The 144,179-nt window shown below is 41.8% G+C and overlaps 1 protein-coding gene across 1 annotated transcript; it reads left to right on the top strand.

Annotated features, from left to right (window-relative positions):
- The first annotated feature begins 76,343 nt into the window (after positions 1-76,343).
- Positions 76,344-141,638, top strand: runx3 (RUNX family transcription factor 3). The gene is made up of 5 exons (XM_080211738.1): positions 76,344-77,456; positions 79,030-79,186; positions 85,878-85,982; positions 120,968-121,138; positions 135,888-141,638. Exons 1-5 carry the CDS (start codon positions 77,187-77,189, stop codon positions 136,409-136,411), a joined length of 1,227 nt encoding a protein of 408 aa, XP_080067864.1. The 5' UTR covers positions 76,344-77,186; the 3' UTR covers positions 136,412-141,638.
- The last annotated feature ends 2,541 nt before the right edge of the window (positions 141,639-144,179 follow it).

Here is a 144,179-nt window from a genome sequence, read left to right as displayed (position 1 = left end):
TCTATTTGACCACCTCTTAGGCGAGGTCAGCCTGTCAATTATGTAAACCTGCATATGTTGAGTATCATCCTTATAAATCTTCCCTGCACTGTTTCCAGTACCTATTATCCTTCTTATAATATGGCAACAAGAATTGAATGCAGTAGTCTTAAGTATTCTTAGTTCTACTCCTGTTGAATGCTAGGCCTTTTATTAAATGGTGACTCGGAATTGAGTTAGATTTTCCAAAACAAAATTCACATAAGATCCGTGTATGCACAGAGGAGAGAGAAAAAAATATTTACATCAGTTTGGACTGAATTCTAACAAATGTACCAGACTTGAAGGATAAAGGAGAAGGTGGCAGTTAACGTATGGATCAGATTAACTGCAGGGGGATCAATCCCCATTCTGGCTAAAGCAGAATCAGGGATTAACTCAATGTGATACCCATAGTAAAAACATCACAGAACTTTGTCATGGTTCAGCAGGTAATCTCCAAGGATCTGCCTTCAAGCAGAGAGCTGAAGAAAACCACAAATGATGATAGTTTGCTCAACCATAGCACTGTGTGTCATGTTTTCTGTTTTCTACAGTATTTACTATAAATGGTGGAGTTTTCACGCTTTAATCATCAGAGGTGCAAATTCTATTATGACTGCAAACTCTGTCCTGAGAGGGTCAGAATGGGATGTGTAGTGGGGATATCTTCCCTGCCCCCCCCCAATGACATCATGCGGTTCATGCTCAGAAAGGATATGAAACTGACTAATCATGAATGCAATTAAACAGCTCAACGTCATTGCTTCCAGAAGTATTGAATGCTCCCCCAACCCTGCTGGCATGGTATCACACCAGCGGCAGCCACAACTGGTCTCCTGCAGTTCAGATGACCACACCAGGGGTTCAGAGGCCTTGAGTGGTCAGAGACATGGCAGGGCTCTGATATCCTGGCACTGCCAAGGGGTAGGGCCTCTGGATAGGGCCAGTGGTGGGGCCTCTGTGGTCCCCATTAGGGGACCCCATTATGTTGAAGGGAGGCATTGATGGGGGGATCTCCCCCATGCGCCAATGCCGAGGATTAAGGGTTTGGGGAGGGACTTATACTGGTGAGGATGTGAGGGGGGTATTTTGATTTCATCAGAGGCAAAGGGAGGAAAATCCAGCTTTGCATAAGGACGTTGTACAGAATGGGGCCAGCACCATCGGTGCCTTAGAAGAAACAGTGCTGTATTCAGCTACACAATAGCCACCATGATCCAGCTCCCTGTCATGTCAGCTCACATGTACATTCCAGCAGGGGTCACTGGATGTCAATCAGCTGGAATCCAGACTTACCCTTTCCAAAATCTTACTCCATTCTCAGAGCTACAAAGCCAATGCACAGAGTGAACAGAGCAAGCCCTTAATTCATCTCCTTGCTTGCTCTAAAAACCAATTCAAATTCACATTGAATACACCTCATGGTCCCCACAAGAGATATATGTACACCGGAATCTTACTGTCCTTCACACTGGCAGGATCTTGCGGTGCTGCCAATGGCACACCCTCGCCATGGGTTTCCTGGTGACGAAGAGTACGTTCAACAGCAAATCTCATTGACAACGACGGGACCATAAGATCCCACCGCCAGTACGTGGCACAGAGCTTCCCGCCACCACCAGACACACAGCAGAGAGGGAGGGAGGTCCCACCCATACTATATCCAAGCTGGCAAGTAAAAACATTGCACCTGATCTTGGGCTTGACCATAGAATCCTTACAGTAAAGAAAGAGGCCATTCAGCCCATCAAGTCTGTGCCAACCACAATCTCACCCGGGCCCTACCCCCATATCCCTACATATTTTACCCACTAATCTCTCTAACCTACGCATCTCAGGACACTAAGGGGCAATTTTAGCATGGCCAAACAACCTAACCCACACATCGTTGGACTGTGGGGGGAAACCGGAGCACCCGGAGAAAACCCATGCACACTAGAGGAGAATGTGCAAACTCCACACAGACAGTGACTCAAGCCGGGAATCTGACCCAGGTCCCTGGAGCTGTGAAGTAGCAGTGCTAACCATGGTGCTACTGTGCCACCCGCACAGTTGGTCATAGCCAAAATCTGATTTATCCTTCCAAAAGATGTGAGAAGCACTTTAGTGCAGTTCGATTAGCTGAGCACAACCCAAGAATCTCAACAGGTCAGCCTTTTAATGTGACATTGGGTTTGTACAATTTTACTCAGTGATTGTCCCTCACAGAAATCAATATTTGAGCTGGAATGGATTGATGCAGGGTTCTCTGCTACCAGAGAATTTGGCACCCAGCCAAACCTTCATTCTCTGCAGTGGGACCGGAGAATCTCAGCCGCACGCGTGGCTGAAGAATTCTGACCAATATCTCAAAAGGCAAAGGACATCGGGGCAACATGTTCAGTAACATATGGGTGGACTCTTATGGGTCCTGGTGGGGAAGGGGTTGGGAAAATGTGGCGACTCATTCAAAAGTCCATTGACCTTGGCAGGACTGGAAAACACCGCAGGTTGGGAAGGATTGTAAAACTCCACCTCGTAGAAGCAGCCACGCATTGCAGAAAGTAAGGTAACTGTCACATAATTTCACCCAGATTTCAGGACTATCGCAGGGCACAAGGCAATGGCAATTATTGACAGGGAGTGGTAATGTGGATAATAGTAACAGCTGCAAGTAAAAATGTGCTATCAAATCTGTTTTTGTCTCCAAAAACAGGCGGCTCATAGCCAATTTAATTTCAATAATTGCTATAAAAACAGGGGTGTGACTTCGATGGTGGATTTTGCAGTTACCTTGCTGTCAACCGCTAAATTGAAAGTTTCAGTTATCACCTTTCCTGGGCGTGTCACTTAACAAAAACTGCCATTCTTGAGAGCCCAGTGTATATGTTCACTCCAATTCACAATATGTAAAAACAAACATCAAAATATGCCACCCTTTAACTGCAGCTTTATCTGATAAACGCATCAAACCCTGCAGAAGTACTTCTGCCCCTAAAGAGAAAATAAAGATTGCAATCTTTTTGTTCAGAGGATCGGGGAGGGGTAGATGCAGAAACCTTTAGTTTTCTACAATTTGTTTTGTCGTGTAACAGTCAGCGTTGAAAATGAGTGGAAAATCCTCACGATAAGTGGAAAAGGAAAGATACTTTCTGGAATTGCAGGATGTAGTTCCACTCAAAGTAATGAATCTAAAAACTCAAAGTTATGATTTTCAGTGGAGTGTTACACTTTTAAACTCTTCATACGTGGCAGTAGTGAAGTTGACTTGAACATAGTTTGGAGTGCAACTGAAATAGTTTATTATTGTGGTGGGATGTATGGGAGCTGTGGGTGTGAGTTAAATAGCGCACTGAATTCTCAAGGTAAAAAGATAGAGCACAACTTGAGCACATGTTTCAAACCGGTTAAATAAAACTAACTGCAGCAAATGCAACATGGAAAAAAATGTTCTATAACCAGTTCCAGCATAGATCCCTTCATTGCATAAAGGGATTGCAATGCTCCAACCTTCTGCACATATTCTCCCACCTCTGTCATGATATGAGACTAACCTGACCCTTTCACTTCTTTAAACCAAAGTCTCGTCGTTCTAACGCTATTTTAACCCACACATTCTTCCATCACGATGTTAACATCAACAATTTCTCAGGCTTGCAGCATTGTATAGAATTTCAAATTCACACTCCTACTTGCATTATAAACGTGAATGAGTTTACCCTTTCATCCAAATAAACTACCCATAGATCTGAACACAGTGCTCGTGACAATTAGCTACTGCTCCACTCCTTTGAGTGCAGTTAGCAAATTATCAGTTTTTTCCGTGTTACTCTGGGAGCATTGTTAATTGCAACAGATGTAGATCAAGAATGACTTTACCAGAATGATTCCACAAACTCTGTCTCGCAACATCAGAAACAAATGTTGGACACAGCTTCTCAGACACAGACATTAACACTGATCTGAGACTCACAATAAGCAAACTTGGATAGTGATCAGATTAAAAAGCAATCTACTTTACATGGGATTTAACTGAATTCGAATTTTTTTGACTACAATCCTATGGTCAGATTATAGTTTCAAATAAAATGCATTGCAGATGTGCCTAATAGATTGAACATTGTTGAAAGAAATCTGTTTTGTATTATATTTAGAAGGATTAGGTGTGAGCAGTGATTTATAATTTAAAGCATGATCCTTTAAATAAACTGAAATTCAAGATAGATTTCTTGTAGATCCATTAAGAGACAGCAAAGGTTCTGAAGGCTATTCAGTTTATCCTATAATGCAGGAGGTGACATGGCTTCTGAGTGGAGGTGCCTGTAATCAAGAATTTACTTTACAAAAAACACTGCATATATATTGTATACCATAAATCAACACGACCAATTTTTATACTTCTATCTCCAATCCTCAGATATCATAATTGCAAAAGCATGAGTCACTAAAATGTAAAGACTCTCTCATGACCAGAACACTTAGTGCTTTGTTCAGAGGGTAGCTTTAACTTACAGATATAGTGGGGTACTGCAAGGATCAGTGCTGGGACCCCAGCTATTCTCTATATAATATATATATTAATGATTTAGAAGAGGGAACTAAATGTAATGTCGCAAAATTTGCAGATGACTCAAAACTGGGTAGGAGGATGAGTTGCGAGGATAGAGACCCTTGAGTGTAATTTGGAAAAGTTGAATGAGTGGGCAAATTCTTGGCAGATGCAGTAAAATGTGGATAAATGTGAGGTTATCCACTTTGGTAGCAAAAACAGGAAGGCAATTACTATCTGAATGGCCATAAATTAAGAGAGGGGAATGTGCAATAAGACCTGATGTCCTCGTACACCAGTCACTGAAGGTAAGCATGCAGGTGCAGCAGGCAGTGAAAAAAGCAAATGATATGTCAGCCTGCATAGCGAGAGGATTTGAGTACAGGAACAGGGATGTCTTGCTGCAATTATCCAGGACCTTGGGGAGGTCACACCTGGAGTACAATGCACATTTCTGGTCCGCTTATCTGAGGACAAATGCTCTTGCTGTAGAGGCAGTGCAGAAAAGATTTACCAGGCTGATTCCTGGGATGGTAGGACTGACGCATGAGGAGGGATTGCATTCACTGGAGTTCAGAAGAGTGGGGGCGGTAGTGGAATCTCATAGAAATCTATAAAATTTGAACAGGAGCAGACAGAGTAGATGCAAGAAAGATGTTTTCGATAGCAGGGGTATCCAGAATCTGGAGTCACCGTGTGACGATACATGGTAGACCATTTAGGACAGAGATGGGAACAAATTTCTTCACACAGACAATGGTCAGCCTGTGGAATTTGCTACCCCAGAAAGTAGTTGAGGCCAAAGCAGGTGTTTTCAAGAAGCAATTAGATATAGCACTTGGGGCAAAGGGGATCAATGGACATGGATCTTGTGCTTGTGCCGATTTTTAGAAAGACCAATCTACTTCGTAACCCGCATCCCACCCATTTTCTTTCCTTGCAAAAATTTTCATTTACAAGTTTATAAATAATTCCATTTTGAAAGTTCCAAAAATATATAAAATCTATAAAAACAATTCTCACGCCCTGGTTATTTGCTATTTGTTTGCAGATCTGATAGCTGGTATAAATCAATATATCATCAGAATGGATTTTAACTAGAAATGAGTGAGCTTTGTTACCATTAAGTACATTATTCTCTAAGACCTTTAAATTGATTCAAGTTCACTGTTGGGCACACTTTCTCCTGGTTCTGATTCTGTCAATGTATTTTTGCAAAATGGGCATTTGAATTGTTATTAGCTGACATGTCACCGCTTTCTTTAACACTTAACACTTTAGTTAGCTATCAAACTCATCGGGTGGAATTTAATGCCCCCCTCTATGGTAGTTTGATGGTGGGTGGGGGAGGGCATTTAATTGGGTGGTAGGGTAATGAGTTGGAGCCCTGCCACTTTCATGTCTCCATGGTCATTGTGGGTAGGCCCTCAGACAGCCTTTCCCAATCTGCCAACAATTAACTGCCCACTTCAGGGTCTCATCCTGCCACCACTGGTATTAAGGGACTCACTTTGTAGGGTGTATGACAAGCAAACATGTGTGTGGTTGCTTGCAGGTTCCTGGGGAAGGAGGGGGGGAGGTGGTGGGGTGGGTGCCCATTCATGGAGTACAGAGTCACAGAAATATACAGCACAAACAAAAGCACTCAGAGCCTAATCAAAGGACTTTGCATGGGGAAAGGGTGTGAGCCCACTGACAGTCACTCCCTTGCTTTTGCTGAAGTCCTTCTCTCCAGCCATGCCCCACCCTCCCATACCCTCCCTCCCTTCCTCCATGATGCCCATTCACACAATCCTTCACCTGGGAGCTGGAAACAAGCCTAGGCCTCAGGTGGGCGTGGTACCAGCATCAACCACTGTTACTCCAGTGGCACTGCTGTTCAACAGAGCTGCTGGCTTCCCAGGTTGCATCTCCTATTGGAGGTCTCCCACCTGAGAGTCTCTGATCCTGGAAAACAGTTCTCCACTGTCCACTTAAGTGCCTGAGAGGCCTTCCCTAAAAGACGCAGTGTGAGACTCGCCAAGTGGCAGGCAATATCCTCGTTACATCCATTACCTGCCATCCATAGAGGTATATTACAGATGTGACCTATAGTGCATTGTTATACAAAGAATCTGTTTCATATCAGAACAGCGTCAATCGTTGGACTTGGTGGGAAAACTGTAGCTTAAATTTAAAGCATGTCCCTCACCACAGAATCCTCTTGGAGTTCCCAAAAGTTCTTACACTCCCGAACTAATAATACCTCTACTGTAGAATTTATCATTTGTGCTGTGCAGCATTTATTTAAAAGCCTGCAAAAGACCTAAAATCTCAAAAGGGATTTGGAGAATAAGATCGCCTCTGAAACCTTGTGATGAAGTGATTCATATGCTGAGTAAAAAAATACCTGAACTGTTCTTACGAGGCTTTTGTCCAGCTATGATGGGGAGAAATGAAGAAGGAAGTGAGGAAATTGGAGGAGATCGGAATAAATGGGAGTAAGTCTGAATGGAAAAAAAACAGGAAAGTTCTGATAAAAAGCAGAAAACGAGAAAGTAGAAAAATATCACGTACTCTCTACACAGTCTGGTAACAGGAACAGTAGCCTCTTTGAAGGGTTGCATAACTTCGATTTCAAAACCGTCATAAATCAAATTGAAAGTACCATCATATCCCAGCCTTGTGTGAGAACGTTAAACATATTTCTGATATATTTACTCTGTATAAAATGACAGCGGGACCACAAAAACTGCCCATGAAACAAATTCAACTGGAGGGTCAAACCAAAGATTAAAGCACAAACAATTGAGAAAGCTTCTTAAAGCTAGAACGGTCGTTTTTGTTACGGCAGCAGTTTGGGTTTGCAAATGGAATATAAAAATTAACTGGCACCATGAAAGCACCCATGATTGTAGTCAGCAAAAGCGCAACGCTGTATAAATATAGGTTAATCAAATTTAGGGGGTCCAGAATTTTAAAAATATGCTGAGTGCACGCCTGACAACGAAGGTTCAATTGTAGACTTTCCGCCTACTTAGTGACACATTTGTAACATTCTAAGTTGCGTTTTGCTATGAGAGAAATGCATTCGCATTTAATACAATAAAGTGTGCCTAATGTAAACAGATTAAGTCGTAAGAATACTCAGGATATGAGTATTTCCCTCTCTCTCTGTAAACCAAATTCTGCTCCATATTTTTGGCCAGCTTCTTCCTGCTCTTCCTGGAATGGCACCTGGAATAACAACAGTAAGGTCCTATAATTAAATGATTTATTTTTCTAAAGTCATCCATGATTGGCCAATCTGAATCTTTATTTACTGAGTCTGTGGCATTGAAGAAAAATACCATCCAAAGTGTGAAATTGCTGCCAGCTCTGGATGGATCCCCCGCCCCCTTCCCCCTCCCAACACTATCCCCCCGACCCACCACCAACCCCCCTGCCCCCAACCTCCCATTCCTTTATTTTCAGAGGCATGGGGCAAAGGGACTGGCAGGCAATGCAATCGCCTCCCAGCTGTGTAGCACTTGGCACTCCATGAATAAGATATTAAACAGATACTGAAGAGTATTGCCTTGATACCTTCCAAAACATTGCAGTATTCCACTTGCTTCTAGGACTGCCCTGTTCTGTGATGGATGGAAAGGAGAAACACAGCTATGGTTTGGATCAGAGCAGATCAGAGATGGATTTTTAAAAAAAACTTAAGGCCCTAGCTGGGCACCAAGAACATTCAGGGACCTGCCATACCTATGTGAACAATTCCCCACTCCTGCCCACCACCAGATCTATTCAAACACATCCATGTGGCTAAAAGTGTACAATGAACAAGAAATAAAGTTAAAGTTTATTAGTCACAAGTAGGCTTACATAAATACTGCAATGAAGCTACTATGAAACTCTCCTAATCGCCAAATCTGGCGCCTGTTTGGGTATAAAGAGGGAGAATTTCGGTGCATTGGACACTGCACTTAAACAACACATCTGGAGCACCCAGAAGAAACCCATGCAGACAACACGCAGACTCCGCACAGACAGTGACCCAAGCCAGGATCGAACCCAGGTCCCTGACACTGTGAGGCAGCTAACTATTGTGCCAGCGTGCTGCCAACAAAAATATAAATTGCATTAATAGTAAAGCAAATCATGTCACTACAAACTCTGCTTAATTGAAACCAATCTATCTATTGTATACAGCTTTTTTGTATTATGTCGAGTATTATCAATGGCCTGATATCTGACTCAAATTTCTAGGGCCAAGCCTCTTGAGGGCAAGTGTTAATCTACCCCTGAAGCCAATGATTTCAGAACTCATGGTTCAGTATGTGTGAATGTCAGAAACTCAGATGGGCAGCGTGAGATTGATAAGATATAGAATCAGAATATGATTCATATATTTACTATATTATTTTGTGCGTAAATCTATGCATTGTATGAGTCAAATTGATTAGATTTTCTAATCTTCCAAACTCCATTCATTTGTAAGATGAAGCAGTGCATTAGACAAGAAAAAACATGTTCAATTCAAATCTCTTTTATTAGTATATTTATCAATGGAAAAGAAAAATCATACACCATGGCCAGAATGTTCCCACCGCTCAGGCCAATAGGATTTTCCCATCCTGTTGCAGTGAATGGTGATTTGGCTGGGCGCCAAGTTCTCCGACCTCACTGCAGTGGGAGCGTAGTTGTTTTAGTTTATTTGTGTCACAAGTTGGCTTACATTAACACTGCAATGAAGTTACTGTGAAAATCCCCTAGCTGCCACACTCCGGTGCCTGTTTGAGTGCACTGAGGGAGAATTTATCATGGCCAATGCACCTAACCAGCACGTCTTCTGGATTGTGGGAGGAAACCAGAGCACATGGAGGAAACCCATGCAGACACGGGGGGAACTTGCAGACTCCACACAGACAGTGACCTAGGGCGGGAACTGAACCCAAATGCTGTGAAGCAGCAGCGCTAAACACAGTGCCACCCTGGCGTGAACAGCCAGTAAGATCACACCCCACATTTTGTTTTACAAGTCCAAATCATTAATAATGATAAACTTGCAATAGTCATATCTCCCAAAAGAAGTGTGAAACTGCATATTAGCATGTGAATCACTGACTCTGAACAGTTTCAACAAAGTTTATTCCATACCAGAGAAGATTTTGAGCTCTTCATCCTCTGTGTTGGATTGGAAGTTTGCGGCTAGCTTGGGGCTGAGGCAGGGGTAATGTCCTCTTTCTCTGGCTGAGTCTCAGCTTTCTCTGCTCTGCTAATAATCCCGGCTTTAATGAATCTGTTCATAATTACATCTTTGGCCATATTGTCCCATACGTCCTTAATGCACTGGGTCACGCCAGTGTAGGAACATGCCACATCGATGAAATTATGCTGTTGTGTCAATACATACTCTTCCAATCTCTATTCAATGTTAAACCACCTGGCTTTAGATCCATGGTTTTCTTTGTTGGACTTCTTGTAAATACGCAAAACATCCTTCACCTTGTGCCAGTCCCAAACATTTTTAGAATCATAGAGAATCATAGAATCCTTGTAGTGTAGAAGGAGACGACTAGGCCTATTAGGCCTGTACTGACAACAATCCCACCCAGGCCCTATATATTTACCTATGTATGTAACCGCACGTATTGACTCTGCCCTAACACCAAGGGGCAATTTAGCATGTCCAATCAACCTAATCTGCACATTTTTGGAATATGGAGGAAACCAGAGCATCTGGAGGAAACCCACGTAAATAGATATTGGGAGAATATGCAAACTTCACACAGACCCAAAACTGGAATCAAACCCACTTTTCTCATTGATCCTTTATTTTTGATGAGCAGTCATGTTCCCACCAGCTTTTGGTTCCCATCATTTTCTTCTGCATATTTAACAACTTTCAGCTTGAACGCTGATGTATAGGATTGACATGGCTCCACTAGAGGCACTTTGGTACAGGGCACGGGGTTTGCTTGGATTTATTCATAAGGCATCGGCTTCTAAAATCCAGTTAAGTGTTAAGATAAATTGAAGTGGGGTTTTAGACAAGGCCTGATGTTCAGGGGGAAAAAGTCATTGATTTATACACTGAAAAATACGATAACTTAATTATGAGAGAAGAATGGATATCTGTGAGTGATTCCACAGAGCACGTGAATTACCTGAATGATGAGCTACAGTATGGGGGCATGGAATGATTATGTAGAGAGCAATGGATTCCTGGAATGATGAAATACAAATCAGAGAATACCTGGATGATACGACGCACATGATAGTGTAACATCGAGTGATAGCAAAGGAGTTGATTTCCATTTGTCAATGTCCACAGTGGCACAGTCAATAGCATTGCTGTCTCACAGCGCCAATTTCCAGCTTGGGTCATTGTCTGTGTGGAGTTTGCACATTCTCCTTGTGTCTGTGTGGGTTTCCTCTGGGTGTTCCGGTTTCCTTTCACAGTCTGAAAGACGTGCTGGTTACGTGCATTGACCCAAACAGGCGCCAGACTGTGGCAACTAGGGGAATTTCACAGTAACGTTATCGAGTATTAATGCAAACCTTACTTGTAGCTAAAAATTAACTTTAAAGGACTCAAAATGTGATTGTTTTTGCCCACAATCAGCCACTTTTAACGTACAAAGTAATTGCTTCTTTAGGGCAGAGCCTGTCACAATGTACTTGTTTTACTGTCATTTAGCTGGTGGCCCTGAAAAGATTTAAATTACTTTTCTGCCAGTTTCGCAAAATGTATCTGAACCGTCAAGTCTTTTGGGATGTCCTGAGATTGTGAAAGGAGTGATTTGATTTGATTTGGTTTAATTTGATTTATTATTGTTACAAGTATCAGTATACAGTAAAAAGTACTGTTTCTTGTACGCTATATAGACAAAGCATACTGTTCATTGAGAAGAAAAGGAGAGAGTGCAGAATGTAGTGTTACAGCCCCAGCTAGGGTGTAGAGAAAGATCAGCTTAATAATATGTAGGTTCATTCAGAAGTCTGATGGCAGCAGGGAGGAAGCTGTTCTCGAGTCAATTGGTACATGATCTTAGACTTCTGTATTTTTTTCCCGATGGAAGAAGGTGGAAGAGAGTATATCTGGGGTGCATGGTGTCCTTGATTATGCTGGTTGCTTTTCCGAGACAGCGGGAAGTGTAGACAGAGTCAGTGGATGGGAAGTTGGTTTGTGTTGATGGACTGGGCTTTATTCACGACCCTTTGTAGTTTCTTGCAGTCTGAGTCAGAGTGGGAGCCACACCAAGCTATGGTACAAACAGAAAGGGTGCTTTCTATGGCCCATCTGTAAAAGTTGGTGAGAATCATAGCGGTCATGTCTAATTTCCTTCGCTTGTTGAGAAAGTAGAGGTATTGGCGGGGCACTATATAAATGAAATCCTTTTTTTAATATTATCTCAGAGGACGCATGCAAAATAACAAGAACACCTGCACTCATGTTATAAAGTATTCTGCAAATCTCCAGCAATTAGTTATTTGTCTATCTGAGGAACCATCATAAATTCAAATGCTAAGAAGGTGAAGAAATGGAAGTCTTTACACATAACCTCATAATACGGGGTTGAATGCTAAAACACATCTGTCTACATTTTGAAACATAATTACTTATTCCAACCATTTCCAGCGATTATTTTGGCTGTGATATTGTAATGAAACAGCTTGTTAACCTTGAGAGTCCTGTTAAGTCGTTTTTCGTGCTGCATTCGACTGTCAAAATATTTCTTAATGAGAAATTCTATCAAAAATATCCTGAACTTATTATTAGAGTGTTTCACAATTTAGATTATTAAAGACATCTTGGAAAATAATTTCACAATAGCAGTCAAAATTTGCTACAGACCATCTTTTTATAATCTCTCTACAGGACTAAGTGCCACGTCAGTATGTTATGCAGTGCATTTCAAGCTGTGCTTTCTCTTTTCCATTGATTTCTTTCATAATTTCAGGTCAATTGCACCTTCCATCCAGTGAACCCTATGGGTTCATATTGATTTTGGAGCGAGCACTATGAGTAACTAGACAACTGCACTTGTAGTTTAAATACAGCTTACATGTAGAACCTGATATATTTGCTATTAGAATTGGCACTAATGCAGTGCTAACGATTGAGTTTAAGTAATACTTTGGCATTCCAGTTGCCACCATTCAACATGCGCCTCCAACAGAAAATACAACTGTATGGTGCTTCACGGAGTCTTCAGGCAAAAATGGACACAAAACAAATGTGGCCAAAAGTCTGGTCAACAAATTGAAAAATTAGGACCTTGAGGCATTGGAGAGCTGGAAGCTAATGTACAAAATGCTGGAAAATCTCAGCAGGTTCGACAGCGCCTGTGGAGGGAGAATAGAGCAAAAGTTTTGAATCAGGATGACCTTTGTCAGACCTGAAGACAAGGAAAATCAGACAAGATTCTGAGAGTGCGGGGTTGGCGGGGGGGGGGGGGGGGGGGGGGGGCGGTGGGAGGCTGTAATTTATAGGAATGGCATAGACAAGAAGAGAGATTTTCCAGCATTTTCTGTTTTGGTTTCCGATTCCAGCATCTGCAGTATTTTGCTTTTATGTTATGGAAGCTAATGTATTTCAGGAAGCACAGAGTTGATGTGTGGGATAGAATAAAGGCAACACAAGTTTGTGATGAGCCTAACCCTAACCCAGTTGGAATGAGCAAGTAGAAAAGGGGGCATGTCCTCTCTCTGTCCAATCCCAAAAACCTAACCCTAACAAGTAAGGCCATGACTCTGCTTAGGAGAACTTTGGAATAATTGTATCTGGCGGTGACAAAGGCATCAGTTAGTGTTTCATCAACAGGTGACCTAAGGCAGAAGTGGAGATGGACAATGTTACAGAGTTGGAAGCAAGCAGCGATGGTGATGTCTTCTTTACAAGATGAGGGTAGAGAAGGCATGATGAGAGATAGAAGGGAAACTAAAGAAAGATGCACTGGGACACTGGAACACTGGGGGAAGTTTGGTATAGTGTGCTTGGGGAAGGGAGGAAAGCTAAATGGATAGTTTAAATCTTAATCACAAAGAACTCTGTCCCTTGTTGAAGGTGAGGGTGAAAGTGACATGGGTCCATTTAAGAAGATGGCTTGAAACAGAAAAGAGAAGCTGGGGTTTATCTTTGAAAACCAGGAAAGTCCTGGAATCGTGAGCAGAATTGGCAGAGAAAAGCAGGATCTAAAAGTACGAAATGTGGTTCAGTCAGGTTTGATGAGGAGTGGTGGAACGAGTTCTCTGTCAGCAACCTTCAAGTCTTCATTTTTTTACACTAAAGGAAACAGAGTTGGGGGCCTTATAGGAGAAACAGCCAGGTAAGAGAAATTCATTATTTAAATTAAAACAATGGTATCAAAAGTGAAAGTGAGGATGTGATTGAGCAGATGGGCAGCTGGAGAAATGTGGTGAATGGAGGGTCAATAGCCAGACAGAAGGGAATTTGGAAGTGTCATTGTAAGTGACTTGGGAAGAACTTCATTCATAGAGGTAGGGAGCAGAAAGGGGACATGAGTGGAGGGAGATAAAAGGGATGGCTTTATCTCTGAGTGCATGCTGGTAGTAGAAAGGCCAAGTGAGACTAAAAGACCTTAAGACATTGGAGCAGAATTAGGCCATTTGGCCCATTGAGTCTGCTCTGCCATTCAATCATGGCTGATATTTTTCTCATCCCCATTCTCCTGCCTTTTCCCCATAACCCCTGATCCCCTTATTAATCAAGAACTTATCTACTTCTGTCATAAAAACACTCAATGACCTGGCCTCCATGGCCTTCTGCAGCAAAGAGTTCCACAGATTCACCACTCACTGGCTGAAGAACTTTCACCTCAGCTCTGTTTTAAAGGATCGTCCCTTTAGCCTGAGGTTGTGCCCTCTGGTTCTATTTTTTCCAACGAGCGGAAACATCCTCTCCACCTCCAGATGTCAAGGTTGAGAGGATGTGAATATAGATAGATAAGTTTATATGAAGCAGTGAATAGCATGGATGTACATACAGAAAAGCTAGACAAATACATGAGAGGGTTGGAATAGAACGATATAATGAGATGAAATGAAGTGGAAGGAGACTTGATTGGAGCATGCATACAGCACAGACCTTTTGGGCTGAACAGCCTGATTCTGTATAGTAATATTCGGTACAATTCTATGTAAGACTAGTGGAAACCCACATCTAAGGTTCTTTTCTAATTCTCTCACATGATCACAACTAGTCCGAAGGCCACACAAGGCCTGATTAATATCATGCAGTCGCTACCTTGTGATCTCTGGTCTTCACAGAAACAGGTACCGGCCTTGCAAATTGGGATTGACTGTATAAGCTGGCAGCCTGATCCACAGAACCACCGTTCATCGGGTTTTAAATGCAGCAGAACAGGTCATTTGGCCCAAAGTGCCTGCTCCAGTGCTTCCACTCCACGTGAGCCTCCTCCCACTCTGCTTTCCCTTAAATGCATCTATGCTAATCAGCTAAACCACTCCATGTGGTAGTGAGTTCCACATTCTCACCATTTTCTGAGTAAAGCAGTTTCCCATATTCTCTGGGCAAGGAGCCACATCCTAACATCTAACCTAGCTCTGGCATTACATAACTTGAAATAGTGACCGCCGGGTCCTCCCTAACCTAGTTAGTTGAAACAAGATGCCCACTCAAATGCAATCTGTTCCCTTCATCATCTTATAAACCGTGATCAAATCACCCCTAAATCTCTGCTTCTCCAAAGTATATGGCCCCAGCTCTTTTAGTCTATCTTAGCAATTAAGATAATTGTTTCTAAATGGTTGGCTTGCTTTACTTTTTCAAGTTTTCTGCCACCAGGCACGTAACTAGCTGCTTTTTCCAGCATTCATATTATTTAAGTTTTGGGTACGTTTGTTTTTGTACCAGCCTTTGGAGATGATTCACCAACAAACAGACATTTCAACCACAAAGCCTCTTGGATGGGATCAGCTTGAAGCTCTCCAGTGTTTCTAAAAGTTTAAAAAGCTTATACGTTAGTCTCACAAGTAGGCTTACATTAACACTGCAATGAAGTTACTGAAAATCTCCTAGTCGCCACACACCGGCGCCTGTTCAGGTACACTGAGGGAGAATTTAGCACGGCCAATCCACCTAGCCAGCACATCTTTCGGACTGTGGGGAAGAGACCGGAGCACTCGGAGGAAACCCACAGGCACACAGGGAGAACATGCAAACTCAACGCAGACCTTCACCTGAAGCCAGAATTGAACTTGGTACCCTGGCGCTGTGAGGCACTGGGCTAACCAGTGTGCCAATGTGCTGCCCACTGTTCTTTGGAACCGAGAAAATATCACAATCCATGAAGTCCAATTAAGGTAGATGGAATTCAAATTCAAGAAAAATAAGACATCTACTTGTATTTAAAGTACAAAAAGAATCAATGGATACAAAATTATAGTTGAGTGCAGAAAACGTTAATTACTAATAAATCATGCGTGCAGATTTTATGTGCATCGTTCTCACAAATTAGGATAAGATACATCTGAAATGATGCTTTCCACGTGACAGATATTTTTTCTTTGGGAATTTGCCATTTAACTGTGTCTGAGTATATATACCCTTCAGACTGTATGCTACCACGGATGAAAAACAAAACCAACACTGCAATTTGCTTCTGCAAGTCAAGCAACCTGCAAAGCTGTGCTCACAGATAAGGTTCAAGCTTTACCACAAGAGCTATAATCCTCACGCTATGCTAAACACACAACCGCCATTTTGTCTGGCAAGTTCTGCATTTTGAGCAGGCTTCTAGTGTACCAAACCAATTTTCCTGCCTGCGAACGAGACACTTTTTTTTTGTCTCTCTCTTCTATGTCTGAAGCTTGAGTTTCAGTCCTGTCCACAGACAAACAGCTGACCAAGTCAGACAGACATCCTCTGTGTGGCCACAAACTCCCAATAAGGAACTGCTGCAGACTTCTCAAGAGCATAAAAGATTGTGGCAGCAATTGTTACTCAACCATCTGCTTCACATCAACTCATAGAAATGCTAAATCATTATAATAGAAATTATAAAGTAGCAAAATATAGCTTTAACGGGAAGGAAGAAGGTGGATACATTTTTAGTTTAATTCGACTGACTTACCAGACATGAAGATTTGAGACAGTTTTGAATACTCTGTGCCTTTCATTTTGGAGCATTTTTACTTTCATATCAACATCAATCAATTTATTTCCAGTGTTGCCTCTTTCTAAAGGAGAATGTGAAGAAATGGCAATATCCTCCACGAGTCCTTGAAGTGATTCCTTATAGTTAATATGAACTGGACAGAATATCAGAATTTCCCACAAGAATAGACACTCTGGCCTCAGTTTTAAAATAAGGTATAGATCACCTAAGCCCAAAAGCAAGTTTTGCATCCAGCCAGAGAGACCCTACTGCTTTTAATGATTTAAGGAAAGCTTGCTGGAGTCATACCCAGCACCCAGTCAACAGGAGTTTGGTTTCAAACAGCCATGGCTGACAACCAGCAAGCGTGATTTCCCCCAGCAGCAGCAAGAAGCAGATGGGTTGGTTCCAGTGGGGGGTAGTGTGGGGAGAAGCACCAGGAATTCAAATGGCGGGACATCTCCATTTGTCAGTCAGCCCCTCCCACTAAGAATCTGCTGCCAGGCAGCAGATTGTGCAGAACTCCCCCTGATTTGCCTAGAGCATTACCTCGTGGCACAGATGATGTTAATGACTCACAACTTTTGTATCTTAAGTAGGATCCACCTGCTTTCAAATCAGTCTCTTTCAGAAACTGAGTTGACACCACCAATATTACAGCTACCAGGAACTGGTAGCCAGGGCTGGAGTGGGGATCAAAATTGGGATTTAGAATCAAGGGCCCAATTCTCTGACTTCACCCACAGTTGGGATGCTCTGGACCCGCTGCAGTGAACGGAGATTTGGCTGAGCGCCAAATTCTCTGTCCTCGCTAGCAGCGATGGTGGGCGTAAACAGCCGGAGAATTCTAGCCCCCGTGTGTTTATATTAAGAATCAGACCAAAGTGATTCTGTGCAGCGCACATTTCATCATATAAACAATAATTGTCAAAATCAGTTCAATGAAACACCAATGAGCTGGAAATACCCAAGACAGATTTAAATTCTTTGGAACGCAAGTATTTCTAATGAAAATGGCATTTTCCATCAATAAAAATGACATGGTTATAATTTTAATTAATTTACCAAATAGTAGCAAATTAATTAATGAACTGCAGATGTACATTCCACTAATTCAAATAACTAACATAAAACAGGTATCAAAATGCATCTACTTTTTAAAAAGTATTTTTAACCAAAGTTTACTTTTATATTAGAAAATGCTTTAGAGTTAACCTAGTGTCAGATTAATAGTACTTGCAATTGTGCAGACACAAGAGTTCATTGACCCCAGGAAACCAGACGAGTCACCTCTCTAACCTGCTGATACATAAAATAAGTGCCTAAATTAGGAAGTGCTTTCGACAAAAGAAAACCATAAATTTGCACAAAATTTTACAACATCAATTTCTTTCTTTTGCAGATGCTATTTTTGAGGAACATATTTTCAGTAGTCTTGTCAAAATTAATACCAGGTGTTCAGTTGTGTCCAAGATATGTGGACCTTTATGTATGTTATGTGCAGTTCTCAACAAGAAATTCACTGCATATCCCATTTTGCCTTCAATTATTTACATTTTCGGTGGATCCGATTGGTTTCAAAATGAATTTGATATGTTAAGATTTACATTCAAATAATCTTCAAACATGCAATCAATAAAACAATGGAACCATCAATATGGCACTAACTGTTATGAAGAAATTGAGAATGGGAAAACTCCTTCAGATTCGTACAATACTTCAAAATTTTAAAAACTGTCAAAGAATTAGAAAAATGATCTGAGTTTTTTTATTTAATGAGACAGTGAATTTAAAGCATGAGTATTAGACTCCAAGTTAGACCTGGAGATGGTAAAATTAATGAGGGGAAAGATTTCAAAGGGTTGATCAGAATGGTGTCAGAACACAATAGCATTAAGAGATTTTTTTGCCCTACAATGAAGGTATAGCTGTGAAGTATCTCTCAGTGGACTAGCAGTCGAATAAGAGCAGACAACCTGGAGGTATTAATTTCATCACAAAGTGCACAACACACAGCAAATACAACATACTAATAATACAATTGTCAACTTCCTGAAATGACAGAATCAATACGCGGGACTTTACAGCCTCGTTCATCCCGAAACTGTAAAATCCCACCCGAGGTCAATGGGCCTTTCTGTTGTCTGCCCCCACCCATTCTGATTCCCATGGCAGGTAGGGCAGTAAAATCCCAGCCAATGTACAAGAAGTTTCATTCACACAGTGAAACATTGAAGGGACTGATAGCCAAGTTCTGCACACATGAGGACGGCCTCAACTGGGATCTTGGGTTCATGTCACGCTACCTGTAACCCCCATGACTTGCCTGGGTTTGCAAAATCTCACTAACTTCCTGTCTGGAGACAACACACATCTCTTTAACCTGTGCTTAATGCTCTCTCCACTCACATTGTCTATACCTTTAAGACTTGATTACCTGTAAAGACTCGCATTCCAACCATTATTTTGAAAGTTGAGTTTGTGCCTTTATGGAGGAGTCAGGACGGTTGTTTGTAATCTGAACACCTAGAAATTTGAATCTCTCAACCATTTCCACTTCATCCCCATTGATGTAGACAGGGGCATGCCCTCCACTATGCTACCCGAAGTCAATAGCTATCTCCTTAGTTTTGTTGACATTGAGGGAGAGATTATTGTCATTGCACCAATTCACCAGATTGTCTATCTCTTTCCTGTACTCTGTCTCATCATTATTTGAACTACTTAGAAGGCACAAGACAAGAGCCAATTTACTTTATTTGAATTTTGGGCAACTGAAGATTTATTTATTTATACAGCTCAAACCATTGGTAGATTGATGATTAATTAAAAAATACGGGTATGAGCATTGCTGGCTGGGCCAACATTTAATGCCCACCCCTAATTGCTCTCCAATTCAGAGGGCATTTGAGAATCAACTACATTTCTGTGAATCTGGAGTCACATGTAGGCCAGACTCGGTAAGGATGGCAGATTTCTTTCCCTTAAGGACATTATTGAACCAGATGGGTTTTTACAACAATCGTCATCATCAGACTTTTAATTACAGGTTTTTATTGAATTCAAATCTCACCATCTGTCATGGTGGGATTTAAACCCTAGTCCTCAGATCTTGCTCTGGATCTCTGGTTAATAGTTCAGTGACAACAGCACTCAGCCACTTTCTCGCCCATGACCTGCAAGTGTACTAATAGACTGAGACACTGATAGAATGATAAACTGATACATTGATAGACTGATACACTGTTAGACTGATACACTGTTAGACTGATAGACTCGTACATTGATAGACTGATAAACTGATACACTGATAGATTGATACACTGTTAGACTGATAGACTTCTACATTAATAGATTGATACACTGATACATTGATGCAGTGATACATGGATAGACTAATACACCAATAGACTGTTACACTGCAAGATCTAATGAATGTGAAATAATTTTACTCACATATGCAGTATTAGTTGGATTTTTGTTAAACATATTTGTCTCCAACATGTGCCTTCTAAGCATATTTTCCTTTGCCTGAGGTGGCAGCACTGGTAGATAACTGCAACAACTACAAAGTTTCAGTTGATGGAGAAGGTATTTCTGTAACTAGCCAAGATATCTCTACATCATTTGATGTAGTTTGAGGTCACTGCTTTCAGCATCATTTATTGTCACTAACTAGGGGCTATGTGACAGCACAGAACGGCCACCAAACACAAATGCCAACCAGATGATCCCAGTCATTTCATACATGATACTTCTGAAGGACATCTGCTTCTGTTCTCTCCCGAACTACCTGAGCAGAGAACAGCGGGCCGTTGTGAAGCTTCAGAATCTGTCCATCTTTAACTATAAATGAGCTGGCTATGAAGGCACCTTGGAGTCAAAAAGTGAGAGCAAGCATAAAGTGTTCTGTGCCCAATGCATTGGTGGGCTTTTCTGTTCCCGCAGCAGTGAACAGAGACTTGGCTAAGTGTCAAATTCTCCATCCTCACTTACAGCGGCAGGCGGGTGCGGGTGTGAATGGCTGGCAAGATCACACTCAACATTCAACCAATGTTCCAGGACATCACTCATGAGAATGACAGTGAGTGTATCTGTGTGCTGGATTGGCCCACAATATCTATTTGACCATCTATTACAATAGGCAAAGATTAAGCAATGAAATTATCTCTTTGAATGATGACTCACTGATATCCAACCTGACAACGGCAGAGTGAATATTATGAGTATATAAAAATGATTATCCAGTTAGGTATTGTCATTATATCTTTAATATGAGAAGAAGAGGCAATGGCCTAGTGATATTATAGCTAGATTATTGATCCAAAAACTCAACTAATGTTCTGGGGATCCAGGTTCAAATCCCACCATGGGAGATGATGGAATTTGAATTCAATAAAAATCTGGAATTAAAATCCACGGATGACCATGACACCATTGTCAATAGTTCACTAATGTCCTTTAGGGAAGTAAGTTTGCCATTTTTATCTAGTCTGCTGACATGTGATTCATCCAAAGATGTATAGATAAAGCAAAATATTGTGGATGCTAAAATCTGGATGACTAAAGGTCCTCCTGACTTGCTTCTGATGAGGGGTCATCCAGACTTGAAACATTGGCTCTATTCTCTGCTTTAAGACTGGCTGAGATTTTCCAGCATGTTCTGTTTTTGTTTGCCAAAGATGTGCAGGTTAGGTGAATTGTCCATGTTAAATTATCCCTTAGTGTCAGGGGGATTAGCAGGGTAAATATTTGGGGTTACAGGGATAGGGCCTGGGTGGGATTTGTCATTACTGCAGGCTCAATGGACCGAATGGCCTTTTTCAGTATTGTAGAAATTCAATAATCATGTTTTGTGATATTGAGTTCAATCTGATTTTTCAACAGCTCAGCTCTTTTTCTACTGTCATGATTGGCAGGAAAAATAATAATTATGAAGCTGTATGAATTACACTTCCATACACCAAGTAAGACATATAAGGATGGGATTTTCCAACCTTGTTCAACCTAGTCCCACTGCCAGTAAGAAGGGAGAAATTGGCATTCAGCCAAAACTCCATTCACTGCAGTGGCACTGAAGAATTCAGCGTGGGACGAAATTGGAGGTTTCCGGCGATAACTTGTTAATACATATAGGGCATCTTAAAACATTTAAACTAGACTTCCAGCTGGGTCAACTGAGTAATTAAAACAGTGGTACGCACACTGCAGGCACCATCTCAATTGTCAACAGCCCTCTTGCATCATTTTTGAAGTTATATACATTGCAGGATCTCATCATTAAATTGGGATTTTCTCATTTCTGAGCTATTTACAATCAGAGCTGTACACTCCAAACCTGGATTAGCAAACATTTGAATGCTTAATCTTATTAAGCAACCTAACATCTGACCAAGAAGTGTTAGGATCAAGATGGCTCTCAAATTATATCTGTGAGTTTCCAATTGTTTCAAAGTTATATATTCTTGCAATTTTGTTTGCTGTATAGATAAATGGTCTTTTTTTAATTAAAAGGGGTATTGGGATCACAAATGTTTTGCCAGTGCTCTGTGGAAGGCACAGTTACTATGCTGTTGTATGAATTGATTTGCAGAAAGGGACGGCTGTGTTTCCTACAGACTGTTTTTCAGTTGTGTTCAGCCCATTTAATTATGATGGGCATTTTGATCATTAATCATCACCAATGGAGAAGGCAACAGAATCAATGCTATTTTGTAAAACATTCTTCATTTGAACATATGAATCTTTGGGGATTTCCACCACTTTTCGTTAACTTACACCTCATCTCAGTGCAGTTACAGTCACAGTTCGCTTAATGTCCTCGCAGTTTTAATAATGCTTGGTGAAAACATATTGTTTTTGATCATTTTTGTTCAGCTTTTTTAGCAAGTATAGAATTTAGGTTATTTGTCTTTTAAAAATACAAGGGCAAAGAAGTTTGTGGAGGGTCCTCAGGCAAAGTAATTTTCTATTATAGAAATTAAACATGTTAGCAATGTAAGTCGGAGAGAACAAAGTTAAAGTTTCCATGGTGATTGCAGAATCCCTGAGTGTGCATTTTAGGGAATCTCAGGCGTGCACATACAGTTTTCATAACAGCCTGTTCCAATGTTCATTTAGATCCTGGTTAATCTGTACTTCCCATTTCCTCCATGTCCCTTACTTAACAAAAATCTATCAATTTTAGTTTTAAAAAATTCAATTTACTGAGCATCTTTAAAGATGCTGCATATTTCCATTACACTTTGTGTGGAAAAAGTGCTTCATAATATTCCTACTAAATGGCTTAACTCCAAATCTAAGGTTATACCTTTTTTATTCTGGATTTCCCACCAGAGGAAATAGTGGCCAGAATTCTCTGGCTTCACATGCCTTGCTATAACTACCAGCAAGAATGGAAAATTTGGCACTCAGCCAAATCTCCATGCACTACAGCGGGACCTGAGAATCCCAGCTGCAGGCAAGGTCAGAGAATGTCGGTCAGTTTCTCCGGCAGGGAAAACACATCAGAAGCCAGTGTAAACCTCATTTACATCTCATTAATGAGAAGCAAGTGAAGGCCTAATCCCTCTCGCAAGATTCTCTGCAACGCCAAGGGGAAGACATGTAGGTGTGAAACATGTTTAGAACAGCATGCTGCCTTCAGAGCTCAAGCCGCCCACAACACTGGGCCCTGGAACACCACAGCTGTGGCTCAGCACTACATCTGCAGGTGAACTTTCCATATTGGGGGCCCTGGAGGTGGTCCATCTTCCAGCCTCAAAATGTTCCGAGAGGCCTATTTTTGTTCTAGGAATGTCCCTCTTCTGGCCTCAGAATGCCCTCGGAGATTTATTTTCAGTTGCAAAAGGTCCACCTTCTGTCTTCAATAATGGGTCAATGATGTTGGGCATCTTTTCAATATGGCCCCTGGACACGATGTTGGACTAACTACCATCAGGCCTGCCCTGCCCTGGAATACAAGATGAAACACCTGGGTGTATAAGTAATAAGCTTGGTGCCGGATGATTTTATGTGTTCTCCTGCAGCCTGTTGCAGAGGGAAACATTCCACATTCCCACCCCGGCCACAGCACTTAGGCTGGAATTCTCCAGCCACTCCTGCAGCAGGGATTCTCCAGTTCTGCTGCAGTGATTGAGATTTGGCTGGACACCAAACTCTCCGTTTTTGCTGGTAGCAGTGGTGGGGTTTATGAGACCAGAGAAATCTGGCTTTCTTCTCAAAATGGGGGAATTTCCTTCATTGTTCTGAGCCCAATGTGACTCTTCTTCGGAACTCCTTATTTCCAAGATATCCTTTCTTCCCATGTCCAAAACTGAATACTCCAGATGGAGTCCGGCAAAAGCTGTGTACAATTGAGGGATTCACCTTCTCGCTTTTGAATTCTACCACCTTTCAACCCTTAATATCAAAGTCAACTTTCTCTGAGACTTCCTTACTAAGTTTTGGACCTGCACACCAGCAGTGATTTTTATAAATTGTGCCTAAACCTCTTTGCTCCTCCACTATCCCTAGTCTGTAGCTTTCTTGGATCCAAAATCAATGACCTCTCTCTTCCACACTTTGAACTCTCTCATAGTTTTGCTTGCTCAGTTCGTCTATACATTATTTTTAATCCATTCATGGGATGTGAATGTTGTTGGCTGGGCCATTGTTGCCCATCCCAAATTGCCCTTGAACTGAGTGGTTTGCTAGGCCATTTCAGAGGGCAGTTAGGAGTAAACTACATTACTGTGGCTCTAGAATCACATGTAGGCCAGACCAGGAAAGGAGAGCAGATTTCCTTCCCTAAAGAACATTAGTGGACCAGATGGGTTTTTCCAACAACTAACAATGGTTTCATGTCATCAGTAGATTCTTAATTCCAGAAAATTTTTATTGAATTCAAATTCCACCATCTGTCCCTTTGTAACTTGCTGATCCTATACAAAGAAGTTACTATGCATCTATCCATTAGCTCTGATAAATTGAAAATCAAGGACTTCATCCCTACAATGAGATTCTTATGAGTATTGCCCCTACCCAATTGGAATTAGATACCTTCAATAGGGATTCTTCATCTAAAGTATAGCATTTGGAACTGATTACAACCCAAATTGACAGATCCGCTGTGTATCCCTGCATTATTAGTTGTTATTTCTGTGCCAGCACATTACTTTGGTTCTGGAGTCATGTGTAGGGCAGACCAGGTAAGGAGAGCAGATTTCCTTCCCTAAAGGACATTAATGGACCAGATAGATTTTTCCGACCATCGACAATTGGAACTGGGGGAACTCCCTTCTCTTCTTACACTCTTCTTGGTGCTTTTTAAGCATGACTTTTAGCTTACCTCTTACATTTGCAATTTTGTTTTGGTTCTTAGTTCCTATTATATCATTTTCAAGCAAGTAAGTCAATCAAGTTGACAACTGGCAGTCACTTAGACATCAACATTTTGCCACCGTTGCTAACTGAACATGTTCGCATTGGATTTAATCTTAAACTATGAGGGTTGTAATTTTTCACAAGAATGGGAAGGTTCACATTAAGTGAGCTTGGGTTTCAAGTCATTTTATTCTTAAACTAATTTCGAAAACATTTTACTTTCATTTTTGCAAAATGAATTTGAGTTTGCCACACTAAATGGAGTGGAAACAGAAACTATGACATGGAACTGTGGTTGGGTTGCCTCACCCAGGGGGTTGATGTTAACTTAGTCAAATCGATGTTAACAAATGGGGTTCTCATGTATGCCACACCAGATGAGACCACTTTAAGGGGGACCAGCCACTGGGTGTTCCAAGTGCCCATCTATTTTGGATGGTGGATGCTTTTAAATATTTAAATCAGGTCCCATGAAATACATAGAACCCCGATTATTATTTTAGGACATAACAGAGCAAGGTGTGGAATTTCATCAAAGAAATAATACATGACATTAACAAGGGCTGAAATAATTGGTCAATATCTGATTCCATTATAAAATACCACAGTTTGTTTGGATCTATCTTCATAGCGAGACAGCCGAACATCCTTTCTCCATCACTGACTGGGCTAAGGAACTAATCAAATTTTGTCACAGCCATCGTGAATAGAGTAATCCCTATTTGTTACCGAGACTATCAGCTACTATTGTTGAAAAAAAGTCAAAATTCCTCTTGTTAGTGCCAGCACCTATTCATCCTTCTAATGTGACAGCGTTAAGTAGGGTATGCACAGTAGCAGCTCACCTACAGGAGGCATGTTTTCATTAATCAGTCCATTTCTAATATAAACTGAAATGTATGGCTTTTGATAATGAATGTAAGATTGTGTTGGGTTGAAAATCCATCATGACTGTTATTTCTGGGCATCTGAAAATTTTGATGTGGAGATGCCAGTGTTAGACTGGAATTCCAGTATTCTGTAAACTGTGTGTGCCTTTATATGCCCTGTTTGTGATCAGAACTCTCCACTCACCTGACGAAGGAACAGTGTCCCGAAGTCTAGTGGCATTTACTACCAAATAAACCTGTTGGACTTTAACCTGGTGTTGTGAGACTTCTATCTGGAAATTTTCCAGGTGACATTGCTGACAACCATGTTCACAATCCTCACTGATGCACCATGTCATGGACTCATCCTGAATTTAGTGCATGCACATCTCACCCTCTCCTACCCCTTTTTATGTAGCATGAAGCTAACATGGACTTGTTAAGCTCTAATAAATAAGTTAATAAGAAAGAATTATTGTTTATATAGCATATACATTTCTGGTCCGAAGTCCTTTGCAGCCAATTAAATTATTTTTTGAAGTGTAGGAAATTGCAACAGCCATTGTGTGCATAGGAAGATCCCATGAACTGCAATGTAATAAATGTCCAGGAGATTTATTTTGAATGTGTTTTATGATGGATAAATGCTGGCCAGGAAACTGAGAGAACTTGCTCCTCTCCTTAAAGCCTTTTTGATGCTTTTAAGCATGGTTTTCAATCTACTTCTTTTAAGGGCGGCACAGTGGTCAGCACTACCGCCTCACAGCACCAGGTTTGATTCTCGACTTGAGTCACTGTCTGTGTGGAGCTTGCATGTTCTTCCCGTATCTGTGTCATTTTACCCTGGATGCTCCGCTTTCCTCCCAAACTCCAAAGATGTGCAGGTTAGGTTGATTGGCCATGCTAAATTACTCCTTAGTGCCAAAAGATGTGCAGGTTAGAATGAGTAGTGAGTTAAATGCATTGGGTTATAGGGACAGGTCGGAACGGTTGGGCTTGAGTAAGATGTTGAATCAGTGGAGACTTGATGGGCTGAGTGACCTCCTTCTGTACTGCAGGAATTCTATGATTCGATGAAATGGGTTAACCTCTGTGACATGAAATTTATATCAGCATTTCAACAAGTAAGCCAAAAGTATCCCAGAGGTAATTGAGTATGCAAGGATCAAAAGCGTTTCTTCTATAATTTGCATGTGCTGCATCATGCCTTCTCGTTACATGTAATTTTTAATAGCATCAGAGACTTAACGGCAAAACTCATTAGAGTGTGGTGTCAATCCTAACTTCTTCTCACTCTAGGGAACAATTGTTGGTTACAAAAAGGGTTAGCCTTGTGTGATTCTCTCTTGAAAGGGAGGCGCATGATCAATGTGAGATTCTAATGGGTTTTCCCCAAACCCGCAATTTAAACAAAGTATGATCTATTGCTTTTATCTGTTGTAGTCATATCAATATCATAGCTCTGAAATGACCTTTACTTGCTCTGAGTAATCACAAAGTTTCTCATGAGTGCTCGGTTCAATGAGAATAGTTACCTGTCAACTGTTTAAGAAGCCACAATAGGCATGATGCAAGATTGGAAATGAGATTATCGTTACCTCATTACATAAAATCATATAACTGAAATGAGACTATCTCCGCTCTACATAGCAAACGTAGCTTTCCAAGATGGACATTTTTGATCATTTAGTGTAAGCAAACCCAATTACAGACCTTGAAAAAGCAGCTTTAGCAGGGGTGAAGAATAGGAAGTGTTTCTTAATTTGGTTTTCCTGGACTGAACTTCTATCGCTTGCACCATTCTTTTTCTGTAGTTCTACATTAGTCCTCAGAATGTTTAGTGTTAGCCCCTTATGTGACTGCACGGAAATAAATTTCTGATGCTTAAAAAAGTTGATACTGATAAACATCTCTCTGATTTAATACGATTCGCTATTGACACCTGTATTGGTATACAGTGAAGAGTATTGTTTCTTGCGCTGTACAGCTAAAACATACCGTTCATAGAATACATAGGGGAGAAGGAAAGGAAAGGGTGCAGAATATAGTGTTGCAGTTACAGATAGGATGAAGAGAAAGACAAGCTTCATATATATTAGGTCCATCCAAAAGTTTGGGTAGTAAGGAAGAGGTTGTTCTTGACTGCATTGGTACGTGTTCCCAGACTTCTGTATCTTTTTCCCGATGGAAGAAGGTGGAACAGTGTATGTCTGGGGTGCATGGTGTCCTTAATTATGCTGGCTGCTTTGCCGGGGCAGCAGGAAGTGTAGACAGAGTCAACGGATGGGTTTGCGTGATGGACTAGGCTACATTCGCAACCCTTTGTATTTTCTTGCGATCTTGTAAGACAGCAAGAGCCATATCAAGATGTGATACATCTGGAAATTATCAACCAGCTTGAATCAGTGCAAACACTGAACTGTTACATGGCATGAAGTCCATTCCTTTTCACCGATCAGAGAATTGGAGATCAATATCCCTTTAACCAATCAGATCACAAAACTTTTAATCAATCAAGTCCCTTACCTTTTGTCTGCTCAACCAATCCAGGCCTAGAACCAGAAAGCAAACCAATAACAGAGCCACATTGTGGGGAACAATCTGATTTCTGTTGTGCCATTCTTGACTGGCTTACCATGTTAGAGCAACAAAAATTCAACTGCTTCACGATGAATCACTAAATTTTATCATATAAAGAATAAAAGCACAAAGAACAGTACATCACAGGAACAGGTCTTTCAGCCCTCCAAGCTTGCACCAATCATGATGCCCTAACTAAACTAAAACCGTATGCATTTATGGAGTCCGTGTCCTTCCATCCTCATCCTATTTATGTATTTGTCTAGTTGCCTCTTAAAAATGTCGCTATTGTACCTGCTCCCACCACTTCCCTGGGCAGCGCATTCCAGACATTCACCACCTCTTTGTGTAAAAAACTTGCCTTGTGCATCTCCTCTAAACTTTTCCCCATGCACCTTAAAATTATGTCCCCTGGTACTGACACTTCTACCCTAGGAAAGAGCTTATGACTACTCACTCTGTCCATGCCACTCATAATCTTGTAAACCTCCATCAGGTCACCCCTCAACCTCTGTTGTTCTAGTGAGAACAAACTGAGTTTATCCAACCTCTCCTCATAGTTAATACCCTCCAGACCAGGTAACATCCTGATAAACCTCTTCTGTATCCTTTTCAAAGCCTCCACATCCTTCTGGTAGGGTGGCGACCAGAATTGTACACAATATTCTAAATGAGGTCTAACTAAGGTTCTTAGTTAGAATTGCATTTTGGGGCCACTTGTGACCGAAAGCATATTTTGTGCCCACTTCCAGGCCCACCCAGTGCTTGTGTCCAGTGAGCAAAAATTAAGGTCAATGAATCTAAACAGAAGTATAGCAGGCACTTATTGTTGAGTCTGCATGCTGGAAAGAACCTTGTTCCATTTCTCCATTCTTAGCTTTCCTCAAGAATATGAGGACAATGGAAGAAAATCTGTAGTATGCTGATATCTAATGCAGTCAGGAACAAACTTCCCAATTGATATTTATTCCAGTTCATTTTATATGTATTGCTATTTGTGGGAGTTTGCTGTGCGAATTAGCTGCCATATTTCCTACATGACATTAATACACTTTCAAAATGCTTCATTGATATGTCCTGAGGTCATGATAAACACTGGGAAGTGGGAAGTAATAGAGTTATCAGCAGATGAATGCTTTCATATCCTGCAAAAATCAGGAATTATTTTTGTAAGGCCTTGGCACATTAGGCTCAAGTTGGTTCAGAACCTGGAATGAGTGACAATATTGACATTTTTAAAATATGTCAGTCATATATTGGTGGAGTTGTGGATAGTGAAGAGGATTGTCAGAGGATACAGCAAGATATAAGACTCTACTCTACCTGGCCAATTGATGGACAGCCAGAATGAAAAGCACACTGGGAGAGGCTCAGTGCTGCTGGGGAGGATGGGAAGAGAATGGGCACAGAGAGAAGGGGAGAGGGAGTGCCAGGCTGATAATTCTAATGTGTATGCTCAGGAGGACAGCAGCTGCGGAGCTGTCTCAGGAAGCTGCAGACACATGAAAAGTAAATTGCGATGGAAACTCTATGCAAGGAGTGTTGGGGCTGCACAGTCAAACACAGGCCTCCTTCACCTTTAAACTATATTTCAGCCCTGGATCGAGGTTGCAGCTGAAAGGGCCCCTTGCCAACCTTCCAGCCGCCAACCTTAATAGCAGTCGGGCCACTTAAAATTGAGGTGAACTGGCCCCTTCATAGGCTAAATTGTCAGCTTGATTGTTGGTGGGCACACTTCTGACTCACATGCACATCTGTCAGCTGAAATATTGCATAAATGCACCATGGTGTTGGGACATACGCCTGACATCTTTTTTGTGTGATTTCATGTACTTCTGGATCAGGAGAGCAACATTAAAATTCCAGCCTTCAAATTGCTTCTTGTCCTCAAATTGATAAAGAAAACATATACCTAATCTCTCTCTCTATGCCCTTTAATGTTGCTTTCATATGGTTCCCAAAGGGAGTGTTATAGAGACAGGCTACTGTAATTTTCAGCATCAGAAATTTATAGAAAATCCAATACAGTTGACCCTAACTATAAGGAAGTTCTCAGGAGCCAGACGTTTACTGTGTTACAATGAGGTGCATGCATAAAGCAAGAGGCGGTGAAATTCAGCTCCCTAAGCTACCTTACTCTCTGCGTGTCTCCATTACTTAACAAAAGACTGCAGACTGAGCAGTCTGAGTGTCTCAGTAAGAGTAATTGCCTCTGGCAAATAGTGCTGCTCTTCTAAATACTAAGATCAGATAGTACAAAGAATGAAATTAAGGACTGCGTGAATTTCTGATTTGCTGTTATTAGACCGTAATTAAGGATGGGGGTCAGTGAAGAGTGTCCCTTCTAATATAATCTAATTCTCCTGTTGGCTTCTAACTGGCTGACAGCTATTGCAATTATTTACTCAGGGGGAAGCACTTGTTTAGCAGATTGATGCTTGCTCTTAACTGGACTGTTGTAACACCACTGACATAACGCAGTGTCACAATACAATTACAAATAGCTTAACTTCTAGTGGGTTGCATCGACAATGCTGTGATGAAAATTGGAAGTTTGCAATGAGCTCCATGTGTAAGGAATTATTTAAAAGTGAGGCCCTACTCCCAGCATGGAGACTCGCCAGTTACAAATGTGGGTGGCAGCATTTGCCCCATTTCCAATCTATGCTTCCGCCTAAGTGCGATTCCATCCTGCTAGGCTCATCTCACAGAAGTTTCTCTACTATTCACTTCTCCTCACTTCCGATTCCTCGCTGTTATTCTTCTCCCTTCACTGGGGCAGGACAGGTCAGTCTGCTTGGCAAACTCATTTATTTTCATTTCATTCAGGAAACGTAGGCATCGCTAGAAAGGTCCAAGTACCCTTGAGAAGGTGCCAATGAACTACCTTCTTAACTACAACTATGTGGCTTGCTAGGTCATTTCAGAGAGCAATTAAGAGTAAACCACATTACTGTGGGTCTGGAGTCACATAAAGACCAGACTGGGTAAAGATGACACATTTCCTTCTGTGGACGATATTAGTGAACCAGATGAGTTTTAACAACAATTCGGTGGTTTCTTGGTCACCGTTACTGATACCAGCTTTTTACTCCAGATTTAATTAAATAATCGAATTTAAATTCCCTAGCTGCCATGGTGGGATATGAATTCACGTCTCTGGGTAACTAGTCCAGACCAGTAACATCACCATTATAGTAAGTGCTCCTAAAATTGTCCTGAGTTTTTTTAACAGGACGAACATTACTGCGTTTGGTCCAGCAAGCCCCACTCCCACCCCACACTCTCTTTCAGAGAGGCTGATCTTTATGATGCTACAGAGTATTCTATTCAGACAATGAAATACCTCTTTTGAGTTTGCTTTGAAAGTTGAATTTGAGTTTTCTGCACAGGAATAAAGGTTTGGGCTGTTAAAATAATCCTGGGATATTCTGGGATTTCAGTGAACAACAGGGATCAATGAAGTGGTTACCAGCTCCATCAAAATCAAGATGACTTGCATTTAATGGCTTAGTTACCTCCCATAGCACTTTTACAGTTTACTGTTGACACCACAATTATTACAAGAACGTATATGGTCCAAGTCACATGAACGTTCCCACAAAAGATCTGCTAGTAGTATATTAAATATCTTCATTTGTGCATACTTGCTGCAGTTCTCACATTAATTCCTGTAACACATTCTGCCACTGATTTCTGTCACATTATTTCAATAATGTTACTACCATTGCAGTTCGGGTCACCTCACTACAAGAAGGGTGTGGAAGCTATTGAGAGGGTGCAGAGCAGATTTACAAGGATGTTACCTGGATTGGGAGGCATGCCTTATGAAGATAGGTTGAGGGAGCTAGGTCTCTTCTCCCTGGAGAGACGAAGATTGAGAGGCAAACTGATAGAAGTTTATAAAATGTTGAGAGGTATAGATAGGGTGGATTCTCGGAGGCTATTTCCCAGGGCTGAAATGGTCGCTACGAGAGGACACAGGTTTAAGGTGCTGGGGAGCAGGTACAGAGGTAAGTTTTTCACTCAGTGGGTGGTGAGTGAGTGGAATCGGCTGCCGTCAGTGGTGGTAGAGGCAAACTCGCTGGGGTCTTTTAAGAGACTTCTGGATGAGTACATGGGATTTCATGGGATTGAGAGTTATAGATAGGCCTGGTAGGTATGGATATGATCGGCGCAACTTGTGGGCCGATTGGCCTGTTTGTGCTGTAGTATTCGATGTTCTATTATACATCTGTGTCACTTTTTCGTCTATGCATACCTATTGATATTCTTATCTTGTGTTAATTTTTCACAGTGGCACAGTGGTTAGCATTGCTGCCTCACAGTGCCAAGGGCCCGGGTTCAATTCCCAGCTTGGGCCACTGTCTGTGTGGAGTCTGCACGTTCTCCCTATGTTTGCATCTGTTTCCTCCGAGCGCTCTGGTTTCCTCCCACAGTCCAAAAGACCTGCTGGTTAGGTGCATTGGCCATGCTAAATTCTCCCTCAGTTACCCAAACAGGTGCCGGAGGGTGGCGGCTAGGGGATTTTCACAGTAACTTCATTGCAGTGTTAATGTAAGCCTACTTGTGACATTAATAAATAAACTGCAAACATTAAAAACTTTAACTTGTGTCTCCTCTTTGTTACCTAATCAACCATGAGTTCTGGAGGGATTCACTAGTAAGGCACATTGGAGAACAGTTAAGGGCAAGTTTTACTTACTCCCACAGCAATACTGACATCAGAAAATTCTGCATCGTTACCATCTGCCTGACCGTTAGTGACAAAAATCAACCACAGAAGCATTAAATCCACCATCACTCCTGTGGTTGTCCTATAGAAATTACTGGCAGTACAGCCCTCTGAAAGTAACTGAGATTAGGCCATGAAATTATTTAACACACAGGTCTAGATTTTCATTCCTGGGTCAGGTATGTTCATCAGGAAAAATTGCTGCTCTGCGAACCTGACCTTTAGAAATTTTCCATACGTTAGATTTTCAGGCTAGGACATGAGCAGGAATTAGAATTGGAATAGGCTATCATGGAGGAAGTGAGGAGGCTGCCAGGTGGTTATGTGGGCTGGACTGTCTGGGGGCTCCGTATTCTGTCATCAGATAACAAACAATGATTAAAACTAAACATCCCTCCAGTCCTCACCCTTCCATACACTCCCCATTCCCCATCAATGCCAACTCATGCCACTTTATGCCCTGTGCCCACTTTCATGGCCCTTCATTGTTTCTATGTCAACTTATTGCCAATTCATGCCAATCCATGCCCCCACCCACTACCATTTGCCCTTATACCATGTCTACTTACCTTGTATTCATCATAGGCAGACCTCAGGACCCATGCAGAGATGAGACAAAATAAGACTTTATAAAATAAAGTTCTAAGTTTCCATTGCAGACTTTATAAATTGAAAATTACATTTCTTCAATTAAATACATTTTATTAACAACAAACATTTCATTAAAGTGCATAATCCCATATAACAACAAACATATGCATTCATGGTCCCCACATCAAAGAGTTTATAACCACTTGTCACTGTCAACCAAACCATAAAATGGAAGGCACCTATAATAATGGATTGTTGCGAAACCAGCCTTGCAACACTAATCTAGTAACAGAATCCTTCAGGCTAATATCAACAGTCAAGGGTGAAACAGTAAGCAATCTTTTCTTTAACTCTCGAGACATTTTTTCAAACATTTACAAGAGTGGACTTTTAATGGTTTCTAACAGCTTTTCAGTTACCCTTGACAAGACTTTTGACAGATGCTTCTGACTGTTTTGGTGGTTGCTTTTGACAGTCTGTTGACAGTTACTGGTCAGAATTCTCCAGCCATGCTGGTCTAAAAGCTGGAAATTCCCACCCGACTGTTAATGGAGCTTCACATTGTCCACCAATCGGCCACTAAAATTCCAGTGGCTGGCAGAATGGGAGAATACCGACCAATGAGTTTGACAGTAGTATATTATGCACTTCTGACGCATATTCATGGCTACTTTAACATTTCAAAAGGACACTTGACCTACCCTAAAGTTGTCTGGAACCAGATCAAAAAATGGTTCTTTGCCTCCCTAAGTCTGGCTACCCAAATAAATTCATCAGCTGTCTCTGATCTGCACATAGGTTTTACACTCTGGCAGGACTTCTGATTTTCAACCCTTTCCACTATTTTCACCACAGTCAGAATTCTGGGCCATTGTGTTCCTCATTCAACCCATATGTAGAAATACAAACTCCCTTTTCAATCTGAGAATTGCGTGATTAAATCAAACAAAAATTCGGTTTAATTTCACACAGAGGTTTGTGTGAAAGATTGAAAGATAAAATCGTTATAATTTCTCAGTAAAGCAAACTGCAGGCTCCTTGAAAATCATGCTTGTAGATAGATAAGAATCAGATAATTTAGGGCATTACGCTTTTCATTATGGGTCTATTGCTTATACAGACATGGTGTAAGAAACAGTTCATCTTCACTCTATATTTTCTGCAAGTATGGTTTGATCAGTAACACTTTGTCTCTTGTATTTAGAGTTTTAGCTGACAGTTTTACCACATACATCAATAACTGTTTTATCACATCATTGGAAATTGTAGTGATTGGACAATAGAAAGAAGAAACTCAAAATGCTACAAGGAGTTTATTTGAGTGTAACACTTAATTAGCGCAGCACAGTAGCACAGTGATTAGCACCGCTGCCTCACAACTACAGAGAGTGAGGTTCAATTCCAGTCTTGGGTCACTGTTGTGTGGAGTCTGCACATTCTCCCTATGTCTGTGTGGGTTTCCTCCAGGTGCTCCGGTTTCCTCCCACAATCCGAAAGACATACAGTCTGGGTGGATTGGCCATGCTGAATTGCCCATTAGTGTCCCACGATGCGTAGGTTAGGTATATGGTAAATGTGTGGGGTTCAGAGAAAGGGTGGGCAAGAGGGCCTGGGTAAGATAGTGTGTCAGGGAGTCAGAGCAGGCTTGATGGGCCTATAAGCCTCTTTTGCACTGTAGAGATTCTACGATTAATTGGATTTAAATTAAAATAAGGTTTTTGTCTTCTCTCTACCTTCCTGAGCATACTGGTGCCTTGCTGGGGATCAGGTTGCACAAATAGCCAACACTTTCCAGCATCATTCTGAAGTGGCCATTATTTTGTTTGCATTTTGTGAGCGACTGCTGATAGGGCCAAGTAATACAACAGATGGTACTTTCACCCACAAAGCCACAGAGGGGGGACTGAGGGAAGCAAAGTGGTTCATGTATCACCAACACAGTATGGCTGTACAAATATAAGACCTTGCATCGATGCAGAATGTTTTGACTCTATATTAATACACATAGTGTGGTGTGACCTAGGTGTGAGGTCACCAGAAGTGCACTTAAGTGAGAGGAGCGATACGACCTTGACAACATGACCCCCATTTAAGTTTGATTGAGTTTGAACTTCACACCCAATGAAGTACACTGCAGCCCAGTTTAACAAGTTCATTAGATTCATTTCACCATCTGGGAATTATTGTAACTTCCTTTTCTGTGCTAGCAACAAACCACTGAGACAAACAGTTCTGTGCTGATATTCAATGAATATTCAACCAGTATTTAGCTGCTATTGAAGGGATCTCTCTGCAAACATGCACGGTTCCTTTCTCACAGATCAAAGACTGACGCAAGCCTGGCGGTGTAGCTTCTGTCAGAAGACTCCAGGGCTCTCAACCAAGGCCTGTGATAACGCACCTTCAAAAGCATTTAAGATGAGTACGTGGATCATGCAACCAATAGGATCATTCGCTTGCACAGCAGAGTGTGATTGCAGTCTTTTGACTTCTGTAACTAAGTAGCACTGAACGTTCAAGGGCTACATGAATGTGATCATGTAGACTAACCACAATATATCAAACAATGATTAGGGACACCAGTATCTCATTCAAGAGGATCAGCAGCATAGTACTGGGTTTTACTTCACAATTCTTCGTAGTATAGTAGTAGTTTTTATGTTCTTACAGTTCTACAATCTCTTGTTATAGAATTGAATAATCAAATAAATAATTGTATCTCACTCATACCAGAACCGATATATGCTATAGCCTGAGGTAAGAGGCTTTAAAGGTTTCTTGGTCAGCTCACAAAAAAAACTCTCCTGTTCCTTGCTACAATAAGCAAATATTATCCTATTTTTCCGAATAAAACTGCACCTTATAGGACTGAGGTGAGGAGAAGTTTGTTCACCCGAAGAGTGGCGAATGTGTGGAATTCACTAGCACAGAATTTAGTTGAGGCCAAAACGTTGTGATTTTAAGAACCAATTAGATATCGCTCGTGAAGCTAAAAGAGTCAAGGGATATTCGGGGAAGGCAGGATATTGAATTTGATGATCAGCTGTGATCAAAATGAATGGCGGAGCAGGCTCGAAGGGCTGAATAGCCCACTCCTGCTTCTAGTTTCTATGTTTCTCTTTTCTTCTATGCAGATGTACAAGCACACACTCATTCAGCCACTCAAGCACAGAAATGGGGTTCCATGCACTCTTACACGTGGAAACACTCTCTCTCTCTCTCTCACACACACCCACACACACACACCCACACACGGTGGCCCCATTCATTCATTTACTTCTCATTAACTCAACTCTCAATCTCTCACAAACACATGGAAATCCTATCAGTCAATCTTACACATGGCGCTTTCGTTCAGCCAATCACAATGCTCCCCCGCTCTTTCACACAGACAACACTCCCATTCAATCAGCTTCACATACAAATGAACTTCCTGTCACTCAATGACATGCTCAAACTGACCATCCGACCCCCTCCCCATTCATTGGTTCTTACACATATACAGAACATTCTAGATACAAAATCCATGGTGCTTGCCCTCTGGATTCTGCTACACTGCAGTTAAATGTTGTTGAATTTAAAATTTGGCAATTAGTCCACCTCGTGTCCAATCAGTGGAAAGAGCCAGAAGACAAAGCCAGGAAATGGACACACCGCAGTGCCGCACACCTGCACAAAACAGATGTTTTCAGCAGCATTTTTGGTGCCAAGCCTTAATAGATTGCATCGTTCCTCAGTTCATTTTAATGGACGGAGTGAAAGTTGGGGAGGGAGAACTGAAACTTGGAATCAAAATGCAAAACTTTACTGTCTTTGGCAGCTTGACCAGACTGAAAACAAAAATGCTTTCCACTCAGTTTTTTCAAGCTCCAATTGTGATGGCCTCGTTCATCCAGAACTATGGAAGTAGTCCTACCCCATCAACAATAGGGTGAGAATTGGTGTCTTGGAGGATGGTGCAGCTCACTCACATTGGAAGCTGGCCAGGCCTCTCGCATCTCCCAGTATTGTAATAATGGTGAGGATTGCCCAGTCAGCAGCCTGGGTGGTTCTTGGGCTGCTGTTACACATTGCCATCTGAGACAAAAAAGTACCTGATGAGCACTTGCCATTTGGACGGCATGGTGGCACAGTGGTTAGCGCTGCTGCCTTACAGCACCAGGGACCTAGATTCAATTCCGACCACTGGTCACTGTCTGTGTTGTGTTTGCACATTCTTCCTGTGTCTGCATGGGTTTCCTCCGGGTGCTCCAGCTTCCTTCCACAGTTTAGAATAATTGACTTTGTTAAATTGCCCCATAGTGTCAGGGGGATTAGCAGGGTTTAAATACATGGACAGGGCCTGGGTGGGATTATGTGTCTCTCCTGCACTGTACAATTCTGTAAGTCAATTCTCAACAGGGTCCTGAACATTTGAGAACTTCATTGCTGGTCACAGACTGTAAACTTTCAGTTAAAGGATTGTAATAGCAGAAATCTGGGTATCAATGTCAATGGAGTGGGTTGTATTCGCCCTGGTTTTCTACTAAGCAGGCGCTGTTCTGCAGCATCAAGTCCTATTACTGCACTCATTAGGGGATTTTTGCTGCTGGTCTGGAAATCCACTACATAGAGTCTCAAATAAACAGGCCTACTCGCTTCACTTTTTGAATGAGAACAGATAGCACTTCTTAGATGCACAACAAAGATGGCAGCTTTGATGAGAGTTGCCCTCAATTTTATTGCCAGTTTTGATTTTATTTTATTCTTTCATGGGACATGGGCATCGCTGGCTGGCCAGCATTTATTGCCTATCCCTAGTTGCCCAAGGGCAGTTGAGAGACAACCGCATTGCTGTGGCTCTGGAGTCACATGTAGGCCACACTAGGTAAGGACGGCAGATTTCCCTCCCTAAAGAACATTGGTGAACGAGATGGGTTTTTCCAACAATCAACAATGGTTTCATGGTCACTAGTAGTTCTTAATTCCAGATATTTTTTATTGAATTCAAATTTCCACCATCTGCCATGGTGGCATTTGAACCCAGGTCCTCAGAATGTTAGCTGAGTTTGTGGATTAATAGTCTAGCAATAATACGACTAAGCCATTGCCTCCCCAATACAACTTCTTGCTGGTTAGCATGGTTTATTTATTACTTATTAATTTGGTTTCAATTTAGCTGCTGAACCCTCTATCCAAAGCATCAGTCCTAACTTTGTATTTTATTAATTTGAACTTTAGACAAAAGGTCCATCCCTCAAAGTTTAATTTGGGGTAATTTTCCTGATTTAACGTTTTCATATAATTTATCCTTGCATCTTGATTTTAAGGAACAAGGTATAATTGATGCACATTCACAGTAGAATGACAGCAGGCAAGTAATGAGACATGTGTTACACACTTCTGCTTAATGGGTACACATTCATTGGATTTGTAAATCTGCTACTGCTTTGCATGAGATGATTATTATTAATGGCACGTAATATTATTTTGGATTGAAACACGAAAAGGTATGCAAGTATTGCCATGCAGGAATAGCAGCAGTCAGGTTCTGTGTCCTGTTCAGAAAAATCATTATCTATAAATAGTCAGAGTTTGTTTCTAGATCGCCAATATGAATGGCTGTATTGTACGAAAAGTTATGTTCAAGGATAAACAAGCGTTTAAAAAGTAAAAAAAAATCCAAATACTGAAGTTCTGTGGGTAATCTCGTCTATGAAGACAGTCAGTTAGACTGCCTGTTCTACAGTTAATTGTGTTAAGTTTTGCCTCAAGGGAAGTCGCATAGACTGGATAGAAACAAATTAATGTGGATGCTGGAATCTGAAACAATACAGAAAATGTTGGAAAATCTCAGCAGGTCTGACAGCATCAGTGGAGAGAGAACATTGCTGGAATTCTTCAGTCTCGTATGGCCCACCCCTGCTGCCAGTGAGAATGGAGAATTTGGCACACAGCCAAATCTCCATTCAGAGCAGCGGGCCTGGAGAATTCCTACTACAGGCGAGGTCAGAGAATTCTGGCCCAGCACTAACATTTCGAGTCTGAATGACCCTTCATCAACTCTGATGAAGAATCACCCAGACTCAAAATGTTGGCTCTGTTCTCTCTCCACAACTGCTGTTAGATCTGTTGAGGTTTTCTAGCACTTTCTGCTTTTGTTCCACCAAGACTAGAACTATCCAAGTAAACTTCAATTTGAAGGAAAGCAGTAGATATCCATCTTAACCCCAAGTGTGATTGGTGAATGTTAATGGGATCAAAATAAAACAGGTTCTATAAAAGGGAAAGTGATCCACCAGAGAACAGAACTGTACCTTAAGATCAAATGTCACTTTCTTTTGTTTCAAAAGAGAGCAGGCAGCATTTTTGTCATTTTACGTACCAGACAAAGTGGAAGGATGTAATATTCAGTTTTACAGTAAATCATTCATTCACCTAAAGTTAATTTACTAATGTTACAAGTAGGCTTACATTAACACTGTGATGAAGTTACTGTGAAAATCCCCTAGTTGCCACACTCCGGCATCTGTTCAGGTACACTGAGAGAGAATTTAGCATGGCCAATGTACCTAGCCAGCATGTCTTTCAGACTGTGGGAGAAAACTGTAGCGCACGGAGAAAACCCACGCAGACATCAGGAGAACATGCAAACTCCACACAGACAGTGACCCAAGCTGGGAATCAAACCCAGGTCCCTGGCACTGTGAGGCACCAGTGCTAACCACTGTGCCACTGTGCCGCCCTGCCTTGTATAACAAAAACATTTGTCAGTTTGGAGCCCAGGCATTACTCTGGTGCAGTCAAATCCACTTTTCAGAGAGTGGAGAATTGTGTGGCAGCACACGATATATTCAAGAAACGTGTGAGGGAGAGAATACAAATTCCCTGTTACTATCCCTGGATCTCACTGAATATTGAGAAAAGAAAGGCAGTATGGATTGTTGGGGGTATGAGGTTTGCTTACAATATAGTCAGCAATACTGAAAATATCTAGCATAAAACTTACAAAATGTGTTGGGCCACATGTGGTATTTGTTTGGGGCAGCACGGTGGCACAGTGGTTAGTACTACTGCCTCACAGAGCCAGGGACCTTGGTTCAATTCCCTTGGGTCACTGTATGGCGTTTGCACGTTCTCCCTGTATCTGTGTGGACTTCCTCCGGGTGCTCCGGTTTCCTCCCACAGTCCGAAAGACGTGATGGTTAGGTGCATTGGCCATGCTAAATTCTCCCTCAGTGTACCCGAACAGGTGCTGGAGTGTGGCGACTGGGGGATTTTCACAGTAACTTCACTGCAGTGTTAACATAAGCCTAATTGTGGCACCAAAACTTAAAATTTAATTAGCAATGGAGAAGACAGAATGGAGCTCTTTTTCAAATAACAGTGTTGACAACAGCTGCTTTTTTAAACATAGGCTAAGATAAGGACAAATTGGTGTTAAAGGCTGGCCTAATCCCATGCCTCCTGCATGCATCAGATGCCCTCCTTCTTATCTACTTCAGTCAGAACAAAAAGCACTGAGAAGCTAAACATTTGAAAGTTCTTAAATCACTGTTTAGTCACAGGGTTGAAAGTTTTCTGTAGCTTTATGATGTAAAACTTTATGCTTATACAACCCAAGGTATTTTTCTAAATCACAGAATTTTCATTCATGTAGCAAAGTGATGTGTGTGAGGGGGGAGGTGGAGTAGGGGGGGAAGTGATAGAAAATTGACTTGGTTGAAAAGTTATTCTACACCTGGATGTATAAATAGTGTGTTTTTTTTAATTCCATGTGGAATGGGCAATTTAGAACCATAGAATATTACAGCACAGAAACAGGCCTTCTGGCCCTTCTTGGCTGTGCTGAACCATTTTTCTGCTTAGTCCCACTGACCTGCACCTGGATCATATCCTTCCATACTCCTGTCATCCATGTACCTGTCCAAGTTTTTCTTAAATGTTAAAAGTGAGCCCGCTTTCACCACTTCATCTGGCAGCTCATTCCACACTCCCAGCACTCTCTGTGTGAAGAAGCTCCTCTTAATATTCCCTTTAAACTTTTCCCCCTTCACCCTTAACCCATGTCCATATGAATGGTGCAAAAAGGAAATAATTACTGATTTACACTGGGTATTTGAATGCTGTGATGTACAACAACATCATTCCCATCACAGGCTGTAATTCAGCTTAATATCCACCACTACTTTCCAAATCTACACACTGTCTGTGACAAAGCAACTTCTTCAATGATTATTTATAATCACTGAAAATTACAGAATTGCCCCAGTCAAAGCTGGGTTTTCCAACCACAGGCATGACAGTGTTAAGTGTGCTACCAGAAACCACAGCAAACCTGGGTAAGGTAGGGAAATATCAACAGTTGCTGATTGCTGTCCAGTGACCTCTGCTGGACACAGCATATGTATGGATGCCAAGTGATTGGGGCAGCGTTAGAGTTGGCGATGATGCCTCCATTGTTAAACTGCTCGCTGTCACTCAGTCTCTGTACGCACGCACATAGAAACAGTTACTATCCTCAGAGAACTTTGTGGTCAATAGAATGTGGAGACACAATATCAAATACTATATAAATCCAAGGTGTACTTTCTTTTCACTTGGAGTAAAGAGCCAGAAGAAACCATGCCAGATAATGAGTTAATGCCTTCTTAGTAAAGGGGATACTGTTTCAGGAGCAGACATAGGCAGACAATTAGGAGAAAGATGAGAACCAGACAACTTTTCACTATTTTTAGTATAGAAATGTTCCAAAGTCCTTAAATGAAAAGTACGAAAGCCTCCCACCTATTCCTCATCCCAATCTTACCCAACCAGGTTATTCATCGGTCAACCTCCCATACCATCCTAATTCTCCCTACCAAATGTGTAAAGACACATGTACAACCACTGGATTTGTTATTCTATGAAGAATTAGCAGATGCCTGGGGTGGGATTTTACAGCCTCACTTGACTGTAGACCGGAAAATCCCATCAATAGGACTTCCCATTGTCTGCGTCTCACCCGCTCTGATTCCCATGGCGGGCGGGGTGGTAGAATTCTGGCACTGGTGTCATCTTGTATATCCAGATTCCTCACCATCAGCAGTTCATATTGGAAATTATGCACATCAACATTCCAAAATCCCCCCATCATAGGATGATTGGATCTTACCCCATTTAAGGGACCTCTTGTCCATCATGCCTATATTGTCCCATTGAAAGAGCTACCCTATTATTCCCACTCTCCTGCTTTTTTCCCTGTAGCCCTGCAGAACTCTCCTTTCCAAGTATTTAGCGGGATGGTCTACTAATATTATTACTAGACTATTGATCCAGAAAGTCAGCTAATGTTCTGGAGACCTGCGAATCCCACAATGGACATTGGTGGACTTTGAATTCAATAAAAAATATCTAGAATTAAGAATCTACTGATGATTATGAAACCATTGTCGATTGTCGGAAAAACGCATCTGGTTCACGAATATCCTTTAAAGAAGGAAATCTGCTGTCCTTACCTGGTCTGGCCTATATGTGACTCCAGTGCCACTCTCAACTGCCCTCTGAACATGGGCAACTAGAGATGGGCAAAAATGCTGGCTAGCCAGCGATGCCCATGTCCCACAAATGAATTAAAAAATAGCTCCCTTGCGCATTCAGAACATTTCTGCCACCCCTGCCCACCACTGCTGTTTACTCTGAGGTAAAAAATAAGAAAGATCAATCACTGCACTCCATGCCAATGCTGAAAATTGCTGCCTTTGCTTTTGGCAGCTCACCTCCCAATGATTCTACTTCTGAAAATTTATTATAACAAATTAAAAATTCAAAACTCCTTCTTGAACTTTGGTGACCTGAAATTTTAAATAGTTCAGTAGATCCAAAGCTATGATCAATAAGGTATTTTTAGCCTTCTGAGATCATCTTCCAGTTTCCATTCTTTGATAGAGAAAAGTGCATCCTGTCAGCCGGTATGGATAATAATAGTTTTGAAATATATTTCATTAAAACTGCTCGAACTGTGAAATGAAAAAAGGACAGAGAAGGGCAAAGAAAGAGAAGAAATTGATGTCCCAATTCCTTCACTCTGAAGTTATGATTTCTTGTGGGGTGCAGGAAGGCAATTGTGTCGTGGGATTGTCATTGGGCTAGTAATCCAAAGACCCAGGATAATGGTCTGGGGACCCGGGTTTGAATCCCACTATGGCAGTTACTGAAATCTGGATTTTATCAAATCCTGGAATTAAAAGTCTAATGATGAAGATAAAATTGTTGCTGATTGTAATAAAAACCCTCCTGGTCTGGCCGACATGGGCCTGAATTCTTTGGCTGCTCATGTCGACGGGATTCTCCAGTCCTGCCGGCATGGGGTGACATCAATGGGAATCCCTATTGACAATGGCGGGATCAGAGAATCCCACCACTAATATACAACGTGCCACTTCCCACCGACGGGAAACACACGGATGGAAGATGGGAGAATCTCACCCCAGATCCACAGCAATGTTGCTGACTCCTAACTGCCCTCAGCAAATAGGTCAATAAATGCTGGCCCAGCCAATGATATGAATAAATAAAACAAAAGTTCCAGCTACCCTTCAGTATCTTTTCCATCTAGTTAGTCTTAATGGCTGGGCCCACTTGACTCTAAAGGTGCCGGAGCGCGTTCTCACCTGATACCTGCACAAGTGCATTTCCAGTAGGGATGGTTTCTCAGCAGGAACCTTATTAACTTTTTCTTGGGGAGGCTGTGGTGCACGTTAGTGTTCTTCGGAATCTGAGACCGGCCATCTAAGCAGGCATCCCGAATCAAACAAGAGATCTGCTCAATATTACGCCGAACAACATTCTCACCCATTGAGCCATCTCAGCTGCAATCATAGCAGGCAGTGAATCTTCGTGGTCATATTACAAGACCAGTAACACCGAGAAAGTAGGTTCAATCGCACTGTGGCAGCTTGAAAATTTGAAATAAGGAGACTTATTTATTTCTCAACAACACCAATAGAAAAAGTGACACTGAAGCTCTCGGGTGGTGTTTAAAAACTCAGCAGGTTCGCTGGTGTCCTTAAGGTAGGGAGACCTGTTGTACTTACCCACTCTGATCAATATGTAACTTCACTCCCACACCAATATGGTTGATTCATACAGTAGCTTTTCATCATTAGATTTCAGGCCACTCTGCATAGCCAATAAATGCCAGCTGCATCAGCACTTTTAAGAATTAATTTTGAAAGAAAAATGTGTTCTTATTTCTGAGGCCACTACATCAAGATTTGCAAAGAAGACCTGCTATCACCCCTGAGGGCATGTGATTCCATAAATTTTCAACGTAACTTGCTCAGGATTTGGCGATAGCAGCAGAATCCCTGTCTTTCAGTTGAAAAAAGTAACCAGTTACACAGAAAAGCAAGTAGTAGTCTCTACATGGGACTTTCTTTTCACTGAAATAATGTATCAGGAACCCACTTTTCTATCAGCTGCTCCAATGTGGTGGGGGAACCAGCTCTCAAAAAGTACTTGCTGTCAGAAAAACTTTTTGAAACCAATGGAGTGAACTTCAAAAATGAAGCATTTTGTTTCATAACTGGCTGTAAGGCATCTAGTAGGAAATTCCTCAGCATTTGCTGACTGATAGATAGCATAGTGTCATCTTATTGAACCTTTCACAAATTGAATACTGATGCCTTCTCATGCTTTTGTCATTGATCATAATTGGGTGACTTATGCGCAAGCCCTTAGATAATAGGGCACAAAAGTCCACGATTTACACCACATGTTCTTTGGACTCATTCATAAAAGAATGCATTGAATGTACCGGCATTTGAAAAGTTTTCAGAGTTTTCCTGTGTGATTAACAATTACTAGGCATTCCACAACCATTTCTCATTGTGGCGATTTGGACAAGGTCAACATTTATTGTCCATCTCTAGAATGGCTCTGGGAAGATGGTGGTGGGCCTTCTGCTTAAACTACTGTGGTCCCTGCTAAATTGCTCCCTAGTGTCCCCAGATGTGTAGGTTAGGAGAATAATGGGGTAAATGTTGGGGTTATGGGGATAAGGAAGGGGGGATGGGCTTGGTTAAGATATTGGAGATATCCATCAGAAACTCAGTGCAGATGTAATGGACTGAACGGCCTCCTTCTGCACTGTATGGTCTCGATGAATACTGCACTCATTCCCTGGTATTTGGTGTGCTTTGTGGCATCCTGAGCAATTGTTTCTAACTTTTTATGTTACTCATTGAAGAATGTTACCAATGGTAAAAAGGCTTCTTTTTGTGCAATGCAATTGCAATAATATCCTCATCCAAAATAGCATGGTGCCATCGGTAGCCGTTAATCCCTATGTGAGAATCAACTAAAGTTCCCAATTTACAGTATACATGCTAACATGGATCAATCCAGGAGAAAATTGATATGCTTGGAAAGTGAAATGGCTCATCCATTATGGTAATATTGCTTGGAACATAGAACACTACAGCACAAACAGGCCCTTCGGCCCACAAATTGATAAACTGACAGGCACAGAATCTGCTGTGGGTCAAAGGCATGTGTAACAAGAGTTTGATGGGATAGAAGTTTGTCTAGTTTGTATTTTCAAGCAATATCATAAAAGTAGCAAGAAAATTCCCTTCCATTCTTATATCTAGCAATGTGTAGACTCCTGTTTTAGAGGTGGCATGGTAGCACAGTGGTTAGCACTGCTGCCTCACAGCGCCAGGGACCTGGGTTCAAGTCTGGCCTTCATACTATCTGTATGGAGTTTACAAATTCTCCCTGTGACTGCGTGGCTTTCCTCTAGATGCTCTAGTTTCCTCCCACACTTCAAAGATTGGCCATGCTAAATTACCCCTTAGCATCAGAGGGACTAGCAGGATATATATGTTAGGTTATGAGGATAGGGCTTGGGTTGGATTGTTATCAGTGTAGGCTCAATGGACCAAATGGTTTCCTTCTACACTGTAAGGATTCTATAATGAATGCTTTCACAATTTTGCGAGGAATAGCACATACAGGAAATATTTCTGTGACATTCGCGACATAACTGGAATATAATAGCAAAGGGAAACCTTTCCAGAACTTATCCAACAAGTCGTGGTTACAAATTTAACCTACCTACAGCAAGTACAATTTGCTTTATAAAGCACCTTTAGCATTGCAAAACATACAAAGGCGCTTCATAGGAGCATGATAAACAAAATGCTGTCAAGCAAAAGAACAAGGTATTAAGACATGATCAAAAGCTTGGTCAGAATGTTTGTTTAAAAGGATGGTTCAAAGGAAAAATGAGAGCTGGATTGATTAAGTGAGGGAATTTCTGAGGTTTCAATTGGCTGAAGGCTCAGGTATTGATGATAGGGTGAAAGAGGTCAGGCATGTAAACAGTCCAGAATTTGAGGTGGCATAGTGGTTAGTGCTACCACCTCATTGTGCCAGTGACCCAGGTTCAATTCCTGGCTTGGGTCACTGACTGTGTGGAGTTTGTACATTCTCCCAGTGTCCACGTGGGTTTCCTCTGGGTGCTCCTGTTTCCTTCCACAATCTAAGGAGTTGTTGGTTTGGTGGATTGGCCATGCTAAATTGACCCTTAGTGTCAAGGGGACTAGCTAGGGCAAATACATGGGGTTATGGGATTAGGGTCTGGGTGGGATTGTTGTTGGTGTAGGCACGATGGGCCAAATAAACTCCTTCTGCACTGTGAGGGTTCTATTCTATGAAATTGGAGAGAAGCAGAGGGTTGCCAGTCTGGAGGAGACTACAAAGGTAAGAAATGAGGGGCCCTGGAAGACGAAAGTGGGAATTTTAACTTTCAAGTCTTTATTTTGGCGTATCATCACAAACACGTATTCCCAAATATGTATTCCCCTTGGGGAATAGTGGGAAATGGAAGAACCACTCCTGAGCTGATTACAAGTCCATTGAAGCACCTTTTGAATACTCCTTCCATGACGAACAAATCCTGGTAATAAGGTAGAACTTCTGCTCCAGCAGTAGGGATGCTACCACTGTGTCACAAGACCTCTCTTTTCTAGGTGTTGTTGGCCCAAGATTTTAGACAGAGATTTTACCAGCTCAACTTTATAGGCCTCTGCTTATGGTTGAGGGAAGCAAGGGATGGAATTTTCCCAACCCACCCGTCATGGGAATCATAGCGGGCGGGACAGAAAATTCAGCAGACCATGCAAAGTTCCGTTGACTTCGGGCAGGAATTCCCAGCCTTGGGGTAAGCACAGCTGGAAAATCCCACCCAAGGAGTTTTTCTACTGTGTTCCGCATCAATGCAAATCAATTCCTATATTTATATTCATGTCGTTCTCTGTGAGGAAAGGAGAAATGATTCTGGGTGCAAACCATGGGTTAAGCAATGAAAGCTGAACTCCAACAAGATGAAAGATTTGTCATTAATCTGCTCCAGTAATAATATTCAACTCAGTGAACTAAACTAAAATTATTGCCATAGCTCCAAACCTCCTGTAATTAACTGGGACAGTTGTGAGAGCAATTCATACAAGTGTGTTTCTTAACATATCAGCATATTTACATGCAAACATACAGATTAGGAGGAGTTAAGTCATCTGATCTTTTCAGTCTGCTCCATCATTTCATAGGATTGTGGCTTCAATTCAACTTTTCTGTCTATGCCCTATACACTTGGACGATCTTGTCAATCAAGAACTGTAGAATCCTACAGGAAGCCATTTGGCCCATGAAGTCTGCACCGACTACAATCCCACCCAGGCCCTATTCCCACAACCCCATGCATTTACCTTAGGTAGACCCCCTGACTATTCTAAGGATCTTAAAAAGACCATTCAAGTAAAATACACAAAAATTGTTTCAGAATATTATGGTGTAATGTCATAGAATAGAACCCCCCCAGTGCAGAAGAGGCCATTAGGCCCATCAAGTCTGCACCCACTCTCTGACAGAGTATCGTATCCAGGTGCTCTCTCCCACCCTATCCCTGTAACCCTATATGTTTACCATGGCTAATCCATCTAACCTAAACACCTTGGTGACACTAAGGGGTACTTTAGCACAGCCAACCTACCTAACTTGCACATTTTGGATTGCGGGAGGAAACCGGAGCACCTGGAGGAAACACACACAGACACGAAGAAGTCGTGTAAACTCCACACAGACAGTCACACAAGGTCAGAATCAAACCAGAGGTCACGTGCCCATTGACTCAAGAAAAGCTTCTTCCCTGTTGCCATCAGACTTTTGAATGGGTTTACCTTGCATTAAGTTGATCTTTCTGTACATCCTAGCTATGACTGTAACACTCCATTCTGCACTCTCTCATTTCCTTCTCTATGAACGGTATGCTTTGTCTTTATAGTGCACAAGGAATAATATTTTTCACTGTATGTTAATACATGTGACAATAATGAATCAACTCAAACCATGAAGATACAGGGAGAATGTGCAAACTCCATACAGACAGTCACCTAAGGCTGGAATTGAACCTAGGTCTCTGGAGCTGTGAGGCAGCAGTGCTAACTACTGTGCCAGTGCTGTGGGCTACAGTCAACTCCAAAGCTGATTCAAGCAGAATTCTAAACAAAGTATTCTATTGTACCATCCAATTCCCTTTCCCTTTGATCCAACCAAAGCAATTCGATACAAAATCTCAAAGTGAAAATATTTCCCTTGCTCTAAGAGTCAGAACACAGAAAATAATCACCTGAAACACTTAAAAATACTGACATGTCAATTGCTTGCTTCTATTTAAATCTGCCCTTTTTTTGTACTAAATGTTCTCTTCTTTTCGTTTTGACTGATTCGTAGAATGGATAATTAAGTGATTGTCGTTCAAATATTTGATAATTGCCTGTTTTTAACTGAAGATTATATATGTTGCAACTCCAGCATAACATTTATTCGCAAAGTAGTTATGCTTTTATCAGGATTTAACTGTAATGCAAATTGATTTCTTTGAATTTGTGAAATATTAATTAGAATTAGTAATGAATGAGACTTAAACCCCCTCTCCTGGCCCTTCCTCCATTCGTGCATTAGTAAGAGCAGGCTCCATTAAAGGGCTCAACCTTTGCCCACTCTGTTGAGGATTATAAGATCTCTATTGATCAGAAATGGAACAGTTGGATCAGTCAAAAGGTCAGCAATGATTTTGAATATTACTGTAGCAAGCAGCTATCGTAAGAGAGAAGCTCGTTTCTCAGAAGGCAGAATCAACATTTTGAAGGGTTGATTTTGAATCTGACTTAGCAATGAAAAGGTTAAGCCACGTCAGTCCTAGTTCTGAGGGTAACCTGCTTTGGTTAACACTGTCCCTTCTGCATGGGAAGTAGTGGGTGGTTGTATCATGCCGATTCAACAGAAGGTGTAAAAAATGTATATGTCAAAACATAAGTCAGCTAAACATAGTAAACGAGCGTTGGTGATGTTTGCTCGTCATCCCCTGTCCGAATGAAATCCTGATATCCTGTCTAACCCTTAGTTCAGTTTGGACATTTCCACAACCTCATTTCCATCACTACAATTCTACTGCAGCGGTGCCCACCTTCATTCATTCTCCTGCTGCCAATCCTTAGAAAGTCCCTCAAGACTCGATATATTCAACATTCTCCTTGCTGGCCTCCAACATCCGTGAATTTTAACTTGTCTAGAACCTCAAATAAAAATCGAAAATGCTGGAGAAACTCAGCAGGTCTGGCAGCATCTATGGAGAGAAAAACGGAGGCCGGAATTCTTCGGCTGTTCACAACCTGCCACCGCTGCAAGCAAGGATGGAAAACTTCTTACTCAGCCAAATCTCCATTCACTGCAGTGGGACCAGAGAATCATAGAATTCCTATAGTGCAGAAGGAGGCCATTTGGTCCATCAAGCCTGCACCAACAATCCTAGTATGAAGTCTCACAACACCAGGTTTAACCTAGTGTTGTGAGATTTCTTACTGTACTTACCTCAGTCCAATGCTGGCATCTTCATATCATGGCCAATAACCCCACCCAGGCCCTTATCCCCATAACTCCACATATTTACCCTGCTAGTCCCCCTGACACTAAGAGGCAATTTACCATGGCCAATCAGCTTAACCCACACACCTTTGGATTGTGAGAGGAAAACAGAGCAGCCAGAGGAAACCCATGCAGACATGGGGAGACAGTGATCTGAAGCCGTAATTGAACCTGAGTTCCTGATGCTGTGAGGCAGCAATGCTAACAACTGTGACACTGTGTCACCTGTTAGCATAAACAGCCAGAGAATTCTGGTCAGAGTTAACATTGAGACTCTATATAACTCTTCAGAGTTCTAAGACCCCACTGTGCGTATGCTATCCCATACCAAGTCCTGTTCTCATTTGTCTTTCCCAGTGCGTCAAGTTTAGCATCCTTGCACTTGTCTTTAAATCTCTCCGTTGCCTTGCTCCATGCAGTATCCACAATCTTTCCCAACTCTTTGTTACTTTGACTCTAGCCTGTTGTGCAACGCCACCAACATCTTACACCTACCAGCTCAACCTTTCTCCTATCACCTCCCCATTAATTGCAGTCTCTTCAGTTGTCTGAGTTCTACTTGCCGTAATTCCCTCCCTCAAACTTTCTACAACTGTGCCCTCCCCCCCCCTTATTACCTTCCCTGCAAAACCCCTTCAGGGATCCCACGCACCCTGGACATTCCCTCTTCCAGCCTATACAGAATGTGAACCTGTGCCCTTGGCATCATTCTGCGCCACACTCTAGCTGGAATATTCAAGTCGAAAATTTCAGGAAATAATTATTGTGGGTGAGGGGGATAGGGAGGGGTTTCTTGTAAACTCTTCTACTGCAAATCCTGAAGCAGGTGAGTAGCCAAAAAAAAGGATTCAGATTGAGATGAATTCATTTGATCCAATGTATGCAGCAAGGTGCGGTGATGGAGTCAAGTATTAATAAGCTGGGATTATTGCTGATTAGTGGAATACATTTATTATTTTGAAATGAGAGGAGGAGGATGACTGGAATGCTCAAAAATGAAAAATTCATGAGGATGTCATGTTCAGTCTCACTGATGGAAATTAACATTACACAGGGGATGATTATTCCTTTCGCCACACTTGTACTTTCACAAGTTTCAAGATTGGATGAAGGGTTTTTTTTTGGAAAATTGGCGTGTATAATCATTGAGCAATAGTCCTGAGCAGCTGAATTGTAGCAATCCTAGAAATGAGAGAGATATTTTTAAACCCTGTCTGGCCATGACTGCTAATAATTCAAAATAAAACACAAGACAACAGTTTTTGATATTACTTAAAATTTAAAGTTTTAGGCTTTATTTATGAGTGTCACAAGTAGGCTTATAGTAACACTGAAATGACGTTACTGTAAATATCCCCTCGTTGCCACATTCCAGCACCTGTTTGGATCCACTGAGGGAGAATTTAGCATGGCCAATGCACCTATCCAGCATGTCTTTCCAAATGTGGGTGGAAACTGGAGCACTCGGAGGAAACCGACACAGACACGGGGAGAACATGCAGGCTCTGCACAGACAGTGACCCAAGGTGGGGATCAAACACAAATCCCTGGTGCTGTGAGGCAGCAGTGCTAACCACTGTGCCAAATGAGAGCATTTAATTTTGGTAACTGTAGAAGACATATGAAGGGAGAGTAAAGTTACGACCAACTGAGTACAGAAGCTGGATGAAAGAGGTGTCTTAGAAAACAGGACTGTTTTGGTACATCTGGCTCTTTCCCAATACAGGGGTTTGAGTTGTTATTTCCATTTGACTTCAACAGGACAAGATGTAAAATGAGCTTCTGTCTCTCAGTCATGCATTTGACACAATCGCACAAACTCATGACCTGCCCCACAATGGTTTGTTTATATTACATGGTAGTGGGGGCAGGGAAAGATGAAAATAATTTTCTAAATGATTCAAACTTTCACTGGTGTTTAGGGCACTGTAAGTGGGCACGGAGAGGCATCTGTTGGATGCTTGCATTAATGCCATCCCCTGCATGGTAGCCCTGACATTTAACAGAAGTGGTGAAGGTGGGTCAGAAGCTTTGATTAGCTGGGAAAATACATTTATCATTTGTGTAAAATCTACTGCTGTCATTCCCCACCCAAATTATACTCTGTTTCCCTCCCATTGCCCTTTCCGTCTCAGCGCAGGGCACTTTCTAACACAGAAACTTGGACATAAAAGGGAGTATGAATTAGCAATTGATTGATTTATTTGCTTATTAATTTATTTGGTTTGAGGTTGTGAATAAAGCTTTGAAATAATACATGTGACCATTTCACAGATTGTAACCTTGAACTGGATTTCACAGCCCGCTGCTGGGGAGGTGGGGGTGGCGGGGAGGGCATGTTTTTGGCAGGACTGGGGGTTTGGGCAGGGTGGGAGCGTATTAAATGTGTTGGGTAGCTCACCTCCTATCTTCCAGTCCACTCCCACGCTGACCTTTGTAATACACTATGTGGGCAGGTGCTGAAATTGGCAGCCCGCCCACTATATTTAAAGGAATAACTAAAACTCAATTAGGTTTGTTAGCAAGCCTATTGACTGGAGTAAGATGCATCCCATCCCGTAATACAGTTAGTGTGGGTGAGAGTGGGCAGGTTGTTTTTTGTGGTCTAGATTAATAAAGGGCAGGAAGGAAGGGAGGGCAACTCATTGGAGAAATGCCCTGTGTGTATCAGGGCAACTTTCGCAAGATGTCATCCAACACCGCCACCCCCCCCCCCCACCCCCACCACCACTTCCTTCCTCTCCAGCTACCCTCCAAAACATGGCCTCCCCTCCCCCATTCCTTAAGCTCGCAGACCCATCCACACCCGAAAGACTCAGTTTTCTCTTTTTGCAGCAGCCTTCGCTTGCCTTCGAGCTTCTTCCTGCAGTCCTAGCAGTGCCCACTACTGATCTCCAGCCAATCTGATTAGTCAGCAGCTCTTGAGGGCATGGCTTCTTCCCACTGGGGGACGGAAGGCCCACTCGCAGCTAATTTAGCCCACTCCAGCATGATATGGCTGTAGGGTGGTGGGCTTCTTTCTGGTGCATGGGCAGTTGTCTGATTTTCCTTCCAGGGATAGCGAGTAGTGCACACCACACACACCTCTCCCTCCCCTCTCCTCCACCCCACCCCAGCCCATTGTTTCAAACAAGCAATGTCTTCCTGTTGCAGGATGTCAATGATAAATGTAGTACTTCAAATAAATAGGGTGTTTCTTTATTCATTCATGGGAGAAGGGTGTTGCTGGCTGGCCAGCATTTAATACCCTTCCTTGGTTGCCTGAGGGCAATTGAGAGTCAACCACATTGCTGTGGCTCTGGCATCACATGTAAGCCAGATCAGGTAAGAATGGCAGGTTTCCTTTCCTAAAGGATGTTAATGAATCAGATGGATTTTTCCAACAATAGTTTCACGGTCATCAGTAAATTCTTAATTCCAGATATTTTTTACTGAATTCAAATTTCGCTATCTGCCATAGCGGAATTCGAACCTGGGTCCCCAGAACATTAGCTGAGTTCCTGAATTAATTGTCGAGCAATAATACCACTAGGCCATCACTCTTTAATCTGGGGTTCTGGGTAGGTGCAGCAACATGCACCTTTGCTGTAGTCTGGAGCTATGGACGGTGATGGTAGAGTCTCCAACTTTCTTTCCATCACGTGGCTGACCAGCAATCTCTTGCACTCCTACCACCAGCCACTGGCGTGTGTTGGAAGGCCACATTATGAATGCGCCTTCCTTGGCCATCAAGTCCAGGAGTGGAACTCAAACCCAAAGCTTTTGACTTAGAGGCAGCAACAAAACAGGGTCACAAGACCTCCTCATATTAATATGAGTATATTTGTAAACTATCAATTCTTCTGTGTCTACTTAATACCTTTTGATGCAATATTGAATGAAAAATTTCTAATCTGAATGAGAATATTAATGTTGTAGCAAATATATTAAAACAGAGATGAGGGGGAATTTCTTCAGCCAAAGAGTGTTAAATCTGTAGAACTCTTTGGCGCAGAAGGTTATGGAGGCCAGGTGGTTGGGTGTCTTTAAGACAGAGATAGACAGGTTCTTGATTGATATGGTGATCAGGGGTTATGGGGAAAGACAGGAGAATGGTGATGAGAAAAATATCAGCCATGATTGAATGGTGGAGCAGACACAATGGGCCGAGTGGCCTAATTCTGCTCCTATGTCTTATGGTCTTATGGTCTATATTATAAATGGATATTGGATATTGTTATAGAGTGTTTTCATAAACATCTTCCCATTTGAATGTTATATACTGATGTTTTTAGCGGATGTGAGCTTGCCTGCAAGACATCACCTTTAACACGTGTTTAGTCCTACCACGAGGGAGATGTGTGACCAGTTGCTTCCTGTACTTCCATATTTGTATAAGTAAAGAAGATTGAATACATGAGCTCGACTACCTTCTTGTGGCCAAGGTGCCACAGATATGCTTGCAATACAAGTTCCAGACAGCAGGTCATGAGGCTGAATACCACATGTTGTCAATAAATTGACCCCAGTTTCAAGTAATAAATCCTCTCCTATCTTAAAGGCTAATTGTTGCATGCAAGAAAATGGTTGATATAGTTCTCTGGTGGAGATATATGGGCCAGAATTTTCCAGCTGTTCATGCCGGTGGGATACTCTGGTCCCGGTGCCATGGACGGAGATTTGGCTGAGCACTTAATTCTCTATCCTTGCTCACAGTGGTGGCGGAGGGTGAATGGCTGGAAAATTCCAGCCATGATCTGCATTTTCTTCCAAGCAACCTCCTCCCATCAGGAGGGAATCTTCCTCCATGCAAGCTCTTGCTGTTGGGAGGGAAGATGAGTTGATGGCCTTCTGCCCACAGTTTCCTTTGGCTGTTGAGGTTGACCATATTCTTCTTCACAAAGTTTCTGTCTGTCAAGAACTTTGGTGAGTTGGTGAGAACCTTCAAAGACTAGCCATAGACCATAGTTGTTTGATGTGTATTTCATACTTAGAATATGGAACCCAGCGCACATCCCTCAACCTTCAAAGATAACACTTGAAAGTGTCAGAATTCCACACAACCCCCTGTTGAGATTACGAGTGAGACATTCATTGCTTGTGCTGACCTGTGACTTGCTTTTTTAAAATTCTTTCATGGGATGTGGGCTTCACTGGTTGGACCATCATTTTTATTGCGCACCCCTAATTGTTCTTGAGAAGGTGCTGGTGAGTCGCTTTCTTCAACTGCTGCAGTCCATGCGCTGTAGGTACACCCACAGTGCAGTTAGGGATGAGGAAGCTCCAGGATGGAACAGATACTTCCAAGTCAGGATGGTGAGTGGCTTGGAAGGAAACTTGCAGGGGGTGGTGTTTCTGTGCATCTGCTGTCCTTGTTCTTCTTGGTAGCAGCAGTTGCAGGTTTGGAAGGTGTTGTCGAAAGAACCTTATCAGCCTAATGGCACAGGCATATGGAAACTGAAAAGGCAATCAAAGATAAGAATCCAGTAGGCCTGTGGATCTGAACTCTTAACTCAAGAACATGAAAATATTATCTTAGTTTCTGTTAAGATATCAGAAAACTGGGGATTTAACATTATCAAATAGATAATACTGTGTAATGGTAAAACAACAAAGAAGTTTCAACTAACTATGGCTGCAAAAGTAGTGAGAATCTCACTTTAAACCCAGGTTGAGTGAGAGACTATCATTGAGAAAGGGAATAAGGCAGAAATGTGAAAATATTTACCCTTGCAATTAGGATCCATCTGATTGTAAAAAATGTGTGTGTATGTGTGCATGCAGCAATTTTACAACTTAGTGGTAACATCACTGGACTGGCATCCAGAGGACAAAACCAATGCTCTGAGGACATGAGTTCAAGTCCCATCATGGCAGCTGGTGGAATTTAAATTCAATTCAATTCAATTCATAAATTCTGGAATTGAAAGCCAGTCTCGGTACCAGTGACCACGAAGCTATCGTCAACTGTTGTAAAAGCCCATCTAGTTCACTAATATCCTTTAGGGAAGGAAATCTGCTGTCTTTACTCAGTCTGGCCTACATGTCACTCCAGGCCCACAGCAATGAGGTTGACTCTTAAACTGCCTTCCGAAATGGCCAAGCAAGCCATACAGTTGCAAGAGCAATTAGCAATGGGCAACAAATGCTGTCCTTCCTGTAATGTCCACATCCCATGAAAGAACAATAAATAGTAAACAATCTGGTCAAGGTTACAGACTTGCTGATGATATCAAAATGTAGCTGACATGGGAAGAAGAAACATTTACAACGTATGTTTCAATTTGTTGTCGACTGGACGTATTGCCTCATCTTCTCTGCACCTTGGAGAATAGGAAGCTGAGCAGTAGGTTGGGGAGTTGAGTAAAGATGAACACTTAAGGGGAAAAGTTGCCAACAGAAGATAAGTGAAATCAAAGTTTCAAGTCAATAAGATCATGAAGGAAATTCATGATAAACAGCGTGCATATGATTATGTACATTATGTTATTTGAGTCCAATATTACATTATGTTCTTTAATTTTCTGTTGAAAGGTCATTCATTTTTATTCTTTAATACAAACTTACACTTTGCTTCCATTCACAAGTTTTCCTCTTCTCTCCTGAAGATATGGCTCATTCTTAAGTATAATTGATTGGGGATCAGTGGTCTTCTGTTTTTCATCTAAGCAACTACTCTGCATCAGCCTAGGACATTAGCTTTATCAATGTTATTTGACTGAAACTGGAATCACAGTTAAACCTAATCCTATTCACATCCTACCATCCAGTCTGGAGATGTCTATGAGAAGGTGATCAGAAACTGACTCCCTGTCCCATGTACACAAAATATTGACGAGAACAACTAACAAATGAGGCCCTCCAGCATTCATAAACTAAACCTTGTGGTGGAGCAATATGTTAGCACAGTCCTGCCAAGAATTGAACCTGGGACGTACCTGACCTTTGTAGCTCAGTGATACCCACCACCCGGCACATTGATCTCTGAGACAATCAGTGTTTTAACAGAATGCACATTTTGAACTTTGGCTTGTGGAATCTCCACATATCTTTTAAAAAAAACTTGCATTTGTATAATGCTTTCCATGACCACCTGACAATCTCAAAGCATTTTACAGCCAACTTAGGACTTTGGAAATGTAGTCACTGTTGTGATTTTTTGCAATTACCTCATTTCCTTGGCCAGTGGAATCAATTAATTCATGTTGCAGACACACCAAGATGAGCCAGGTGAATTGTTGTTTCCCTTCCTGCACCTAGTCATGCACTAAGGCAGGCTTTCATCTATTCCCATAGCAACTTTTCCTGGAACAGGTTGCTAGCATGTTGCCACTCTGCATCAAACATGGCTGACCATGGGTCTCTCTTACCACCAGCCATTGGCGTGCTAGAAAGATTTGCAGGTTGACATACTCACCCTATTAGACCGTGTTATGGATGCACCTTCCTTGGCCATCATGTCCTGGGGTGCGACTCGAACCTGAAGCTTCTGCCTCAGAGGCAGGGGAAGCTACCCACTCTGCCACAAGACATCAGTCAGGCGAGCGGTACCAATCATGTGGATGACAGAAGTCTGCAACAGGATCATAGCAATGAAATAGAATTTTAAATAGCATACTGAATCCTGGCACCATCCAACTTAAGCATACTTTCGACCAAATCCAAGTTTATTTCTGACTCAGCCCAAGCCGTTCCTGTAAGATGGAATTCAAATTATAAACATCTCTTTCTCAGCCAAAGCCCACCTCACACAATGGGAATGTCCTAAACTACCAGCCTTAGGAACCTGGGGTGGGGGTGGGGGAGGGGGGGAGAGGGGGTGAACGTTGTTGGGTGGAATAATGCAATTGGCAGATATTCAGACTACATTCAATTGGGAACAATATTTGTTCGTTCTGGGGCTTTTTTTTGTAAAAATGATTTCAGAGGAAAATGATCGCTGCAGCATGTGGTTTGTGCCTTGAGGAGGAATGTTTTGAACAGCGTTCCATTGTAACCACAGTAAAAGAAAGATTGAGGTCTTACTGTGCAAAGGGCAGCCACTCAGCTCTCTTCTCATGGAAACTAATTGTATCTGAAAAAGGCATTAGGCAATCCTTAATGTTTCAGAAAACTCTTGTTGGTCTTTCCAGGTCACACATATTTGGACTCACCAGGGCAAAGGGTTTGGGTCTGCATGTGTCTGACATACTTCACTGTTTCACTGATTGTTGCTAGTTGAAAGTAGGAGATATGTATCAGTGAGCCATAGCTCACACATAACAGTAACATCAAAACTTGTAGCTCTTGAGTGACAGAGTGAGCAGCAACAAAGACCCACACTGAGTTGTTTTTTTTTAAACCCTAGTTTTTTGATGTGCATTTTATCCATGGTAAATCTATCTAAAACATTAGTTCTGCCCCAGTTGAAGTATTCTGTCCAATTCTGGCCACAACACTTTGGGAAGGAAGTGAAGGCTTTGGAGAGGATACAGAAGAGATTTACTGGAATGGTTCCAGGGATAAGGAGTTACAGTTAGATAGATTGGGCATGCTGGTGGTGTTTACCTTAGAGCAGAAAGGTTTAAGAGGAGTTACAGTTAGATAGATTGGGCATGCTGGTGGTGTTTACCTTAGAGCAGAAAGGTTTAAGAGGAGATTTGATGGAGATGATTAAGATTACGAAGGGTTTAGAGAAGGTAATAGACAGATAAACAGTTTCTTAGTTGCTGAAGTGTTGATAAAGTATTTTTCACATCACTCCTTAGTTCCATTGGAAGAGAGGAAGAGATTTAAGATGGTCAGCAGTGAAATTAAGGGGTGATGTAAAAAATACTTTACACAGTATTTGGAATGCGTTGTCTCATCGGGGAATTGATATGGATTCAACGTAACTTTAAAAATGGAATTGAATGAGTACTTGAAAGAGAGGGGATTGCAGGGATCTGGGGAAAGTGGGACTAACTAAATTGCTCTGAGCATCATAGAATCATAAACTCCCTACAATGTAGACGGAAGCCATTTGGCCCATCGAGTCTGCACTGCCTGCAATTTCACCCAGGCCTATTTCTGTAACCCCACATATTTACTCTGCTAATCCCCTGACACTAGGGTCAACTTAGCCAGGCCAATCAACCTAACCTGCACATCTTTGGACTGTGGGAGGAAACTGGAGCAGACATGGGGAGAATGTGCAAACTCCACACAGAAATCACCCAAGGCTGGAATTGAACCCAGGTCCCTGGCACTGTCAGGACAGAGAATAATGGTCAGAATGGCCTCCTTCTTTACTGAATGATTCTATGATTCTTTGTCACATAAAACATGACATTTAGTGCACATCCCTCAACATTAGCACTCAACATAGTGCTTCAGATTGTCACACGTTGATTAGAAACAGAAAAATGATGGGGGGAGGGGGAATCATGTAAAGCTACTTTTCCCTGACACAATATCTGAAACTTCTGAGCAGTTATCATTGTCTTCTAATTAATTACAGAGCCTGGATTTCAACCCCCAAGTGGAAATGATGCATGCAGGATTTTCTAATTTTGGCAGCATATTACTAAGCATCTTCTCTCCAACTGCACATCGCATATCAGTTAACAGATGCACTTTGAGCAGCATGTATGCTGGGAGAGGCTAAAGTTAGGATCTGATGACAGCGTTGATTCAGACCTCACTTAACTTATTATAATGCTGGGATGTGTGATCCACACATAGCGAAAATCATACCTGGAGAAGTTGCTGCGAGTAGCGTACTGGGCTGGAAGAATTTTAATTTTTCTCTAAGATTATGCTGCATTCTAGTCTGGAACATCTCCTCTGGACCCCACAAAGAAACCTTGGATCTCTCCTCCACTTTTGGGAAGGGCATTCTTGGCCCTTCCCAAAAGTGCCATCAGCCCTGACACCAAGCCACTAAACTTGTTCTGGGCACTCTGACAATGATGTTCTGCAATTTTCCTCTTCCACCCACAAGCTACTTTTACTAGCATCTGAAGGGAACTGGGACTGGGCTATAATAATGATACCTGGAAGTTAAACTGATTCTCATCAACAAATTGGGGTGAAAATGGGCCACTTGCTATGTAGTTTCCATGCTGAACTCTAACCCGGAGTTACAATTGGGGTTCATAAGGTTTACAGGCAGAATGAACGTCACAGGTCTTGTGGTGCAGTGGAAAGCATCTTTACCAGCTTCACAGCTGGAAGCTCTGCATTTAGGTTGCACCGCAGGACTAGATGGCTAAGGAAGGTGCATTTGCAACATAGTCAATAGGTTGATTGTCAATCTGCTGACACTATGGCACAGAGGTTAGTACTGTTCCATCACAGCGCCAGGGACCTGCGTTCAATTCTGGCCACAGGTCACTGCCTGTGTGCAGTTTGCACATTCTCCCAGTGAATGTGTGGTTTTCCTCCAGGTGCTCCAGTTTCCTCCGATGCTCCAAAGATGTGTGGGTTAAGTTGATTGGCCTTGCTAAATTGCCCCTTAGTGTCAGGGGGATTAGCAGGGTAAATACCTGGGGGTTACAGGGATAGGGCCTGGGTGGGATTGTTGTTGCTGCAGGCTCAATGGGCCAAATAGCTTCCTTCTGCACTGTAGGGATTCCATGGATTCTATGGAAAACGTTCCAAATACCCCAGTGGCAAGTGGTAAGAGTGAGAGAGACTCCTGGTCAGTCATGCTTGATGTGGAGTGGCCCCCCTGAGGGCAAAAGCCTCTGGTGACAGACTAGTGACCTGCCAGGGAAAACCTCGCTATGGGAATGATAAAAGTCTGCCTTGTGTAGGAAGAGAAACAACAACAATAAACATTAAAGTTATGATGCAGGTCCCCATCTAGCCATGGGAAATCTGCCAGTCAATACATACAACATATGCAGAGTATATTCAATGTAACACGAGATTCAAGAACATAAGTACTCATGTAATATGATTACACTAACAAATTACACTTATTTGTTAGTAATCGCTCTCCTGTGAGCTGATTATCCATTCACACTGTGCTCTACCTGGCCCACTAGGTTCAGAGAGCTATACTGTCACAGTTGTTACCAGGCATGAGCTGAAATCGATCTACTGATTAAGTAATTAAACTGGAGTTATTTCCAGCCCTGTGGCCATAGTGGCTCAACATTTTTAACAAAATGAAAAGATTTGGAACACTGAAGAAGTGAAATATTTGTACAAAGAAACAAAAAAAACTTCAATGTAAGGATCACATCATTTTTTTGGTTTGATTTATTATTGTCACATGTATTAGCATACAGTCAAAAGGATTGTTTCTTGCGCACTATTCAGACAAAGCATACTGTGCATCGAGAAGGAAAGGAGAGTGCAGAATGTAGCGTTACAGTCATAGCTAGGGTGTAGAGAATGCCCAACTTATTATAAGGTAGGTCCATTCAAAAGTCTGATGGCAGCAGGGAAGAAGCTGTTCTTGAGTTGGTTGAAATATATTTGGAAAACCAATGAGATGGGGCACAGGGAGGATCGTTGGTTGAGGGGGGGGGGAGGTGTGTGGATTGCCCACCAATAAGACAATCCACGTTTACCTTAGTGGAATGGAAATCAGTGCTTCTGGCACAGGTATTACTTCCACCTGGGTTTTCCTCTCTGCCTCTGTGCCCAGGCAATCCTTAATGGCCAGGCATTAAAGACCATAGTCTTCTAATCTATCTAGAAGGAAATGCTTCAGAAGAAGAGAGGAGCTGGCAGCATAAATGCCAGAATAGACCATTTGGGCCTTTGTGCCATTTATGGAACCCATTGAAGATCTTTCTTTTTGAACAATGTTGTGGTAATTTTACATTGATTCTGGTAATTCTAGACCTGGTGAAACCTATTCAGGAATACAGAGCATTGTGTTGAGAGCAAAGCGATTCTTTGCAAGTATCTGTCATCTTATTTTCATTTTTGTCAATGTTGGGAGTGGGGGAAACCTCAATTTCACATTAATAGAATAGTTGAAAATGCAGTATCAGGACTGCCTTTTTAAATTAGTAATTATACAAGTTTAATAACATCAATCAATATTACTTTGATGATAATGTAACAGGCACTACCTCATGCCCATAACGGTCTCCTGATGTTCATAGTTCTGTCAATACATTTTCAAATGACTGTTTTAATTACTATGCTCACAATCATTTATGCAAACAAATAAGCTGTTGTTCAGGAAATCGTTTTTTGCGTCTTTAATGTTCAGAGGCTGGTACCCATGCTGGTACTTCAAATAAATTTCATTCACAAAAGCAAAACAGTTCCTGACATTAATTAGTATGTTTTTCCACTAGTACTGCCAATACTGTCAAGCCAAATCCTGTTACAAACTTCCCACCCCACCAAATAAATTTTTTAAAAAACTTTGTAGTACATCCTTTGGTAATTTTCCGTATGAACTATGAAAGAAAAAAAATTACTAGATGAAGTATTTTTTATTGTTTCAGTGAAGTGCCTCATTAGAGATACTCAAAACATCCACCCAAATGTTGCACCTACATTGAACACAGTGAAGCCAGTCAGAGGGCAATAAATTGTTGGACCCTGTGTACCCAGCCCATACACGCACACAAACACACGCACGCACACACACTGAAATCCTGGACTCTTTTCCTCAGGAATCAGCCCAAATATTTAAGTGTGAAGTAAGTGCAGGACACAGTATGAGTTGTGATCCTTATATAACAAAGTGATCCAATCCAAATGAGAAGCCACGTGTTCTGTTGTTGTTTGCTGGACGGAATTGAGATTTTTGTGAATGTTGAGGCTGCCTCAGAAGTGTTAACTGTTTCTCCTGGTAAAGGGATGTGGAAATTTTGGCTGGAACTTGGAAGTGGGTGCAAATTCTACCCTTGTAGCTGGAGACTTGGTTAGTCCACTGCGCCTTAAGGTTTTATATTTGTGGCTCACATTTTATATCCTTCAGCATTAAGCCAACATAAAGTAAACACAAAGGACACAAAATAACACAGTAGGCTTCATATGTCAAATCACATGCACTAATATTTGGAACTAGATTTGGGCAACTGTCTTTTATTTTCAAAGTGGTGAAAAGCTCCCAAAATGGCCTTTTTTTTCCCCTGTGTGCCAAATACTGTTGGGAGACACCCCACCAGAATGCAGAGAAAGAAGACATCTGCCAATCCAGGGCGCATCATTGGGTCGAAGCCAAAATTTATCGGTGCTTGGCGTAGTATGTTTGCTATTATTTTTGATTTAAAAGCATAGCATAAAAAAAAGATGTGGTCCTCCTGGGGAAATAAAAGGGTTGTTTCATGAGTAAGGAAACAGGCTACTGAGATTTGCCGTCTGAATTAATTGGGGATTTTTGGAACGAAGATTCATCAGGAAATCGCCAACCCGGCACAACTCTAGAGTTGACCTCCTGCTCTCTGTGATCGCATCACTGTTTCAGGCCCACTATAATGGCGAGAGGAATTCAGGATTTGCTGTAATATCCTAGTAAACGGTTTAATAAAGTGAAGGCATTCGGTGTGGTTCATTTAAATAAACAGTTACTTCATAACTGTTGATTCTAATGGACGTCACTCGAAAATATACTGAGGGAGTGAAGGACCCCTATTGTTCTACTGTGGAATCTGCACTGCTAATAGATTTATTTTAACCTATAGACAATACCATAAATTGCACTAGCTGAGTGCAGGTATTTTCTTTTTCTCTTAAGCAGATTTACTTTTCAATTTATTGGCCAAATTATGCTTTTGGACTGACGGATTCCCATTGTTCCATTGCAAAATGTGCATGACCTTATTATTTCCCTTAATTTGATTTGATTTAGTTTATTATTGTCACATGTATTGGTATACAGTGAAAAATATTGTTTCTTGTGCACTATACAGATAAAGCATACCATTCATAGAGAAGGAAAGAAGAGAATTCTGAACTCTGTATTATAATTAGCATGACATAATTGACCCATTGCTTTCCAGGTTAAGAATAAAAGCTTAACTCTGAAGCTCATTAAATTAAATTATGCTATTTAGCATTTGCAGCATGAAAGCAAGATATTTACCCTAACTGATATACCATACACCACTCTATTAGCACAGTATTTAGTCTAACCTTATTTATTGTACTTTTCTCCCTCATATACTTCTCTAACTATGCCTTAGATCAGGTTGTCCAGCACATAGCTCGCAGGCCAGACTCTTGCTTGCCAACCAGCCTGTGGATCAGTGAGCAAACTGCAGATAAGTGGAAGTGACAGATTCTGCAAGAAACTGCTCCTCCAACTATAGGCTGGTTTACGTAGAACATAGAACATTATAGCGCAGTACAGGCCTTGATGTTGCACTGCCCTGTGAAATCAATCTCAAGCCCATCCAACCCACATTATTCCAATATCATCCATACGTTTATCCAATGACCATTTAAATGCCCTTAATGTTGGCGAGTCCACTACTGTTGCAGGCAGGGCATTCCACACCTTACTATTCTCTGAGTAAAGAACATACCTCTGACATCTGTCCCATATCTATCACACCTCAATTAAAGCTATGTCCCCTCATGCTAGCCATCTCCCACATTTGCAGCTGATAGGTTCATTAGTGAATCTATCAGCAGCGAACGAAGGAAGCAAAGCAGTCTGTGATTGGAGGAACAGTGAGCAGTGTGAAAGGTGGGTGGTTGTGCTGTGGCCTAAACATTGGAGCAGTGCCAGTGAGTGTGCAGGGAGGGAAGACAGGCTGCGAGGAAGAGGCTGCCTCCTACGGGCGGGGAAGGGGTTTCAAGGGAGAGATGCCTGCGAGAAGTGTGAGGGAGAGACTGCGAGGTAGAGGCTGTCTGCTAGGGGTGGGGGACAGACTGAGAGGCGCAGGCTGTCTACCAGGGATGGGGGACAGATTGAGAGGTAAAGGTTGTCTGTTAGGGGTGGGGTCCACACTGCGAAGGAGAGGCTGTCCGCTGGCAGGTGGGACAGATTGTGAAGGAGAGGCTGTCTGCCAGTGGTAATGGACAGACTGCGAGAGGGAGGCTGTCTGCTGGCAGGGGAGACAGTTAGGGAGTTGACAGTGTTCTCTATGATTATATGTATAGGTAATTAATGGTGGCACAGTATTCAACCATCCAGAATCTCACAGGCAAGTCTGATTCTGTCCTGTGTACACCACTTGCAGTGAGGCTTACTGAACAGTGACCAATGGCAGACTGATTCCTTCTTTCACTTCACAAGGTCCAGAGTAAAGAGACCAATTATAGTCTGCTTGCTTCCAGCCAAACTAAGGTTATCCAGTCAATCTTTGAATGTGGAATCTTCCTGGTTACGTAGTTAGTCTCAGCACATTGAGGTACCTTTAGCTTTGGGCCTTCAATGACATTTGTTCTGTACTGCCTTGGGAATAGTTGCATTATTTGCTCAGAATGAATTGGGTGCTTTATTACACGGAATATGACAGATCAATAAAGAATCTGTCAAATTTTACTGATGTTGGTTTGAGATCAAAACGCTTTGGTAATATTTGGATGCTTAGGCATGATTTTCCAATCCCTCATGGTAGTGGGATCTTCCAGTCCTGCTGAAGTTAACAGAGATTTGAATAGCTTGCTGTATCCATCAGCGGAGACTGGAAAATCCTGGCCTTTGACCTTTTTGTTGTGGTCAGTGTCTGAAAGGATGGTACAAAACTAGTGACTAATGATGGTGAAAATGACGCTCTTATACTATTTGTACTGTGACATTTATTGCCGCCTGGGTTCCTGTGACACAGTGGTTAGCACTGCTGACTCACTGCACCAGGGGACCTGGTTCGATTCTCACTTTGGGTGACGGTCTATGTGGAGGTTTGCAAATTCTGCCTGTGACTGCTTGGGTTTCCTCTGGGTGCCCTGGGCTCTTCCCACAATCCAAAAATGTGAAGGTTAAGTACATCGGCCATGCCGAATTGCCCCTTAGTGTCCAAAGTTATGTAGGTTAGAGAGATTAGCTATGGTAAATATGTGGTCGGGGAGGTGAGCCTGGTTAAGATGTAAAGTCTTTCGGAAAGATAGGATGCAAGACTGGGCGGAGAAGTGCAGATGGACTTCAACGCGGATAAATGTGTAGTGGTCCATTTTGACAGGTCCAATGGGGCAAAGGAATACAATATCAAGGGTAGGACTCTTAGCAGTGTTGAGGAGCAGAAGGACCTTGAGGTCCGGGCCCATAGGACTCTTAAATTGGCCTCGCAGTTGGAGGATGTAGTCAAGAAGGCGTATGGTGTGCTAGCCTTCATTAATTGAGGGATTGAGTTTCGGAGTCGGGAGGTAATGCTGCAACTTTATAAGACCCTTGTCAGACCCCACTTGGAGTATTGTGCGCAGTTCTGGTCGCCTCAATACAAGAAGGATGTGGAAGCTATTGAGAGGGTGCAGAGCAGATTTACAAGGATGTTGCCTGGATTGGGAGGCATGCCTTATGAAGACAGGTTGAGGGAGCTAGGTCTCTTCTCCCTGGAGAGACAAGGATTGAGAGGCGACCTGATAGAGGTTTGTAAAATATTCAGAGGTATAGATAGGGTGGATTCTCGGAGGCTATTTCCCAGGGCTGAAATGGTTGCTACGAGAGGACGCAGGTTTAAGGTGCTGGGGAGCAGGTGCAGACGAGATGTCAGGGATAAGTTTTTCAGTCAGAGGGTGGTGAGTGAGTGGAATTGGCTGCCACCACTGGTGGTAGAGGCAAACTCACTGGGGTCTTTTAAGAGACTTCTGGATGAGTACATGGGATTTAATAGGATTGAGAGTTATAGATAGGCCTGGTAGGTATGGACGTGATCGGCACAACTTGTGGGCCGAAGGGCCTGTTTGTACTGTAGTGTTCTATGTTCTATGTTCTTAGTCAGTGGAGATTTGATGGGCCAAATGGCCCCCTTCTGCATTGTAGGCATTCTATTGTCCTATGGCTCTTGTTGCCTGATTAACAAGCACATATGGGCCAGAATTCTCCAACGTTACTTGCAGATGGGATTTTCGTGCCCTGCTGCAGGGAATGGAGACCCAGAAATCCACCATGATGGGTTGTGTGTGATAAGTGCATAAGAGGTGATTTTTATGCAACGTTGGGTCATTTAGAAATCACCTCCCACCTTGTTTCAGCAGCTATAGTATCAGATATCTCATTAGATCAATCTTCAGAATTGTGACGAGAAAAATAAGCTAATAGTCTTTTCAGCTGAAGCCTGTTCATAAAAATGGGAATTTTCATTGTTTCAATTAATAGCAAGATAAATTTCTAATGCCTTATCTTTCTGAAATTTGCTCACTGGGCCTGTGAGTGAGAAAAAAATGAAGTGCGGCCCCTGGCGCTGAAAGGTTGGAAATCCTTGCCTTAGACGTATCTAGATATTTATGTCAACCACTTTATTTGGTAGCAAGTTTCACATTATAGCATTATCTGGTTTAGAATGCTTCTTCTGAATTCTCTGTCAGAGTATTGTGACTGTCTTATTTGTATGTATGGCCTCTAGTTTTGGACTCCCTCACCTTCTCTACAATTGCTTTTATCAAACCTGTCCGTGCTTTTAAAGACTTCCACCATCCTCAACACCTCTCCACCCCACTCTCTCCCTGACAACATCACAAAATGTTCACCTCTCTATATAAAAGAGGCTCAGCCTGTTTAGTCTTGGCTGACATTCTGTAACCTCTAAGTCCAGAAACCTACTGTTCAGGAACAGCAGAGGCCATTTCCTCTGTTGAAACTGGAAGGAAGTTAAGATATTTGACTAATGAGGAAAAGGAGGCTAGCGATGGTCAAATTGTTTTCAGGGTCTTGGGGTTTTTGTTTGAGGAGAGGAGTGTTGATGGTAATTTGAAGGGGAGGAAGAGCACCGACTGAACAGAAATTTCCCCATTTAAATAGCAGGGGCTATTGTCTCCAGTCAATAATACAAACATTCCTCCCTGACCACCAATAATATTTTTTCTCATTCACCACTGTCCAAGGTTGTATTAGACTGTTTGCAACTTTTACATTGTATTTGACCCTGACCTGCATGTCTGACCTCATCTCCTCCCCATCACCAGAATCATCTACTTCCATACCTGTGATATTGGGCATCCCCATCCCAGCTTTAGCTCCTTTGTTGTTGAAAGCATCATCTACACTCTAGACTTGACTAGTCTGATGCTCTCATTGCCAGCCTCCCACCTTGCGCCCTCCATAACTTTGTATTTTTCTGAACCTCTGTTTCTCTTATCCTATCTGACACCAAGTCCCTTTTGCCCATCGTCCCTGTGCTCACTGACATACATTTGCTTCCAGTCCAACAACACTTCAGTTTAAAAATTTTCATCCCTATTTTTAATTCCCTCCAAATGGGTTCATCCTTGTGTAACCTCCTCGAGCTCTCTCCAATTCTAACCTTTCTAATTCTCCAATTCTCAATTATCACGATTAGCAGTTCTGCTTTGGTCCCCGAGCTCTTGCTTTTGAAAGGAAACTCTTCCTTTCCTAAACCTCTCTGCCTCTCTCTCTTTCTTTAAGACACTCCTTAAAACTATCACTGTGACCAAGCTTTCAACCATCTGTCTTAATGTTTCTTTATGTAGCTCACTCTCAAGTTATACTTGATAACATGACTGTGATGCTTGACTGTTTTATTCTGTTCAATGTACTGTTTAAATGCAAGTTACTGATGCTGAAGTATCAGAATTGGATGCATTAAACTATTCTCCGATCATATGATACATCATTGATAAAAATATAAAGCAATTTTTTTTCAGACATTCCATATTGCAGTCTTTTTTTTATGCTGCATGTGGAATCAATATAGAAAACATTATGGAAAATAGTCATTGATAAATACAGAGCACCCCATCAGCATGCTTATAACAGACCACTCACAAATATGACTCAATTATTTTTTACCTCACAAATATTCTATGAAACAGACTGTTTCGCATATCAATAAACCTACTTTGCTTAAGAAACTTAGGATAATAACATCTCTATGACAGGACAATAACATTTAAAACATCAATTTTGAATAACTTGTTCCAGTCCACCTTGTTAAATTTTAATTCATAAAAAACTCCTTTTGTAGAATGTACACTTTACTTTTTTCCTGGAATTACAATCCCAGATCTATTATCCAAGACCTTTGCTAATGCTACGCTTGATTTGATTTAATTTATTATTGTTTCATGTATTGTTTTTTGCATGTTATACAGACAAAGCATACCATTCATAAAGAAGAAAAGGAGAGAGTGCAGGATGTAATGTTACACTAAGTATCAGTCAAAACAAATCCTGGGCAACTCCATTGCTAATGTTCTAAAACTCTCAGTGAAAATTAAAATTCCCCTCCTGCACTCAGGACCAAAGCTGATATTGGGAGTTCAGCAGATGGAAGGCTACAAGTACAACAAATGCCTACATCCCGTCACTGGAGTGTGTCACATCATTATTTGAGATCCAAACCACTGCTCTTGCAGTTTCCTGGAGGTGAAAGTTGTTTATTCTTTTATTCCTTATTTCTGTCATAAGTGCTGGGGGATTTTACATAATAATTGACGCATGGCAAACCCTTAAGTGCGAACAAACATTTTATAAAATCAAATTGTTGTTCTGAAAAGATTGTTTTCCTCTACACTGCATTAAGCACAACTTGGTACCTCACACTCAACCTTACAACATCATTAATCAGCAAATGTTCCATTGGGATAAGAAATTGCCCCTTAGTGTCCAGGGATGCGTAAGTTAGAGGAATTAGTGGGTATAATATGTAGGGGTAGGGCCTGGATGGGATTGTGTTCGGTGCGGACTTAATGGGCCAAAGGGCCTCTTTCTGCACTGTAGGGTTCTATGATTTGATGAATCAGAATGAAAGAATGCGAGAGATTTTCATTCACTTGTATTGACACAGGTGGAGATATTTCCAGTATCTCCACACTTACTGAGACCACTATCATGTGGCTTAGGTGAGATTGATTTGACTTGATTTGTTATTGTCACATATATTAGTATACAATGAAAAGTATTGTTTCTTGCACAAAGCACACCATACATAGGGAAGGAAAGGAGAGAGTGCCGAATGTAGTGTTACAGTCATAGTGAGGGTGAAGAGAAAGATCAACTTTATGTGAGTTAGGTCCATTCAAAAGCCTAATGGCAGCAGCAAAGAAGCTGTTTTTGAGTTGGTTGGTATGTGTCCTCAAACTTTTGTTTCTTTTTTCCCCAATAGAAGGAGGTGGAAGCAAGTATGTCCGGGGTGCATGAGGTCCTTAATTATGCTGGCTACTGTTCCAAGGCGGCAGGAAGTGTAGGCAGTGTCAATGGATGACAGGCTGGTTTGAGTGATGGACTGTGCTACGTTCACGACCCTTTATAGTTTCTCATGGTCTTGGACAGAGCAGGAGCCTAATCAAGCTGTGATACAACCGGAAAGAATGCCTTCTACAGTGCACGTGTAGAAGTTGGTAAGAGTTATTGCAGACATGCCAAATTTCTTTAGTGTCCTAAGAAAGTGGAGGTGTTGGAGGGCTTTCTTAACTATAGCATCTGCATGGAGGGACCAGAATAGGTTGCTGGTGATTTGGACACCTAAAAACTTGAACCTCGACCATTTCTACTTGTCCCCACTGATGTAGGCAGGGGCATGCCGTCCACTATGCTTCCTGAAGTCGATGACTATCTCCTTCATTTTGTTGACATCGAGGGAGAGATCATTGTCATCACACCCATTTACCAGATTCACTATCGCTTTCCTGTATTATGTCTCATCATTATTCGAGATCCAACCCACAACAGTGGTGTTATCAGCAAACTTGAAAATTAAGTTGGAAGGGAATTTGGCCATACGGTGAGAGATGTATAAGTATAGGTGTATAAGGAGTATAGTAAGGGGTTGAGGACACAGCCTTGCAGAGCACCGGTATTGAGGATAATCGTGGAGGAGGTGTTGTTGCCTATCCTTACTGGCTGCAATCTGTGGGTTAGGAAATCCAGGATCCAGTTGCAGTGGGAGGATCCGAGCCCTGGACCATGAAGTTTGGAGATGAGTCTTGTGGAATAACAGCGTTAAAGGCTGAGCTGTGGTCTATGAGTAGGTGTCTGATATAGGTGTCCTTGTTATGCAGGTATTCCAGGGTTGAGTGTATGGCCAGTTACATGGCATCTGCTGTGGACCTGTTGTGGTGATAGGCAAACTGTGGTGGATCCAGGCAGTCTAGAAGGCAGGAATTGATTTGTGCCATGACTAACCTTTCAAAGCACTTCATAATGATGGATGTCAGAGCCACTGAATGATAGTCATTAGGACACCTTGCCTGGCCTTTCTTTGGTTACAGGGATGATGGTTGTCACTTTGAAGCAGGTAGGGACCTCAGATAGGCATGAAGAGAAGGGGAAGATGTCTGCGAATATCCCCTCCAGCTGGTCCATGCTTGATCTGAGTGATCAGGGTACCCCATCTAGGCCAGTCACCTTCCGCGGGTTAACTTTCCAGAAGGCTGCTCTGATGTCGGCAATAGCGACCTCGGATACTGGTTTGTCTGAGGCTTCCAGGATGGAGGGAAGGCTCTAGCTGACCCCTGGCTCAAACGGGCATAGAATGCATTGAACTCATTGAGATGGGGATGGTCGCAATATGCATGAAAATAAGATTTAATTAAACGAAATGTGCGAATCCCATAAACTGCATAAACTCATTCAGGATTGCGATGCTTGAGAGCTATGATCACTGTTACAAAAATGCTTAAAAACCTAAATATTGATACCTGCAACTGTAAAAACAAAATGCAGTAATGTCATTTGTGAAAACAGTCGGATTTGAGTGACTTACACTTTACAAATACAACTTTTTCACAGCTACCTGCAACTTTGCCGCATGTTTTGCCTCCATTAGTACAACAGAGGCGCCAACTAGCGTCGACTTGGTGATATTAGCGACCAACAATTCCGAACCAGAGCAACATCTATTGAGAGAATTGCTATCTCCTGCACAGAGATGCGTTCTCCTTATATAGACTGACAATCTAACCGCACTCTGTCCGTGAATGCAATCTCTCACTGAATATTTCGACGGGGAATTTTTGAATTTGAAAATTTATAATAATTATGGCCTCAATTGAGGAACTAATTTGAGACTAAATTTCTGAGAAATGCCGCCTCTAACTCATGAAAAGATTGCTGACTCAAATTTCTGAACTTAAAACAAAGATCAGGTGTGAAGTGCAAAAGGTGGTCGTGCCTTTATTGACTTATTGAGTTATTGTTGACTTGAGCCTTGTTTGCTTCTTATTCGTGAGGTATAGCTCCCAGCTAGGAAACTGAACGATGCTGGTTATAAATAACACTGTGACCCATCCACACATCCCACAAGCTGGAAGAATGGCCGGGAATGAGCACATTTATAGCTCTGGGTTTACCTATTTGACCTGTTTTACTTCGAAACAACATGGTTTTGCAAAGGCATCACTGATCGTCAATGCCAAAGCACTTAAGTTTGTAATGGGGGGCATATTCCAAGCTGATGTTTGGATAATTTGGGAATAGGGAAAGGCTGGAGAATCTAATTTTATTTTCCCGAAACCAAGAAAGCAGGATTCGGAGCGAATGATTTCCCACTCCATCATTCAAACAGATTTTGTTTATAAAAACGCATTTATTCTTAATCTCAATCCTATTCCTAGACCAGACAGATTTCATTTACAGCTTGGATTGTGAAACAGTCATGAATCTATATCTAACTCAATGACTTTGAAATCAAGGAGGGGGGATTTATTCGAGTGCACACCTTCAGTGGGGGATTGGTCCAAGTTGATTTGAGGCGTCGGTCCCACAATTTCGAAAGATTGACGCCTCTCGTTGTCGGTGAATCAGCAAGATCGCGCGTGTTCGTTCAATATATTCGCACCACTTTTTCCTTCATTGCAAAATCTGGAGCTGTGTAATAACTGTCTAGTAGCTCCAAGTCGCCAGTCAACTGGCGGCAGACTCAATGAGACACCCCCTCAGTGAGACACACTTACCTGTTAAAAACGTCCTCTTCCCGAGTTTTCGTTGCTTGATTAGTGCTGAAATCTCTGGAACTGGGAATAAATAGTTAATGAAAGGAACTACCGAGGGAGCTCTTAGAACAAGTATGAGGTCACGCACCAACCAACTCAAGAACAGTTTCTTTCCTGCTGCCATCAGACTTTTGAATGGACCTACCTCGCACTAAATTGATCTTTCTCTGCACCTTAGCTATGACTGTAACTCCACATTCTGCACCCCCTCATTTAATTCTCTATGAACGGTATGCTTTGTCTGTGTAGCGCGCAAGAAACAATACTTTTCACTGTATCCCAATACATATGACAATAATACATCAAATCAAATATTTGATGACTGGCCGACCCTTTCCACGATGCCTTATATAACCAAGAGCCCGAAGCAATTTTATTTGGACAGTAAGCCTTTGCCAGGAGCGGATTCTGTGTGTGTCTGTGTGTGTTGTGGGAGCGGAACGTATGAGGCGTCAGTGACTTCAACATTTTGATGAATAATGGCTTAGATTCCATATTTTGTAATTTACAAAAAGGCACTACTCAAAAAAAAACTGTGTTGGAGCCAGTATTACCTGTAGCAACTTGTACTCCAATGGGCAGATGAAAACAGCATCAGATCTCGGCAAGTATGCGCAGTACATGAGGAATTATGGCAATTTTCTTTTACCAGATTTGCTTATTCTCTCGAAAGCCAGAAGCCCTACCCATCTCAATGCACTGAGCACATGCAACTGGGGTCGAGAGAGAGAGAGAGAAAGAGAGAAATCCTGAGAAGAAGCGGCTTCTGGTAAATCCTTGTGGCTATTTTATGGTGAAGTTTATTGACAGGTCTCACCCACCGCACTTAACAAACAATCTGTCACCATTCGACAATTCTACCTGTCATTTCAACCAGCTAGCCACATACTTGGAAAACCTAATGTAGGTTTAAAGAGCCCTTGTTAAGTGGTCTGAGCGGTACTTTGGGAGGAGTGGTGGGGGGGGGGGGGGGAGGACCACTGGGTTTTACCACAAACAAACATTTTGAAACTGGGCTATTAAACAGAAAGATAATATCTTCAGAAAACAAATAAAGTAACGGAACAGCTTCGATTTCAGCATCAAATTCACCAATTTCATTGGGACGATCCGGCGGGGGGTGGGGGGGGGGGTAGTCAAAAGGAAAATATTTTTTCTTTATTTTTATTGATCAATTAAGTAACTGCAATTTGAATTCTTCGTTTGCCGGAGTGCTCTCCGAGTGGGTATTTGAGTTCGCCAGGCTTTCTAAATACCTGCATCGTTTTAATTTCGCAACATAGCTGGAGAAAAAAGGGGAAAACCCCTTTGATTTCCTGACCTGCAAGCATTGGACAGGGAAGGTGCTGGGTTGAGAGAATTCTGACCGCTACATTCGATTGCCTATCGGGTTTGGTGGGGAGTGGGCGTGCTGACTTTATTTGTTGTGAGGGAATCGAGCAATCCTTCATCTGGGTCAAACACAATTCAAATCGCAGACGTCTTGTAGCAGGGAAATGGCTGATTAATGCTCAGCAGAAGCTTATGTATTTCCATCTAATCACACTTGCTTCCAAAAATGTATGAATTATAGTGGATCATGCTGAATGCGAGCGTGCAGTATAGAACTGGTGATGACTATGTGCTAAAGGAATCAGTACAATCGAATTTCATCCATGAATATTAAAGGTGGCGATTTTGCCCGTTTACTGAACGGGCCGTGAGTACAATGCCACATTCCTGGAAGGATTCCAGGGTCACCCCCCCCCCCCCCACACACACACACAAATTATGACATTAATCTCAGTTTTACCTGTCCTCGTCTAGTGGTGATGAAGACACCTTAATGATCCCCCCTCTCCCTCATTAATGGAGTGGGCGGATGTGTCATTATTAAAGTTACACCCATAATCAGTTAAATTATGCTATAGAAAATACACCATGACCCGCACACAAAATATCGTCCCGAAGGGGAGGGAAAACACCTAGCAATCCAGCCAAACCTGTATACTATCACAATTGTACACGCGTGATTTATACACAGCACATATAAATGACAGAACGACCCCCTGTTCCTGTAAACACGCGTATAATATAAGGATAGTCATTAACAACGGATTGTTTTTAACCATTTAGAATATTTATGTAAATATGTAGTACACGTGCAGGCATTCCATCTAATTTTTGTTCACAGGAATCTGAACATTGTACAGATAATTCTGCATTACTGTTGTTTTGCCTGATCTGTCCCCCACAAATTTTGTTCGTCCTGAGCTGTGTCAGTCCTACTGATTTCAGCCTTTCGTTAGAATACAAACAAATCCCGTTCTAAACAGCACTGACATGTCGTCTTTACCCAAGGAAAATACTGTTTGTGATTTTCAGTTGAACTATGTCAGCTATGTAAACATATTAAGAAAGCGCAAAAAAAACACACACACAGGCATCTGAATAAGGTTGGGCTGAGAAGATTGGCGGGGCGGGGGTGGGGAAGGCGGAAGAGAGGCTCCTCCTTCTTCTGGGGCGTGACCCATCCGCATTGGCTTTCAGGGTGTCAAGGGCGACATTGTAAGAGGTGATTGGCTGGGAAAGCTGTCAATCACTGTTTCTCTCCCCCCCCTCCCCGCTCTCCCACCCTCCACACACTCAGGTTAGGTGGCTGAATCTCAAAATTGGCAGCTCAGTGCTCGAATCAGAGAAAAGCGGGGTAAACTTTCTGAAAGAAACCCAAGGATTTCAAGTGCATTGATGTGGAGATTCGTCTAACCAGGCTGCAACCTTTAGGGATACTTTGTTTTTGATTAAAAAAAGAGATACTTTTTTTTTCTCTCTTGAGTGTCTGTACTGAGCTGTGCTCTGGAAGTCGCTGCAGCGCCGGTTGTGTGTGTAAGCGAACTGGAAGTGGCCGAGAGCTCAGTTTCTTGACAGAGGCAGCCGGGGGTGGGGGTGTGCTGGCCAAGTGAACTGAAAGTGATCGTCGCCTCTCCCGGGGAGTTGGAAGTCGCGGCTCTTGACGATATGCTCTGACCCACAGCGAGCCACGGGTGAAAATGCCGCTTTAAAGTTGCAGAACTCTTTGGCCTGAAGAGCTTTTTTTTGCCCCATTCTGAGGTCGTTTGCAACAACAACAGCACAATAATAATAAGAAGCCTCTTGACACCGGACGCGGATCCTCATACTTTCTGAGTGATCTATGGACCAGGAGGAATGGACTATTCAGTATCTCAATAAATAGGAAGGAGACAAGTATTTGGACATTTCCATTGACGATCTGAAACGCGATTGCGTTGGACTGAAAAAAAAAAGTTGCAGTTTGTTTAAAAAAAAGTTGGCGTTTGAGAGGAAAGACTTTTTTCAAGCAATTTTATTTTAAAACACACAACAGACCAGAGGGGGTTATTTGATCGCAGCCACTGTTGGAAGCGGTTGGTCTGCCGTTGTTCTGAACCCTTGTCTTTGCTGTTGTCTCTCTAACCCCGAGTGTTGTGATGCGTATTCCCGTAGATCCGAGCACCAGCCGGCGCTTCACTCCTCCCTCCACCACACTGACTCCCAGCTCGGGCAAGATGAGCGAACCGGTCTCACTGAACCAGCCCAATCCCGCAGGGCTGTCCCGGATCCGGCCCGACACCCGCACAGTGGTCGACGTCCTGCAGGACCACGCCGGCGAGTTAGTGCGGACCGACAGCCCCAACTTCCTCTGCTCGGTGCTTCCCTCGCACTGGAGGTGTAACAAGACGCTGCCGGTGGCATTTAAGGTCGGTATCTTTCTCTGTTTGGCTGAAACTTACTATATATAATTCTCTTTCTGTGTGTTGGTTGTTTTGTCAAATTGGGAAAGTTTGCGTCGCATTACAACCACAACCGCAATATTTATACCCGGCTCAGTATCTGGGTAGAGACGCAAGATCCGATTGGAATGAAAACATGAAAAACTTGCTTTTTAAAAAATATATACATTCAAATAAGCAAACAACTACTTTTAATGCTTTTAATATTAAACAGTGTTCCTGACAATGCAAGTGTGGATTTTCTTAAAAGTTTAGACATGGTGCTCTTTAATTAATATATTGCTGTTATTAATTTAATGGAATTGACAAGGCAAGTGTATATTATTGGATTGTACCTCCAGACAGTGCGGGGGATGTAATGCCTGTCTGGTAGGAATATAATTAAACGGCAGTTCAAATACACAAGTGCAATATATATAGATACATGTATAGTGGTGCGGGACCTGCGATAACTCTGCCCTGGCAAATTGCAGAGAATATGTGCTGAATTTATCCAATACATACAGAAAATTGGCGGTAACTAACCTCCCCGGCAGCTTTTCGCCGTTTTAAGAAAATACTTAAATATGTTAGCACCCTCCCCCCTCCCCTTTCTTCTTGGAATTAAACAAACATTACAAATGATTGAAAACTTCTTAATGTTTCACCGTTCTCTTTCTAAGCATAAGCCTCACAGCGAAGGAGAATGTCCTGTAAGCTCAGTCAGAAAGTTGGGCCCTGTTGCTCTCTCTTCCTCTCTCTCTCTGTCGTGTTAAACATTGCATTCTGCAGATGAGGAACTGGTTGAATTTTTGTCAGTTAGAATTGTGACAAATGCGATAAAAGCAGTATCGATTCCACACGCAAATTGGACCTTTCAGAGTTTCAGGTAGCCAGCCTGGACCAAGAGAAAGCCGCCCAATCCGCCGTTATAAACGTGCAGGATATAATAAATCGAAATGGGTTGTGTAGGTTGTGCAATTCCTGTAATTTTAGGGGGAAAAAAAGGGATTGGAGAGAACCACGCTCATACTCTCTCTCAGCCCCAATGATTTAACCCAGTCTTGGTGCTGTCAGCAAATTGGGAAAAATAATAATAACGATGCGGGTTTTTTATTCCGCCAAAGTCTAGAGTGACAGAATGACATCGGATTGCTGCTAATAACCTGGCTGAAAAGCAGGGCAGCCTGAAATTGGGTGGAAATAGATTCCAGTTATGTCTCTGATGAAGATCCTGTTTTATTCTATTAAAAGACGTGTTTCTTTACACAGACGCCCACCCAGTGCACAGAATGTTAGTGTTTAATTCGCTTTGCTTCCAAATAATATGAGGGGAGGGAGTAATAATGAAATCGTTTATAGTTATATCTAATTGGTGTTGATTTTATGAATTTAGATACGCAGATTGCCTGACTTGCCGTGTGGGCAGACTTTCCGAACTGTCAGCGCTTTTTGTTTTTGGTTGGTGTGTAGGTTTCAGATGTTTATTTAATTTTCTCTGTGTGTGTGTGGAGATGTTTTAACCCCGAGTAACGGGCGATGGATTGGCTTTCTGTGGCAGGTGGTGGCTCTGGGAGAAGTTCCGGACGGAACCCTGGTCACCGTGATGGCTGGAAACGATGAGAATTACTCGGCCGAGCTGCGGAACGCTTCGGCAGTGATGAAGAACACAGTCGCCCGATTCAATGACCTCAGATTTGTGGGGAGAAGCGGACGAGGTATTTGCACCAACGACACTCGAATGATTTGTGGTTTCTGGGGGTTCGGGGGTTGACAGCAACCTCCGTTTTTTGGTTTCTCCAGGGAATGTTTTGCGGGCTATGAGATATTTTGCACACTTTTCCCTCCACCGATGTGAGATTATTTTAAAATTAACCTGCAATCATTTCGCACCGCAGTTCCCCAACAATTCGACCCAACAAATCGAAAGGCTTTGATAAATCTTTCCTTTCCTTTAATTCACGCCTCTTTCTTTAAGCTTGTTTTCATTTGGAGTTGTTTATTGTTACATAAAGTGAAATTGACATTGAGACTGATTTTCCTTTTTCTTACACGAATTGAAGCAATTTCTGCTTTTCTTGCGTGCCCATGTAAACACCTCACAACATTCTCACCTGTTCTGACTTTGCTTTTCCTTAAATAAAACAAAATCAGTTTGCCCACACTCAAGCAAAGCCCATTTGATTGTCTAAATTAGTACCATTTCCCGTGATCAGAAAATATACACTCGAGTTACTTCCCCAACGCCTAGCTTTTAACAACGGCTCGTTTCAAAACCCTAAACTCAAATTGCTGACACGGTTTTTGTTTTTGGCTTTTTCCTTTCTCCTGCCCATTCGGTCCCGATTTTGCCACTAAACAAATCCCAACTACCTGCAGAACGATGATAGGTTATTTTCTTTGAGGACTTTGCATGAAGAGATCCTGCTGAAATTGAATTACTTCCTATGGTGTGGGCGAGAGTTGTGTTCGAGCCATTATCCACAGATTAAAAAAAAACCGCATACATCTTCAATCTGGACCGATTTGGAGTTTTAATCGAGATCCCTTTGTTTTATCCAAAGGATCTCGTCGTCTTTCGCGTTTGAGGAGTCTAATCTTCTGCAGGGGGCCGGGGTTCGTTAGAATTATATTTTTTTCTCAATAACTATTTTAAGAAATTAGTCAATCATACGTGAGCAACAGAAAGAGCGGTAACTGAAGTGCAAACGTGCGGAGGAATAAATTTATGGATTAAAAATCGCAAGGTCTGTAGCAGTTGAATGCACCAATTTGTAGATAAGGCCAGTTAATAATGAAAAACACGCCTTTTACTTGGAAATCGTTGCAAGTAAACGCTACAGTTAATTTATTCCGAAATTAATCCCTGTCTATGTTTTGCCCCATGCATTAATTTATCAATCAGGATGGTCTATAATGACCATTCACAATTGCCTCTTATATTAGCCTTCATAGACAAAGTGGATGCTCTTAAATAACATACATACTGTCCTGGTTTAAAAGTACAAATGTTGCTCCCTATTTCCCTTAAGGCACATAAACTTCTGGGTGCCTTAAAACTATTAGCTTCAATCCGATTATATGCACATCTGTTTGTTTATAAGTAAGATTTTAACATTTGCTGTTAAAGTTATTAAATAAAGCAAGAAAATGTAAGACTGTTGCCATAAGAAAATTGGCATGTGATTCAAGTTATAAAAATGGTTTAGAAAATGTTTCAGAAGGGAAGGCAATGTTTTATTAGCTGCATGACATATCTGTCAGAGACAATTTCCTTAGTAAGTGTTCTGTGTAGATGTGATGGTGATGATGTAGATGCTTTTTTTAATTCTTCCATGAGACCTTGCCATCACTAGCAAGGCCTACATTTCTCATCCCCAACTGCCCTTACACTGGCCTCTGTGAACCTGATCTTGGATTTTCCTTCTGCTTCTTAATTATTGGTACCTATTTTTGAATATCCCTGCTGGACTCCATCTGCTGTTTAATCAGCATTCCATTCACAAAGTGCCACACAAAACATTACTGCTTGCATGAGGATCTTATTTTAGCACTCACATAAAAAGTTAATACAACACCAGGCTCGGTTTAGATTTTGGTTTCTGCATAATCAGCTTTATGATTGTAATTTAGTTCTTATAATAGAAGGATTTGGCCATATTAGGACAATTTTAAAATCTATTTTAGTGGTTTTATCTTTTTTTTAAAGCTTTTGCTGATGATTGGAAAATCCTCTAGATATTGTCACCAGATGCATTTTGCAGCCAAAACATTGAAAATAATTTCTGTTTGCATGAGGTACTGTAGAATAACACAGCTAAGATAAATTTGGTCAAACTCAGTGCAAGAATTGGTCAGTGAAGCTATTGGAGTATATTTGTGTACATTCATTGTGGTTGATTATTTTATAAAACTGCAATGGGGGCAGTGGCCTCTTTCACTGTGTTTAGCTTATTCAGCTTTCTGTAATTCCAACTCTCACAATTTTATCTGTAGAAAGTGTTTCCCTAACACACACATGTATAGGAACCACAAAAGAAGATTCCGTTCTAATGAGTTGGCAATAATTGACAGGTGTATTCTTTTAATACCCTGAAAAGCTTTTTTTTAAAAAGCCATTCCAAAAAGTGAAACAGATTCAGGCAAATAGGGCAAACACTTTATTTACTTATATAATTGCAGTGTTTGAACATGATGTGAAGCTACTAGTAGCTTGAAAAAACAAAAACTCTAGATAAACATTGTATATAATAAACCAAACCCACAATTATGCAATATAAAATTATATACAGAAAAAAATTTTGATCAATTGACTTTGACATGGAACAGTTTTAGCAATTAAACTGACTTGTAAATATAGTATCTGATCTCCTGGCTCAAACATTATTTTGCAAAGTTGGAATTAAGAAAAATGTTCAGAAGAAAATGTAGGAATTATTCCCACTTTTTAGTACTTGTGGCAGATAAAAAAGTATCAGTTGAGTTTTGAAGGCAGTCTGTAAATAAAGATACACTTGCACCTTTTTTTGTAAAAAAATGCTCCAGTTTAAAATTTAGCTTAATGAAAATTCTACGGTGTCTCTAGTTTTATGGTACAGTTTTAAAAATTGAGATTATTGTTGTTTTTTTCAGTGATCTTACTATCCTATTAGTATTTCAATAGTCATTTTCACTATGCTAATATTCACAAGGGCCTTACAAATGTCGTCCTCATGTCAGAAAGCAGTGGTTGGCAGTAGAGTACAGAATTATATGTTAATATGTACCCCTGCTTGCTGTCCTCTATTTTACATTCTTAACAAAACAAATCTGCCTACTTAGAACCTGTCACATTTCTTGTGCAATACACAGAGCTCCTTTCAATCAGTTCTAATTAATATGAATTCTTAGTTAATTAGAAACTGCAGTGACCCATTTTCTGTGGGTTTTGGCTAGTGACGATAGGTGACAATACATACTGTATCAAAAATAGAAGCCAGTTCCTGTTGAGTGGAACCCCTGTTTACCACAATATAATGCCAGCTTGATGGCATTTCACTTGGTACGTTGCAAGAATATAAACAGACGATTGACTATTTCTAGTAATAAAACTGAAAACAAAGCAATGTGCCAAAATATCAGTATTTGTATATATACATTAAAATTTGACTTCATCATTTCATTGAACATTTCTGTCAAGTGAATGGTTTCTCTTTCCCCTGGCCCACGTTTACATTTCCAATCCCTGCTTCCATGCAATTATATGAGAAAAATCTATTCACAAGTCCAACAAGAACACCGTAAAACTAAATCTTGCTTGATGTTGTGCAATTTATCATTAAATGAGAAAATTAACAGTAATTCAGGACTGCAAACAACGATTCCTATTGATAGAGCATCACTTTATTCATCACTTTTACTGTCAATATTTTTACCTGAAAGGTGTATTGTAACACACAGGACAATTACACTTTAATCAGGTCAAACGCTACCAGATTTTCCTGTAATAAAATATTAATTCCCAAGCTTATCCAAATAGCATCTGATGTGCTGTGTTTGGACATTGCCTTCTAACATCTGCAGGAGCTAATGTGCACAAAACTAGGGATAACATAGTGACATTATGGAAATGTTGTAGAGGATTACCCAGACTCTTACTTTAATCTATCCTTCTAATCTATTTGATACGTACTGCTGATCAGTGAATAGGAACTGAGTTGATAAATCTGACGACCGAGAAGTGGTTTGTTTTAAATACAATACTATTAATTAAGTGAATGCTGACTCAGGGCCTATTTGATTCTCCTCCTCACAGGCCACAGCGAACCACAATAATGCCCCATCTCAGCAATAGATGATGGACCACATCACAGGACAGGGTTAAGAACCACGTCACCGCTATTAAATTCGAGCAGCCGCATCAAAATTTCAATCTGAAAATTTTAAGAAATAGTTCTTTAAACCTTATAAAAATTGGAATGCCCATTGTAATCCCAAGACCTTAATTCTCATTTATGATCTGGCAAGTTGTCAAAGCTGTTCAATTTGTGTGTAGTGTGATGCAAAGACAAAAGGAAGAAAATTGGAAGATGGTTGAATAATGGATAAGCTGGCCTGATATAAAACCAGTGTACTGCAGCGGCCACACACTCAGCTTGAGAAGTATGATTTTATCCATACTGTGTGCTCTCTTTTCCAGTAGCAAGCATTTATTTATTTACTGTTGCCAATATAAAATTTCATTGAACCAAAATTTGGTGTAACAGTAGGTAGATTGTTCCCCGCAGTTGAAAGTCTATATGGTTACTGTTCTCAGCTGCGGTCAACACACTGTAAAGAATCTCTCCAGACTTTAAAATGTTTCGGCTTTGCACTTCCAATTTTCATTCCTTAATGATTTTCCCCTTAACTTCCTGACCTTTGGAGATCAGGGTTTTGAAGACACGAAACAAAAATGTATTTCTCGACCTTACAAGGACTTGGGATTTCTCCTCACCTGCGTAGGAAAGACCAGCTGATTCTTTCCCATTCAAAAGCATAAGAAAGATTTATGGGATTATAACTGCTTATTCTCCAATCATTTTCATCTGCTTTAACTAACTAGATTCTAAAAAGATGCAAGATGATTTTAATGATATCCACCTTAGGATTTCTCACGCAGTTTGAAAATTACACACACAAGGATAGAATCTCCATTTTGGGTGCTATTGTTGGTTTGGGCGAAAATTATGCTGTGACTGTTTTAAAAAGTGTCCCACTCCCCTACCCCCCCACCACCCCGCCAGAGTTTTGCTTCAAACTTATTTGCATAAATTCAAAATCTGCCATGAGTCAGTGCAATCGGGTAGCATTTTAAATGCTAATTGAAAAGAGAGTTTGTGATGAATAATTTCCCTTTGTATGTTTAAAAGGTGAAGTTTGATTAAAACAAGCTGAAATTAAGTTGATCGCAAAAATCAGGGTGACAACTCACCATTTCTGAGCCACGCAAATTTAAATGACCAAAATTCACCTTTGAAAGATATTTGCAAAACTATTTTGCAACTATATTGAAATGCAGCAGTCAGTTTCTTTGCAAGTTAAAGCAAAAGTCACACTCTTAAAATCCTGGAAGTCCACCTTTGAATGCCCTCGCAAAAAGTTGTTTCTTACAAGATGTTTGCCAAAACAACCAGCTCCTCAAAGGCCTGCAAGCAAGTGTCGAAACCCCGAAAGGTCGTTCAGTCACCCTAGGGCTGTGGTCAGTTTTGTGGACAGGGTCTGTTCACAAATATGTTTTCAAATGAGTTCAATAGACCTCGCAACATGAGTTGTGCTGAACTTAAATTGCAGATAAATTCTCCAAACCTTTATGCTGTGCGCACTGATTCCACCTGAATTTCTCTGCAAAATTCGGCACAATCGAGTGGAAATTCCACTCCCCAGTTTTCTATACTTTGGCAAGGGTCAGTGTTCAGTGGAGAGGACGTGCTGAACTGTATGAAGAAGAGGGATATGGTGAATTTGTTGATGAGTTTATCTATATTTTATCTATAAGATTATCTATATTTTGTCTATAAAATTCTCCTGTGGGACCGCTGGATAAATTAATTTTGATTCAAAAGAAAGGACACAGTGGAAGTTCTGAGAATAAGATAGTTAATTAAAGCACATTCTCTTTTAGAACACAGGAGTTTCTATTGTCCTCTGATGGACTGCACCACCCTGTCAGACTAATATGAATGACATCTATGTGTGAAAATAGGGAATTGTCTCATTCAGTGAATAGACGCTTACTGAATGGCAGTGGCAAATTAATTCACTTTAAGTGTTGGTTGCAATCTCAATGTGAGTCAACGTTTGAAAGTGACCAGAAGATTTAGCTTCATGGTGAAGGCGGCCTGGATTTTCCACCCACCGCTCACAGCTGAATGATTTCTTGATAGCCAAGGCAGTTAATGCCCACTGTCCCTCTGGGCATCACCTTCATGAGAACAGGAAAAGCCCAAGTTGTTCTATTTGAATTCCACCTTCATATAACATCCTGTGGCTGCAGTAGAGATGGTCACCAGGAGATGGCAATTAAGAAAGACCCCACTTTATCAATGTGGGTCAAGTCTGGAGGGGAGTGGAAATGGCCAAGAGGATTTTTTTTAAGAGCAGGTTGAGATAAGGCGAGTTGGCTGTTCATTCGTGAAAGGTGCTCCCTTAGAGGTGTAGGCTGGAACCAATGAAATCCATCCTTAATACATCAATCAGGGTTTATTTCATAATAAACTTTACTTTGCAAATTTAAAAAAATATCAGCAGTGCACGGCAAAACTACTCTACATTGACAGGCTGGGGAATGTTGTTCCCTTCCTGTTCCCTTTCCTCCCCAGTCTTCAATGCTTGACGTGTCTGGCAGAAACATGGCAAAATAAACAATATTTTCTATTTCTCCCCTTGTAGGTAAAAGCTTCACACTGACAATCACTGTATTCACCAGCCCTCCTCAAGTTGCCACCTACCACAGAGCCATTAAAGTCACTGTGGACGGACCCAGAGAGCCACGCAGTAAGTTAGAACTCATTTTATAAATATCAAACATAGAATACATTCATTCAGGATTAATTATCATCCGAGATTGGTGCTTTAATCAGCAGTAATTACTGCAAGCAAAGTGTTCATGAATGGGTTTATTCACTGCTTGAAATGTGAATTCAGAGTTGTGTTGTACAGTGATATCAATTATTACATATGTACACTGAAAACTTAAATACACAGCATAAGGATAACATGGAAAGTATTCATACAGGATTAACAGTCATTTCAAATCTGAGGTTACAATCAACCTTGATTAATTACAGTACTTAACCCATGGAAGGGCAGATCCAGTGCTAAAATTGCAACTGATCTCTGAAGAATTATTCAGCATTTGTAAGCTGATGATAGGGATCTGAAGCTACGATGCTTAATAGTTAAAGAGGAAATTGCATCTGGAAAAAGAAGGAATCAGCCAACATGAAATACAACTTGCATTCTTAGCTATGGAATTGGTATGAGGTGCTGATGTTAAATCATGGTTGTAAATGAAACGGTGACATTGAATAGTTTATTTGCTCCTTACAGTAGTGTGTACATTTTAAATATTCAACGTCTTTAGCCGGATAATTTGTTCCTGTTCCCTTATAATGAATAAATAAATTCAAGCATTAAAATAGATGATTTTGTTGGACTTAGCCCTTCAGGCTATAATCCTGATTGAAGTGGCCACTATACTTACCCTTCATGTTTAGATATTTAAAGCCATTGGCCGGAATTCTCCAGCCGTTCACGCTGGCGGGATTCTCCAGTCCCGCCAGCAGCACAATTCCACCCGTGGGTTTCCCCGTGTGGGGTGACATCAGTGGAAATTCCCATTGACAGCAACAGGACCAGAGAACCTTGCCAACAACAAACAGCCTGCCACCTCCCACCAGTAAGAAACATGTGGCTGGGAGGCTGGAAAATCTTGCCCCTAATATTTTCCAGCTGGAGTTTTGATATAAAGCTTTTTTTTAAAATCAGACTGTTGGGTCACAGAAATGTTGTACTTTCTATGTGACAGAGACTGAATTGTGGAACCGTGCAGTTTATTTACTAACTGGGCTGAACTCCCCTTCTTCACTGGGAGTTCCAGTCAATCAAAGAATGAGGGGCTGACAATGAAGAGGAGAGATCAGTGGCATGAGAGGCCAAGTTGGGAGTACAATCCCATTTGTATCAATAATAAGGAGAAAAGGTCAGGTCTAAATATGTTGTAATTTAGAAAAGGATAGAAAAGCGAATTAGGACAAGCATACTTCCTTTCTAGTCCTGGAATTCTCGAGCTTGCTCACAACTGGGATTTTTCAGTCCTGCTGCAATGAATGGAGATTTGGCTGAGTGCCAAATTCTCCAGTCTCACTGGCAACAGCAGCGGAGCAAATGAGATTGAAGAATTCTGGACAAAGGAAGATCAGAAAATACCATTTTCTGTCAGATATAACAAGATTTGTGACATGCCTTGCTTTTCATCTGTTCAAAAGAATGCTCAGTGCCAGCAGCCATGGATAAGAAAGTGTTTATTCCATCATTTGCAGTTGTGCTGGGAGTGCTGAACCTAGACTATACTTAGAAATGGCTGTGACCAGTGGTGGTGATATGATAATTTAATGGAAAGGTCTTCATTTAATCCAAGTAAATTATTGCCTGGCAGTTAAGCGAAAACAATATTTACAAGGAATTTTGTAAAAGAAAAATATTAAATTCTCTGTGATCTGTTCTAGTAAATTTGAGAAATGCAGAATGATTCATTGAGTTTCCAAAAAGTACAATAACCACACATGAAAATAAATAAAATTTGTAATGACCTGATAGATGTTCATCCCTGAGTAATTGCCACTGAAAATCAACTCTACAATAGCATTAATTATTTAACACAAAGGTTCTTCAAAATGGACACATCCAAGTAAGGTTCTAGCTGTGTGAAAACAGGAAAATAGTCCATCAAAGCTAACAGATTGCCTTGATGTGTATTTGGTTCCCATATGAGATTAAGAGAGTCTTATAGCAGGCTCAACTAGATCTGGGAGCAACAATTAACCCTTTAAAATTACCCCCAAGTTTGAATGATTGGCAATTGAAGTCTTCCAGGAAGAAATAAATAAACCAGTTATCCAAATGGCCATTGGTACATATGAAAGTGTCATGTTGTTACAATGAGAAACTTATGGAGCAGCGTGACTTCCACAACAGCCAGGAACATGTCAAGAATGTCATTTAAACTGTGATTTACTAGCTTTGTTGAGAATGCATTATCTGTTTTTGTCTGTTGCTTCAGAGTGTATCCATTATAGATTTTTCCAATTTAAAGCCTATGCTGCTTTGCTTTTAATTGAGAAACCTCAAGTGATAGTCCAAGGTCCATACTTCATGAACCTACTAGATGTGAAAAGAGAGAAGATGAAGTAAAATAAGGAGTACAGATTCAGTAACGCCCAGATGTGGTTCAAATGCCTGTAGACTGTCAGAGGAAGGGAAGTCAAAGAAGTTCCTTGGTTTTGCAGTCTTGAGGTATAGAGGAGATTTTGCAGCGGGTTTGAGTGCAGTCAGTGAGGCCACCTGTTGGGTGCAAGTGGACAATCATTCTGCCAAAAGAGTGGGGAATGATAGGACATCCCAATCCTGCTGACAATGTGGCCAAAGCCATCTTCCTGAGGGAACTCCTGCTGGGCGCCCAGAGGACAGGCCCTGTTAATATGCAAACTCGGGTACCATGGCTGACATTGATCCGTAGCTCAACCAAAGGAAAGTACATCATGCAGATTATGCATGGGGATAATTTCAACAGGGGATCTAGCACTCAAAGGGCCCAGAAATTAAGAAAGGAAGAGAAGAAATGTTTCTCAAAGTTCCGGCAAAACAAGCTGAGCCATTGTTGCAATGAGTCTTCCTCCATCTATCACCCGAACTTTACGAGAGGCCTGACCAGGTCCCTCAAAATAGAATGGGTGACCTTTTCAGCACTATTAACTGTTTGGTTAACTCACTGACTGAGTTGACTGACTAACTTGAACTGAGCGCCCAAAAACTGACAGGAGCAAAAGATCTATTTCCAGATTCTAACAAAGGAGGATGACAAGACAACATGTTATTTGCAGCTTGACCATCTTCTGTCTTCACCAAACATCCACACCTGTGCGTTTCCAGTCAGATTCATAATCCCCACCAATACCCTGGCTGGGGTAAGGTAACTTCATAGAGACAAGCGATTGATTATATCTGGGACTGTTTTAAAAAAAATCATTTTTGGCATTGGACAAGACTGAAACGGGTCATATTTAGCACCCAGCTCCACTTGTGCTGGCAGCCTTTGTGGTGCGAATTCTCTTGTAGCAGTGTTAGATACGGAAATTCATATAGGTACATCACGGCCAAAGGGCCTCTTCCTGTATAGTAATGACTCTATGACCATAGAATCCTACAGTGCAGAAGGAAGCCATTTGACCCATCGAGTCAGCACTGACTACAATCCCACCCAGGTCATATCCCCATAACCCCATGCATTTACCCTAGCTTGTCCCCCTGACACTAAGGGGAAATTTAGCATAGCCAATCCACCTAACCTGCACACCTTTGGACTGTGGGAGGAAACTAGAGCACTCGGAGGAAACCCATGCAGACACGAGGAGAATGTGCAAACTCTACACAGACAGTGATCCAAGTTGGTAATTGAACCCAGGTGCTAACACTGAGCCACTGTGCCACCCCCATGAAAAAACAGAATTATATATGTTTTGTTTTTTATAAATTACTCCATTCTTGAAGTTACAAAGCCAGTGCTCAAAGTGAACCAGGCAAGTCCGAATCCATCTCCTCACTTGCTCCGAAAAGCGAATTCAAATTGAATCCAATTTATAGTCTCTACAAGAGAAATGTACAAGATCCAAGCTGACAAGATAAGGCATTGCAACCCATCTTGGGCTTGATCCAATGCTTGACCTTAGCTGAAAGGTTGACTGTGACCATGAAGGAACAGAATTAGGATGGTGCATGCCATTTAACTGAATGGCTTGGATCCTCAGGGATCACGATCACTGGAGCACACTTACCTTCATTATCTGGAAAGTCCAAGCATAACATTTCTTGGCTAGTTATTGTTTTCATCAAGGTTTAAAATATCGTTGCAATTTTTTAAAACAATTTGTTCATGGAACATGGGCGCCACTAGCTGGCCAGCATTTATTGCCTATCACTAGTTGCATTTGGAGACTCAACCACATTGCTGTGGCACTGGAGTCACATGTAGGCCAGAGAAGGTAAGGATGGCAGATTTCCTTCCCTGAAGGACATTAGTGAACTAGATAGGTTTTTCCGACAATCAGCTATGGATGGTTTCATGGTCATCAGTAGAATGTCAATTTCAGATTTTTTTTTAATTGAATTCAAATTCCACCATCTACCGTGGTGGGATTTGAACCTGGGTCCTCAGAACATTAGCTGAGTTTCTGGATTAATTATCTAGTGATAATATCACTCGGCTATTGCCTTCCAGTTACTTCCAGTGAATTTAGTTTTTGGAAGTGTTTCTTTCATCGTCCCAATATTTTAAGCTAGACACTATTGCACAGAGACATCCTTCCATCACAAAAAGAAATGAACATTTCTAACTAGTGCAAGGGAGGAATTTTCCAGCTGTTCGTGCCACACTGCCACAACAAGCTCGGATGGAGCGCTTGGTGTTCAGCCAAATATCCATTCACCGCAGTGGGACCGGAAAATCCCGCTGGAGTGAACGGCTGGAAAATTCCATCAAAGTAAATTATTGATGATAAGAATTCCCTTCCTCACGTAATTGACCAAATGGGGATATTCTTGTTTTAAAAAAGAGTCTGCCAAATTTTCCCGTTTCACCCGCCATGGGAATCGGAATGGGCGAGGGGCGGACCATGGAAAGATCCATTGACCTTGGGCGGCATTTTTCAGTTTTGGGGCCAAAAAAATCCCACCCCGTGTCAGTTACGTGGCCTTGAGGTGATTTATTTATGAAATAAAAGATTTTATGAGCAGATTCATATCAGTGAGGGAGCTCTCCTTGTACATTGCCCTTGTTCTCCAATGAGTTGAAGTGAGAGTTCATTCAAATTGGGTGCAGTGATTTTAGTCTGGCTGCGAGACATTAGCTCTTTGCAAGTGGGCAGGACAATAATAAATTCAATGAAACTGTTGGCATGTCAAGCAATCAAACTGATAACGCCACCCACTTTCACCGTTGCAATATCCACAAAGTTCACAGGCCTGTCCCACAGCTTTGAAGTTCGCTGCTTGACTTGTACAATTTATTACCTACTCACATTTGTAGACCATTTCAAGACAACTAAAATTAGGTGGCTCAATCTGGTGCAGAAACTTAGACCCAGAAGAAGGATGAATTGAAAATTCCCACATTAGCTGCCTGCCTTCACAGAATAGAATCATAGAAGTGCAGAAGGAGGCCATTCAGCCCATTGAACCTGTACTGACAACAATCCTACCCAGGCCTTATCCCTGTAACCCCAGCTACTCCCCCTGACACCAAGGGGCAACTTATCATGGCCAATCCAATTAACCTGCACATCTTATTGTGATAACAGTTTTAGTTTTAGGCATGAACGCAATTGCTATCCTGAGCGTTCCATTTCAGAACCACTCCTGACTATGCTGTCACAGACCATGTTCAGGGTCTGGTCCGTATCCCCATTAATTTACAGCATGTTACATATCTTCGAAATCTGTACTCCTTTCAAATGTCGCAGGAGCGATTTTCAGTAAGATTATGCAGCAAAGTTGGAAGTGATCTAGTGATTGTGGTAAGTTGCACCAATCTAACACTGAAGTCATTTCCAAACAAATGATGTATTATTCCCCAATAAGCAAACTAAATATTCAGCCACCATGTTTACTCAGCTTTACTTGGACTCAGATTCTTGATATTAGATCATTTCTAAATGAGTGGCAGTCAACTGTCCTAAATCCAACAAAGCGGTTGTTGCTTGCTATGAGCTGTGGACTGCCAAACACAATTTTCCTTAAATGCTGAGGTCATCCTTAGACAGCACCCACAACCACTTCCATCTAGAAGGGCAAGGGCAGCAGATTCATGGGAACGCCACATCTGCAGGTTCCTCTCCAAACCACTCATCACCCTGATTTGGAAATGTATCACCATTCCTTCACAGTCATTGGGTCAAAATCCTGGAATTCCCTCCATAATGGCATGGTGAGTCAACCCACAGAACATGGACTGCAGCGATTCAAGAAGGCAGCTCACCATCCCTTCTCAAGGGCAACTAGGAATGGGCAATAAATGTTGGCCAGCCAACGACACACCCCCATGTCCCATGAATGAATAAAAAAAGACACTTGGTGTTCAAGTGTTGGGTCAACAGTGACCACCTAAGGCTCACTAATGATTAGTACTGACTGAGCAAAGTGATGTTTTGTGCCATTTGGTGGGACTCACAAAAGCCAGTCGTTATCCTGCTGGATATGAAACAAAATGTAAAGGTCTATTGTGCTGTCGCTGCACAAGCTTGTTCACTGATTCAGGTGTAATTTTTTATAACAGTTGAAGGGCCCAGAGTGCAGCTGCAGAATATCAAACAGCAAGTTTAACTATCCATTTAAAAGTAGAACACTGATCAAGTGTGTGACAGAGCAAAGCGTGAGAGTATTTTTGAAAGTTGCCAATCACACCTCATAGTAAAAGGGTTTAGCATGTAACACGCAGATACAAAGAAATGTTACTCTGAGTGTGATATATCGCTTTGAGGCGATGGTTATCATCTATGTTTTTCCGTTAAGAAACCACGCCTGCTGGTTTTTTTTTAAAATACTGAGGTACAAAGTTGTGGTAGGAAGCTGCTTAACCCTTTGAGCACTGTAATATCTTCTCATACCTAAATGCATACTGCATATTACAGTGTGAACTGACAACGTGATAACAGAGTACAAGGAAAAACATTGTCCGCTTGTGTGAACTCCTGTTATCTGATTTAAAAATATTACTTTCAGACGTGCAAGGGAGAACGTCAGTGGTTGCATACTGCAAAAGGCTTTACTAACTTGTAGACCTGAATCAGTCTTTGGAGATGAAACATTTCCTGGTGAACTCTCATTGTTGCAGCATTGATGAAACTGGACATGAACCAAAAATATAAACGGAAAACAAGAAGTAAAACAAGAATGAATCCTTTGAGGGCTTCATGATATTTCTGTACTGGTTAGCTAACATCTAAGCCGCTAGTTGAGTAGAAATAAAGGTGAGTTAGCGTCAAACTGGCGTAACTCAACAATGGACAGACCGTCACTGTGCCTTGAATAAGGGGTGATCTAACAGAAATGCTTCAGGACTTTATGCATTAACAGACTCAGTCGTGTTCAGAGAGGGAAATGAGGGAAAATAACCTTAAAATTAGAGCTAGGCTTTTCAGGGATGATACCAGAAAACAATTCATCACATAAAGAGTAATGGAAATATGGAACTGACTTCCTCAAAGAGCTGTTGAAGCTGCAGTGGGGGTTGGGGGGGGGAGGTGATAGGGGTGGGGGGGGGCGGGGAGCGGTGGGGGGGTGCATTCAAAATCGCAAAACTGAGACTGACAGATTTTTGTTAGACATGGATATTAAGGGTTATGGAGCCATGGTGGGTAATTGGAGTTGAGGTACAGATCAGCCACCATCCAACTGAATGTTGGAACAGGTTCAAGGAATTGAATGACTGCCCAAGTAAGAACCAGGTTGGGACTGAACAATGGTGTATTTATCTTTGCAATGTATTTATATATGATTTGCATAAGTGTACTCTGGTTTATTACAAGTCTTCACACATAAATATAGAGCCCAATACACTTGGAAGTCTCCTTTACACTCAAAAAAAACCACCTGATGAAAGACTACGCTTAAGGCAGCAAAACAGTAAGCAGTATCATCAGAACCACAGCGACACTGACCCTGCTCTGAAAGTTACTTTATAAGTAAATTTGTTGATTGCTTTAGTGAAAGGACTGAGTGACACACTCCATACCATAACTTTCGGTGTGTACTGCATACTCTTACATAACACATATTCCTAACATTTTTGTAAACTTAGGTTCTTAGGTTACCCACATCTCGATATTGCGTCTATTTTCCAATAGTGTTTGATTCGTAAAATCTATGCAACTGTTGTGTGTTTCCATGCAGAATACTTAGCATTGTTACCCACTCATTTTTTGGAATTAATGTATTTTTCTAATAGGGACTGTAGTGAAGTATTTGGTAATTAGGGCTGAGAATTTGGAGAAATTTGAACTTTACGGGTGGGATTTTCCGGCCACACTCGCCCCAAAACCAGGAAATCCCACCCCAGGCCAACTGAGCTTTCCATGATCCGCCCCTCATCTGCTATAATTCCCCTGGCGGGCAGAATGGGAAAACTCGCCCCTACGTTTAAGTTGGGGGTATTTTGGAGGGAGGGAGAGAGTTACAAAATTTGGATTCCATCAATTTGACATCTCAACTATGTGCCTTAAAGTTAAAGTTTATTTATTAGTCACAAGTAGGCTGACATTAACACTGCAATGAAGTTACTGTGAAAATCCTCTAGTCACCACACTTCAGCGCCTGTTCAGGGTACACTGAGGGAGACTTTAGCACAGCCAATACACCTAACCTGCACATCTTTGGACTGTGCGAGGAAACAGGAGCACTCTGTGGAAACGCATGCAGACACAGGGAAAATGTGCAAACTCCACACAGATAGTGACCCAAGCCGGGCATTGAACCCAGGTCCTTGGCGCTGTGAGGCAACAGTGCTAACCACTGTGCCAGTGGTGAGATCAAACATACATAGCCTATTGTTCTCAGGTTTGGATATATCTGCCTCAGTCAGACTCAGGGAAAATAGCTGTATTGTTTTGCCCAACCAGTGTCAGCTGAAAATATGGACACACCCCAACTATTGGGAAACTTTACACAAAAGCAACTAAATCACAGGAACTCATCTGCCATCATTAACACAAATAGAAACTCAACCCAAACCATCAATTAAAAATCAGAATTCCAACTCAACCAGGATGAAAACTGAAAATCAGCTAAAGTATTTCCATAGCACTAATCAAACTAATCATCAGTGATACTGCCACTTCCGTGGTAATGTAAAACAGCTTAAGGTGAACATTGATGTGAAATTGGCACTGTAACAAAGAAAGGTAGTCACACACTTACTCTCAAGTACACAACTAGGGTGACACAGTTACTCCAAAAGACTTTACAAACTATTTGGGCTTTTTTTTTCGCAAAATGGCAAAAAAGCTTCAAATTGATGTGAAGCTGTAAACTAAAAAGGTTGTACAAATCTGTTGGATTTCTGGGCGCTGTATACACTTACTATCGAGTCTATTTGAAGAATTTCAGGAAGTCTGCCTATTATCCTGGCGAATAGTTCTCCTCAAAACACCAGTACTAAAATCTGTTTCACTAGTTATCCGTGGCATTATTATTTGTGGGATTTTGCTGGAATGGCACAGTGGCACAGTGGTTAATGCTGCCTCACAGCATTAGGGTTCCGGGCGACTGTCTGTGCAGAGTCTGCACGTTCTCCTTGTATCTGTGTGGGTTTTCTCCGGGTGTTCCACTTTCCTCCCACACTCCAAAGATGCGTGGATTAGGTGGATTGGCCGTGATAAATCGCCCCTTAGTGTCAGGGGGATTAGCAGAGTGAATAGGTGGGCCTGGGTTGAATTGTTGTTAGTACAGGCTTGATGGGTCGAATGGCCTCCTTCTGCACTGCAGGGATTCTATGATTCTATGAATAAAATGGCTGCTGCACTGGCTACATAATGAATGAAGGTCCCTGCACTTTTTACTGACCATTTGTAAGATGTGGTAAGGTGCTATATAAAAGCAACACTCTCTTTAATGATGTGCATATTGCAATTCACACTCTGCTCTCATTAGTAAGAACATCATTGCTATGTGTAGGTGTAAATATGTGAATACGCGTCTTTTTTCCAATGGGCAGAGAGATATCAGTCATACTTTGCACTTGATGGCTATCAACTTCAATTTATTAGTGCTTTAGAAAGGGCAGCCTAAAACAAGTGCAGAACGAGCAAAACAATAACTGCTTAACACTCAACAAAAATACGTATTAGTCTAATAAACAACAATTTTAAAAGATGGGCTTATGATATTAAAACACTAGTAAAGTACTGCCTATATTTCAATCACTTCCCTTACGTGCAAACACCTATTCTGCTGAAAGGAATAAAATCAGACTCGAGGAGAGAAAATATATCAGTAAATTGTGCACGTGCAGGTTGCCATTTTATTAAAGACTCAGACACATTCCAGTGTGAAGTGTCCTAAATCAGTCCATATTTGAACTTACCAGAGTAAGCCAGTTAAGATTTGTATTGCCACAGTATACCATCCCCTCAGAGATTTGGGTTAAAATCCAATGAGAAAATGGGGGAGGATGATAGAAAGCTAAGACTCCTACATGGAAGCATTAAAACTTCAAGGCTACTGTCCTTCTGTCTCAGTGAACAAAGTTCAAAGCTCATAGAATTATTCTTTACCTTATTGTGTACCTACATTCCCAAAGATCATCAAATAATCATTCCATCCATTGCACAGTATCCAGGATTATGCCCATTATTCACTATGGTCTGGGTCTCAGCTGAATTTTTGTAGAGAATCCACGTGTAAATACCAAATGTTCTTCAGATGTGTTTTAGAGACAATGAAAAAGTCAGCGGTAGACTCATTAAAGTGACCACTTCGATCATTACTCAGGGGGCGAGCATTTCTAGTCTTAAGTGATCATTTAGTTGGCTTTGAGCATATTGGCAAGATGAGTTCTTTTTATGATGTGTTTGTTTTTTATGATGGGGAATTATTTTTTAGAAAAGAAATGAAACGTATCTCAGTTTGTTGCTTATACTAACCCTTATCTGTCACCTTATCTTCATGTAGAGTGGTAGATGTGAGGGAATCTGTCATCTGTGCCCCTCATAAGGTTGGAGCTCATATAACAGATACACATGATTGACAGGTTAGTGTTAAACGTAACCTGAACAGTTATACCAAAGAAAGAAAGCCCCATCCCATGCCATTTTAAAAATACCATATTGATGGTGATTATGAGTTTAGAAAGCTGTGGTTACTAATTCTATTTCATTATCCAGTCCAGATTTTTTAAATTTGCATTCTGCAATCAGCTTGGCACAATGAATAGGGAAATTATTAGGGAAGTTATGTCATTGTGGAGTAAACTTGGAGATTGAATAGTGGAATGTTTCCCTTCTCCCATCCCGTTTGACCTTGTGGTTTGGAGGCAGATGCTCCAATTCTTTGGAACAACATTAGAGAAACTAAGTCTGTACTCACTACTACTAAAACCAGGCCCACAGGGGTTCATAATCTCTCCTTTTATAAGTTTTGACTAACACGCATCCATCACACTTCAGATGCCGCACTTTGTTGCAGATGTAAACTAAGCTGCTATACAGAGAGAAAGAGAGCCAGCTCCTTTCATGTCGGGCTCATCTAACCTGCAGCCAGAGTTACAAGATCTGACAATTACTCTCTGATTGATCCCAGGAGTTTACCAACAGCTCCATCTAGCTGGCTTTGTCTATTTAGCTATCTTGTTTGAACAGTGGCCTTAAATGAGGCAGACCACTTTAAACGTCACAACCACATTCAAAGCCCCCAGTTACCCTCCCCACAAGCAACACGTAGGGAAATCTGTGATTGTAGGATTAAATGCACCACCATATTTGATTGCATTTATCTTATTCCTCCAGATTTTTTATCTGTCTGTTTTGAACTTTGAAAAACTCAAAAGCTGGAGAACCTGTTCTCATCTGATCCAATTTCTTTAGCCTGTACTTACTCGCAGTTCAAAGAACTACGTTGATATTTGATCGTGGATGGAGGCAAGACTGGAAGCATGATTGAAGCTTTGAGGGCTCCTTACTTGACCAGGCAAACTCCACCCTCAGTTAAATGCTATCAGCTTCAGATGTGGGCAATAACAGATTTCACTCATTTACAATGCACAATACTTAATTCACAGGTTAAGGCAAATAAACTAAACATGTGATGCATAAGCACCACTAGTTTAACTGAAATATTGGCTTAGATAAATGAGATACTTTATAAAGTTAAATTGTATTTATTAGTCATAAATAAGGCTCACAGTAACACTGCAATGAAGTTACTGTGAAATTCCCCTAGTTGCCACACTCTGGCACCAGTTTGGGTCAATGCACCTAACCAGACTCTGGGAGGAAACCGGAGCACCTGGAGGAAACCCTCGCAGCTATGGGGGAAAGGTGCAAGCTGTGCACGGACAGTGACCCAAGCTGGGAATTGAACCCAGGTCATAGCCACTGTGAAGCAGCAGTGCTAACCACTGTGCCACCCATGTTTTACCTTAGTACGTGCATCATGTAGCATACTTATAACATTTTCATGTGAATCATTTTAATTTTGCGTGCAAAATGTTGAATTTCATGATGCGGTTTACCACAAACCTTCATTGTTTTTAGCAAAGTAATATTAGTAGACTCTAGTCTTCCATTCCATGGTTTCTGCTAAGGGGTTTTGTTAATGGCAGATACCAAATGAAGTTCCCTTTGGTCTACGTTGCCTACAATAGTGTGATAGATATTTCTTTAACAAAAGGCAGCACCAAAGCTGTGCCTAATAACTTCCAAATGCTTCACATGCTGAGTGTCCCACATAACGCACAAAGTGTAGATCACATGGTAAAGCTCGAAGTGACTCCTCCAGAAGTCTAACTCACCTTGTTTCCACACCTCCAGATCAAGCTGCAGCACCATTTAGAATATTGGGTACAATCCTGGTCACCACACTACCAAAAGGATGTGGAGGCTTTGGAGAGGATACAGAAGAGGTTTACCAGGATGTTGCCTGTTCTGGAGATATTAGCTATGAGGAAAGATTGGAGAAACTCGATTTGTTCTCACTGGAACAAAGGAGGTTTACAAGATTATGAGAGGCATGGATAGAGTGGATAGTCAGATGCTCTTTCCTAGGGTAGAAAAGACAAGTACTAGGGGACATAGGTTTAAGGTGCATGGGGAAAAATTTAGAGGGGAAGTGCAAAGCAAGGTTTTTGCACAATGCGTGGTGAATGTCTGGAATGCGCTGCCCGGGGAGGAGGTGGGAGCAGGTACGATAACGGCATTTAAGGGGCAGCTAGACAAATACATGAATAGGATGGGAATGGAAGGATACAGACTCCATTAAGTGCATACGGTTTTAATCTAGGCAGGCATCATGATCGGTGCAGGCTTGGAGGGCCAAAGGGCCTGTTCCTGTGCAGTACTTTTTGTTGTTCTTTGTTCAGTGCAAAAGCCAAACTGCTTCTTTACAGTGTCACGACTGGGCTGTGAATGCATCGAAAATCTCAAATAATCTGGCGTATCTACATTGCAATGTGGTGAGATCTCAGTTGCACCTGGTGCAATGTCACCCACCCATCTACTGCTCAACAGCAGAGTCGCAACAACAGTTCTCTGCACTATTCTAATATTTCACATTAGCACATAGCAAAGCCTTCCAATGTCTCTGGTACCCAACCCACTGCATCTTTATTAAAACTAAATAAAGAGCTTTTATTTATTGGCACCAGTCATAAACTCCCCATCAGATTGTAAAATTGAAAAGATACATAGTCAAGAATTTGTTAAAACCTAAACAGAATACGTGCTGGTATCAATTTATCCTAGGTTCCAGATTGTAGATGGTGACCACCCACGGTTCAGAGTTTTAACAATAGTTACTTGCAGCGAAATGTGAAATGATATATCAGTGTGTTAGGTACAATCCTACACTGAGGACATTGACATGTGGTGCAGGTGGTCCTGCAAATGTTATGGGGCTTATCCTTTAAATGGATATTTCTCCCAGTGTAATGGTTGCTTTGCCATCATAATGGTACCCAATTCTGATTTGAAGAAAAAAATACTTTTACTTAGCACATCATCATATTCTTAGGAAGTGGCAAAGTGTTTTGGAACCAGTAAATTTCGTCACACCACCCCACCCCCTCGGCCCCTACCTGAATATAGCATTGTTGTGTAGACAGACTTGGTGGCCAGTCTGCACTTAGCAAAGTGGCAAATGAATGAATAGTTAATCTGTTCAGGTGGTGTTGGGTGAGGAAGGAATGTTGGCCGGCACTCCAGGAGAACTGCCTGTTCTTCAAATAGTGTCATGAGATCGACTATGTACATTTCAGCAGGCAAATAGGGTCTGGTAACATCCCATTTCCGACATTGTATCGCTCCTTCTGTTGTCCAGAACATGTCCTCAATTCCTGGAGCGGAACTTGAACTCATACTCTTCAAGCTCAAAACCAAGCTAATTGGGCTGATCAAAACATCCATGGAGTGGAATCTTTTGGTTCTGCCATCACTAGGAAATTTGGTGGGCCCAGTAACTTAATTTGGCCAAAAATCATTTTCATGATGGAGGAAAAGACTTTAACAATTATATTTTCAGGACATTAAAGATGAGTCCGAGGCAGGTTGAATTCCCAACAGCCAATGCCAGCAAGCCCTTTGATTAGGGATTAGCATATCACACCAGATTTAAGATCTCATTTCAAACTAAATTCCCCACCATCAAGAAATTTGTGTTCATTTTTACGACTGCAATTAACTGGGTGCATCCGACAAGCTTGACTTCTTCCATGATCAATAGCGAGCTGCCGCTACACTGTTGGATAGTGGCAGTGCCAGTCGAGTGCAGGGTGACCTAGGAAGGGTTTAGGGGGAAGGGTGGCCAGTGGCCAGACAAAGGTGGCAGGGGCAGTGCAGTTTATTCAGGTCCCTTTAAATATGGCACGGAAACCCTCAACCCCATGGGCAACAAACAAAGAACAAACAAAGAACAGTACAGCACAGGAAACAGGCCCTTCGGCCCTCCAAGCCTGTGCAGCTCATTGGTCCAACGGCAAGTAAGGCGACCCGATTCTGTTGGCAAGTGGGATTAAGTGGGCAGGTCAGAGCCTTTCACGCATCGGTGCAGACGTGATGGGCCGAAGGGTCTCTTCTGCACTGTAGTATTATGTGATTCTATAACCTTTGGCCTGCCCCCCCATCCCTTGCCCCAAGAATCGGTGAATGCCTTGTGGATACATATTTAATGAGCTGAAAAGCACAAGATAGTAGGTGGTCGGCCATTCATCCCCATTCCCTCCTCCCCTCCCCTCCAACGGAAATCACTGCCCACTGCCTCTCCTGCACCCGCCACCGAACTTAGATTTCAGAACAGAAGATTCTGGCCATTCAATTCTTTTTTCACATTTCACTCACTTCCTTGGTGCAGAGTAGTTCAATGTCAAACATCAAGCAACTAAAAGAAGCCGGACTGATCAAATTATTCAGGCAGCAACCCAGATTCTTCATATGAAATCAGCTTTTACTGGTAAAGTTGAAAGATATGCCTGGAGGCCAGAGCCTCCACAGTCATGCTAGTAAAGCTTGTTTTTCTCAGCAAAACAGATGATGTCAGTCAATGGGAGTTGTTTTGCTGAAACATTCTCTCACTCACCATCCTGGCTGAAGAAAATGCTTCAAACGGTGGACTAAGGAGGCAGGTTTTATTCGCAAACCTTGTGCCCCCTTGAAGGAAAATGCCAAGGAATAAATCTACATGGAATCGTCCACTTCCTCTCAAGCTACTTTTATATTAAAACACAACATTCAGATATATTTTTGCAAAGATGGTTTGACTGGGGCCGAGATTTTTCGACTTCACCAAGGCTGGATCCATCATGGGAGATTTGCCGGCCCAGACAAAAGTCCATTGACTGTCGGAGGGTCTGGATAATCCCAGCGGTGGGTGGGGCTTGAAAATCCCACCCCGGATTTGAAAGAGATACCCAGCGATCTGAGAGGGCCCAGCGGTTTTCCAGTGAATAACCCGATCTGACAGCTAACTCAAACAGATAATTGTTTTATTCGTGCGTGGGACATGGGCATTGCTGGCTGGACCAACATTTATTGCCCATCCCAAGTTGCCCTTGAGAAGGTGGTGGTGAGCTTGCTTGGCCATTTCAGAGGGCAATTGAGAGTCAACCATTTTGTGTGGCTCTAGAGTCACATGTGGACCACCCTAGGTAAGGACGGCCGATTTCCTTTCCTAAAGGACATGTGTGCACCAGATGGGTTTTTCTGACAATCAATAATGGTTTCATGGTCACCAGTAGGTTCTTAATTCCAGATAGTTTCTTTTATTGAATTCAAATTCCAACATCTGCCGTAGTGGGATTCAAACCCAGGTCCCCAGAACATTAGCTGACTTTCTGGATTAATGGTCAAGCGATAATACCACTGGGCCACCACTTAACATAATATTTTAAACATTTTCTCCATTGTTGTATAACTTGTTACATTCTCACTCCATTTACTTTATCTGACTGGCACAGACTTTCTGTACTGATTGAGCCAGAACACACGCAGCTCATAAAGCACAAGCCACCTACATAATTGCACAACCTTCAGAGGCAGAAAGTCGCACGGGCCAGGCACTGGGCTTATTGAGAGTAGGGCAGACAAGTTTTATCCAGGGTTACAGTGGATGCTTGTAAAAGCCACCTATCCCATTCACAGAGCTTTCATATCAAGAGATCAAGGCTGGCGCAATGCTCATTGAAAGCCACTTTGCAGGGCACATAGCTCTCAGGCGGAGAATGTCGCAAAAGGATTACTGACTGCCACCATACTGAGAAATGCACGTGCTGTTCATGAGGGAACATGCAGGAAATGGATCTCTGTCATGTTGATCTCAAACCTTCTGTTAGTAACTATGTCAGGGCAATGTCTTGCCATCCCAGTGTCCCCACTCAGTCTTTAGGGAAAGAAGCTTTGAGACTTGAGCTGAGATACGAGTAACAGGAATCACTACCCAACTATTCAGCAGAGTGATCCAAGGCGCAGGCCTTAAATGGCAATATTATGATACATTGGCCCCATCTCCACTGCAATAATATAAGGGAACGGGGACAAGAAAGGAAAATCGAGGAGCATAGAATTTCTGTGAAATTTTAATTAAGTTCAGACAATTTATCATCATCCCAAGCATCAACCTCAAATCCTTTAACATGAAGCAGACGACTTTTAAGATGCGAGTCAACATGCCCTCACCTTCATTTCAGTAGCTGGGTTTAATTCTGACACTCCCCTTTAATTCAAATCACTCTCTCTCTCCCCCGTCAATGTCTTTGAGTTCAGGTTGCTGTTTCAGTCCTGACACTCCTCTTTAATGCTGAATACATCCAAGCTTTGCAGCCACCAGTCAGTGCATGCTTTTATTTGCACTGCTAGCTCCTGTGCTAGCAAGTCGACAAAGTAAACAAATCACAGACATGAGGAACCAGTTTTATTGTGCCACTTTATTTTAATGCAAATACCAGGGTAGCTAGTCAACCTGGGGAGTCTTCATTACAGGGGAAGCTGACACACATAAATAATGTCTAGACTGCAGGCATCTAGTCAAGCTCGATTTACAGCTGGAAGCATGTTGAGCAGTGCACCCGTCATTTGGCCAATATCTGAACGGATGGAGGACAAACTTGGAGGTCGCTGGCTGCTTATAAACTGCTGTACTTCTTGTGAATGTGCAGCTCGTCCATTGCACAATGAAGAGAAGCATTTCTTTAATTAGAAATAGTTGATTAACTCTCTCCTTACAGTCCTGATTGGCTTTGTTAATAGGGCCTCACAGTTTAACACATTTGCTGCCTTCCTTAATACTGGTGAGAAAAGGTGCTTCAACGTTAACCCTTTAGCTCCCAGACGCCTTGAAAACGTACAGCGCTTCATGTGTGAAGACAAGTAGTACAGAATCAACCTTCATTGAATCAGTGATGCTGTGGGCATTTTAAATCATTTTTATTTCTTTGTTGCCTACAGCAAGGCAAAGGGAATTTATGATGTGCAATAGAAATCTCTTCATTTCAGGCAGCCTGTGTCAGCTGAAGCACTGATAAAAAGTTCCCTCTGCTTTGCTGTAATCCCAGAAGAGCACCCTCTACTGCAGTAGTACTGCACTTTCTCCATTTCACACAATAACCATTTTTATTGCTGTTTGAGTCAGACATACCTGATGAATTAGTACTGAGGACCAATGCACACAACACAATTTGACTGAGATTGCCTGAACTTATTTTATATGTAGGTCTCACACACACATACACACAGGATACTGCAAGGTCTAAGAGCCCCTGACAACATTCCGGCAAAAGTGCTGAAGATTCATGCTCCAAACTAACCTAACCAAGTTGTTCCAGTACAACTACAGCACAAGCATCTACCCAGCAATGTGGAAATTTGCCCAGGAACGTCTTGCCCACAAAAGTCAGGAAGTATCCAACCTGGCCAATAACCGTCACATCGCCCTTCTCTCGATCATCAGCAAAGTGATTGGAAGGTGTTTTCAATGGCGTTATAATACGCAGCACTTACACAGCAAGATCTTGCTTGCCGATGCTCAGGCCAGGATATTTTGGCTCTGCCATAGCGGAGCTCATTGTGGGGAGTGCAGCGAGATAGCCAAAAGTCCATCGCTTTTCAATGGAACTGGACAATCCCAGCGGTAGGTCAGGCTGGAAAATCCCATCCTTGCTTTGGTTCCCATCGTGGCCACTCAGCTCCTGACCCCTTTACAGCCTTGGTCCAGGCATGGACAAAAGAGCTGGACTGCAGAAATGAGGTGAGAGTGACTGCCCTTGACATCCACTGGTCACACAAAGGAAGGTGGTTGTAGTTGTTGGAGGGCAATCATCTCAGTCCCAGGACATTGCCACGGGAGTTCCTTAGGGCAATGTTCCAGGCCCAGCCATCTTCTTTTGCATTAGGTATGACTCTGACCAGTGGAGAGTTTTCCTCTTGAACCCCATTGACTCCAGTTTTGCCAGGGGTTCTTGATGCTATACTTAATCAAATGCTGCCCTGATATCAAGGGCAGTCACTCTCATCTTACCTCAATGCAACGTTCAGTACAATTCACCTCTCCTCAGACACTGAAGTAGTCTGTGCCCTTATACAGCAAGACCTGAACAACCTTAAGACTTGGCCTGATAAGGTTCAAGCAACATTTGCATTTCAAAAGTGCTGGGCAATCACAATCTCCAAAAAAAATCCAACTGTTGATATTCAGTGGTATTATTATCGCTGAATTGCATTATCAACATCCTGAGGTTACCATGTTCTAGAAACTGAACTAGCCAAATAAATACTGTGGCTACACAGGCAGATCAGAGGCTATGAATCCTGTGGTAAGTAACAACTCCTGATTCCCCAAAGCCTGCCCACCATCTACAAGGCATAATTCAGGAGTGTAATGGAATACTCTCCACTTGTCTGGATGAGTGCAGCTCTAAAAATCCCCAAGAAGTTCGACACCATTTAGGACGAAGCAGCCCGTTTGACTGGCGGTCCATACATCACCTTCAACATTCACATCCTCCACCACCGATACACAGTAACAATAGTGTGTACCAACTACAAGCAAGTCACCAAGGTTCCTTTGATAGCATTTTTCAAACCAAAGACTCCATCACGTAGAAAAACAAGGACAGCAGGTACAGAGAAACACTACCACCTTCAGCTTCCCTTCTAAGTCACTCACCATCCCGACTTGAAAAGATATCGCTATTCCCTCTCTGTCACTGGGTCAAAATTCAGGAACTCCCTCACAAACAGCACCAGGGGTGTACCTACATCACATGGATTGCAGCAGCTCAAGAAACCAGCTGACCACCACCTTCTCAAGGGCAAATTGGGATGAGCAACAAATGATGAACCCACAATGCCCACATCATGTGAAAGAATTCAAAAAAACACAAACTGGAGAGACTATCCCTCCCACGTGTCAGGTTTTAATTTGAACCCATGATCCAGCAATGTAAAAGCATTGTCCACCCCTCTGCTTTGTCACCCAGTTCCCTTATTTTCAATTTTATTTCAATGTATGAATGCCATTGGCACCCAGAAAGTTAAAGTCCAGATTGGCTAGCCATAACTTAATTGAGTAACAGGACAGGTTTGAGGGGTGGGTAACCTATTTTTGTGCCTATATTCCCAAAGGGGGTACGTCAATCCCTGCCATTTATCTGAAAGCATGGCTAAACCTGATGCTACAGTGTTGGATGGTGATACTTTTCAGCACTTACATGCCAGGCAGGAAAGCCCAGACATACATTTGTACAGCCGGAGATTGTAGGAAATGTTAGTAAAATGTGATTTCTTTTCCCTTTTCCACCCTTTACTCTCACTTCAGAAACTATTCAGTTCCAGACCGCCTTCTTCAACCAAGAGAGTCATTACCTCAATCAAAGATACAACATAACCATTCAGCAAGGTGAAAGACAATAGAAGACAGTTTCAGGATCGAGGCTTAAGTATTATATTGTGTTCATGTGTCCCAGGTTTGACCGTACCAGACTTTTTACAGGACATGTAATTGTGCAAATGACTAAGCACTGGGTATAATCAAACTGAATATAGTTGTTAATTGATATGTATCTATATAAACAGTAACAACAAGATTAGAAATTATTATTTTGGTGGCTGCACCAGTTTGCTTTTCCAGTTAATAGTGTTTGCACAGGGTGAAGTGGTCAAGGTAACCAAACCTTTCAAATACATAGTAGATTAGGGAAACTGCTTTATTGGCCAATATAACTAAGTATTGCAGATACTTTAAGTGATAAAGTTTGAAGGTGCATCCAAAAGACTCTCAATGTTACTAGAGACTACTTTGCTCTGTTGCATGTGAGGATGTCGATGGATCTTTGTACTAGGACAGGTTGGATCACAGTCATCTAGAACTGTGGCCAACTTCGATGTGCAATGAAAACGCAACTCTGAACAATGCTGTTTATGTGGTTTCATTACTGACATTAAGCTCCATCAAATAGCTTGGCTGAAATTCGATGAGACAGGTCCTCAGATGCAAATCTGGTGATAGAATTTCAATTCCGAAGGTTGGGGAGCCACGTTTGTCTGTTCCAGTTGGAGGAGGGAGGAAAGAATGGCTGGATACAATGGGAAGAAACTAAGTTTGACAATCTCTGCCTAGGTCCAAGAAAACAACCTTTCAATATGCATGACTGTTTCAAGATTTAAGATGCGATGAGGATTTCTCCACCTCTGTGGGAATCCAAAACTAGGAGCCATAAATAACGTCAGTAATAAATTCAATAAGAAATTCAGTCAAAACACCTTTATTCAGAAAGTGGCAAAAATGTGGAACTTGCAACCATGTAGACTGAGGCAAACAGCATAGATACATTTGAAAAAAAAGCTGCATAAACATGAGGGACAGAAAGGGTACATTGCTAAGAGGTGAGGCGCAGTGAGAGGAGGCTTTTCTGGAGCATAAATACTAGTATAGATATTAGGCCAAATGGCCTGTTTCTGTGCTCTAGACTTTGTGGAATTCCATCTGCTGCAATATGTTGGGGTTCAAATTAACATAACTTCTCCCAGTCCGGTCATGCTTTGTCACCTCCACATATAAACCTGCACTGTTTACCAGCCAAGGTAGTTGGCCATGGCACATCTATTGGATACAAGCCATATCCTAGGTGAAAGAGAAGCTTCATTTAATGTATGCTGGCTAACTCTGCTCACTGAAAAACAGCAGGAGGAAGACTTTTAACTGGAAATTTACATTACAGGTGTGTTCTTGGTCAACTTCATCTGCACTGGCATTGTTTATTCATGTATGTATTTATTGTCCTGAGTCCAAACAGAAGGGATTTGTATCATGGGGGATCCAATAATCATGTCTAGTTGCTGATCATGAAGAGCCTTCATTACTTAGGAACGAACAAACATTCAGGTTCACAAGAACTGGCAGAAAATCAACTCATAGATACCCTGGTAGTTCCCTGAGGCAAGTAAGTTATGGGATGTGCAATCAATGCTTCCACATTTTCATTTCTCCCCTGCTGTTTCCTTTCTTTAAAGACTCATTACTGCTGCCTTTCACTCCCACTACTTCCTTCTGGACTCAGAATTATTTTTATTGACAGTCCTGGTGTGGCATTTTCCTAGCAGAAAATGCCATGGTCCACAGTGCACGGAAACATAGAAAATAGAAGCAAGATTAGGCTATTTGGTCTTTCCAGTCTGCTGCACCATTCATTCTGATCATGGCTGATCATCCAATTTAATATCCTGATCCCGCCTTCCCCCCGCGTCCCTTGATCCCTTTTGCCCTATGCATGGGTTGCAAAAGGTAGAAGCTGAGTTAAGGCATGGACTCGTGAGTAACTGAAGCCAAACTTGACCATTCAAAGTCTAAAGATTGTCAGGAAAAGGAAAGACTGTGGGAGGCATCCTAACACCAGGCCAAAAGATTCTTTGCCATGCATCTGATTCAACAGTGAAGCGGACCGAGCGAGAGGAGTGTGTACTCACAGCTTGAGGAGGGGAAGTAGAGAGAGAAGTTAGGTGGGAAACTGGTCAGACTTTAGTCAATAAAATAGAGAGTGGGGTCCCTGTCCAGTGAGTTCCTTCCTGACCCATCACAGTGGTGATCTGTAATTAGTCAGTATGAGGTGCACTCTTGCAGAGTGGATTTGATCTTGTATGCTGTTCTTTTCATTGCTGCGTTTCAACAAGTGCTTAACCAAAAACATTAAAGGCAACAGGAAAACTTAAATGATATTCTGGACTTATATTCAGGTACATCCCAATGAAAGGGCATCTTTTTCATTTGATCTTGAAATTATTTGGCGTCAGCAACTGTACATTGCCAATTAGGTCACATTACGATTGATTGCTGATTGAGCTGGCAATATTAGAATGCAGCCAGTAAGCACTATGTGTTTTACAGTATATTTCTGTTTCCTAAGCACCTCATAGATTATAAATCACTGGATGAATTTGTACCATTATTAACGGGCCAAAATTGCCAGAATCAGGGTGTGTATAATTTGCTTGCTATATTTTTTGTGCAAATTGTCCGGCAATTTGTGGTAAGGAAGAGATGGCCAGTGCTTTGCAAATCACCACAAACTGCTGGATGCTCTCCACCACTCCATTATTACCGCATAGAACTCACAGCTCACCCTCAGTTTCACCAACATTTTCAAGAAATTGCTGCATTTGTCTCTTAATTGTCCAGTAAACTCATTGAAGAAATGTAGGGCTCGTACTTAACTGAGTAAACACTCTTTCAAATGAGTTGATGTTCCTGCAATATCATTCAAAGTTGCCAGCCCAGACAGGGAGGAATTAAAACTGGAGAGTCTCATTCCTGCAGGTAGTAAATTGTTGTTTGGAAATTGTTAACATTTTGAATGTTTTAATATTGTTCTTACTTTTCTCTTTTTTTCCCCTACTCTTTCTTAATCCAATCTCCCTTTCACTCTCTTTATTTCACTTTCAGCACCTCACTTTGCCTTTAATTAGCTCAATTTCCTTCTCTGGCATTCCTCTGTTTCTTTCTCAATCCTTAGATAAGATTGGTTAAAGATTTCTGTAGGTTCTTTCATTTACCTAAGATCACAGATCCCTGTTGTCCTTGTCGCACGATTATCAACTGACACTTCCAGCAAGTTGCGCATAATATTCTTTGGAAGGATGTGGGGGGGTAGAATTCTAGCTAACAGGGCAGATTACGAGATGGCGCATTCTAAAAGTTTCCAAGCTAATGGTTCAGTACATTTTCTAACATAAGTATCCGTGTGGATCAATGTATTATATTTCTATAATCTACTAAAAGTAATTTCAACACATGTCTTCGTGAAGGATGCCCTGTTAGAAATTGCCCCCCAAACATTTCCATGTTTCCACTCGCGGGCAAAACCAGAACTAGGGGGCAGAGCCTCAAGATAAGGGGGAGCAGATTTAGGACTGAGTTGAAGAGGAACCTCTTCACCCAAAGAGTTGTGAATTCTCTGCCAAGTGAAGCAGTTGAGGCTACCTTGTTGAATGTTTTTAAGGCAAGGATAGATAGATTTTTGAACAGTAAAGGAATTAAGGGTTATGTTGAGCGGGCAGATAAATGGAGCTGAGTCCACAAAAAGATCAGCCATGATATTATTGAATGGCAGAGAGAGCTCGAAAGACCAAGTGGCCCACTCCTGCTCTTAGTTCTTATGTTCTTATTATCATTAAAACATATAAGGACTCTAATGGCTAAGTCAGTTTACCAGTGAGGATTTAAGCCATATTAATAAAAAAAAATCCCTGCTGTCTGCTGCGTTGGCTGATCTCAGCTAGATTGTTGATAATGATGATATAAGTGCCTATAGAACTGGTTGGTTTGAAAAGAGGAAATCAAGATGCTTTTGATGACTATTCATTCTACCCTTCCGGAAAAGCATGTGTGAATGTTGGATGAGGACAAGGTTAGGTTGGGGGTGACGCCTGCACAGTCAAATATCCTGCTAAGGTCCATTCTTTGGGTTCAAAGTGATTGTACAAATAGATAGTTATATAAAACTTGCACAAGCACTCAATTCAAGGACAATTAGGAATAGGCAATAAATGCTGGCCCAGCCAGCAAAGCCTACCACGCAATCCCTACAATGTGAAAAGAGGCCATCTGGCCCATCGAGTTCACACTGACTCTCTGAAACAGTATTGTACACTGGCCCTCCCCTCCACCCTATGCTCGTAACACTGCGCATTTACCATGGTTAATACACCAAAGCTGTACATCTTTGGATATTAAGGGGCAATTTAGCATGGCTAATCCACCTAACCTGTAGGGGAATAAGGCCATTTGGGAAAGTTGTCAGGCATCACATCACGTACCTATTGCAACAAGAAGTTAATGCCCCCAGGTTCCATGGAATGGTTGGCTGAGGGTGAAACGTGTCAGTGACAAAGGAAGGAGGAAAGGAAAATACATGGAAACAATATCAACCCAGGGAGGGATAAGGGGATGCAGGAACAGCAATAAAAGTATCTTGAACTGAACTAGCTATTGAACTGATAAGGAATCATTATGGATGAAAAGGCCGATAAAGAGAGCTCACACTTGAGTGTCTGTAAAATGCAGTAAAATCCACCTACCTGTATTCCTTTCAATACAACATTTTCATCTGTAACCTTCAGCATTCTTAAAATCTCAAAATCATTTACTATTAATCCAGTAACTATTTTCATAACAAAGAAAACTGCCACAAATGAGTTCCCTGGATATTTTCCAAAAAATCTGCTTCACCATAGATCAATCGGGGCTTGTCTGAAATGGGGAAGTCAGTGGGGAGGTGGAGCGGGGAGGGGGGGTTGGCTGTTGCACATTTGAGAATATGAAAGATAAGTGGGCAGCCAGACTCTGTGACATGTAAAAGAATTGAAAGTATCAGTTACCCCAAGAGGAAGAGCTAAGATGCCTGCTCAACTATTGCAACTGAATGAATTTAGACAAAAGGAATGGATATCTTGGAGTGTTATTCCAACATATACTACCCATTCATGCATCGGGAGAGAGATAATAATACAATGTACCTCCTCCTGTTGCTCGTGTTAAAAATGAGGAAAATCATAAACAAGACTTAACGTTAGTATCTTTTTGGGTGCATGCCTTTTTTCCTATTCATCCGTGGGATGTGGTGGCTTGGTGACATACTGGCTAGCACTGCTGCCTCATGGAGCCAGGGACCTGGGTTTGATTCTAGTCTTTGGTGACTGCTTGCGTTGGAGTTTGCACATTCTCCCCATGTCTGTGTAGGTTTCCTCTGGAAGCTCTGGTTTCCTCCCACACTCCACCAGATTAGGTGGATTAGCCATGCTAAATTGTCCCTTAATATCCAAAGATGTACACATTTGGTGTATTAACCATGGTAAATGCGCAGCTTTACGGGCATAGGGTGGCGGGGAGGGCCCTGGTAAGATACTGTTTCGGAGAGTCAGTGTGAACTCGATGGGCCGGATGGCCTCTTTTGGCATTGTAGGGATTCCATGGTGGGCATTGCTGGCTGGGCCAGCATTTATTGCCTATCCCTAATTGTCCTTGAATTGAGTGCTTGTGCAAGTTTTATGTAACTGACTATCTATTTGTACAACCACTTGATAATGTTTATCAAAGATTTCTTGCTATAGAGACATGAAGAACTTCACAATTTAATTCAGAGAGAACTTCTGCACAATGTCATGTTGCTTTCCATGCTAGACCACTTCATCCTCCTAATCTTTCTCCTCGCTATTGTTTTATCTTTGATTCCCTCCTTTCAGTCTGACCCCGCTCTTGCATCTCATATCCAATGTCTTACCTGTGTAGATTTCAAAGATAAATAAATTTGAATATTTTGGTGGTATTTAAGTTTCTTCAAATGATCTTACTGATCTTACCAAACACTAACCTGTGCCACATGTGTTGGAAGTGTCATTAGATCTCCTAGAGGCTGAAGTGATTACTAAGGTGATAGTGATACTGGGAGCAACTGGAAATGTTTTGCTTTAAAACAAAATCTGCCTTTGTTTCCAAGGTCCACTTAAAGAAGGTGTGTTCTTTCACTCCCCCATTTGGCCTAATGATACTTGAGTTTGCAGATACCCACTTCAAACACGCAGTGGTAAAATTACTGCTGTGGCTAAACAACACTTCCATTTTCAAATCCTCGTTGTCATTTTCAAAGCTCTCCACGGTTCCTCTACCTCTGTAACCGCCTCCAGCTGAACAGCGCTCTGAGATCCCTCTGTTTCTCTACTTCTGGCCGCTTCCTGATTTTAATTGGTCCGCCATTGGTGGCTGAGCTTTTAGCTGCCACAACTCTAAGCTCTGGAATTTCCTCCCTCACCCTTTTTGCCTCGTTATCTCTCTCTTTCTTCCTCATAGTCACTCATTAATAGCTACCTCTTTGTACAAGCTTTGACCACCTGCCCTCATATCTGCTGATGAGGTTCAGTATTAAATCCTGATTGATTATGCTCGTGTGGGACATGTTTCTGTATTAAAGATGCTATATAAATACAAGTTGTTGATGGCAGTTCTTACCATCCCAATGAGCACAATTTAGGAAGTGTTGGTAGGAGGAACCTTACAATCTAAATCCAGACTATTCTCTATTACCTCATACTATATTCCCATAATCTCCTTTACATGGAAACTAGAAGCAGGGGTGGCCATTCGGCCCTTCGAGCCTGCTCTGTGATTCATTTTGATCATGACTGATCATCAAATTCAGTATCTTAATTCTGACTTGCCCTCATATCCCTTGATCCCTTTAGCCCCAAGAGCTATATCTAATTTATTTTGAAATCAAACAACATTTTGGCTCCAACTATTTTCTGTGATAGTGAATTCCACAGATTCACCACTCTCTGGATAAAGAAATGTCCCCTCACCTCAGCCTTTATCCTCAAACTATGACCCCTAGTTCTGGACTCCCCCACCATTGGGAACATTCTTTCTGAATCTACCCTGTCTAATCCTGTTAGAATTTAATAAATTTCTATGAGATCCCCTCTCACTCTTCTAAGCTCCAATGAATATAATCCTAACTGACTTAGTCTTTCCTCAAATGACAGATCTGCCATTCCAGGAATCAGCTTGGTAAACCTTCACTTCCTCTATAGCTTTGATATCAGATAGCAAGCAGAAGAACTTCTTCCTATACTAACACACTTCATTTAGGTGATATATTGGGTTGACAGAGAGACATCAAGCACTTCCTGTATCCCACGTACTCACCAACATGATACAAGTGCATCACCATCTGCTAAATGTCTATCCTATATTATTAATAATTTTACTTTTCAGACTATGCTTTTGTTGTTGACATTAAGAGAAAGAGCATAATGGGTCATTTCCTTAATTATTCAGCTTTTCAGTATATTAATTCCACTTCTTGAAATAATTATAAACAGTTTAGCTCATTCATGGCCAAGTAATTCACAATAAAAATGTGCATAATGAATGTGTTCTCGGGGTGTAATGCGCATAATATAAACAGTAATTGTTAGCTGCACATCCCTCTTAGATGCAATGAGAGTGTTACAAGTGTGCTGTAACAGCGCAAGAGAGCTGTTATTATAAATGTTCAGGTGTTTTTCTCATGTTCTTGTTGCTTGGAATAAGAGAGCGCTATTGGTGTATTATGAGGGGAATATACATTTTGCAAATGGCTCCATTGGCTCAGCACATATTCCTGGTGCTTGCAATGTGATAGATGTGTAAGAAGTGTAACATGTGGTTTATGAGCAGTTAAACAGCTCAGTGAGTATCCCTGTAAGTGACAGAATTAAGGGCAAGCATGTAATGGGTAGCTACAAGAGCATAAGAGTTTGTTATTAGCAATTCAGCTGCTTGATGCGGGTTCCCTTTTCCTGGGAATGAGAGAGAGAGAGGGAGTGCATTACGACTATTTTATAAATAGTTCATCTGGCCAGCACAGACTTCCATTACTTTCAACAGGACAGAATGTGATCGGTGTGTTATAAAACTGACTATTATGCTTCCGACTGCTTTTGCCTTCTGTATAGTCATGGACTTCTGGAAACTTTACCTCCACATAATCAACATCAGCCCTTTAATGAACATTTCTCCCACTGTTCTGACTAAAGGCAGTCCAAATCTCTCAGACTTCAGCAGCTGACATCCTTTTGCCAACTGGATGCCAGCCAGCCTATTTCCCTTTAAATGGATATTTTCTTTACGCTTTTAGAGGCAGCCAATTCATCACAAGTGTAATATAACCTTAAGCAATATGAATTATTGTAGTGTTGGAACGATTCTTTTTTTTTCTCTCTTGCCCTATATTTGTTAAAGCTGGGTTTTTTTTATATAAAAATCTGATCGCAGCGCAGACACATTGGCTTTGGGCGGGTTTCTTTTTTAAAAGTTGACATTTGGAACGTTGTAGGGTGTAGACAGTAGCTGCAGTGTTTAAACAGAACAGAGTGCAGCCAAGGCAAAGACTTGGCGTGACTGGATCCTTTTCCAAATGGCGCAAGCAAGCCAACTTCAAACATGTGAATAATAATCTATCTGTGACTGCCTCTGTTAGTCGCTAGAAGAGTCTGTTCCCTCCTAAATATTTCTCTGGCTGTTTATGCTGGATCTTGTGGCTTTTGCGTGTGTTCAATTATAAGATGGGCATCTGTGTTTGGAATTTTTTTTTCTTAAACTGGGAGTTTTAACTGAAAGGTCTCCTGAAAAAAAAACACAAAACCAAAGCACTAGCGGTGAGGAGGTGTGGAAATTGCCAGATTGCAAAGGTGTAGGGGTGTTCACGTAGCAATTACGTCTTGGCAATAGGATTTAGAAAACCCCTTTGTCTACTTTTCCTGACTGGTGAATATCAACAGCATATTGCTGCCTTACCAATATTACCTCATCCCTATTTCGGGTGAAGTTACTCTTCTTCAGTGCTGGCAAGTGTGAGGACTGAGCCGTCTTCTATTTTAGACTGGGGAACGAAAAGCGAGCTCAATGTTTTTCTTCTTGTGGGGCAGGAGGTTCCGCTTACTGGAGGGCAAGTGGTACGCAGCACAACTGGCTCCTTGTCAGGCAATTAAGAAAAATAATGCAAATTTTTTACCAATAGTGGGCCAAGTAGCAATGGTCTCTGTATTTTCAGAGGTCTTGCCATCTTACTGAAACCACAGAGTGTAGAGAGCAGGGTGACATCCCATGGGCATTTGACTGGTGATGCAGCCAACATGAAATGGAGTGCTGCAATTCCAGATGGTGATATCTCAATCTCAACTACATATTAGATGGAGAACTCTAATAATGACAAATCATTTCCCCGCTAAGTGCAGGAAGTGAGCTACTCTGAAGTTCTCTTGCGAGAGCAGCATCAGTAAATTCCTACCAGGTTGAAATAGTTCCCTTTCGTATACATATTAACACCCTTTGCTGTCATTCCACCTCCGCACTGAGAGGCGGACACAGTCGGAGTTAGTGCTGCTCACTTGAGAATCCCGCGGGAGGTGCCTTACATTGGAATGGTTTGTCTTGCTAGTTGTATCCCCACGTAGAATTTTCCAGGATTACATCTTGAGTGAAGATCCAATTAGTGTTGTCCAGTGAAACGGAATGAGGGAAATTGATGGTCAGGGCTGTAGATTTGATTCAGTCTAATACATTGCCATGGCCATAAGGCCATAAGATATAGGAGCAGAATTAGGCCATTTGGTGCATTGAGTCTGCTCCACCATTCAAACATGGCTGATGTGACTCTCATCCCCATTCTCCTGTCTTGTCCCTGTAATCCTTGATCCCCTTATTGATCAAGAACCTATCTATCTCTGTCTTAAAGACACTCAATAACCTGGCCTCCACAGCCCTCTGTGCAATGACTTCCATAGATTCACCACCCTCTAGGTTGAAGAAATTCCTCCTCATCTCAGTTTAAAGGAGCGTCCCTTCACTCTGAGGTTGCGCCCTCAATTGTGACTATCCAGGAGTGCCCACCTCAGTGTACATTTTAATTGGTCAGTCCTATCTTTGTTATTTTTGGACATCATGATATATAAATGTAGGTATCACTGAACCTGCTGAAGCCTAGTTTTCCAAAATGAAAAGAATAACGTGTATTAAAACCCAAATCTGACCCACATCCCTATGTTGTAACACAGCGGTTAATGGATTGACTTGGAGATTGGGCTCATTGCTATACTTTCTCCTACCTGTTTCTGTGTTCAGTAATTCCTATTAAAGACTATGGGATCTGAGTATCTGCTACTCAAATCACCTTCATGCTTGCAATGAGCGAAAAGCATTGCTTCTCGAACAGTCACTGTGACAGAGTTGAGCTTGCTGCTTATTCTGGGCACTGGTGAACCTGCCATGAGGTGATAGAAAATTAAATACATTTTAAATGTTGAATTATGATGCAAGATAAAGCGAAGATTTCACATTGGGACCTGGATAAATATAAAACAAAGACGCTATTCAAGAAACTGAATGCTGCCGGCTTTGAACCAGATGATTATTAATAATAATACTTGCATTTATAACATATCTTGTCACGCTGAAAAGTTTCAAAGCATTTGATTCAGTGAATTACTTTGAAGTGCTGGAACACAGGCATAGGCAAATGCTGTGTCTATCTTGTTTCAGCAATATCCCACAAGTAACTAGGGGTTCTATCAGCCTCCATATTCAAAGGATATTTTTTAAAATTCTTTCATGGAATGTAGTTACCCATCCCTAATTGCCCTTGAGTGGGGTGGCTGGCTGCCTCAACCATTTCCTCCACCTCCAGCATGATGCCATCACCAAACATGTTTTCCCCTCCCCTTGTCAGCACTCCAAAGAGACCGTTCCCTCTGTTTCGAACGCTGTGCCCTTCTCTGTCACCCGCACCAACTCGCCCTCTTCACACTGCACCTTCCTATGCAGGGGGCGTAACGCCTGCCCTTTTACCTCCTCTTTCCTCACTGTCCCAGGTCCCGAATGCTCCTTCCAGGTGAACATAAGAACGTAAGAAATAGGAGCAAGAGTAGGTCATCTAGCCCCTCGAGCCTGCCCCACCATTCAATAAGATCATGGCTGATCTGAAGTGGATCAGTTCCACTTACCCGCCTGCTCCCCATAACCCTTAATTCCCTTATCGATCAGAAATATATCTACCCTTGACTTAAACATGTTCAACGAGGTGGCCTCCACCACTTCAATGGGCAGAGAATTCCAGAGATTCACCACCCTTTGAGAGAAGAAGTTCCTCCTCAACTCTGTTCTAAACTGCAGTGATCCTCCTTGGACTTCTTTGCTATATTCACTGTTCACAAAGCTGATTCCTCCACACTGGGGAGACCAAACGCAAATTGGGTGATGGCTTTGCGGAACACCTCCCAGCATGACCCCAAATGTCTGCTTGCCTGCTGTCTTAATTCACTGCCTTGGTCTCACACTCCCATTTCTTTCCTCAGCCTGCTGCAGTGTTCCAGTGCAACTCAAAGCAAACTCGAGGAAGTTGCACCTCATCTTCTAAGGAGGCACTTATAGCCTTTTGGACTAAACATTGAGTTCAACAATTTCAGAGCATAAAACTCTTGTCCGCTGTTTGAATTGGGTTTATTTTTTGCCCTATGCCAGTCTGAATCCTGTTTTCATGTTTTGCTTTCATACAGTGTTCAGTATTCTGTCATTCGCATTCGCTCTGAACAAATGCTTTGTTTCTTTACTACAACCATTACCACTCCCCTTGCCTTTCATTCCATGACATTTGCTGTCCGATCACTATCTGTAACAGCTCTCCTAGTTTGAGACAATTCACATCTTTTTAACCTGTGGTTATCCATCTCTCCTCTTACACTGTCTGTACCTGTAAAGACTTGATCATTTGAAAAGACTCACATTCCAACTATTATATTGCAATTGTGTCTTTGTCTATATATGCCATGTTTGTGAAACCTACCTCTCCACTCACCTGATGAAGGAGCGGTGCTCCAAAAGCTCGTTGATTCCAAATAAACTAGTTGGACTTTAACCTGGTGTTGTGACACTTCTTACTGTGCCCACCCCAGTCAAACACCGGCATCTCCACATCACCTTCTCCCAAACCTTCCTTTCTGACTTTCTGCCTTCAATGATATAAAACCCACCACATTTCTACCTTCCTTCAGTTCTGAAGGGTCATCACGTTCAACTGAAAACTCTAATCCCCCCCCCACCCCCGCCACCGTCCATTATGGTTCCCGTGCTGGGGGAATGGGAGAATTCCAGCCTCTGTTTCTTCCTCCACAGATGCTGCCAGACCTGCTGAGTTTTTCCAACACTTTCTATGTTTATTTCAGATTTCCAGCATCTGCAGTTTTTTGCTTTTATTTTGCCATAATTGAAAGAGTAGATTTTGATCTATTTAAGCGATAAATTTAGTGATAAACTTTACGAACGCTGGATTTATTCAGTCTTGCTGTCTCTAATAAGAAATGTTTTCGTAAATTGATACAAAATATTTTAAGTCATTACTTGCTCGGCCAAATCGGAATTGAAACTATGCTTTAATTGCCAATTTATTAAGTAGCATCGGTTAGGATTAGTTCTAAATACTTAATTTCATCTCAAGACCAAACTGATCCCTCTGCACATTAATTGGCAATTAACACATTCCTTCAGTGGCTCTGTTGCTTAATCTCATCACAAAGTAGGATGGGCAGGAAAGTACAGTAACTTTCAAGTACTTTGCTTGAAGGCTGTTTGTGAAACTTTTGGGCACATTTACAGTATGAGAAATTTCAAAGACATCTTTGTCGCTTTCATCTCTAGGCTGCATTAGGTTAAGACCTGGCTTTGATGAACTCTGATCCGGGCGTGTCTATTTGTCTGCTTTTAAAATATGTTCAGAAATAAGCATCATTGGACAATGGGTCAAAAATAAATTTGAATGACAACTTTTTAAGCTTTAAAAGTTATTTATTAGTCACAAGTAAGGTTTACGTTAAGATTGCAATGAAGTTACTGTGAAATTCCCCTAGCCACACTCTGGTACCTGTTCAGATCTGGTGTAAACAGCAACAAGAACAGCAGATGCTTGGGAACACCATCATTTGCAAGTTCTCTTCAAGTCTTATCCTGACTTGGAACAATAATCGCCATTCCTTTACTGTCGCTGGGACCAAAACCTGGAACTTCCCCTCTCCCTAACAGCACTGTGAATGTACCTATGTCACATAGACTGTAGGGCTTCAAGAAGACAGCTCAACTCCATCTTAGTAAGAAGTCTCACAACACCAGATAAAGTCCAACAGGTTTATTTGGAATCACGAGCTTTCGGAGCGCTGCTCTTTCATCAGAATTTCTCAAGGGAAATTAGGATTGGGCAACAAATATTGACCTAGTCAGCAACATTTTCAAATCATTAATGAATAAGAGAAAGGTAACTAAACTAATCAGCCAACCACTATTAAGTCCCAGTTTATTTACAAAGCTCTTAGAAATGGGGACTGATTGTGGCTATAGTTATACAGCAAGGACTGCTTTAGTAATAGAATCCCTACAGTGCATAAGGAGGCCATTCGGCCCATTGAGCCTGTACTGACAACATCCCACCCAGGCCCTATCCCCATAACTCCATGTATTTAACTTGCTAGTTCCCTGACACTAAGGGACAATTTTAGCACATCTAATCCATCTAACTCGCACATCCTTGGACTATGGGAGGAAACTGGAGCACCTGGAGGAAGGCCACGCAGACATAGGGAGAACATGCAGACCCCACGCTGACAGTGACCCCCCCCCCAAGGCTAGAATTGAACCCAGGTCCCCGGCGCTACAAGGCAGCAGTGTTAACCACTGTGCCACTGTGCTGCCCTTGAGCTTGTGGAACTGAATCAGTTTAGAAGTTGAATAAACTGAGCAAATGATTGTGAGGAGAGTATCTAAATTACCATTAGGCTGATTAAATTTGCAACATTTAATGGATTTCATTTCATGAAGTCAGTGATATTCAGCAGAGATCATCAGACCTCGAGACATAATGCGTAATCTCAGTGCCTAACTCCAGCCAGGTTATAAAACGTTGATCAGTTCAAAACAAGGGTGGCTGTTTGGGAAGCACTCCTTTATTTCCCACAGGTGGCCATGGGTTTTGTAAGCCTTAATTGCATATGTTTTGTCAATTCTTTACTGGACCAGCAGGTGGAGTCATTTGTTAATGCTGCCCAACTGATTCTCCATCATATAAGAGACAATCGTGTTCAAAAGGATGGATGTGGCGGAGTAACCATTTTGAATGAAAAGACTGGGCAGAGAACACTTGTCACATACTGCAATAAGAAGCTATTTGAAAGACAGTAAAATAATAAAAGATGTCCATATTTTGTTTGAATCTGGACAAGAAAGTCTCGGTCTTTAATTTTAATTTTTACTATAAAGGATGCCAATTTGCCCTCCTCTCCCCAACTCCTGCTACCTCATGATAAAGATTTATTTTTCCTTTCACATGTTCGTACAGCAGAAGGTTTAATGTTAACTGGTAGAGGCTAGAGATGTGGATGACCATGAAGCAGAAGCAAAGAGACTAAAACATTTTAATGTGATATATTTATTTTTCATTACAGGACATAGACAAAAGCTCGAAGACCAGACGAAACCTGGCACACTCTTCTCGGATCGTCTGAGTGAATTGGAAAGATATCGCCAGACTATGAGGGTTGGTCCATCAACTCCCAGCCCGCGACCTCTGGGTGTGCCCACCCACTTCAGCCCACAAACTCAAACACAGATGCAGGGTGAGTGGAACCATAAATGTGCCCTTGGGAATATCTCTGCGAAATTCAGAGAAGTAAAATATTCCCACAAAATGATGCATCATCAAAATTAATTAATGTAGGAAAGCATAGTCACGAATTACAATAAAACACTTACTTTTGCCCTGGTCATGAGAAGCTTTCAGTGTTCTTGTGACTTGCATGGGTTTTCTTTGGATGCTCCGGATTCCTCCCACAGTCCAAAGATGTGCAGGTTAGGTTGATTGGCCAAGCTAAGTTGTTCCTTAGCGTCAGGAGGGCTTGCAGGGTAATTACGTGGTGTTGCAGGGATAGAATCTGGATGGGATTGTGGCTAGTGAAGACTCAATGGGCTGAGTACACTGTAGGGATTCTAAGTTACCTGACAGGAAATTTTATCTATTAGTCGCAGATTAGGCTTACATAAACACTGCAATGAAGTCACTGTGAAAATCTTCTGGTCACCACACTCCAGCGCCTGTTCGTGTACGCTGAGGCAGAACTTACTGTGGCCAATACACCTAACCAGCACGTCTTTTGGACTGTGGGAGGAAATCAGAGCACCCGGAGGAAACCTCTGCAAACACAGGGAGAATGTGCAGATTCCATGCAGACAGTGACCCAAGCTGGGAATCGAACCGGGTCCCCGGCACTGTGAGGCAGCAATGCTAACCACTGTGTCACCATGCCGCCCAATGCCATTTTTGCTACATTTTTATGATGTCACATGCAAATATTATGCTGGTTTAATGACATCAGTATGCTTACATATCAAACTAAACTGAAAAAAGTCTTAAAGGCCACTTGTGTTTGGTTATTATATACTACCAGCCATTAGGCTTGTTTTCCTGCACAGGGCTCAATAATCTTTATGCAATAATCTTTCACAATTATAAAGTACAATGTTTCCTGAAGGAATAAGCTAAGCAGGACGTAATGCACTTATGGGACAGTGTAACTGTTGACCTTGAGATATATTTGCAATGGAATGCTTGACTACTCATGCCTTGTCCATGTTGCTGCTCTCCTGCTGCCAGTAATATACTCCCACGCGTGCATTTTTACTTAACGACAAACACACCCACTTTAGTGCGTTTCCAGTTAAAACAATTAGGCTGGAAGGTGGGGATCAAACAAATTTCTTTTTACATTGAGAAAACAAACACACCTTCAGTGGAGCAATACAGACCTAATATGGAAAAAGGAGAATTCTTTTTCAAATAAATCCAGCCAGAATAAGATGTCCAAAGATGTGCAGGTTAGGCAGATTGGTTGTGCAAAATTGCCCCTTTGTGTCAGGGAGACTAGCAGGGTAAATACGTGGGTTATGGGGATAGGGCTTGGGTGGGATTGTTGTTGGTGCAGCCTCGATGGGCCGAATGGCTTCCTTCTGCACAGCAGGATTCTATGATTCTATGACTAAAGCGCACCTTCATGAGGAGTCACAGAATGCTGGCACATTCTTCCCATTCGAGCAAATTTTGCAATGTGATGAAATTAAAAATCACAAGGTTTCATAATGTGATTTCAAATTTCATATAAATAGGAACAAGGAAAATCAAACAAATGTCATCTGCTGTGGCTCTTAATATAGAATGTCCACTTTCTTACCAACTGGATGTTGATTAAAATTCTTTGTCTCCTTAATATTCAAATCTCTATCACACATTCCAAGTGTGTTTTCTTAATCAGCTCGTGAGAATAAACTCTTTGAAGAAGATCAGAAAAATTGAATAAGCTTCTTACAAGTGATTGTAGAGCAGAAATGACAGTTCCTACACATCTTGGGACACTAAGGGATATTTTAGCATGACCAATCCACCTAACCTGCAAATCTTTGCTCATGGAAAAATATATAGATCATTCTACTGTAATAAATCTTCAGAGGTAGAAGTGCCTTCATCCAAAATCCCTTTATCTACAATTCCAACAGTGGTACACACAGTGCTATCAGTCAACATTCTACCTTTGGGAGTGCCAGAGGAAGTGACACTCCCAGTTAAATACAAGGAAGACTCCCTGATTAGCCAGTCAATTGACTCCTTAATCAGGGAGATCATGTTCCAATAGGCCAACCTCAGTGGCCTGATTGAAGTCATTACACCTACCACCCACTGTCCTGGAGACAAGGAGCTCTGATTGAAAATGAAGGAAAAAAAGTTTGGAAGGAGATGGGGGTCAGGATGAGATGGGAGGTTAAGTGAGCAACAGTTAAAATTATGGAAAGAAACCTTGGGATAGACCTCCAGTGTCATAGGACTGAGTCATCAGGAAAGAGAGTAAAAATCTGTGCATTCTAGACTTGAAAACAGTTGACCTTAAAAGGATATAAGCTGATACATTGCATCGCATTTATTTATTAGTGTCTTACATTAACACTGCAATGAAATTACTGTGAAACTCCCATAGTCGCCAAACTCCAGCACCTGTTCATTCACACTGAGGAAGAATTTAGCTTGGCCAGTGCACCTAACCAGCACGTCTTTTGGACTGTGGGAGGAAACCTGAGCACCCAGAGGAAACCTATGCAGACACAGGGAGAATGTACAGACTCCGCACAGACAATATCCCAAGCTGGGAATTGAACTTAGGTCCCTGGCAGCTGTGAGGCAGCAGTGCTAACTGCTGGTGAAAGGGTGGTGAACCTCTGGAATTCTTTGCCCATTGAAGTGGTGGAGGCTACCTCGTTGAATATATTTAAGTCACAGGTAGATAGATTTCTGATAGACAAGGGAATTAAGGGTTACGGGGAGAAAGCGGGAAAGTGGAACTGATCCGCTTCAGATCAGCCATCATCTTATTGAATGGCGGGGCAGGCTCGAAGGGCTAGGTGGCCTACTCCTGCTCCTATTTCTTATGTTCTTATATTCACTGTGCCACCCTGCCATGATATGAAGAAACAATATCTCAAAGCAATCCGTGACATTAGGACAAGGAAAGACAAATTAAAAACAAGTTAATTTTGCTGCAAAGAATGGTCACATGGTTTGGAGTTAGGTGTCAGATAGTGAAGTGGAAAATCTTTTAGGGGGCAGTTGGATGCTATGCCAGGGAGTATTTTTAGACAAATAGGCTTCAATGGGCCAAATAGGCTTCTTCATCTTTATGGAACTTGCGGCTTGATGATTTGGTTTGAAAAAAGATGGTAGGTTAGTAATAATTGTTGCTAACATTAGCAGTCAGTGTTGTGTTTCCCTGTTCATTATTGTAACAGAGATGTGAACTTTGTTTAAAAAGGTCAGTAGCTGCTTTAAGATGACGGGCGTGGTCATTGTCCACTCCTATTGCCAAAAGTAATGGACAACACTTTAACTGGTGGAGATTGTTTTAGGTGTCACCCCCAAAGCAAAAATACAAACAGTGTGCAGTTATGGAAACTCAGAAGAACAGCCAGGGTGTTCTGGCACAGGTCTGTGGTCTTATTACAAAACAGACTAAAAACCACATAGATTGCAACTCATAATAGTAGTTCCATTAAAGCGAGACAGGAATTAAAATTTGTGCCATATTCCACAAATCCAATTTCAGGATTTCTTCTCCGGTTCTTTAATTAGGTCCAGCTCTTGTTATTATTTAGCTTTCTTCTCTGCTTGTGAGTAACACATTGCCTCCAAAGAATATTGCATCCACTTTCAAGATCTTTTAAGGTCTGAGTGTGGTTATGGTATGGCTAACTATAATGAACTGGCCACATTTTCATATTGTCAGAGCTATTTTTAGCAAGTAAACAATGCTGCAAACCATTGGCACCAATAGTCTGGATCTGACTACCCTACCAGACATCATACAGCACTTTCCTACTTTGTTACATATGAAAATAGATGGACAAATGGAAAAAAAACAATTCTCCATTCATGAAGTGACCTTAGGAGAGCCCAGAGAACTCATTTCCCCTTCAAGTCAGTCACATGACTTTTACTCCCAGATTATTTTATTGAATTCAAGTTTCACCATCTGCCGTGGTGGGATTCGAACCCAGATGCTCAGCTTATGTGCCATGTGTTCTTAGACTGGCAGTGCGGATTGAAATCCTGCGACAGAGTTTAAAACATGTAGGCCGGAATGTTATGGCCATTCATGCCGACAGGATTTTCCCATCCTGCTGCAGTGGATGGAGATTTGGCTGGACTCCAAATTCTCAGATCTCAACGCAGCGTGGATGGCCAGTAGGATCAGTCCCGGAGAAGTGTTCGGAGAAGCCTTATTCAGGCAAAACTGGCTTTATGAGTGATTCCGGCGTAGATTGTGTGACTTCTAGAATTTTCCATCCTGTGAGAGCCTGTTGCAAATGCACCAAGCCACAGCTGAGGTTGATTAAGTTTGTACCCAGCAGAGCACAGTCACAGGAACATGCAGAGTACATCTCCAGGGAGGCCACCCATGCTAGAAATATGGTTGGAATTAACAGTGATGCCACTGTGCCTGCTGGGCACGCTTAAACTTCCAAGCACAGACTCACAGTGGACACAGCACAGTGACTCGAGGGGAAATTTTAACTCTTCTGCCTAGAATAAATCAGCAGAGGCTGGAGCCAATACTAAAGGGGTCCATTTGCACCCCATGGCACCCAACCCCAGGCAGATACTTTGATGCAAATCAGAGTCCACATAAAGTGGATTTGCATCCCAGAGACTATTTAAACAGCTGAATGAGCGAATGTCCTACCATGGCTACCCTAATAAGAAGTCTCACAACATCAAGTTAAAGTCCAGCAGGTTGATATGGAATCACGAGCTTTCAGAACACTGCTCCTTCATCAGGTGGCCACCCTAGATTGAATGAAAGCCGGACCCTGTAGGGTAAGTTTGAAACTTTCCCTTGTGGGGCTGAGGAGAGCAGAAATCTGCTCCAGGCCTAACAAGGAAAGTTTGGGCCTCACTGGCCCTGGCTCAGCCCCTTCTCACCTGCCAGTGAAACCACTTCTGCTAAGGTAGCAAATTACTGTCATCCCGTGGCATTCATTCACTAATATCTCAGTTGCACTTCTTAGGCCAGAATTTTAATGATTAGGAGACAAGATCAAGGAAGAGTTGTGAAAGTGGTTCGACACTTGGAGCAGAGAAACATACAGGGTGATGGGATTACTTTTCTATTGTCCCAATAAAGAGTTAGCAAAAATATGATGGACCCAATATTGTTACATTTTTGGTTTGACCATTTTGTAGTAGCTAACAGAACAATCTCCCCTTTGCTGATCCATTTGCAAATAGTTAATTTTTTAAAAAAAAAATCACACATGTAGTCAAAATATACCTTTTGAATCAATGAGGTTTAATGGGAAGAATTCCTAAATATTAGGCGGTGTATTACAGGGATGCAGATAGCTCGCTTGCCCACCCCACCCCTGAAGCAAAGTCTCCACACCATTAGACACTGCGGCCAATGGGACCTCTGCCCCTCTCTGAGGAGGAGATCCTGCCCTTGGGAGCTGCCAATCCAATTGGCCAGCACCTCCAGTAGTCCTGGCAATGCCAAGATTGCAATAGTGGCCGTTGCTAGACTGTAAGCGTTCCCAACAAGAAGGCCCATGGATCCTAGGACAAGATAAGTCCGGGGTATTGGGCAGAGAGTGTTGGGGGCAGCTTAGGGAGGGGAGAAGGATGGCGAGTTTTGACAAGCAGGCACTATCCCCCACCCCCCCATCGAAAACATGCCCGGCTAAGGGGCATGTGAAGCCCAGGCTATTACATTATCAGAGAATTGCCTTCTCACAATTGTTAATCACATTTGGGTATGTGTTGTCAGGAATAGTTTTCCTTTTGCTTTTTACGGCGCTCCTGCCAATGTGTCTGTCACTCTGTGAATCAGATAGGCAGCGTTGGTTCAATCCAGCTAAAAGAAAGAAGGACGGCATTTGATCAATAACTCGGAGGAGGAGGAGGCACGTTCTTTCACAGCTAGTGCAATACCGAAAACCTGACAACTTCAACCGAAAGCAGAAACGTTTCAGAACCCCTGGAGCTTTTCCAAAGCAGATCAATGTTACTGCACACAAACCCCCTCACCCACACTCTCTCACTTCCCTGTCCAAAGCACTGCACACTTGGGTGGCACGGTGGCACAGTAGTTAGCACTGCTGGCTCACAGGTACCAGGGACCCAGGTTCAATTCCTGGGCTTGGGTGACTGTTGAGTTTGCGCATTCTCCCCGTGTCTGCATGGGTTTCCCCCGGGTGCTCTGGTTAGGAGGATTGGCCATGCTAAATTGCCCGTCAGTGTCAGGGGGACTAGCTAGGGTAAATGCATGGGATTATGGGATAGGGTCTGAGTAGGATTGTGGTCAGTGCAGACTCAATGGACCAAATGCCCTCCTCTGCACTGTAGGATTCTATGATTGTCAGCTCAGAACTTCAAATTATGCTTACATAAAAAGTGGAATGGAATATCCTTTCTCAGGATATATTCCTTTTGCCTCATGCCAGAGTAAAGGGTTAAGACACTACAATCACCTCCAGAACCTTAGCTTGAGTTCAGTCCAAGCCGAGGGTGCACTCACCACTTTTCACTGACTGGTCAGCATACATACACTAGCACCACACCTCAGTTTGAATGTATCCTCAGTAATAGAGCAAAGATAATCTGGAGGGCACTCTGAATGTAATCGGGAGTTCTTCACTAGGATCTGGGGTGAAAAAGGGATGGAAAGTCTTTGTTTCTCTCCTGAATAAAATGAGCTTGTAAGTGTGAGAAATGTTAAAGCAATAGAACAGGGGGACCAGAGTTAAGACTGGCATTTGGCTTCAGGCTCGCCACAGGAGAATTTGTCAATACTGCTGTACAGCCAGGTGAGATGAAAGTGGAGAATTAGTTCCATTCATTCCCTGCTCAAGATCATGTGCTCATACATTGCCTCCAGAGCAACATTAACAGAGGGTATGGAAATTCTAGAACCTATTTTTCTTTCTTCTGAAAGCTACACTGTGTCTATGCATGTATCCCTCAGTCAGTGAGTGTGTGTGTACTTCAGCATGTGTATGTGTGTACCTCAATATGTGTGTGGATCTGTGCGTGTGTATCTCAGTCTGTGTGTGTGCACACACACGTGCGGAAGAGCCTGTCCAAAAAATAATCTCCGTTCTCATTGCATAAATACTTCCTCGAATTAAACATTTACTAAGAGAAAAGTAACATAAGATTCAAACTAAAAGTGAACACGGGGTTTGAATGTCTAACTGGGTGGGAGCCAAAACAGTGGAATTGGTTGTCTGACTAAACTCAAGAGGTTATTTCCACAAAATGGGCCAGTGACCAATGTGGTTAAGTTATAGTTACCATTCTGTTAACCAGTCTAAGTAAGGTATTTATCTGACGGCTTGTGTGTAACTCACATGTGTGCGCTGTGACCTGGTCAGAAGCAAAAACCTGCCAGTGCTAGCATCCAACTCACAGCCTTGACGTCCTGGTGTTTAAATGACCATTTGTTCTCATCTCGCATTAATCTCTCTCTATTGTAGGTTGCACAGAAAAGATGTTTCTTTTTTAACTGGCTTTTAATAAAGAAGAGCTTTGAAGGACCAGCTGGAGTAAATGCATAGGGGTAATGGGGTTAGGGCCTGGATGGGATTGTGGTCGGTGCAGACTCGATGGGCCGAATGGCCGCCTTCTGCACAGTAGGATTCTACAAGTCTAAAAAGAGCAGTTTCAGCTCTATTTCTCGACAGAATTACCGACTGTAATTACCCAAGATTAGTGCATTTTGAGAAACTGGCAGTTCTTTGGCTGATTTAAAAAAGATATCACCAAATGTAACTGTGACCCTGTGCTGAGTTCAGAACATGAGCCAATTTGGCAAAGCTCCCTGAACTGGCGTGTGCTGATAATGTGATTTATTTACCAAATCGCCCTGATAACAGTTGTTTCCAAAGTCGCGTACAGCTTTTGAATAGCTGCCTTTGGAATGATCATTTATTACGTCACTGCAGAATAGTTCACTAAGAGCCAGCTAATAGAAATGTCCAAGATTGTCAGGAACTCCACAAGAGGTGAAACTTGAAAAGATGTGATGGCTACAATGACGTGAAAATTTGTCAGGTCTGAGGCAAGTGATTGATCCAGACTAACAATCAGGCTTGGCAACCATATATCACTTAGATTTATATAGCGCCTTTAATATAACAAAATATCCTAAAGCACTTAATCAGAGCATTATTGGAAAAAGTGTGACTCTGAGCTACATAAGGAGATCATAGAACCCTACAGTGCAGAAAGAGGCCCTTTGAGTCTGCACCAAATACAAGCCCACACAGGCTCTACCCCCATATCCCTGTATATTGTACCCACTAATCCCTCCAACCTACGCATCCCTGGACACTAAGGGACAATTTCTTAGCATGGCCAATCAATCTAACCTGCACATCTTTGGACCATGAGAGAAAACCAGAGTACCCAGAGGAAACCCACACAGACACGAGAAGAATATGCAAACTCCACACAGACAGTGACCTGAGCTGGGAATCGAACCTAGGACCCTAGAGCTGTGAAGCAGCAGTGCTAACTGCTGTGCTACTGTGCCACCCTTTTTAGTAAATCAGATGACTAGCAGCTTGGTTAAAGAGGATAGAAGTGTCTTAAAGGAGGAAAGTAAGGTATAGAAGCAGAGGTGGTTAGGAAGGAATTCCAGGATTTTGATTCTGGGGAACTGAAGGTATTGCCATCAATTGTGAGACATTTGTGATCAGGAATGCACAAGGGGCCAGAGCTAGAGGAGTGCTGGTATCTCAGGGGTTTGGGGAGATTACAGAAATAGGGAGGAGCAGGGCCACGAGGGATCTGAAAACAAAGATGAGAATTTTAAAATTAACGTTTTGTTGTTTGACTGGGAACTACTGTAGGTCAGCGAGCACAGAGTGATAGAGAAAGGGACGTGATGTGAGTTGAAACACAGCTGACAAAACGACTTACTAAGTTGCACACAATCTGGTGGCACAGTGATTAGTACTGTTGCTTTACAACACCAGGGACTTGCGTTCAATTCTGGCCTTGGGCGACTGTGTGGAGTTTGCGCTTCTTCCCCTGTCTGTGTGGGTTTCCTCCGGGTGCTTTGGTTTCCTCCCAATCCAAAGATGTGCAGGTTAGGTGGATTGGTCAGGCTAAATTGCCCCTTCGTGTCCCAAGATGTGCAGCTTAGGGGGATGAGCAGGGTAAATGCATGAGGTTACAGAGTTAGGACAGAGATTTAGCCAGGGTGGGCTGTTTTGTTGAAGAGATGGTACAGACTCGATGGGTTGAATGGCCTCTTTCCGCACTGTTGGGATTCTGTAATTCTCTGAGACAATAGGCCGAATTTGGATCACTTGTAACCTGTATTCTGCAGTAATTAAAAGATATGTTAGACTGGAAAGAAACAGTCAGCTACAGCATGTTCAAGTAGAACCATCTCATATTGGAACATCTACACAAGCATTATGGCTTCAAACATACCCTGTTAATGATCATGTTACTCAACACCGATTCTTCAGTTAACAACAACTTGCATTTATGTAACCCACATAGTGACACATCCCAGGAGGCTTCATAGAAGCTTTACCAAATAAAATTTAACACAGAGTGGCATGAATCAACGAAGCTTGGTTAAAAAGGTGGGTATTAAGGAGCATTTTAAAGGAGAAAAAAAAAGATGGAATGGAAGAGGAGGCAGGTCCAGAGCTTGTTGTATTTTATCCATGGGATGTGGGCACCGCTGGTTGGACCATCCCTGACTGCCCTCCATTTCAGAGCATCTGAGAGTCAACCACACACATTGCAATGGGTCTGGAGTCAAATTTAGGCCAGACCGGGTAAGGACGGCAGATTTCCTTCCCTAAAGGACGTTAGTGAACCAGATGGTTTTTTACAACAATGGTTTCTTGGTCATCATTAGACTTTTAATTCCAGCACGGTGACAAATAGTTAGCCTCACAGCGGCAGGGATCCCCGTTTGATTCCAGCCTTGGGTGGGTGGCAGTGTGGAGTTCATACATTCTCCCCGTGTCTGCGTGGTTTTCCTCCCATAGTCCAAAGATGTGTGGGTTAGGTTGATTGACCATGCTAAATTGCCCCTTAGTGTCATGGAGATTAGCAGGGTAAATATGTGGGGTTACGGAGATAGGGCCTGGGTGGGATTGTTGTCATAGAATCAGCAGTGCAGAAGGAGGCCATTTAGCCCATTGATTCTCCAGGGATAGGACCTGAGTGGGATTGTTGAAGGTGCAGGCTGGATGGGCTTGCACTGTAGGGATTCTATGATTCAATTCAAATGTCACCATTTGCTGTGGTGGGATTTGAATCCGGGTGCCCAGATCTTGCCCTGGGTCTCTGGATTACCAGAAAAAAAATGACAACACCACTTTGCCACCCCAGTGCCTAGGCAATGGAAGACATGGCCATAAAATTGGGGATGAGCAAGAGGCCAGTTAACTGGGGACAGTTGTAGGCTGGAAGAGGTTGTTGTATTTAGATAAGGAATCTTGTAATATCTCCCCTTTCTCTGGACAGCCTGTCATGGTGACCACGGTAACAATTATAGAGAGCAGGTCAACAACCATTTCCGGTAACAAATCCTGCCCACAGCAAAGAAAATTTCATGCGTTCCCCACAGGGTGGAGAAATTATTGAGTGAGTCATCCCAAGGCTACTCTTGCACAACTGCTTTAAATACAGCCAGGGAATGGCTCATAGCACCTAGTGGGCTAAACAAAATTGGGAAGGGATGAGGTAAATACATTTGAAAAACAAACAAACCCTTTCGGTTTTGTAACACTCATTACCTGCACGTGGGTGCTTAATCAGAGATGAAAGGGTTCACTGTAATTCGTTATTTCTTGCTGTTCAGCCCTTTGATTACCAGAAGCAGTAATTTTCTTTAAATTACTGTCTCACACCTCTCAGTCCACCCTAAAATTCAGACTTCATATCATCATTTAATTATACTGTTGTAAACCATCTCAAGTCTGCCCCGTAGCAAATGGTGTGTGCATGCCAAAGGAGTCAGATTGAGGTGTTGGCATACTCGATAGGAATTATAGTTTAACGCAGGAGCTCAACTGCTTACAATGCACATACAGCCAGCCTGATTTAAAAAACCCCCTAAAATTTGCCTTGCAATTCTGTCAAAATATTGCTAAATTACAATTTAAGGACATCAGTTGAGCCATTGTTCTTTTACTTGTTGCGTGACGCGTCAGTGCTGAAAATTCTTTACAAAAATGTTTTGGCGTTGAGTTATATTGGATGACGCTATTTCCAACAACTCCGTGACCAGACTTTGCCAGTTAACCTTAATACAATCTTATTGCACAGGGGTGACCTCCTACCATCCTCTCGATAAGTGCACTGGCCCCAGTAATGCTAAGCAAATGTGCGGAGATATTAGTCGCAACTCTTGTGACCCCAGTTCACTCCTTGTAAATATAGCTACCTGCCTGGAAATTGGGAACGCAAAATTGACTTAAATGATTTCACTACTTGCCCAGGTGGGGGTCGTTGCACACCAGACTTATTTTATGTGGAACCTTTGGCTTGAAGCTGGTGTGTTTTGAGTGAAAAGTACTCTGCAGCTCCTCGATTTAACATAAATAGAAAAGCAGCTAATAGCTTGTAGCAGTTTTTTCAACTATAATCAGAGCTTCTGAAGCCGTAGTCTTCTCTAAATCATAGAACACAGTGCAGAAGCAGGCCATTCGGTCCATCAAACCTGCACCAACAACAATCCCATCTAGGCCCTATTCCTGTAGGCCCACATGTTTACCCTGCTAATCCCCCTGACACCAAGGAGCAATTTAGCGTGGTCAATCCACCTAACCCACACCTCTTTGGAGTGCAGGAGGAAACTCGAGCACTCAGAGGAAACCCACGCAGACATGGACAGGGAGAACATGCAAACTCCACACAGTCTCAGTCAAATTGCATTTATTTTTCCTTCTGTTCATCTGGTGTGTTAACCAGATTTCCACCACACAAAAATAAATGCAATTTGATTGTGACTGGCTGTGTGACTGTTTGCATGTTCTCCCTGTGTCTGCGTGGGTTTCCTCCAAAGCTCCAGTTTCCTCTCACAGTCCAAAGATGTGCAGGTTAGGTTGATTGGCCATGCTAAATTTCCCCTTAAGTGTCAGGGGGATTAGCAGGGTAAATAGTGGGGTTACGGGGATAGGGTGGGATTGTTATCAGTGCAGATTCGACAGGCCAAATGGCCTCCTTAGGCACTGTAGGGATTCTACGATTCTATGATACCTCAGGGGTAATTTTATCCAAACCAGGCGGGCAGGAAACCAGAGGATCAGGTAGAGTACAGACACCCATCGGCTTCAATGGAGAGTAAAACTGGGTGGGCACCCGAGCCTATCAGTTCCCCATTGGGTGAGTTAGTCTCTGACTTTTAACACAGTATCACTGATGAACACAGAACTCACTGTCACAATTCAGTCATGGGTACAATTTGCCTTTGCCTCTCTGTACATCCACATTTATTTCTTTGTCAATCTGGAGACCAAGTGGCCTGAGGAGAAGATGGGGGTTGAACTGTTGCAATCTCAGTTTGGCTTCTCCACAGAATCCAGATGATGAAAGTCGAATATTTCAGATTTCTGGAGTTGATGCAATTCATAGCGGAGGCTGGGCTGGCAATGGCCCAGATGATCCTGACAGGAAGCACTGCTCATGGCCTGACAAGAATCATTTTAAACTGACTGTCTCTGTTCCTCCAAGTGACTGTACCAGCCTGCTAGTTATGTCTCAAAGTGGCAACTAAAGTCCTTTTTTTTTAATTATTATTCATTCATGGGATATGGGCATCGCTTGGCTGGCCAGCATTTTAATGCCCTTCGCTAGTTGCGCTTGGAGGGCAGTTGAGAGTCAACCATTGCTGTGGCTCTGGAGTCACGTGTAAGCCAGACCAGTTAAGGATGGCAGATTTCCTTCCCTAAAGGACGCTAGTGAAGCACATAGGTTTTTTCTGACAATTGGCAATGGTTTCATGGTCATGGTTCTTAACTCCAAAACTTTTATATTGAATTCAAATTCCACCAGGGTGGGATTCGAACTTGGTTCCCCAGAATATTAGCTGTGTCTCTGGATTAATAGCCTAACGATAGTACCACTAGGCCATCACCTCTGTAACGGGCATCATACAATCCCAATTGACATATTAAAAGCACCTCCCACCTGGAACAGGTGAGTGCTCCACCCTTCCAATGGTTGGCTCATCTCAGGATTGCAGGGGAATGGGGTGGTAAATTTCTGTTGGTGATTTCGGCGCAGTATGATTAAAATCTGGAAGACAGAAAGAAACCCAGTCTACATCAAAAAATGGCCAAGTAGATAGGAATTGGTTTGATAATTTAAAAAGAAGCAAATTATGATATACGGTTGCATGACGTAATAAATAGCCAGGAGAAATGAGACTGAAAACAGTCACATTTAACCAGCTGAGATATTTTGGTTAGTTTTTGGCCATTTGGAATGACTCCGGAGATACACAGATCCTGCAGAATGACAGACAGCCCTTTTCTAGTTGTGGAAGCCATTCCGCATGGAAAATCATTGGAGTCAAGAGGTTTCCAGCAGTAGTACACAGTCTGTTGCTTGGCTTTGTGACTCAGCATTTTGGCTGGAGACTTTCCTGTTTGGGTTTAGCAGTCCTTCATTGACCAGTAGCATTGCTCAACGCCGAAGCCCTTTCTGATTGTTTGTGCAGAGTTCTGCGCTCACAAGGCCTTTATTCAGCAGCAGGTTATAATATAAGATGAGCGTGTTTATACTCACTTTTGAATGATGCAGCTGGATTTTACAATCATTTCCAAATGGTGCTGAACTGAACACAAACAATTCCAGATTTAGGAAAAAACAAAGGGAGTTATCCACAGTTCAGTGAAATACTACTTCCTTTCTTCTGTTTTGACTTCATTTTTATAAAAATTTAACTCTCCTATACTCAGAAATTAATCAAAATGTCTCTACAGCACCAGCCATTAAAAGAGAGTTTTTTTTCCAAATGCAGTCCACTATCCTATTGAAGGGAATCTAATTGCCCACGCCCAAGAGTGAGATAGATGACCAATCGCTTTGATTAAGGGATGAGAATCATAGAATCCCTACAGCGCAGAAGGCCATTCAGCCCATCAAGCAAGCACTGACAACAATCCCACTCAAGCCCTATTCCCGTAACCCCATGTATTTACCCCACTAACCCAGAGAAGCAGTTGACAAAGTTGACTTTGCTGCGCCCGAAACAGTGCAATTTTTAAAAATAATATTACGATATTATTCAGAATGCACTTTCTAAACTCCTATAAATTTTAATGAGATAAAAATTATAAAAGTTTAGAAAGTGCATTCCAAATAATATATATATTTTTAAATTGCACTGTTTAGCATTCTGCGATAGTCACTAGAGGCAGTTTGGCATGGCCAATTCACCTAACCTGCACATCTCTGGATTAAAAATTGGCCAGGGCGCTGAGAGAATTTGACTGCTCTTTTTTGAATGCTACTACGGGATCTTTATCGCCCATCTGAGAGGGCCTTGGTGGTATGGGTTTAATTGTAATATGTAAAATATAGGGTGGGATCTTCCAGGTTGAGCAGGTTAAAAATAGGTGAAATAGCTGGAAAATCCCGCCCAAAGTCAACAAACCTTTGGATGGTCCGTGTCCCGCTTGCTACGATTCCCTGGAAAATTCTGCCTACAGTTTCTCCAACAATATTTTATAGAAAGCTGAATTTGAAATGGCCTTGACCTTGGAGCATTTACTTTAATTTATTTCTTTCCCTCTTAGGCACCTCAGACATCAACCCATTCGCAGATCCTCGCCAATTTGAACGCCAGTTTCCTGGACTATCTTCGCTCACAGAATCCCGTTTTTCAGATCCTCGCATGAACTACCCTGGCGCTATGTCTGCCGCTGCCTTCACCTACGCCACCACTCCATCCACCGGTGGCATTGGGGGCATTAGCATGACAGGCATGGCAGCCACAGCCCGGTACCATACCTATCTGCCACCACCTTATCCTGGATCAGCCCAGAACCAAAGTGGACCCTTTCAGACCAGCGTCTCACCGTACCATCTCTACTATGGCACCTCAGCTGGATCATACCAATTTTCCATGGTTGCAGGAGGAGAGCGCTCACCCACCAGAATGCTGCCTTCTTGCACCAGTGCATCTAGTGGGAGCACACTCATGAATCCCAATTTGGCCAATCAGAATGATGTTGTGGATGCCGATGGCAGCCAGAGCAATTCTCCAACAGCAATGAGTACCACAGGGCGAATGGACGAGTCAGTCTGGAGGCCTTATTAGAAAACCAAAAATGCACGAGCAACAGTAATTGTTCAAAATTCAAGAAAACCTTCTCCCTGTGTACATTAATTAATTCTAGCTGTAGCTGGCAGAGTAGTGGAAAGAAAAGATCTTGATTTGTCCATGTATAGAGTATGATTTTTGATTAAAGGTTTTTATTGTATGTACATATTGACAAATGGTGAGCCATGGTGGAAAATAATCAGTTCATCTTATATTGGCCAAATAGCCTCTAAGTCAAAATGACTTCCAACCAAAGATGATAACCATCGCATTTAACAAATAAACATATTGGCATAGGTTGGATATAATTAACATTTTAGCCTCTCGCAACCATTGTTTGTTGGTCAATTGCAGTTATGGAATTGTGATTGGCTATGTGGATACATGATTGTTTTCTGCTATGGTGGGACCATACATGGTGTTTTGGCGCTTGTGTTTTTAAACTCAATTGAAGTGACAGTGCGTTTTCTTAACCTGCACAAAATTGCCACCGCAGTATCAAAAATCTGATTGGCCTCTTCTAATCGACTACTATGTAAAGGGTAGAAGAATCCTGAAGTCATCCACTCTTACCTTTAGAACACGCACAAAACTTGTGTGTATTTTATCAGAAGTTCTAACAAGCCATGCTGAAGTTCTCATGAAGACCAACAACTGAAAATAAGGACCACAAGACTTTATCAAGCGATTGTTGAGTTAAATTTTGGAAAATTATATTTTGATGTTCTTGTGCCCGTTACTTTTCTTGTTACAAATGAGGCAGTTGTGCATGAGCCAAAAGATTATAATAGCATTAGGCCTTCATGTTTGGAAGTCATCCAAGTCCAGGTACTTCAGTTTACAGTCTGTGTGTGATGGACGAAGACCAAGCCCAAACCTAGGTCCCAACCAAAGGACACACTTAGAAATGTTTCTGAAAACCTGTATGATGTATTGTATGTGTGTAAGAAATGTTTTGGAATAGCAATTTGGCATACTTAAAGATACCTACTTACATCTTTGTTCCCCAATGAGCAGAGTTATATTCATGAAATAACTGTGGATATTGGTTTTATTGCACACCTTAGGGTGAGCTGTGTGTGCTGATTTAGGACACTCTTCAACTGCAGTACTGAATACGATACTGGCAAACACTGTTCATTTTAATCTTTGAGTTATTCACCACAAATGAACTGCAAATGTCCTTGTTACATTTATAAATAGAATATTGCTTCATATTTACCACTAAATTGACAGAAACTAAATATATGCTGAGATGGACCCCAGGAGCAGGTTGAATTAGAGCCCAAGTAATGATTTCACTCATTGTTACCTACAATTTGAAATGCACGGAGGCATATTATCATCAGCTGGTGAAACAGTAAACAGTTGGTAGATTTGTGATTGCCCTGAACATTTAAAGACATTTGTCTTCGGAATTCAATAAAGTACAATTCTTGATGAATGTTCAGATAAGACACAGATGCGCTTATGGTAATAGCAGGGTAACAATTTAATGGCGCATTACTTGGGATTGCCTCTGTCCTCTATGACCCTTGCGTGGCTAATGTGCACGTGTAGTATGTATTCCAAAAGCAGCGTTACAATGAAGCTTTCAGTTGATCATCCATCCTTCACACTCAATAACCACTGAATGGTTACACCAAATGGTTAAAAATTAATTGACCAAGTGTAAGTACTTCGTCAAGTAATAACAGTGTAGCCTTGTGGTTCTTTCCTCAGATTTGTGATTGTTCACATAACTGTAAAGTGAAGCATTGCTAATCATTTACGAAAAAGCAATACTTCTGATTAAGATGATTTAACAAAAATGATACACCGCAATCTTGGTTATCCAGAATAATCCTTATTGAACAGACCAGTAAGTGGCAAACATTGTTACTAAATGAGGGCTATCTTTAAATTTATTTTCACATTTATTTCTATCATCCTAACTTCATTCCATTTAGTTCCATGTTTCAAACAGGCATCACAATTTTTTTACACTCAGCGTACGTACGATAGCATGACAAGATATACACTTATACACTACCTAAAAGGAAACCTTCCAGTTTCTTTGCCCAATGAATTCATTTTTTCAGCATTCTGAAGGTGTGTAGTGTCTACCTGAAATTGCCCTGTAAAACACTGATCATAGAATCGTAGAATAGATTCATAGAATCCCTACAGTGCAGAAGCAGGTCATTCAGCCCATCAAGTCTATACCGACAACAATCCCACCCAGGTCTTTCCCCGTAACCTCACAAGTTTACCCTGCTAAGCCCCCTAACTTGCACATCCAAGGACATTAAAGGGCAACTTAGCATGGCCAGTCCACCTAACCTGCAGATCTTTGGACTGTGGGAGCAAACCAGAACACCTGGATGAAACCCATGCAGAAGAAAGTGGCAAACTCCACACAGACATTATAGTACGTTGTGGTTTAACTGGAAATTATTTGTAAGTAGCCATTGGCAGCCAAAATGATATATATAGTTTGTGGGCCCCAATTGACCCTTTCCCATCAATAATATGGCTGTGAATCTGTTCTTTCAGGGATTATTTTCAATATGTAAGGTGAAAAATTGGAAGCTTTGTTGCACCTGTGCTTTGAAATCATCCAGTCACATTTGGGGAACTAAAATCCAACAAAAACTTCAAAAGTTATTTGCTTTATTCTTGATTCCCAATTCTGTTTGATTCTTCATGGAGCTTGCGCACTGACAATGAGTAAGATTTTCATTCTGAATGTCTAACGTGAAATCCATGTTGATTCAATCAACGTTTTTAAGCCTTTGTAAACAATTTTTAAGGTCAATTATAAATGGCCAACCTTTCAATTTCTCAATACATTTCTTACAAAGAAGATGGTGCCCTTTAAATCCTCAGTTAGGTATATTTTAATGTTGTCAGGTATAGATCATGAAACTTTCGTGATTGCAGTATCTCTCTGAACATTCAAAGACCTTTGTCGTTGGAATTCAATAAAGTACGATTCATAATGAAAGTTCAGATAAGATATAGATGCCACGACAACTACCCATTGCATGCTATGGATAATGCTGCTACGTGGCAAACAATACTTCGTCATTTGTGGAAGGCGGGGACGATCTCACTTAAGTGCAAGTAGGTATTAAAGGTTTTACAGGGTGAATAGTAAACAGTATTCCATTGTTCCTTATTCCTTAAGCATGGATTTAGACTGGGACAACACTCGCTGAAGGGTACATTTCAAATCATGTGAAAACTGTTTTGACATTCAAGATGTTGTTACAAGTAATATGTTCACCCACCAATGTTATTTGGTTGACCTAAAGCAGTACATTTTTTAGCCAATGGTTTTTATTGCATACCTTTGGTATAAATATATTTATTTTCCAAAAAGAGAAGCAAAAAATAACCTTGTTGAATACAGCCTTGTAGCTTCAGAAGGTCCAAAGCAGACCTGCCTCTTTAAAATAAACAGTGCCTGCTTAACTTTTTCCGGCTTATCTCTTTTAAGCATAAAGTCGCCTTTGTAATTTATTTATTAAGAGTGGGAGCTGGAAGCTGTCCACATACAGACATTTATATTTCTGTACAGATGTATCTTATTTGGATTAAGCAGTAGCACTTATACAAGGGTGTCGGGTTACACACTTTTACGTTTGTGTCAGTACGATTCCATCCTATTTAATAATTGAATATATTTGTTTTTCGAAAGATTAATTATCTGCCAAGCTGTGCTTTTTAAAAGATTGGAATTTTTTTTTCTGACTCGAGAAATGACAATTCTACGCTAAGCTGTGAGTAGGCTGCAGGCAGCAACCTGGAAGGTTAAGTACCATATCAATTTGTTCAGACGTATCAAATGTTACAAACTTGTTCCTCACAAGTGGGTTTTTCAGTTGACTCAGTACAGTGAGTCACAATGGGGGCATGGGATAGGAAATCCCTTGTTTGGTAACGGTCAATTGAGCCATCAAAAAACCAAAGGCATGGCCATTTAACAAGCTTAAAGCAGCTGCCCCACTTTTGGCCACTTTCCATTATCCAGTTTGAGTTGACACGCTTGGCCTTTTTAAGAGCACTGTGTGGTTTCTGGCACCGATTTGTTGGGCCAAATGGCCTCGTTCTGTGCCGCATAATTCTACAAGTTATCCGTTATTGGGGACCAGCATCTAATGGTTGCTAACAGCTGCCTGGCCACAGTTTCTGCACTGCCCCCATCACTCAGCCCACCCCCCCCATTCCCCCCACACCTGCCCAGCCTGCCCCATTGTGACTGGAGGGTAGGCAGTCACCCTTCAGTCACAATGGAGGGTGACTGCACCCTCTAATGTGCAGTCAACCAGAAATTTGCAGGAATATTTTAAGTAGAAGCTACAGGATAGGTGTTCAGATAATCTCACAGGTCGTTGGCAGTTGAGATATTTGGTGGCCATTACTGTGTACAGCGGGGGTGGATTGGGAAATCCAAAGTTATCTTCAGTTCTATTTGAACAAGACAGAAATCTTACAGAACCCAGCACTGGCATTAAGCCAACAAAGCGGAATTATATATATTATATATCGCCAATGAAAATGTCAAATGCACTTATTTTTTTTGGATCCTGATTTGAGTTTGTAATTTTTTGATGTCACTGAATAGTTGCAAGAGATCTCTTCCAAAATACTGATATCGAGTTGGGCTTGCTTTTGAGGACCCAGTGTGTACCTCTACCAAGATCAATGAAGGTATCTTCTAGGGGAGGAGAGGTGATGATGTATGATTCTGTGATTCTTTTTTTTGTTGAAAAGATATCTTTACTTTTGGCCTAGATTTCCACGCTTGAAGATATCAGCCTAAAAAAATTGAGGAGAATTCAATTCTGTAAGATAACCATGTTCTACATGTAAATGTACATTCTATAAACATAGCGAAACAATGGAATGCTTGCGATATATTACCGTATGCAACGAAACTGCTGCCTGTTTTGTTTTAAGAGTATACTTCTGCAAGTCAACTCTGTCACTGCTATATGCTTTGTCTGTATGAAGTAATTGCTTTCTTCTAACATTAATAAAATGAAAAGAAATCTGCTTTTGATGGTTTGATGTTGTAAAATAACTTTAAAAATGTCATTGAAATGGAATTACTGTACTTAGAATTCATGTACAACATAGATTATATTTGGTCAAGATGTTTTTCATTTTGTTCTCTTGATTAATCACTGGATTTAAGGCTTGTGCTTCAATAAAAAATGGCCTTTTTCTGATATAATAATTTCAGCCTCAGAGTTTGAATTGATCCCCTTGAGCATCTTGAACCTTTCTCCATTGATTTCCCAGTGCCGTTTAACTAGCCAGATGCGTCAATTTCTAGCACTGACCTGTCAGGCCGAGTGGCCTCATCCTGAGCCGTATTGGTCTAAATATTTGGGTCACTATTCTCCTTTCACTGGCACCATTAGGAAGTTGGTTTCAGGGGTTGGGGGAATGGAGAGTGGTTTAGATCCATTTGTTTCTCATCCCTTCATAGAATCATAGGGCGGGATTTTCCGGCTGCCCTCATCCCAGGGCCAGATATTCCCACCCGAGGTCAATAGACCTTTGTACAGGTCTGTCCATGGTGGCTGGGACAGGGAAATTCTGCCCATTGAATTCTTACAGTGCATAAAGAGGCCATTTGGCCCATCGAGTCTGCACCGTAACCCCACATATTTACCCTGCTAACCTCCCTGATACTAAGAGGCAATTGGGCATGGAAACTGGAGCGCCCAGAGGAAACCCATGCAGATATGGGAAGAATGTGCAAACTCCACACAGTTACCCAAGGCTGGAATTGAACCCAGGTCCCTGGTGCTGTGAGGCAGCAGTGCTAACCACTGTGTCACTCTTTGAGTATCTTAACACTGTTGACTGTTAGATGGTAATCTGGCAAATCTCTCTGAGTCATAAACCGGATACGCTGAGAACAGGGACTCTGATTTCTGGCCTTTATTAGTGCCACATTCCTGTAAAATGTCCTGAAGCTTGGAACGTGGCTCACAGTAATTTGTCCTAACACACTTTTCCCCAGATAAAATGTTTAAAAATCTTATAATATTCGGCAAAATAAAGATAACAATGAAATTATTTTTATATGGATCTTTATTTCTTGATTTTGATTTCAATAATAGAAGGAGACCTGTTACAAAGACCTGTCAACCATTATGAATGCAGCTGCTTGCTATAGGGAAGTTCCTCTTATTATTCAAGAGCCTGACTGAGTTTACAACACAGAAACAAGCCATTCAGCCCAAATGGTGAATGTTGGCATTTATGTTTCACGCAAACCTTTCAACGTATCCTTCCATTCCTTTCTCTCTCATGTACTTATTGGGATTCACCTTAAGAGCATCCATTGTTTTAGCTTCAGCTATTCGCTGTGACAATGTGTTCCCCATTGATGGAATCATAGAATCCCTACAATGCAGAAGGAGGCCATTCAGCCCATTGAGTCTGCATCCAATCCAAAATCCCACCCAGACCGTCTCCTCATAACCGCATGCATTTATCCTAGCTAGCTCCCCTGACACTAAGGGGCAATTTAGCATGGCCAACCTGCACATCTTTCTAACCACTCCTTTGGCAAGGAAGTTTCTCTTGAATTCTGTTGCATTTACTGGTAAATTTATATCTATGACTTCTAATTTTGGACACCCCACAAGTGGAAACATTTTCTTTATGTCTAGCCAATCAAACATTTTCATTACCTTTAAACCTCTATTAGGTCAGCCCTCAGCCTTCTCTTTTCCAGAAAAAATAGAGCCTCTTCCTCTCCAGCCTTTCCTGATAAGCGTCGCCTCTAAGTATTGGAATTGTCTATTTGTACCTTCTTCAATGTCCCCATAACTCTTTTCATAATGTACAGACCAGTGCTATTCATAGTGCTTTCAAGTGTGGTCTAATGAAGGACTGGAAGGGACTAAAAGATCAGCACAGTATAACTGAGCAGCTGGGTCAATTTCTACCAAGGACCACCCAAAATTCAGAATGGTCACAATCTCAGGTTTAAATAAAGAAGCAGTTGAAAAAAGGAAGACCCTCCTTAAAATACCATGGAAATGTTATGTAAACCCCACGGTATCGTCATAAATATCAAATTTTCCTGCTCTTAGGTGACCGATGAACTTGAATGAAGTTTTTTTTTTAAAATGCTAACAGTGACTTCATCTCAGCCAACATAATCTGCCCACCAAATGTGGAGGCATGCACTATTTGGAACAGTTTAAAAATTGAGACTTGAATCTGCGTAAGAAACAAGGATAAAACAGCATATACAAACAACACACTATACGGACAAGTTTATTTTTTTTATTTATTAGTCACAAGTAGGCTTACATTCACACTTCAAATGAAATGATCCCCTGGTCGCCACATTCCAACACCTGTTTGGGTACACTGAGGGAGAACTTATCATGGCCAATTCACCTAAATTGCACATCTTTGGGGTGTGTGAGGAAACCAGAGCACCCAGAAGAAACCCACAGAGACACAGGGAGAATGTACAAACTCCATACAGACAGTGACCCAAGCAGGAATTGAACCCAGGTCCCTGGCACTGTGAGGCAGCAGTGCTAACCACTGTGCCACCTTGTTGCCCACAACACTCTATACAAACATCACAGTATACAACTAACACCACAGTATACAACTAACACACTATACAAACTATACACTATACAAACACCACACTATACAAACAACACATTATACAAACTACCCCCATACTAAATAACACAGCATACAAACTACCCACTATACAAACTACACTCTATGCAAA

This window comes from Carcharhinus amblyrhynchos, chromosome 24, assembly GCF_965287045.1.
Source record: "Carcharhinus amblyrhynchos chromosome 24, sCarAmb.v2.hapA, whole genome shotgun sequence".
NCBI classification, from domain to species: domain Eukaryota; kingdom Metazoa; phylum Chordata; class Chondrichthyes; order Carcharhiniformes; family Carcharhinidae; genus Carcharhinus; species Carcharhinus amblyrhynchos.
Note: the sequence above shows the minus strand (reverse complement) of the source record. Positions and strands in the feature narration are given on the sequence as shown.

Bases quoted from the DNA above. Each gene is read 5' to 3' on its own strand.
- runx3 (XM_080211738.1), top strand. From the start codon at position 77,187: ATGCGTATTCCCGTAGATCCGAGCACCAGCCGGCGCTTCACTCCTCCC. The intron at 77,457-79,029 runs GTCGGTATCTTT...TTTCTGTGGCAG, and splicing joins CGCTGCCGGTGGCATTTAAG to GTGGTGGCTCTGGGAGAAGT. The intron at 85,983-120,967 runs GTAAGTTAGAAC...TTTTCATTACAG, and splicing joins CGGACCCAGAGAGCCACGCA to GACATAGACAAAAGCTCGAA.